The sequence below is a fragment of the Saccopteryx bilineata genome, chromosome 9 (genome assembly GCF_036850765.1).
Source record: "Saccopteryx bilineata isolate mSacBil1 chromosome 9, mSacBil1_pri_phased_curated, whole genome shotgun sequence".
NCBI classification, from domain to species: domain Eukaryota; kingdom Metazoa; phylum Chordata; class Mammalia; order Chiroptera; family Emballonuridae; genus Saccopteryx; species Saccopteryx bilineata.
The window spans coordinates 62,672,621-62,816,799 of NC_089498.1; the positions used below are offsets into that span (position 1 = coordinate 62,672,621).

At 36.4% G+C, this 144,179-nt stretch overlaps 1 protein-coding gene across 2 annotated transcripts; it reads right to left on the minus strand.

Moving 5' to 3' along the window:
• Positions 1–53,459: 53,459 nt before the first annotated feature.
• Positions 53,460–114,321, minus strand: TMEM26 (transmembrane protein 26). 2 transcript variants are annotated; one of them, XM_066243711.1, is made up of 6 exons: positions 113,957–114,321; positions 94,144–94,222; positions 88,905–89,018; positions 85,663–85,883; positions 60,887–60,963; positions 53,460–58,246 (listed from the first exon to the last, which is right to left on the minus strand). In XM_066243711.1, the coding sequence occupies exons 1-6, from the start codon at positions 114,145–114,147 to the stop codon at positions 57,822–57,824; spliced, it is 1,107 nt and encodes a 368-aa protein (XP_066099808.1). In that variant the 5' UTR covers positions 114,148–114,321; the 3' UTR covers positions 53,460–57,821. The 2 variants fall into 2 exon arrangements, with proteins under 2 accessions (XP_066099808.1, XP_066099809.1); XM_066243712.1 differs by having other exon boundaries at positions 57,806–58,241.
• Positions 114,322–144,179: the final 29,858 nt, after the last annotated feature.

Sequence of the window (144,179 nt, forward strand, 5' to 3'; positions counted from 1 at the left end):
CCAGTACATCATCATAAGGACATATTGCATGGATTTTGTGTATGACTTATTTCAATTAGCATAATTTTTTCAAAGTCCATTTCTTTTTAATGGCTGAATTTTCTACTTGAAAATCTGTTTCAGATTCTTTGGGGTCCATAAACTGGAATGGAATTGCTGAGTCATGCAGTAAATTCTGTATTTTACTTACTTCTATTCTTACTGGCACGCAGATCCTCTCCTTATCAGCTACTGCCTTCATCTTACACGTAATTAATGATGTCCACCTTATAGTTTCTGCTCTGAGGACGCTTTGCCTCTCCTTACAGAAATTCCATTGCAGCAGGTTTGCAAGCTTACCACTCATCCTTCTGGGTGGGGAGAGGCGCCACAGAAATGTCTGAATATTCTATGTACCATATGTAGATATTAGAAACCAGGCGGACACTTGGAGGCCCATTTCTCACCTCCCTCCTCTTATTTTTCCACTCTTGAGCTTGTTGGATGTGTCGGGAAAATGAAACATCTACTTGAATATTCTTATGCTCGCCCTTCATCTCTTTGAGGATTCTAACAGGTATATTTTTCTTGTCTTATTTCTCCCCTTGCCTTCATCACTCTTTTACACTAATGCACATGTATTAACCTGTCTGGATGTTTCTACTCCTCTCACCTGCTAAATTTTTTTAACCTGAAGAGGACAGGACATGACTCTTAGACTTGATTCCTTTCCTTATCCATCTCCTTTACTCATTCCATCACTGGAAGCACTTTCATTTCTCAATAAGCAAAATTCCAATTACCTCACATGTTATTTTTTCATGAAGTATTAGTTGCCTTTATTTCTTAGTGCCACAATGGCAAAAGGCCTGGCTGCATAGCAATATGATTTAGGAGAAAATACAAACATCAATATTTAATATTTTTAATATTAAAAATTCCTCTTTTCATGTCTAATAGAAGACTAATAAAAATCATGTTCCTTTAATAATTGGTCATTTTACATTCACTTTTGCTGTAAGGATTCTTATAGTATAAGAAAAATTGTATTCACTTTAGACATTTCTGTTTGTTTCTTTTGTGTGTGTTACAGAGACAGAGAGAAACAGAGAGAGGAATGGATAGGGACAGACAGACAGGAAGGGAGAGAGATGAGAAGCATCAATTCTTCATTGCGGCACCTTAGTTGTTCATTGATTGCTTTCTCATATGTGCCTTGACTGGGGGCTGCAGCAGACTGAAGGACCCCTTGCTCAAGCCAGCCACCTTGGGCTCAACCTGGTGAGCCTTGTTCAAATCTGATGAGCTTGAGCTCAAACTGGCAACCTCGGGGTTTTGAACCTGGGACCTCTGCATATCAGTCTGACGCTCTATCCACTGCACCACTGCCTGGTCAGGCCCTTTTAGACATTTCTGGAAAAATGAAACTCTTTGGGAAAATTTCCACTGGGTCCACATGTCTCATAGTCATGTTCTCCAAGTTTATTCTTCCCATGGCTTTATTCTTGATGACTCCTTCAGTGTGCTGTCAGTGACTTTTACTACAACCATCCATTTGACTCCACTGAAGCCTGAGTTTCCAAAGCTGTGTTTTACTCCTGTCCTGTCCAAGGTTTACAGCCTGCAATAACTCTTTTGATTTGGCCTGGGTTCCAAAATGTTTTGTATTACTTTGTTTGAAAGGTAGATATGACACCACCCCCCAAAACAGGGTTGTGTCAAGGGAGCAGGGAGATTCCAGAGGGAACGAACTGCTAGCAACATCAAAAATTGAAGAGAGTTCAGATAAAAGGAGGGGAGAAATGAGTCTTAGTGACCTTAATGAGAGAAATATCAGCAGAGCAGTGGAGCCGGAAGTCCTCGATAAATAGGCAAATATTCCAAAATGTTTACGTTACCCTCCACTTTTTTTGTACTGCTCATTACAGTTGTAATTCATTTTGTAAACATCTGGTTTAATGTTGGTTTTCCTCAAAGAATATAAAGCTTCATGAGTACAAAGATTGTGATTTGTATAATATTTGTGTATCCTGTGTCTTTTGGACTAAACATAATTCTTTAGCACATATAAAGTGCTGAATACATAACTTTAAAATGAATGCAAATTAATGAAAAATTTAAAGACACATACCTTTTTGGAATTGAAGTTGCCAGTGGAAATTGCAGTTCTAGTTCTAGCCCCATATTAATAAGCTGTGTATAAACTTGGACATGCCTTGGACATGCCTTGAATTCCTGTGATCCCCAGTTCTCTCTTCTAATAGAGTGATTGGATTTGCAGATCTTTTCATTATTGTTGACTTTTCACCCAATTAAGCTTTGTATTTTATTTATGAATGAAAAGTTTTAAGTTTATTTTCTTTATAGCTGCACAATTTACTCACAGCTCTAGGCAACTTATTGCCTGAAGTTTATATCCTATGAGAACGAAGATACTGAGTAACGATTATATTTTCCTGAACTTTTTGTCTCATTATCTGATTCAGGGGATTCTAACTTTCTTCATTTATGTCTCAATTTAGGCCCCAAGACTTATTTATTTTTACTTGGTTTCTACTTTTTTCCCCTTTCATGGCAAGAGAAAAAAAGTGAAGAAAAATAGAAAATACCGTGTTTAGCAGTGTGACTCTCCTGATGATCTTTTTCCAGTAGTGAACTTTTTCCCCTAAAAGCCACACTACTATTTTTTTTTTATTTTCAAACTACAGTCATATTTATATCTTATTAAGAGCTCATTTGCACTAAATGGCTCTTTGTTGAACCTCTATTTGGATTTGCCTGTGTGTATGTGTGAATTTATGGCTGGATCTATGCCACCGTTTCCATAAAGTGTGAGCCCACTTTCCATTTGGAACCCTTTAAAGAACATCTAAAGTAAACACAGCAATAAAGTTAAAAAAAAATTATGCTTTAAATACACAATTTTATTTCAGAGAGGAATGCTTTATTATGGGTAAGAATGGGGACAAATCTTCCTTGATTATATCAAAGCATTCTGTGCTATCATTTCCATGGTGTTTTACCAACTAAAAGAATGTACTATCAAATAGAAATCCTGTCAAGAAGCTTTAAAGTAGAATAAGTTTAATATGCAATCTGGTTTTATAGTCTTCAATATTATGATATGAATGAAATCAGGCTCTGAAAGGACTCAAATGGAGGATTCCAATTCTTATTAGAAAATCGAGCAATTAGGGGAAATGTATGATTTAAGGAAAAGAAGAAACCTTGAGCTATGTTAAATTATATGAGTTGACTCAAAGAAGTTTGAGCTGAAATTATTTTTACAACATCAGTTTTCTTTTCTTTGACAGAATTAGAAGGTTGCACAGGGGAGATCTGGAAAAGAATATAAAGGGGTTTTTCAAGGGAAGAAGTGGTCAGTTTCTCCTTGTAGCTCCATAACTCTTAATTCTTTTAAATTTTCCTGCTTTGGAGCACTATTTTACTTTTCCCTGAAGTCTTGCCTGTAATAAGCACCTATATTTTTTAGTTTATTTTATCAAGACTGATATATGGTAAGTAATTTACAGAAGATACATTGAGGCCAGTCCCCAAAAGGGATGCTATCATTTCATGCAAAAGTGACTCAAGAGTAAAATGAACTCTCAGAAATGTTATTCTTTTACTGGCCAAGTCCTGTCATCTTATAGTCAAGCCCTAAATTTGATGGGCTCTGAGGTAGGAGGTCACTATTGTAGCTATGTTTTTAAGTCAAAGGAGTTACTGCTGTTATATTTTTAAATTGTAAGGAGACATTGCACATTTAAATTTTTTAATTAGAAGTTTTGCATGAATCAAAGAATTAAAAATACTAGTTGTATTAAAATAAAACTGCTACTAGAGGGAGTTCCTCCCCCTTAGATTTTTATTCATGAAGTATTAAAAATTCCCCTAGTTTTCTAAAATATAGTGATGGATGCATTTTGGCAAAGTGAAAATTGAATGTAAAATGTTATGATGAATTATAAATACAGATATATTTCATTCTCTCATCTCAATACTTTGCATTAAATATGAGTGTTGTATTTCTTTCAAGTGACTGAGTTAATTTTATCTGAGAAAATAATAAAATGATCATTCATTTCAGAAAGGCCTTTGGAAAAGTTTACACTCATTTCCTTTTTATTTTTAAATACATATATAATCCACTCTTGAAGAGCCAGGAAAATGCTTTACACATTTCATGAACTCCATCAAGTGGAAAAGAACTTAAAGCAAATATTGACATAGAGTAGTGACTTACCATATTACTTAGCAGAGAGAAATTTAAATTAGCTTCTTGAAGGAGAGATCAACAAAGCCCAACAGTAAGTGAAGGCTGCACTGATCTTTGAGAAAGCTTGAACTCTAGTGTAGACTTTGGAGATTTTAATGAGACTGAAATGGAAAACAGGGTGAGAAGTACTTTACAAATCATCCATGGTTATTTGAAATGTGTATGTGTGTGTGTGTGTGTGTGTGTGTGTGTGTGTAGATGAAAGGACTATAGGGAGAACAGGAGAAACCAGAGTGTCTATAAAACATGACTTAATTGCTAAATCAATGTAATAAGAGATAATGAAGCATTAATGAAATAAAATAATTTTGACAAAATAAAATTTAATGGCACAAATGTAATAAAGCTGCAAACATCACATCAATATAAGACACTCAGAAAATAGGGTCAGGAAACTTATTTGCCTTCCATAAATCAACTACATCTAGATGTGTAAATTTTCTCCATGCAGAAAGGTTTTTGGGTCCTATGAGGGTACATAAAGATCTTTATTCTAGTGAGAGTCACCAAGATTTCACATTTTCCTACAGAGAACAGAATATTATGCCATGCTATAGAATAGTATGTTTCTTATCACTGGAAAAGGAACTTACTTCCAATTGTCATGAAAACCTCTTATTGTATACAAACAGAAAATAAATGATTGGAAAAGCATTTTAAACAAAAACCGCTGGGTCAGATTCATCATGTATTTAATAATTTTTAAATTATTAAGTTATATTCCAGAAAGGCTTTAAGAAGTTGATTCATGCCTTGGCTGTTTTGCTCAGTGGATAGAGCATCAGCCCAGTGTATGGACATCCTGGGTTAGATTCTCGGTCAGGGCACAAAGGAGAAGAAACCATCAGCTTTTCTTCCCTTCCTCTACCCCTCTCCTTCCACAGTCAGTGGTTCAATTGGTTTGAACCTTGGCCCAGGCACTGAGGGTACTGAGGATAGCCTGGTTGATCCCAGTGTGTCAGCCTCAGATTCTAAAAATAGGTTGGTTGATTTGAGCAGTGGCCCAAAAGGGGGGATTCTGGGTGGATCCTGGTCAGATACTAGTGGGAGCGCATGCAGAAGTCTATCTCACTATCTCTCTTTTTCTCACTTAAAAACAAAATGGGGCCCTGGCCAGTTGGTTCAGTGGTAGAGCATTGGCCTGGTGTGCAGGAGTCCCGGGTTTGATTCCTGGCCAGCGCACACATGAGAAGCACCCATCTGCTTCTCCACCCCTCCCCCTCTCCTTCTTCTCTGTCTCTTTCTTCCCCTCCTGCAGCCAAGGCTCCACTGGAGCAAAGTTGGCCTGGGTGCTGAGGATGGCTCTGTGGCCTCTGCATCAAGCGCTAGAATGGCTCTGGTTGCAACAAGGCGATGCCCCAGATGGGCAGAGCATCGCCCCCTGGTGGGCATGCCGGGTGGATCCCGGTCGGGCGCATGTGGGAGTCTGTCTGACTGTCTCCCCATTTCCAACTTCAGAAAAATACAAAAAAAAACAAAACAAAAACATACCAAAACGGAAGTTGATTCAGTATTAAATAAAAGGTAAAAGTACATGTGGAAAATAATAATTGATGTTGAAATATGTAGTTAAAATAAGTAAAATTAAACTAAGATTTACATTCATACTCAAAACACTTCCTATAGGGAAAGAACCACAGATTTGGTACTAAAGTTTCTAATTAATGGTACAATAGTAAAAATTGGACCAATATAATAAGTCAAAATGTTTTTCTTAGGGGAAAGGAGGCCCAAATATTCCCATTACTTAGGCTGAAGAGAAGTTTCTCCCAAGACTTAATAAAGTACACTGTGTGAAATGTACCAAACATACTCTTCAACAGCACTTTCACATGTTACAATTCCAGTTTCTGACGGTAATTTGGAGATTATGATGGCATGATCCTGGAAGTGACTCTTGTGTTTGGGAACATATCACTTAAGATCACTTCAATGAGTGGTTTTTGTTCCTGTGAAATGGATTTTGAATTTACAGAAACGTATACAGATGAATAGTAATATAACAAATACCTATTTAACAAACTCTCAGCTTAGTTACATCTTAATATTTTGCTATATGTGCATTATATTCTTTTAGAATGCAAAAAACATTATAGAGTTGAACTCTCCCTGCCCACTCTCTCCCAATCCCAGTGACCATCCTCTTGCTCAAGAAATAGCCACTAATATAATTTTAAATTTTTAAAGAAATACACTCATTTTTTAATTTAATACATGTTAAAGAAGTATATAAATCTTAAGTGTACAGCTCAATCAACTTTCATAAAATGAAGAGGCTCACGCAAACACTATCCAGTTTTGAAAATAGAACGTTATTAGTTCCCAGGGATTCTCTCCCAACCAAACTTGTACCTGTTAACAAGTCTCTTACCCTTTGAAAGTGACCAAGATTCTGTCTTCTATCACAATAGATTAGTTTTGCCTGTGTTTCAACTTGACATATTTGGTGTCAAACTGTGTTTGTTTTCTTTTGCTCATGTTGTGAGATTCATTATGAGTGACATTTGGCTATAATTATTTTTCTTTCATTGCTATATAGTATTCAATTGTATCAATATACCAGAATTAGTTTAATCACCCCATGGCTGATGCCCTTTGCTTTGTACCCAGTTTCCAAATATTAACAGAATATTTGGAATAGAGAAGGCTGTGATGATTCTTCTTCATAGATTTTAGTTGGGTATGTATCAAAGAAAAAAAAATGATTTTTTATTGGGTCGTCGTCTTTCTTTGGCTTATTGATTTGTAAGATTTCCTTATATAGTGTACATGTGAGCCCTTGTCAGATTATGTATGTTAGGAATTTATTCCCCAACTTGCCTTTTCACTCACATAATTTTCTATTTGATAAACAGAAGCTTTTGATTTTAATATTTACAATATTTCTGTTATAGATATGGCTTTCTTTGTCTTATTTTATTCTAGAATCTTTATTGCATTTCCTTTCACATTATGATCTTCAAATGACTTGGAATTGATTTTTGTGTATGGTGTGTGGTAAGGGTAAAGTGTCATCTCAACCCCTATCCCCTTGGATTCGGCAACATTTTTTTTTTTTTTTGTATTTTTCTGAAGCTGGAAATGGGAAGAGACAGACGGACTCCCGCATGCGCCTGACCGGGATCCACCCGGCACGCCCACCAGGGGGCGATGCTCTGCCTCTCTGGGAGGTCGCTCTGCCGCGACCAGAGCCACTCTAGCGCCTAGGGCAGAGGCCAAGGAGCCATCCCCAGCACCTGGGCTATCTTTGCTCCAATGGAGCCTTGGCTGCGGGAGGGGAAGAGAGAGACAGAGAGGAAGGAGGGGGTGGGGGTGGAGAAGCAAATGGGCGCTTCTCCTATGTGCCCTGGCCGGGAATTGAACCTGGGTCCCCCGCAAGCCAGGCCGATGCTCTACCGCTGAGCCAACTGGCCAGGGCCTCGGCAACATTTTTGTGTGTGTGTGAAGACCATCATTTATCCAGTGCTCTACAGTGTGTGTTTATCATAAATCATAGAGGAGAGGAGTTGCTTTCATAATTCTGAACCACTTGTTAATCTTTGTGTTAATACAATAATGTTTAATTATCTATAAAAGAGCTTTGGCTATTTTTGCATTTGTATTGCAATACACATTTTAGACAATCCCTATCAATTTACACACACCCACACACACACACACACACACATAAAAGTTGCTAGAATTTTCTTTGGAATTACTTGAAAAAACTTGGTATACTTACTTTAGGATAATTTAAGGTTTTGGAACATGGAGTATTCTAATTTATGAATATGATATACTCCATTTTTGGTATTCTTTAATTTTCCAAAATTTTCTACATTTTCCATGCATTGATATTTTGTTTATTTCACTAAATTGGTATAAATAATTCCTATTTACTTTTCACTCTATTTACCAATTTTTTCCAGACACATACACAAACATATGTGTATATACCGATACATGCATTTATGTTTAAGTGCTTCTATATGTCTATCTATTTAGTCTGTCCCAAAGCATTACATCAGGAGGACAATAAGTATTCCCATTTTATTGTGTTAATGTTGAACATATAAAAAAAAACTTAAGGGAAGAACAACTAAATGGGAATAAAAATAATTTAAAAAGTAATCTTTCACAAAAATATGTAAGAATCATGAGTTTCTGTGCAACTAAAAATGTACTTATTACCTATATAAAGCAAAAACAGACAGAATTTAAAGTTAAATTTTGCACACTAACAACCATGATGGAATTTCTTTAAACCTTATTATATTTAATTTATTGTGTTAACATGGATTCAAGTGTCCCACTCAATATAACACCCTCACCCCCCCCACCCTCATGTCCCCCACTCCACCCCCTATGACCTCCTCTGTTTAACTCCCTCCCTCCTTCCATCTGGGATTTGCTGTCTTGTTTTTTGTATCTATGTTTTATGTACTTATAATTTTACTAATCCCTTCACCTTCTCTGATCTCATCCCTTCAACCTCCTTCCTTCTGACAGCTGTCCCTCTGCTCCTGTGACCCTGCCTCTGCCTCTATTCTGTTCCTCAGTTTACTTTGTTCATTATATTTTACATATAAGTGAAATCATATGATATTTGTCTTTCTCTGTCTGGCTTATTTCACTTAGCATAATAATCTCCAGGCCCATCATGCCATTACAAAAGGTAAGTTTGCTTCTTTTTCATGGCTGCATAGTATTCCATTAAACATATGTACCATGGCTTTTTAATCTGTTCATCCACTGATGGACAATTAGGCTGTTTCCAGATCTTGACTATTGTAAACAATGCTGCAGTGAACATGGGGGTGCATAGCTTCTTTTGAATCAGTGATTTGGTATTCTTAGGAAATATTTATAAAAGTGGGGTAGCTGGGTCAAAAAGCAGTTCTATTTTTGATTTTTTGATGAAACACCATATTGTTTCCCACAGTGGCTATACAAGTCAGGGTTCCTACCAGCAGTGTAGGGGGCGTTCCCTTTTCTGCACACCCTCAGCCAGCACTTATTGTGTGTTGTTTTGTTAATGAATGCCATTCTGACAGGGGTGAGGTGGTATCTCGTTGTGGTTTTAATTTGCATTTCTCTGATGATTAGTGATGTTGAACAGTTTTTATATGTCTATTGGCCATTTCTATGTCCTCTTTGCAGAAGTGTCTACTCGGTTCTTTTGCCCATTTTTATTTTTTTTTATTTTTCTGAAGCTAGAAACGGGGAGAGACAGTCAGACAGACTCCCACATGCGCCCGACCGGGATCCACCCAGCACGCCCACCAGGGGAGATGCTCTGCCCCTCCGGGGCGTCGCTCTGTTGCGACCAGAGCCACTCTAGCGCCTGGGGCAGAGGCCAAGGAGCCATCCCCAGCGCCCGGGCCATCTTTTCTCCAATGGAGCCTCGGCTGCAGGAGGGGAAGAGAGAGACAGAGAGGAAGGAGAGGGGGAGGGATGGAGAAGCAGATGGGCGTTTCTCCTGTGTGCCCTGGCTGGGAATTGAACCTGGGACTTCTGCACGCCAGGCCAATGCTCTACCATTGAACCAACCGGTCAGGGCCTTTGCCCATTTTTTAATTGGATTGTTTAACTTCCTGATATTGAGTTTTAGAAATTCTTTATAAATTTTGGTTATTAACCCCTTATCATACATATTGGCAAATATGTTCTCCCATTGTGTGGGTTGTCTTTTTATTTTGTCCATGGTGTCTTTTGCAGTGCAAAATTTTTAGCTTGATATAGTCCCATTTCTTTATTCTGTTCCTTATTTCACTTACCTGTGGAGAAAAATTGGCAATACTATTGCTACTAGAGATATCGGAGAGTTTGTTTTCTATGTTTTTGTCCAAGATGTTTATGGTTTTGTGATTTACATTTAAGTCTTTAATCGATTTTGAGTTTATTTTTGTAAATACTGTATGTTGGTGTTCTAGTTTCATTTTTTTTGCATATACCTGTCCAATTTTCCCAACACAATTTATTAGACCCTTTCATTACTCCATTGTATGTTCTTACCTCCTTTGCAAACAATAATTGACAATAAAGGTGTGGGTTTATTTCTGGGTTCTCTGTTCTGTTCCATTGATCTGTATGTCTGTTTGTATGCCAGTAACAAGTTGTTTTGAGTATAATGTAATATAACTTGATATCAGGAAGTGTGATACTTCCCACTTTATTCTTTATTTTCAAGATGGCTGGGGCTATTTGTGTTCTTTTTTTGTTCCATATAAACTTTTGGAATATTTGTTCTATATCTTTGAAGTATGCCATTGGTATTTTAATAGAAATTGCATTGAATTTATAGATTGCTTTGGTAATATAGACATTTTAATGATGTTTATTCTTTCTATCCATGAGTATGGTATATGCTTCCACTTGTTTATATCTTCCTTGATTTTTTTTTCAATGTTTTATAATTTTCCAAGTACAAGTCTTTTACTTCCTTGGTTAAATTTACTCCTAGGTACTTTATTTTGTTGCTGTTGTTGCAATAGTGAAGGGGATTGTTTACTTAATATCTCTTTCAGATAGTTTATTGTTGGTGTATGAAAATGTCACTGATTTCTGGATATTAATTTTGTATCCTGCCACCTTGCTGAATCATTTATCAGATATAGTACAGTGGTACCTAGAGATACGAGTTTAATTCATTCTGTAACCAAGCTCGTAAGTCAGTCAACTTGTATCTCAAACACATTTCTCCTATTTAAAATAACTGAGATAGATTTAATCCATTCCATCCTGTGAAACATCCCCAAATCATCCTAAATTATGAAAACGGCATGTTTTTAATTAAGGAACACATGTATACTGTACCAATGCATAACAAAATATATGAAATAAAAGAAAAAAGTATTATTTAGTACTGTATTCTTACCATGGACACAGACGAGTGTGGCTAACGGAGGTGAATGGCAGAGGAGGAGGGAGGGAGGAAGGGATACAGGCACTGTAGACAAACTAAAACTGCACTTTTTTTTTAAACTTAAAATGAAACCACAAAAACTTAATTGTAAAAAAATACACTTTCTTAACTTTAAACTTAACCTAAGCTTAACATTATGTATTTTTCATTTAATCATCACCTGTTTTTGCCTTCTTGGCTGCACTTTCAGCATTTTTACTTGCAGGACTTTTGAATAAAAATCTATCCAAAGAGTTTGCTTTTGCCTGCCTTTTAAAATGTCACAGAAATGTGACAAACAAGTTCCATTAAAAAGTGCTGAAGCAGCAGCTTCCTGAATCACGACTTGTATCTCGAAATTTCGCTTGGATCTCGAACAAAAATACGGAACAAGTAGCAGCTCATATCTTAAAAAAAAATTTGTATGTTGGTCTGCTCCTATCTCAAGATACTACTGTAGTTTTTTGACTGAGACTTTAGGGTTTTCTATGTACAGTACCATATCATCAGTAAATAATGATAGTTTTACTTCTCTTCTTTTCCAATTTGGATGCCTTTTATTTCTTTTTCTAGTCTGCTTGCTATGGTTAGAACTTCCAAAACTATGTTGAATAAGAGTTGTGAAAGGGGAAACCCCTGCCTTATTCCCGATCTTAAGAGGATTGCTTTCAATTTTTTCCCATTGAGTATGATATTGGCTGTGGGTTTGTCATAGATGGCCTTTATTATGTTGAGGTATGTTCCCTGTATTCCCACTTTGCTGAGAGTTTTGATCATGAATGGGTGCTGGATTTTATCAAATGCTTTTCTGCATCTGTTGATATAATCATGTGATTTTTATCCTTTTTTGTTTAAATGATGAATCACATTTATTTATTTGCAAATGTTGTGCCAGCCTTGCCTCCCCAGAATAAATCCCAGTTGATCATGATGTATAATTTTTTAAATGTATTGCTGGATCCAGTTTGCTAATATTTTGTAGAGAATTTTAGCATCTAAATTAATCAGAGACATTGGCCTATAGTTTTCTTTCTTTGTAGTGTCTTTACCTGGTTTTGGAATGAGTATAATCCTTGCCTCATAAAAGGAGCTTGGAAGTCTTCCCTCCTCTTGAATTTTTTGAAATAGCTCAAAAAGAAAAGGTGTTAATTCTTCTTTGAATGTTTGGTAAAATTCTCCTGTGAAACCATCCAGTTCATGACTTTTGTTTACTGGCAGTTTTTGATAATTGTTTCAATTTCATTTGTTGTAATTGGTTTGTTTAGGTTTTCTGATTCTTCCAGATTGAGTTTTAGAAAATTGTATGTTTCTAGGTATTTTTCTATTTCACCTCGGTTGTCCAATTTTTTGGCACATAGATCTTCATAGTATTTTCTTACAATCCTTTGTATTTCTGCAGTGTCAGTTGTTATTTCTGTACTTTCATTTCCAATTTTATTTATTTGAGTCTTCTCTCTCTATTTATTTTTTTGTGAGTCTGGTTAAAAGATCATTAATCTTGTTTACATTTTTATGGAACTAGCTCTTGATTTCATTGATCTTCTGTATTGTTTTTTTAGCCTTTATGTAATTTATTTCCACTCTGATCTTTATTATTTCCTTCCTTCTACTTCCTCTGGGCTTTGTCATTCTATCTCTAGTTTTATTAGATGCAGGGTTAAATTGTTTATTTGAGCTTTTTCTTGCTTCTAAGGTATGCCTGCAATGCTATGAATTTCCCACTCTGGACTGCTTTTGCTGTGTCTCATAAATTTTGAGTTGTATGTTTATTTTTATTGGTTTTAAGGGAATGTTTTATTTTTTCCTTGATCTCATTATTAACTCATTTGTTATTTAATAACATGCTATTTAGCCTCCAGTGTTTGAATTTTTTTCAGGTTTTCTATTGTAATTGATTTCTAGTGTCATGCCATTGTGATCAGAGAAGATGCATGATATGATTTCAATCTTCTTAAATTTATTGAAACTTGTTTTGTGCTGTAACATGAGGTTTATCCTAGAGAATATACTCATGATGGGATATTTTAATTGTAAGAAACTTCATAGGTCAAGCAGAGGAAAGTAAAGTAATTAGGACATACATTCAATACATATTGAATGAAACATTGTATACAAATATAAAAAAAAAAGGAGGGAGAGAAGGAGAGCCAGAGGAGGGAGACAAAAAGAGAGAGAAAGAAGTTTACACACACAAAAAAAATAGAGACTATGCTTTCATTTCGAGTACAGAAAACATGTATTAAAATTGAGTTCTTTATTTTCCATGTCCATGAGTTTTTCATTTCTCTCTCTCTCTCTCTCTCTCTCTCTCTCTCTTTGACTTTTTTGATAGCCAGAGAGTATAGGGGGTATAAATAGTGATGGACAAAGGTTTGACTTGGGGGAATGAACACAAAATACACTATATACAGATGTGTTGTAGAATTGGGCACCTAAAACTTGTAAAATTTTATTAATCAGTGTCATACCAATAAATTTAATTTAAAAAATTGAGTTCACACATTCCACACTCTGACTAAATTAAAGTTAAAAAGTAATAAATTGAAAAATTTAGAAAAGTTAGAAATTTAGGAAGGCCCTTTTAAATTTCAAATAAATATTCAAAAAAAAACTTGAATATTTAAAAAAATAAGATTATTAAATAAATAATTATAACATTTAAGATTGTAATTAGAATAAATTTATAGTTTTAAGTGCCTTTATTAAAAGAACAAGAATATTTGAAAATAAATAAGTTGAGCTTTTAATTCAAGTTGCTAGGAATGTAACAAAGAACAAACTCTTAATTAGGAAGAAGAAAAATTTTAAAATAAGATAAAAATTAATGTTAAATGAGTCAAAGAAACAAAATATCAACAAAATTAAATATAGTTCTTTAATGAATTAATAAAATAGTAACATTTCCAAAAGAGAGATCAACAAAATGAAAAAATTTAAAATATAAGCTAGAGACACAACCACAGACATTGTATTTATTTTTAAAATCATAAGGGAATACTGTAAAGAAAAAGAATTTTTAAATGAAAATTGGATTATGTATAAATAATACTAAAAATATATATAATTTTAAAAAGAAACAAACAAGTATAATAAAGCAGTAGCTTTTAAATAAATTAAATTTGTCCTTTTTCCTTTTTTGTTTTGTTTTTTTAACAACACACAAAAAACCCTCTAGAACCTGATTATTTCTCAAGGTGAAATTTTCCAACCTTCAAAAAACCAACATATATAAAATTCTTACAGAATAGTAGAAGAAGGAAAGTCAGTTATCAATTCATTTTAGATAAATAATAACTTTGAAATCAAAACCAGACAAGGACTGAAAAAGAAAGTAAAAATTATGAACATAGATATAAGTTTTTAAGTTAAACATTAAAAATTTAATTAAATGATTGAAAACACAAATCACAATTAAATAATACCTAGTCCAGTAAAGTAAACAATTCAAATTTAAAATAAACCAGGAGAAAAATAGAAAATAACATGAACAGTCAATTCACATAAGAGAAAACATATAAGCGTATTCATGGATATGAAATTAAACCTTAATGGTATTCAAGAGGAAATATACAATTATTACCAAGACAAAAACGAAAAACATTTTTATATGGATAGGGTTGGTAAAACTTAAGGATTGTGACAATATCCAATATTGAAAAACACAGAGCTTGCAAAATTTAGAAGTTTCAACATTAGTAGGAGTGTCAATTGCTACAGCTATGAACATTTTGTATAGCATTGAGTAGTATCCAATATAATCAAGAAACTGTACATCTAATGATGCTACAATTCCTTTTTTAGACATGTTGTCTAGAAAAAGAAGTTAAATGCAGATAATGATATATACATGTGAATTATAACATATTTTATAAGAGCAATGCAACTGGAAACAATTTAAAAAACTTTCCACAGGAGAATGGGTAAATAAATTGTAGTATGGCTGAGGTCAGTTAGTTCAGTCGGTTAGAGCATTGTCCTAAAATGCCACGGTTGTGGGTTTGATCCCCAGTCAGGGTACAAACAGGAAGCAGCCAATAAATGAACAACTAAATGGAACAACAAATTCATGCTTCTCTCTCTTTCTCTCCCTCCTTTTCTTCCCCTCTCTCTCTAAAAGCAATAAGTATTTTTTTTTATTTCATGAACTTTATTTTAAATTTTATTTAAAAAATTAAATTTAACAGAGTGACACTGGTCAATAAAAGTACATAGGTTTTAGGTAAATGTTTCTATATATAGCATTTGAACTATTGATTATGTTGTATACCTATCACCCAAAATCAAATAATTTTCTCTCACCATATATTTGTCCCTCTTTACACCCTCCCTCCCACTCTCTCTACACATCTCCCTCTTCTCAGTAACCACTTCACTTTTTTCTATGTCCATTAGTCTCAATTTTATATTCCACCTATGTGTGAAATCATATACTTCTTAGCTTTTTCTAATTAACTTATTTCACTCAGTACAATGCACTCAAGGTCAATCCATGTTGTCAGAAATGGCAATACGTCATCATTTTTTTGTGACTGAGTAGTATTCCATTGTATATGTGTGCCAAATCGTCTTTACCCAATCTTTTATCGAAAGACATCTTGGTTATTTTCATGCCTTAGCTACTGTGCATAATACTGTGATGACAATGGGGGTTCATGTGTCTTTAAAAAACAATGTTTTTACTTTTTGAGGTAGAAACCCAGTAAAGGAATTGCTGGGTTATATGGTAGTTCTAAATATTTTGAGGAAACACTATACTATCTTTCATAATGGTTGTACAAATTTGCATTCCCATCAGCAGTCAACGAGGGTTCCTTTTTCTCCACATCCTCTCCAACATATTTTATTACCTGTCTTGTTGATAATAGCCAATCTAACAGGTGTTAGGTGCTATCACATTGTCGTTTTGATTTGCACTTCACGAATAGCTAGTGAAGATGAACATCTTTTCTTATATCCGTTGGCTATTTGTATGACTTCTTGAGAGAAGTGTTTGTTCAGATCCTCTCCTTATTTTTTAATTGGATTATTTGCTTATTTGTTGCTGAACTTTGTGAGTTCTTTATATATTTTGGATATTAACCCCTTATCAGAGCTGTTGTTTGCAAATATCATATCCCATTTAGTTGGCTGCCTATTTGTTTTGTTGTTGGTTTCTTTTGCTGTGTAGAAGCTTTTTAGCTTGATATAGTCCCATTCATTTATTTTTCCATTTACTTCCCTTACCTTTGGGATCAAATTCATAAATTGTTCTCTATGGCAAAGGTCCGTGAGATTAGTACCTATGTTTTCTTCTATGTAATTTATTGTTTAAGATCTTATATTTAGTTATCCCATCACTTTTGAGTTCATATTTATGCAGGTGATAAACTAGAATCAAGTTGCCTTATTTTGGATATGGCTTTCCAATTTTCTCAGCACTGTTTATTAAAGAAGCTTTCTTTTCTTCATTTTGTGTTTTTGGCTCCTTGGACAAAGATGATTTGTCCAAATATATGTGGGGTTTTTTTCTGGGCTCTCAATTCCATTCCATTGGTTTATATGTCTGTTTTTCTGCCAGTACCATCCTGTTTTGATTATTGTGGCTCTATAGTATAATTTAAGGTCAGGTAGTGTGATACCTCTGGATTCATTCTGTTTTGTCTGGATTGCTTTGGTTACTCAGTGTTTTCTTTATGGTTCCATACAAACCTCCTGATTTTTTGTTCTATTTCTTTAAAAAATGACATTGGGATTTTGATGGGGATTGCACTGAATTTGTATGTTACTTTGGGCAACATGGCCATTTTTACTATATTGATTCTTCCAACACATGAACATAGACTATATTTCCATTTATTGTGTCTTTTTCAATTTCTTCCAATAATGTTTTTAGTTTTCAATATATAGGTCCTTCACATCCTTTGTTAAGTTTATTTCTAGGTATTTTGTTGTTGTTGCTGCTGTTATTGTTGCAATTGTAAAAGGAATTGTTTTTAAAAAAACAAATTTAAAACAATTTTTAAAAAGTTCATTTACTGAAGTGTCATTGTGGGCATATAGGAAAGAAATAGACTTTAGTATATTGATTTTGAATTTTGTGACTTTACTGTATTGGCTTATTGTTTCTACCAGTTTTGTAATGGAGTGTTTAGAGTTTCCTATATATAGAATTATGTCATCTGTAAAAAGTGATACCTTTACTTCTTTCCTAATACACATGCCTTTTACTTTTTCTCCTGCCTGATTTCTCTGGATAAAACTTCCAGAACTATGTTAAATAAGAGTGGAGACAGTGGCATCCTTTTCTTGTTCATAATTTTAGAGGAAAAGCCTTAATTTTTTACCATTTAGTATGATATTAGCTAATGGTTTGTCATATATGGTCCTTATTCTGTTGAGGGCCTTTCCTTCTATTCCAATGTTATTGAGTTTTTTAAACATAAAGGGATGTTGTACCTTATCAAATGCCTTTTCTGCATCTATTGATAGAATCATATGATTTTTGTTCTTTGTTTTGTTGATATCGTGTATTACATTGATCAATTTATGTATATCAAACTATCCTTGTTCTTATGGCTGAGTAGTATTCCATAGAGTATATGTGCCACATCTTCTTTAACCAGTCTTCTATTGAAAGGTTTTTTGGTTCTTTCCATGTCTTGGCCACTGTGAACAATGCTGCAATGAACATGGGGCTGCATGTGACTTTACCTATCAATGTTTCTGAGTTTTTGGGGTATATACCCAGTAGAGGGATTGCCGGGTCATAAGGTAGCTCTATTTTCAGTTTTTTGAGGAACCACCATACTTTCTTCCATAATGGTTGTACTACTTTACAGTCCCACCAACAGTGAATGAGGGTTTCTTTTTTTCCACAGCTTCTCCAGCATTTGCTATTACCTGTCTTGTTGATAATAGCTAATTTAACAGGTGTGAGGTGGTATCTCATTGTAGTTTTGATTTGCATTTCTCTAATAACTAATAAAGATGAGCATCTTTTCATATATCTGTTGGCCATTTGTATTTCTTCCAGGGAGAAGTGTCTGTTCATGTTCTCTTCCCATTTTTTTTATTGGATTGTTTGTTTGTTTATTGTTGAGTTTTATAAGTTCTTTGTAAATTTTGGATATTAGGCCCTTATCTGAGCTGTTGTTGGAAAATATCATTTCCCATTTAGTTGGCTGTCTGTTTATTTTGTTATCAGTTTCTCTTGCTGAGCAAAAACTTTTTAGTCTGATGTAGTCCCATTAATTTATCTTTGCCTTCACTTCTCTTGCCTTTGGAGTCAAATTCATAAAATGCTCTTTAAAACCCAGGTCCATGAGTTTTGTACCTATGTCTTCTTCTATGTACTTTATTGTTTCAGGTATTATATTTAGGTCTTTGATCCATTTTGAATTAATTTTAGTACAAGGGGACAAGCTGTAGTGGAGTTTCATTCTTTTGCATGTGGTTTTCCAGTTTTCCAAGCACCATTTGTTGAAGAGGCTTTCTTTTCTCCATTGTGTGTTGTTGGCCCCTTGATCAAAAATTATTTGACCATATATATGTGGTTTTATCTGGACTTTCTATTCTATTCCACTGGTCTGAGTGTCTATTTTTCTGCCAATACCATGCTGTTTTGATTGTCCTGGCCCTATAATATAGTGTGAAGCCAGGTATTGTAATGCCCCCAGCTTCATTCCTTTTCCTTAGGATTGCTTTGGCTATTCGGGGTTTTTAAAATCCCATATAAATCTGATGATTTTTGTTCCATTTCTTTAAAGAATGTCATTGAAATTTTGATGGGAATTGCGTTAAATTTATAAATTGCTTTGGGTAATATGGCCATTTTGATTATATTTATTCTTCCTATTCATGAACAAGGAATATTTTTCCATCTCATTGTATCTTTTTCAATTTCTCTTAACAATGTTTTGTAGTTTTTGTTATATAGGTCCTTTACATTCTTTGTTATGTTTATTCCTAGGTATTTTATTTTTTTTGTTGCAATCGTGAAGGGGATTATTTTTTTATTTTGTTTTCTAATATTTCATTGTTGGCATATAGAAAGGCTATGGACTTTTATATGTTAATTCTGTATCCTTCAACCTTACTGTATTGGTTTATTGTTTCTAGTAATCTTTTTGTGGAGTCTTTGGGGTTTTTGATGTATAGGATCATATCATGTGCAAAAAAGTGATACCTTTACTTTTTCTTTTCTGATATGGATGCCTTTTATTTCTTCCTCTTGTCTGATTGCTCTGGCCAGAACTTCTAGCACCACGTTAAATAAGAGTGAAGAGAGTGAAGAACCCTGTCTTGTTCCTGATTTAAGGTGGAAAGTCCTCAGTTTTATGCCATTTAATATAATGTTGGCTGATGGTTTATCATATATGGATTTTATCATGTTGAGATATTTTCCTTCTATACCCATTTTGTTGAGTGTCTTAAACATAAAGTTGTGTTGTCTTTTATCAACTACCTTTTCTGCACCTATTGATAAGATCATGTGGTTTTTGTTCTTTGTTTTGTTGATATGGTGTATTAAATTAAATGTTTTACCTATGTTGAACCATCCTTGAGATTCTGGGATGAATCCCACTTGATCATGATGTATTATTTTTTTAATATGTTGTTGTATTTGATTTGCCAGTATTTTGTTTAGTATTTTAGCATCTGTATTCATTAGAGATATTGGTCTGTAGTTTTCTTTTTTTGTGCCGTCTTTGCCAGGTTTTGATATAAAGGTTATGTTGGCCTCATAAAATGTGTTTGGAAGTATTGCTTCTTCTTCAATTTTTTGGAAGACTTTGAGTAGAATAGGAACCAAGTCTTCTTTGAATGTTTGATAGAATTCACTAGTGTAACCATTTGGGCCTGGACTTTTATTTTGGGGGAGGGTTTTAATATTTTTTTCTATTTCCTCCCTGCTAATGGGTCTGTTTAGGCTTTCTGCTTCTTCAGGACTCAGTTTAGGAAGGTTGTATTGTTCTAGGAATTTATCTATTTCTTCTAGATTGTTGAATTTGGTGGCATAAAGTTTTTTGTAGTATTCTTCAATAATTCTTTGTATATCTATGATGTCTGTGGTGATTTCTCCTCTTTCATTTTGGATTTTGTTTATATGAGTCCTTTCTCTTTTTTCCTTGGTGAGTCTTGCCAAGGGTTAGTCAATTTTGTTGATCTTTTCAAAAAACCAGCTGCTTGTTTTATTAATTTTTTCTATAGTTTTTCTGTTCTCTATTTCATTTATTTCTGCTTTGATTTCTATTATTTCCTTTCTTTGGCTGATTTTGGGTTGTCTTTGTTCTTCTTTTTCTAGTTCCTTAAGTTGTGAAGTTAAGTGGTTCACTTGGGCTCTCTCTTGTTTGTTCATATAGGCCTGAAGTGATATGAACTTCCCTCTTATTACTGCTTTTGCTGCAGCCCAGAGATTCTGATACATCGTATTGTCATTTTCATTTGTCTGTATATATCTTTTTTTTTTTTTGTATTTTTCTGAAGCTGAAAACGAGGAGAGACAGTCAGACAGACTCCCGCATGCGCCCGGCCGGGATCCACCCGGTATGCCCACCACGGGTGATGCTCTGCCCACCGGGGGGCAATGCTCTGCCCCTCCGGGGTGTTGCTCTGCTGCGGCCAGAGCCACTCTAGCACCTGGGGCAGAGGCCAAGGAGCCATCCCCAGCACCCGGGCTATCCTTGCTCCAATGGAGCCTTGGCTGCGGGAGGTGAAGAGAGAGACAGAGAGGAAGGAGGGGTGGGGGTGGAGAAGCAAATGGGCGCTTCTCCTGTGTGCCCTGGCTGGGAACTGTACCTAGGTCCCCCGCACGCCAGGCCGACGCTCTACCGCTGAGCCAACCAGCCAGGGCTGTCTGTATATATCTTATGATCTTTGCGCTTATTTCTTCTTTGACCCATTCATTTTTTTAAAGTATGTTGTTTAGTTTCCACAGTTTTGTGGGGGGTTTTCCCTCCTTTTTGCAGTTGAATTCTAGTTTTAAGGCTTTATGATCAGAAAGTATGCTTAGTACAATTTCAATTTTTCTGAATTTGCTGATGTTGTTTTTGTGGCCCAACATATGGTCAATTCTTGAGAATGTTACATGTACACTAGAGAAATGTGTATACTCTGTCACTTTGGGATGAAATGTCCTGTAGATGTCTATCATATCCAGGTGCTCCAGTGTTTTGTTTAAGGCCAATATATCTTTATTGATTCTCTGTTTGGATGACCGATCTAGAGCTGTCAGTGGTGTATTGAGGTCTCCAAGTATGACTGTATTTTTGTCAGTTTATGTTTTTATGTCAATAAGTAGCTGTCTTATATATTTTGGTGCTCTTTGGTTTGGTGCATATATATTAAGGATTGTTATGTCTTCTTGATTCAGTGTCCCCTTAATTATTATGAAATGACCATTTTTGTCTCTGAGTACTTTTTCTGTCTTGTAGTCAGCATTATTAGATATGAGTATTGCTACACCTGCTTTTTTTTGGATGTTATTTGCTTGGAGTATTGTTTTCCAGGCTTTCACTTTGAATTTGTTTTTATCCTTGTTGCTTAGATCTGTTTCTTGTAGGCAGCATACACTTGAATTTTCTTTTTTAATCCATTCTGCTACTCTGTGTCTTTTCATTGATGAGTTTAATCCACTTACATTTAGTGTAATTATTGACACTTGTGGGTTCTCTATTGCCATTTTATAAATTGCTTTATGTTAGTTTTGTATCTTGTTTGATTCTTCTCTTTTGTTTTTTTATCATTTTTTTTGTTTGTTTGTATTCCATACTTCTTTCCTTTGTTGCTACCTTTTTTAATTCATGTGCTTCTCTGGTGGTTTTTTTCAAGGGTGGTTACCATTAAGTAATGAAAATGATACATACCATATTCATTGTAGTACCCTATCTTATGAGTGTTTTTGCACTTCATTGTCCTTTGCTACTGTTAATCTCCATCCTTTCCTCCTTTTTTTTTTTTTTTGCTTTTTTTGTCACAGTTTAAATTTGGTTTAATTGTGGTCTTGGTGGAGTTTTACTTGTGGTTTTGTTTTGTTTTGTTCTTTGAATTTGGTTGGAAAACCCCCTTTAGAATTTCCTGGAGTGAGGGTTTTCTAATGATAAATTTCCTCATCTTTTCTATATTTGTGAATGTTTTTATTTCTCCTTCATACTTGAAGGATAGCTTTGATGAGTATAGTATTCTTAGCTGAAAGTTCCTCTCTTTCAGGGCTTTAAATATTGGGGTCCACTCTCTTCTAGCTTGTAGAGTTTCTGCTGAAAAATCTGATGATAATCTAATAGGCCTTCCTTTATATGTTGTATTCTTCTTTTCCCTGGCTGCCTTGAGAATTTTTTCTTTGTCATTGGTTTGTGCCATTTTCATTATGATGTGCCTTGGAGTAGGTTTGTTGTGGTTAAGAAAACTCGGTGTTCTGTTTGCTTCTTGAATTTGAGGCTTTAGTTCTTTCCACAGGCTTGGGAAGTTCTCATCTATTATTTGTTTGAATACATTCTCCATTACATTTTCTCTCTCTCTTCTCCCTCTGATATACTTATTATTCTTATGTTATGCTTTTTGATGGAGTCAGACAATTCCTGTAGGGCTTACTCTTTTTTTTAATTTTTGAGTCTCTTTCTTTTTCTCTCTATTGTGCCTGAAGTTGCTTGTCTTCTATGTCACTAATCCTACCTTCTATCTGTCCTGTTCTATTCGTTAAGCTTGTTACCTCGTTTTTCAGTTCATGAATTGAGTTTTTCATCTCTATTTGATTTGTTTTTATAGTTTCAATTTCCTTGGTAATATATTCTTTGTGTTTTTTGAGTTGTTTTCTGAGCTCCCTAAATTGCCTTTCTGTGTTTTCTTGTATATCTCTGATTATTTTTTAAGATTTCTATTTTAAATTCTCTGTCATTTAGCTCCAAGGTTTCCAATATATTAAATTTTTTCTCCATAGATTTTTCCACATCTTTCTGTGTTACTTCTGTATCTTTTGTATCCATGATATTTGATTTCCTTTTTCTTAATGGCATCTGAGGGTGGTCTTGTTGATAGCACTAATGAGAATTAATAAAGAATAAAAAGTTAAAAAAAAAGAAAAAAAATTGGACAAAAACCACAATAATAATTTATTTTCCCTCCCTTTTTCTTTCTTCTCTTCCCCTCCTCTCACTTCCTCCTTAGGAAAATATCATGATGAAATGTGAGTTATATTATGATAAATGGAACAAAAACTGCCTATAACAGAGGGCCTGAGTTGGGGGGAAGTGTTCAAGGGGCAAAAAGGAAGTAGGGACCCAAAAAATGCAAAAAAGGAAAAAATGTGGGTTAAGTATAAAATGATTTGCTTGTAAGTGATGGTCGACTAAGAGATATAATGAGAGGGATAAGAGGGAAACAGAAAAAAGAAAAAACAAAACAAAAAACAAAAAAGCAAAACAAAAAAAACTATTGTATTAAGTGGAGCAAAGACTGAATAGAATGGAGATGCTGGGTTGGGAGGAATGCTAATGAGTTAAGAAGTGAAGTAAAAAGCACCCAAAATGCCATAAAAAAATCCCTTGAGTCCCAAATTAAATAACTTGTTCGTGATTGAGGATTGAATGAGAGGAAAAGTAAAAGGAGAAAAGGAGAAACTAATAGAAAGGAAGAAATCAGAAAAAGGGGAAAAGGAAAGGAAGAAAAAAGAATAAAATCAAAAAGAGCGAGAGAAAGAGAGAGTTAAGGGTTTTGGAGTGTAACCCTCGTGGATAGTAAGGAAGAAGAAAAGAAATAAAATGTAACACTTATGGGTAGTGTAGTTCAAGAAAAGGAAAGAGTAAGACAGGCAGAGAATAAAAGGACCAAGGTGGAGGAAATAGAAATAATAATAATAATAAAGGCAGGAAGATAAAAGAAACAAAAAAATAGTGGAAAAAATTATAAAGTCTGTGGATTTTTCTTAATTTTAAGAGGTTAACTTCTTCTTCCTTTTTCTTTCCTCTCCCTCTTCCTGGTGTGTGACTCTGTACCCCAGGCTCTGCCCCTGTGGCATGCTTGGGTAGGGATTTGCAGTTGATGAGACTCTATGGCAATGTCATATATTTGGCTTCAGTCTCATTGGTAGTCAAGGCTTGTTAGCGTTTGCAGGCTCCAACAATGAGAGAGTCTGTTTTCCCAGAGCCTCTCTCCTAGTCTCTCCTTCCTGAATTAACACCCTAATGATTCAGCTATGAGGCTGCCGCTGCCTGTGTCTGGGAAGTAAAAGGCTCAAAGAGCTGGCAAACCTCCACTTTATCCCCACTCAATGCAGGGCTCTGGGTAAGGCTCTGGCAGTCAGAGCCGCCAGCATAATCAGGTGGGGCTGGGAGCCAGTTGCTCTCAAGGTGACTTTCTATGAGCCTCCAGGCCTGTTCAGCATGCCTAGCACTCTGTGGCACCAGTCTCCCCAGGCTTTCCGCACTTTGTAACCTGTTTTGGCTGGGAAGAAGATGCCCCAGTCACTGCCTGCAGTATAGGAGGTCTTAACACCTGCCAAGTCCCTCTTTTTAGTGTATATCCATAAGTATGAAAGCTCTGCCAATCAGAAGTTGTCCCCACCCATTTAGCAAGAGGCACTAAAAAATATCATGCCTCTTGTCTTGGATCGCTGAACTGAGAGAGATCTTGTCAATTAGAGCCACGTAGGTCAGTTGGGAGGTGAGCAGACTGTGGGTTAAGCTAATTTCAGCGACTGGATCTGCCGAATTGCTCCAGAAAGGACTGCAAGCTGCCCGTGCACCCCTCTCCCATCGCTTGATTATTAGCTTGAATGGCTGAGTGAGGTGCCCCACCTGCCCAGAGAAGCTAGGGTGTAGGGAAGCTCGCTTTGGTGCACTCCCTGCACACCGCTGGCAGCTGCTACTCGTGGCACGGTCAGTTGCTCACGGCGCATGCGGGCAGCCGGGTTGCTCGCAATGCTTGGGCAACTGGGTTGCTTGGGGCACAGTGCGTGGGCCGTTGCTCACGTGGGCTGACCCACCACAGGCACACTCTTTCCTCAGCTTGAACGAATGTCCGTGCCGCAGCCTAGCTCCCTCCACACCCTTAGCCATTCCCCGACTTTCAGTTCCAAGTGAAAGCAGCCTTTGCTCAGGTTAGTGAGGGAGGCAGAGTTTTTCTTTGTCCAACTTATTTCTTTCAGGGTTGATTATATATTTAGTCAATTTTTCACTCGATCCTACCTTCGTCTTCAGTTTGTGAAACTTTCATATGCTCCAAGAATAGATTTTTCTGTCTCTGGTTGATGAACTTGTTGAAGTTTTGGGGAGATTTGTCGGTCAAGCTCCTCATGGCGCCATTTCTCTGATATCATTCTGAATTATTTTTTTAATGTGTTGTTGTATTTGATTTGCTAGAATTGTGTTTACAATTTTTGCACCTGTATTTGTTAGAGATATTGGTCTGTAGTTTTCTTTTTCTGTGTTGTCCTTGTCAGGTTTTGGTATCAGGGTTATGTTGACTTCATAAAATATGTTGGGAGTATTGCTTCTTCTATTTTTTGGAGGACTTTATGAAGGATAGGTACCAAATATTCTTGGAATGTTTGGTAGAATTCACTAGTGTAGCCATCTGCTCCTAGACTTATTATTTGGGAAATTTTTGATAGCTGTTTCTATTTTCTCCCTGCTAAGAGGTATATTTAGGTTTTCCACTTCTTTGTGACTCAATCTAGAAAGATTGTTTAATTCTAAGAGTAAATCCATTTTCTCTAGGTTGTTGAATTTGGTGGTATATAATCTTTCCTAATATTCTAATTTGATTCTTTGTATACTTATGATGTCTGTTTTAATTTCTCCTCTTTCATTTTGAATGTTATTTATGTGAGTCCTTTCTCTTTTGCCCTTAGTGAGGCTAACCAGGGGTTTGTAAATTTTATTGATCTTTTCAAAGAACCAGCTATTTATTGTATCAATTTTTTTCTATAGTATTTTTGTTCCCTATTTCATTTAATTCTGCTCTAATTTTACTATTCCCTTTCTTCTGCTGACTTTGAGTTGCCTTTGTTCTTCTTTTTCTAGTTTCTTAAGATGTGGTGTTAGGTTGTTTACTTTGGATCTTTCATGTGTTTGATATGAGCCTATAATGATATAAACTTTCTTCTTATTCCTGCTTTTGTTGCATCCCAGCAATTTTGATATGTCATGTTGTCATATTTATTTCTTTGTATATATCTTTTGATCTCTACTTTTATTTCTTATTTGACCCAGTCATTTTTTTAGAAGTATATTGTTTAATTTCCACATTTTTGTGGATTTCTTTACTTTCTTGTTGCGATTGAATTCTAATTTCAAAGCCTTATGGTCAGAAATTGTGCTTGGTATAATTTCAATCTTCCTGAATTTGTTGATGTTTTATGGCACAACATATGATCTATCCTTGAGAATGTTCCATGCACACTGGAGAAGAATGTATAATCTGACATTGTGGGATAAAATATCCTATAAATACTTAATATTCCCATTTGGTTTAGTGTATCATTTAAGGCCAATACTTTTTTATTGATTTTATGTTTGGATGTTCTATATAAAGTCATCAATAGTGTGTTGAAATCTCCAAGAATGATTGTGTTTTTTCTCCTTCTATTTTTAGATCAGTTTGTAAATGTCTTAAATATTTTAGTGCCTGCTGATTCAGTGCATATATATTAAGATGTGTTATGTCTTCTTGATTTAGTGTTCCCTTTACCATTATGAAATGTCCATTTTTGTCTCTGGTTACTTTTGTTGTCTTGAAGTCAGCAATGTCAGATATGTGTATGGCTATACCTGCTTTTCTTTGGATAGTATTTGCTTGGAGAATCTTTCACTCTGTTCTGGCTTATAGAATTTCTGCTGAGAAGTCTGGTGATAATCTAATGGGCTTTCCTTTATATGTTATGTTCTTCTTTTACCTAGCTGCCTTGAGGATTCTTTTTTTGTCATTGATTTTTGACAGTTTTCTTATGATGTGCCTTAAAGTAGGTCTGTTTGGGTTGAGGTATCTTGGCTTTCTGTTTGCTTCTTGGATTTGAGGCTCTAACTCTTTCATAGGCTTAGGAAATTCTCATCAATTATTTGTTTCAATTGGCTCTCCATTCTATTCTCCCTTTCTTCTTCTTTTGATATGTCCATTATCAGACTGTTCTTGTAGAGCTCTCTCATTTTTGTAATTTGTGAGTCTCTCTCCTCTGCTCTCTGAAGCATCTCTAGTGTGTGTCTTTAATGTCACTGATTCTTTCTCTATCTGTCTTGTTCTATAAGCTAAATTTGCTACCTCAGTTTTCAGTTCATGTATTGAATTTTTCATCTCTGTTTTTAAAGTTCAATCTACTTGTGAGCTCATTAAGTTTCCTGTTGGTATTTTCTTGAATCTCATTGAGTATTTTTAGAACTTTAAGTTTGAATTCTTTATCATTTAACTCCAAGGTTTCCATGTAATGCAGATTTTTAAATTTTCTTTCTGAACTACATCTTTGTCTTGTATAGTCATAGTATTTTATGTTTTCCTGCTTGATGACATTTGAGAGTGGTATTGTTAACACCTTAATAAAAGACAACTAAAAAATGAAAAGTTAAAATAAAAAAGATACAATAAAAGTGTAAAAATTTAAAAAATAATGACAAGTAAAATGAAAAACCACTGAAAGCAAAGATCAAAAACTGAAAAACTGAAACCAAACACCCACAAAAGATAAGAATAAAAATTATAAAAATGAAAGAAAATTAATTTGGAAAGGGAAAAAAATAAGAAAAAGAAGAAAAATGGAAAAATGAAAAGAAAAGAAATAAATTTTGGTTTTGAGAAGTTACTGTTTTCTTTCAGTAGGTGTCTCTGTACTTCAGGTTTTAGTTCTATGAAATTTCTTGGCTGTCTTCCATTGAGATGTTGCTGTTGCAATGGTATAGGCAGTGCCACAGTCCCATTGGTAGGTGAGGCATATTGTGAGGGATTTACAAATTTGGCTTTACAACTTCAGCTTTACAGCTTAACAGTTCTAGCAATAAGCATCTCAGGCTTTTGGATACTCCTCCCCCTGACTCACCAGACCAGGGGACCAGATGCAAAGCACCTTTGTTCTTCAGGGGAGAGAGTTGCTCTGAAAAGCTGGCTGTAGCATTTGTCTCTGACACTTATTTTTATTTTATTTATTCATTTTAGAAAGGAGAGAGAAAGAGGGAGAGAGAAGAGAGAGACAGATAGAGAAGGGAGGGAGGAGCAGGAATCATCAACTACCATATGTGCCTTGACCAGGCAAGCCCAGGGATTTGAACCGGCGACCTCAGCATTTCCAGGTCGATGCTTTATCCACTGCGCCACCGCAGGTCAGGCTCTGACACTTTTCATGCAAAATGAGGGAGGCAGAATTTGGGAGTCTGGCAGGCTTCACTTTAGTGTTTTTTGTTTCTGCTGAGTGCGGGCTGCAGGCTGACTGTGGGAATACTGGCCATGACCCCGTACTCTGTCACTTCTGGTTTATCTCCCCTTCTGCCCTTCTATCTCACATCTCCAGCAGAAGGAGACCCAGACACTCCAGGACTTTCTCTCTATACCCCTCAGACAAAACCGAAACAGCCCAAGCTTTCGTACTCCCCAAAGGTGGATAGAGAAAAAAATCCAGTTACTCCAGGTTTGTCTCCTCTCCAGAGCCCACCGCAAATGCATTTTATCTTCCACCCCCCTTTTCAGCCTGTCTTACATTTAGTCCATTTGATGTGCGGATTTTTCAGGAATGCCTGTGAGCCCAGCTGGGGTTTCTTCACTGCATTATAGTTGTTCAATTTGTTGAAACTTAAGGGGCGAGATCAGTAGTATCTCTCACACTGCCATTACTCTGAGGTCACTTTCATTTTTTTAAAAAAAATTTTTAGTTATTATAGATATTATTAATATCAAACAGTAGTCTAGAAATAGTAAGTACAGAGGTTTACATGAATTAACTAGAGCTACATATAGTATATCAAGATTAATAAATGCCAAAAACATATAGTTAAGTAAAATAGTGGTAGAATAATATAATATAATATAGATAATAAGTTACATATTATAACTTATATATAATATATACTATACTAATATATACAGGGGCTGGAAGAAGTAGATTTACAGTTGTGAGTATGTAGAACAGTTTAATCTTATTTTTATATCTTATTATATATATTATATTTCATATAACAACTGTAAACCTTCTTTTGTCTACCCATATATATAATTTATAATTTATGAGATGCCCATCTTATATTTTTAATTTATAAGGGTAGTTTTGTCTTAGATGTACTTTATTTTCCAAATCTAACTTTATAAATCATAGTCTTTCATTGTTTGTTAGCTTTGTTAAATGTTAAATATGCTACGTTTATTATTTTTGTTAGTCTATTTAGTTTTATTTCTATCATCTTGTTTTCTGTTTTTTGTTTACATTCTCTTCCTTTGCTCCTGTTTTCTACTGTTCTCATTTGAATTAAAAACCAGTCCACTTTATTTTTAACTACAAGCTTATAAGCTTTAAATTGTATTATGATTTTATGAGGTATTCTAGAATTTAAAAAATATATAGTTAATTTTATTTTCTAACAAAATCTTTAGCTATGTAACTTTTATTCACTTCTCTCAAACATAATACATAACTCATCTTACTACAACTATACATTGATCATTTCAACCTACTGTATTACTATTTTCAGAGTTATATTTTACATTTATAAAAATATATAAAGCAGTAAGTTGTTATGCAGTCAATAAATAATTAAACTGAGTGATATATTAGATCATTTTCTGAGTTTGTTTCTTGCTTGATGACTACATATTTTTAAGCTGAGTATATGGTAGTTAACAATTTTAGTGTTTGTATAAAATGTCTTCATTTTGCTTCACTCTTATAGTTTAACTGGGTATAAAATTTTAGGTCACAAGTATTGTCCTCAACATACGAAATATATAACTCCATTGTCATCTGGGATTTCTTTTTGCTAAAGGCAACTCTCCTGACAGCTTAAGTGACATTTTTCTGCAGATATTGTTTTGCCTCAAGCTTTTAGAAATTCTTTTTAATATCTTCAAAATTTTAGTTCTACCTTTATATCTTTTTTGCATACTTCTCAAAATTTATTAATTTAGCATAAACATTTATCTTTCTTTACTTTTGGATAATTCAGTTATCTCTGTTAAGATTTTGTTTCTTTGCCATTTCTACTATTTTCTTATTCTGGAGATTCTCAAATCAGTCATCCATATTTCTTAGCTTTTCTGTGTATGTATATCCTTTAAAAATTTATTTTTTTCTTTGTGAATTTTTCAGTATAATTGTATAATTCATTAACTCCTTTTTTACAATGTTTTTAATTGTTTAGCTGGTTAGAAAACATCTTTAGAGTTGTTTCACCTAATGGGTGCTGTTATCTTTTTATTTCAATAACTATAGTTTTTATTTCCAAAGCCTATGATTTAGTCTGTTTAATGTCTCCTTGGCCTTGCTTAATTTATGTATATTTTTGTTTTATGTATTCTCATTATGGTAAATAGGAACTATTATTTTATTTGAAATTATGTCATTACTTTCCTTCCTTTCTATCATGCCACAGATCCAGGTTACAAGTAAGCAGTAATTGTTTTTTGTTTTTGTTTTAATTTTCCCAGTTTTATTTTTTCATGAGCAGGAGAACTCTACTCTGGCCTTTATTTTTGAGTAATGATTATAGTTTTATCTTAATATCATCTAAATTTTTTTTCTATTTTTCATCAGTAGCTACTACACCTGAATCTAGACTCATGGATTCAGTCTTGCTTACCACTTTGCTTTTCTATTCTATTTCTAATCACTGCAGGGATTTATCTTGGTTAGCCTCATTATGATATTTGCAATACCTGATATTATGTTGTACCTCTTACTTTGTAATTTTTGAAGTGTGAATGGGGGAAAATATAATACTTAATTTTTCCTGTGTTTGGAAATTTGTTATTGGATCAGAGTGCTCTCATGTGCTCTCACTCCAAATCTGGTTAAAAGTATGTTATACCTCCAGACAAAGTATTGTGGAATATCATTGGGCAACTAATCAAGAAGTCTTTGATTAATGAGATGATTTAGAATGGAAGTAAGAAAACCTTATTGCCATTTACAGTTCTGCAGCTAGAGAAAGCCAACCTTGGAATGCTATCTGTGACCCTGTCAAAAGAGATTTGTTGTAGAATTATAAAATGAATACATTTTGAATACTACAGACTCCAAAAATCTGATTTAATATTGCTCATCTTCAAAACTGTGGAATTCTATGAAGCTAATATAGTTTATAAAAATAAAACAAATATTCTTGATGAGATAAGCTTAATACTTCTGGTTAAATGAAGGGAAACAATTTGTCTGCTACTAGAAGTCTTTGAATGGGCTAATGATCTTCTTGAGTAAGTCATTCATGCAACATCCAATTGTTAACTTTGGAGCCTGCCCTCCTTCATTTTCAAGCAATATAATTTTTTGAGAACTAGTAGTTTATAAAACAAGTATTTAAAAATCAGTGGTTGACTTTTTTTGGCTATAACTTCCATCTTCTGGTAATTTTAAAAATAAGTAACACAAAGGGAAGGAGGGGAGGCACCCATTATACATTTTCTAAAATGTGGAATTGTTGCTTTGGCCATATACATGTGAATCTAGAAAAAAGGTGATACTGTAGACACCAAGGTGATGGGCACTGTTCAAAAAGGAATGCCCAACAAATGGTCCCATGGCAAAACTAGAAGAGTCTACAGTGTCATCCAGCATGTGGTGGGCATTGTTGTAAACAAAGAAATTAAGGGCAAGATTCTTGCCAAGAGAATTGATGTACACATTGAGTATTTTAAGCACTCTAAGACCTGAGATAGCTTCCTGAAATGTATGAAGGAAAATTATCAGGAAAAAAGGAAGCCAAAGAGAAAGGCATCTGGGTTCAGCTGAAATGCCAGCCTGTTCCACCCAGAGAAGCTCACTTTGTGAGAACCAATAAAAAGGAGCCCAAGCTGCTGGAATGCATTCCCTATGATGTGATATGTGTTCAAAAATGAAAAAAATAAAAAATATAGAAGACCTCTGTTCTGTTAAAAAATTTCAGAGTTAGAGTTACAAATAAATAAAGTTAGAATTTGCTTTCCAGGAAAGAATACAGATATAGACACTACAACCGACTATCATCTTAATTTTGATGGGCCACTAGAAAGAACACAACAACAATAATAAAAAAAAATCCTGCCCAGGATATCAGTTAATTATTTACTTTATTAGCAATCTAATCTAACCACTTACAGAATTAAAGGTAAAAGGAAACTTGAATGCGGCCTACCACATATTCAGGGTAAGATCCTTAGGCTTAGAAAGAGAAATCAAACAGTTAAGGAGAACTGCTTCATGGGGCAATGCTAATGGACCCTGAAGTGCTGGCTTCTGTTTTTATAGATGGCTACTCTAACCAGTTAATTAGGTTAAATGAAGCCAGGACCTCTATTTCTTATAAGGGAGTAGATGTCATTTGCTTATTTTTATCCAACATGATGATAAATAACTTGGACTACAAAGAGTTTTCAAATAGCACTGGTCAGCAATCTCAGTAATTATGGGATTTGGGGAATAATTTTTAAAATAAAAATGTACCAGATCAAAAATACATGTTGCAGTATATACATTTTTTAGTCATAGAATCAGACATACATTATAAAAAGCACTAATGGAGTATGGTTTAAATATTTACATATAATATCTATGCTTATATACCTGTAGTAAGCTTACTTTGTTGTATTACTTAAATTAATATATTTACATCACTTGTCTCTTTCTTATAAGCTTCTGTCTGGCTAATCTCATGAGTTTCTATAAGGTACATTTTTGAAATTTGAAGTCATTTCTGAGAAACCTTTGGTAAATAGCCTCATTATTTGCTCTGAAGTGAATTCTAAGAACAGAGAGATGTTGCAACACAAGATGAGATTGACTTCTTAATTCCTCCTTTAAAGATACTTCCCCTCTGGCAGATCCTCAGACAAAGGTCAAAAAGCAAGGTCATAATAGTAAAACTATTTTAAGGGACCCTAGAGGTCATTGACTGAATATTTATGCTTTTTTTGTTGTAACTTAAAATAATTATTTAAAAGATGCTATGCTTTTTGTGTTGTAACTTAAACTAATTATTTAAAAGATGCTTATAATATGTGTTACTTTTTCTGATGACTTCTAAGTATAACAAGCAATTTCCTAGATGACTAATTTTCATATATTAACTTTCCTGACTTTTGTATCATTTCTCCCCAAACATCAGAAATACATGGAAGAAGAAATCTCTATAGTTGTATAAAGTCAATTGTTTTAGTTCTTAGTTCATTAACATGCTCTGTTCACTCCCTCAAACCCCTTTAATGACCACCCCCCACTAAGCAAAGGAGGATTTGAGTTGATTTAAGAAGAATTAAGTTTAGATATCAGAACTCCTTCTATGATCTGATAATAGCTTATCCTTCCAGTTGTAACTCTCATGACCCCATCTTGAAATTCATATTCTAACAGCACTTAATCTCAGACAGTTGACTCATTTCTTATTGCTCCATCTACTAGAAATGATCTTTCTTCCCACCATGGTCTTCTTGTCTTTTGGCCTGGAAGGCCCATTTGTTTTCTCAGACTTCTTAAGCAAGAATTTAGTAATTCTGTTGGGGTGATAAGTGAGTTTTCTGAGCTCCCACATCTTATGAAAATATCCACCTTGGCAAATTCTGTAATGCATTATGTTTATGTCTTTTCTCCTCCTTACTTGAAATGAAAGGACTGCATCTCATTTTTTCTGTCACCATTGTGGAGCACAACAGGTGTCCAATTAATGTGTACTGGGTTCATGAGTGCCATGTGTGATAGTATCAGATGTGATATTATTTTGGAGTTGGGTAGGTAAAGTCCACTAAAATAAGGATTAAAAACTAAGCCATGTAAAGCAATAAAGAAGGTTTGAAGACTTGGACATAAAAATTTCTAAAGACTTTGGGGTGCAGGGTAATTGCTCTCTTGCATTACTGGGACATTGAAGTGTTTCATATAAATGATAGTATTTATCACTTACGACATAGTTTATAAATGACATACTAAGTAAGGTAAAAAGGTGGCTCTGTTTTGGTGTTCTTTATACCGAACTTCATTGCCTTACGGTTTTCAGCTGTATTTTACATCTCAAATATAGGCTAATTTTTATTTTCATACATTTTCAGGGCATGCCCTGCTATACAGTCTCTCTGGTTTACAAATTGGTTTGGAAAGTGGTTATGTTATAAGTTAAATTCTAAATATAGTGGTAGAAAAAGAACAAAGATTTTGAAAATTTACAATTTTCTATGAGTTGACTTGGGAATATATCATATTTTAGTCTCTCTACTCTAAGCCCATTGAAGGCAGGAACTGAGTTTTATTAGTCTTAGCCCTGTTGAGATGCAGTCAGCAGCACAACATCAGTGCTTGTTAATGTTCAATGTTGCTATGCTCATAACAATAATTCATGTATTAGGAAAAGTTTTTTTATTATCAAATATGATCTCCATATTTGTTTTCTGACTCAGAAGTCCTAAGTGTTCCCAGTAAGAATATTTATAGATATAAGATGTTTTGCTGCTGATACTATTTTGTTCAAAGATAAAAGTTATTTTGAACCAAATTAATTACAGAAAGCCAAAAACATCAATAAGGGTTTTAAATAATTCTTTTGTTTTCCTACTAAATTTGATTTTAAAGTATGATGCAATCTGTAATCTCCTTAATTCTTAATCCCACTGACTGAGAATATCAATTTTACAGCAAGCCCATGTAGGATGCTCCCTTGGTGGTGAAAGGAGGTTGTGGGAATATAAACCATATTCCCAGTCTGGAGCTCTTTCCCAACCCTCAAATTCACATATCCAAATTCTTCTTGACTTTTCTACATGAATGTCTAATAGGTGTTTGAAATTTACCATATTCAAAATGTAACTTTATTTTCCCCACTTAAATAACTTCTGATCCTGTAATCTTCTCCTATCTTATCAACGACAGCTCTATCTTTCTATGTGGCTAAAATCTTTACTCTTTCTTTACCACTATCTTCCCTCAAATCCATCTCTAAGCCACCAGGAAACACTGTAGTACTTGTGTTGAAATGAAATGAGAATCTGTCACTTCCTTATCCCTCTATAGCCACCATTCTTGTCTAAACCATTAGCATCTCTCAACTGGCTTTGGAACAGATTTTTTTGCTTCATCTTTACACTCTAATGTGTAATCTGTATATAACCTCCCAACAATTTTTTTTTACAGTGGAAGTCAAATCATGTCATGTCTCTACTCAAAAGTCTCTCATAGTTTCCCATCTCATCTGGAGTAGAATTAAAAGCCTTACCCATAACAGAGCAGCCACTACAAAATCTCATTTTCTACTGTGTCACTCTGGTTTTCTCTCTGTTCCTCAGACCTAACGTGTCTACTTCTGCTCATGGCTTTTCTATTTCCTTTCTCTCTGCTGGAAGGATGTTCTCCAGGTGTCCCCCATCTCGCTCCCTAATTTTCTTCCTATCTCACCTATTATTGTATTATTGAGGCTTTCTCTAACCAATCCACCTAAAACAACAACCCCTTCATTTCCATCACTTCCTATCATCTTTACATTACATTTTTACTTTTTTATTGTGTTATATATTTACTTGATTTTTACACTCTTTAATTTTTATTTTCCTTCCCTAGAACTCTTTCTTTCCCTTTCTTTCTTTTTTTTTTTTTGTATTTTTCTGAAGCTGGAAACGGGAAGAGACAGTCAGACAGACTCCCGCATGCGCCCGACGGGATCCACCCGGCACGCCCACCAGGGGCGATGCTCTGCCCCACCGGGGCGTCGCTCTGCCGTGACCAGAGCCACTCTAGCGCCTGGGGCAGAGGCCAAGGAGCCATCCCCAGCGCCCGGGCCATCTGGAGCCTTGGCTGCAGGAGAGGAAGAGAGAGACAGAGAGGAAGGAGGGGGGGGGGTGGCGAAGCAAATGGACGCTTCTCCTATGTGCCCTGGCCGGTAATCGAACCCAGGTCCCCCACACGCCAGACCGACGCTCTACCGCTGAGCCAACCGGCCAGGGCTCTTTCTTTTCTTTCTTTCTTTCTTTCTTTCTTTCTTTCTTTCTTTCTTTCTTTCTTTCTTTCTTTCTTTCTTTCTTTCTTTTCTTTCTTTCTTCTCTTTCTTTCTTTCTCTCTATCTTTCTTTCTTTCTTTTCTTTCTTCTTTCTCTCTTTTTTTCCTCAATGTCCTTTGTGTTCACATCTAAGGCAAAGTCAGATAAATAATGCATGTGCATTAAACATAACATTTGTTGACCAAATAAATGAGCTTGTCAGTGATTAACAACAAAGAATGACATTGACTATCAACACAATGTTTCTTCACAATAAGCCCATGATAATAGTGGGTCAGTACTTTTCAGTTCCTTTATAGAAGAAGAAAAAACTAAGACTTTAAACAGTGTGTTAGTATTTTTGTGGTTGCAGGTAACAAAGACCCACATACTCTAGAAAAACAATAAAACTCCAGCATTATCATATAGGATATTTTACAAACCAGTGTAGATGTGCAGTAAAATCTCTGGTAGGATCTCAGATCTCCTTTAGGATGAGTACACTGCCAAGGTGACTCTCCCTCCTTTCCTAGGATGGCTCAAGAATTCACTAAGACTCAGCCTCCTTTTTGTATTTGCTCTTCTCTTCATCTCTGCCACATTTTCCTCCCTGAAAATTAGCTTTCTCTGTTCCTTTGCCTACATGGCAGAAGGAAGCTTTCTACCATTTACCTTTTATCAACCTCGTGGAGGAAGAAAATCTGATGAGTAAGGTCCAATTAGCTGTGAGTAAGGAGTATGCAGACAAGTGAGACATAGCTCTCAAAAAAGTAAGAACAATTTTGAACTGATCAAAAACCCTTAACACTATCTAATAAAAGTGTCCCAAAGTAACACATCCATGTAGGGCCAGAGACTGGACTTGAATTGGGGTCTTCCTTTCCAAATCTTAGGTTTTTAGAACTTCCCCATACATACTCTTTAGTGAAGCTTCTATATCACTTTAATGACCATAAACAATAGTAATTAGGTTCTTTTTTTAAAATAGAAGTTCAAAATAAAATAAAAAGGCCAAAGGTAAGAAAAAAATTAGGGTATAAGGATGAGGACTCTGATATTCTGGGAACTCAACCCCTATGACCATGTTTCTGAGAAGATGGCTGCAGCAGCCTGGCAGACATTCAGACCGCTTGTTCTTAGCTGTGATGCTGGAGAACTTGAGGGGAGAGAAGCATTTGCTTCTTTTGTCGTTCCAGAGAATGTGCCCAGTGAAGCATCAAGGTCATCAGTCTGGAATAATTTCCACCACTGGTGAGCATAAGCCTGCTCTGTAAAATATTTATTTTTATCCAATTTACTTCAACTTAATTTTTCTGTGAAAAAGTAATGGAGGCAGCTCAGTGCTTCAATGGGTTTATAAAATATGTAATTTACTTTACTTTTTGCCCACAGTTAATTTAGCCCCATTGTGTTCTTGCCCCAAGTTCATGGAATTGTGACTTCACTAAGGAAGAATTCATGTAAAGATTGTACATTGTACATTAATGTCAGAAAGGTGGATGAGTTGACATCATATAATGGAGAGTGTATCACCCTTTTACCAAGAGATGTAATAGCAAGAACAGTCCTGACTGTGGCAACTGCCATAATAACTGCTCTGCTCATTTTTTATTGATGATGGATAAAAATTCTCATAATACTGAAGCACAGTAACTTGCTGGAACATAGCTCCAGGCTGTTCCTGGGGCAGACTTTATTTATGCATCCCTACTTTCACTATTTGTAATGATAATAATAGTATTAATAGTAATAATAATATTAAATATCAGTGCTATCTGAATTACAACAGGAACTAGAAGTTTCAGCTATTTTCACCTTGACCTACCCTGCTGAATCTTCTTTTAAAGTTGTAATATGAGAAACACCATTATAATCTTCATCATTGTTCTGGTTGCTAATAGAACTGTGCTAGCAATTTGGAACAGAAAGTAAAATCTGCCCACTGTGGGTTTTGCTGGTTTTGCAACTATTATTATAGGCTTTTAAAAAGTTATTAATTTATAAAGTGCCCTGAGCCTTACCTAATATAAGCAACTGAGCAGGCTGGGGAAATAAAGTTACGCAAATCATTATTATGTTAATAGCACAAACCGCAGTAACCCTACAATGGCTCGATACCGTTGTTTAAAGAGAATAGGCAGAATCAGGAATTTTCAAAACTCTAAAAAAAGAAGGTATATTAAAAATTAAGTAAATTTGTCTAAACATTAATAAAGAAAGTGTCAAATGGAGATAATAAAAGAATCATAAAAGTATTCCCATAAGGTCAGGATAGTTATGAAATTCTTGTTTAATTAGATATTTTGATGACTTGTTTAATTAGATATTTTGATAACATAAAGAAGGACAATTCTCACTTGATAATCATGTTTTCCCTGAATTGGACACATAATCCACCCAGTCTTGTCATCACTAAATTTATTGTTTGAAAGCTATTGAAGATACTGTTCAGTACAGTATGTACAGTGTAACTTTGTTAGGCACAATGGAGAAATTCCTATCTGATCTTAGCATTAAGAACAGTGACAAAATAGAGACAGACTCAAATAGAGAACAAGCTGACAGCTGTCGGGATGGGGCAGGGTTGGGATGTAGGTGGGAGGGATTGAGCAATAAAGAAAAAAACTCATGAACGCAGACAACAGTGTGGTGATTGCAGGGGGCAGGGGACAGAAGGGGAAGGTGGAGAAGGGTATATGGTGATGGAGAGAGACTTCACTTGGGGTGGTGAATACACAATACAGTGTACAGACTATGTGTTGTGGAAATGTGCACCTGAACCCTGTATGATTTTGTTAACCAGTAAATCCAATAGAAAGGAAAAATAATAAAGAACAGTGGTACTTTTTCTGAGTAATGAAGTTTGTTTTTTTCCCAGTAGGACCTGGGAATTGACCAGGTTTCCCTCTTGTACTTGTTGAGAGGCAGGAAAACTCTCCTGTGTAGCCTTTCCTTAGCCATGTATAAGTCCTTATATTGTTTTCTCATCATTTCTGAATCTGCATCTTGTTCTTGTGCCACATTTTATTATGTTTTGTTAGCTTTATAGATCTACTTCACTGTCTTTCCTAAATCCTTACTGGAAAGAAAGTTGAAGGTTATAGGGGGTAAGGTAGAAAGAAAAAAAGGGGGAAAATTGAAAATTTTTAACTTAGACATAAATATGATCTTCTATAACAAATTATAAACTACCTTTTCTTCATTTACAAAAATTTACTAGATTTCTTTTGAGGGATCCATACCTCTAATGTTAAATAGCTTTGATAGTAGATATCAGTTCTAATTTGTATCATATTTGTGTGTATAACGGTATTAATCCATGTTGACTATCATCTCACAGTTTAATACTATGGGATTCTTGCTAGGTTCCTTAATATCAGTTTCAATTTATTCATCTCTAAAATAATGGCAATCACATGTACATTGAAAGTATGTTGTGAGAATTTAAAGAGAATTGATATGAAAAGTTAGTCTTAACCTTCTTGTGTCTCAGTTTTCTCATGCATAAAATGGTTATACAATAGTAACTATATCACAAATAGATTGTGAGGATTAGCCAAGTAGTCATCCATATCATATTTATGGAATTTTTAGGAAATTTGCAGCACAGAATAAATGCAATTACTATTATTTCTTATATTTTTATTTTACAAAGGTATTATAAATATTCAAAATTAATCTTTTCAACTTTAGGGTCAGAAATATAGATTTACTCAAACCAAGTACTACAGTTGCCTTTTTAAATGGACTTAAAATGACCATTTTTAAGAAACTGTGTCTCTAGCTAGTTGGCTCAGTGGTAGAACATCAGACTAGTGTGTGAATATCCCAGGTTTGATTCCTGGTCAAGGCACACAGGAGAAGTGACCATCTGCTTCTCCACCCCTGTCTCTTCCCCCATCCCCTCTCTCTTCCTCTCCCACAGCCATGGCACAATTGATTAGAGCAGGGGTAGTCAACCTTTTTATACCTACCGCCCACTTTTGTATCTCTGTTAGAAGTAAAATTTTTCTAACCTCCCACTGGTTCCACAGTAATGGTGATTTATAAAGTAGGGAAGTAACTTTACTTTATAAAATTTATAAAGCAGAGTTACAGCAAGTTAAAGCATATAATAATAATTACTTACCAAGTACTTTATGTCAGATTTTCGCTGTTTGGCAGAATAAATCTTTATAAAACAACTTACTGTAGTTAAATCTATCTTTTTATTTATACTTTGGTTGCTAGGCTACCACCCACCATGAAAGCTGGAATGCCCACTAGTGGGTGGTAGGGACCAGGTTGACTACCACTGGTTTAGAGCATATCAGCCCGGGTGCTGAGAATGGGTCTGTGGAGCCTCTGCGTCAGGCTCTAAAAATAGCTCAGTTGTGAGTATGGCCCTAGAAGGACATAGCATCAGCCCAAGATGGGGGTTGCAGGGTGGATCCTGGTCTGGGTGTATGTGGAAATCTGTCTCTCAATCACCTCTCTTCTCAATCGGAAAAGAAGGAAAACAAAATTGCATGGTTCATCATTGGATTTTTTATTTATATTGGCTTTAAATACTACAAGATTAGCTATTGTAGAGCAGTAGTTCTCAACCAGGGTGATTTTGCCCCACCACCTCAGGGACTTTTGGCAATGTCTCGAGTCATATTTTGTTGTCACACCAGCAGAAGAGTGCTTATGGTACTTGGGTAGAGGCCAGTGGGTAAGGCCGAAAAGGCTGTCCAACATTCTATGATGCACAAGACAGGCCCAACAACATAAAAATGATCTGGCCTCAAATATCTATAGTGCTGCAGTTGAAAAACCCCAGTGTAGTTTCTTTTTTTTATTTTATTTTATTTATTTTATTTATTTTTTTTGTATTTTTCTGAAGCTGGAAACGGGGAGAGACAGTCAGACAGACTCCCACATGCGCCCCACCGGGATCCACCTGGCACGCCCACCAGGGGCGACGCTCTGCCCACTAGGGAACTATGCTCTGCCCCTTCGGGGCATCACTCTGCCATGACCAGAGCCACTCTAGCACCTGGGGCAGAGGCCAAGGAGCCATCCCCAGCGCCCGGGCCATCTTTGCTCCAATGGAGACTTGGCTGCGGGAGGGGAAGAGAGAGACAGAGAGGAAGGACGGGGGGTGGAGAAGCAAATGGGCGCTTCTCCTATGTGCCCTGGCCGGGAATCGAACCCGGGTCCACCGCACGCCAGGCCTACACTCTACCGCTGAGCCAACCGGCCAGGGCCCCCAGTGTAGTTTCATCACCAAAAAGGGAATAGATTTCTCTAAATCTATGTACTCTTGTTGACCAATGTCACCCTGTTAAATTTAATTCTATCAATAAATTAAAAAATAAAAAAAGGAATAGCAGAGGGAACTGTCACAGAGCTGCTAAAAATCAAAATCTTTCTTACTCAATTTATGATGTTTCTAGGTTTTTTTTTCAGATTTTAGTTTCCATTTTTGTCAGAAACCTAAAAAATATGGGGTGAAAATAAGGAAATATGACACTGTATATTTTAAAGAGTTCTAGAAACAGTCTTAACCACCTGTCTCTAAATTTACAAACAATTCTATTTCTAAAAAGCCACTTAGACCCATATTAAGAATCTCAAAAAGATCCATGAAAGTCCATATATAGCATATATTCTAGATTAAACTCTTGTGTTTGCGAATCTGTGGGTCTATGCAGAACAATGGTATTTGATAATGGTGACGTGTAACACACAATCTAAATACCTGTTATAGGAATGAATAGTCACGGGCATATAAGTACAGCATAGGGAATGTAATCAATAATTTTGTAACAACACTATATGGTGGCATATAAGTACTAGACTTTCAGAGGTGATCACTTTGTAAGGGATATAAATGTCTAATCATTTCATTGTACAGCTGAAATTAATATAATATTAAATGTCCACTGTAATTGAAAAATAAAATTAAAGAAAAGAGAAATAGATGGAAAAAAATAAATTTAAAAACAAATGAACTAGATATGTATCAAAGTGGATAGAACCCAAACATAATATTAGAGAGAAAAGCAAGTTGTAAAACAACTTATTAGGGCAACACCATTTTTATAAAAATCTTAAAAACAAAATAATACATTACCAATTATGATTTTGTCTGGTTGCATTTAAACAAATTTAACAACAGTGGCTTAAATAAACAAAAGGGTTTCTAATTTTGTCCTAGAAGAGTTCAACTAAAGATGATCCAAATGAAGTTTTCTCCACGATGTCATCTGTCAGATGCTACAAAAGGAGGGAGTGGACACTCATACAATTAACCAGGTCTGATGGCCCAAAAGGAGATCAGGGTATATAACATGTAAATATGCTTAATTAGTTTACATTTTCCGGGAACCCAAAAAAATTATTTTCAGGCAGGCTCAAACCTGCAAACCAAAGTCCCTTCCTTAAAGCTTATGACTCATTCTATCATTTTCTCTTTGATTTTTAAGATTATAAAACAATAGCTTTGGCATCACACATTGCATCCATGCTTCCAATACAAAGAGAGAGCCCATAAAAGATGGATCAGTAATGAATTCCTTTTGGAAGTAATTCAGACTTTCCAAGGTTACCAATACAGATTTTACAGGGGGGAAAAATATTATATCAGTTTGATAAGAGCTATTCATGGGAAGTTGAAGGACAAAAAGTTAATGAAGCAGAAGACAGAAAAACAATGGTTCTCCTAGCAACCCCTCCCTCTAAACTTCTGTTTATAGCTCCTTGATCTAAACTAAGTCATATCCTTCCTACCCACCCTTCCATTCTTTAGCTGCAGCAGAGCCTGGGAGGAGGGATGAATGGACTTCCTGGGCCACTTTTTTTTCGGGACAAGACTAGTGTTTATATAGAATGAGAAAAGGGAGTAACAATGATTGGGTAGGCGATTAAAATTTTTTGTCTCAAATATGACATAATATTTAAAGGTAAGTAGTAAGATATAAAAACTGTGAATAATATATCCCAAATTTATGAAAATGTGTATGTCTAGGAAGGAAGAAAAAGGAATATATCCAAGTAGGAATACAAAGAAGATTTTTACTTATCTCTGTTTTATTTATATATTTAATATAAAAAATCTGAAGCAAATGATACAAAATATTATATTTTGATTGTGATGTTAGGTGCATGAGTCTTATACCTGTCCTTTTCTGTCATTTTTTTAAATTAAGGAATAGCTTACAAATTTTGTTAACCTTCAAAATACTGTAACTAGTGATAAATATTTCTTTGCCTTGAGAAGAACAGAGACATGAAGGTGTTGGCTCAAATAATGAGAGGAGAGACTGAGATGAAAATCCCGTGGAGCTATATTCCCACTGGCCACTAAACTGGACAATTCTTGGAAGCTCCAACTCTCAAACTCATATTGCATACATTGTTCCCTATGTACATACTCTGAAACAATTAAGCTAGCATTTAAGCAGAACCATGGGGAAAATAATTTTTAAGTATTCATGATTCATCTTGTTCTCATGAAAGTCAGCATAAAAGCTTGCACGCACAATGTTTCCAAATAGCTAACTGTCCTAGCCTTTCCTTTTATAAGAGATAGGTCATGAGGGATACTCATACAAGAAGTGTTTTTACGAAAGGCACTTTACTCACCCCACCACCAAAAAAAAAAAAAAGTGTAATAAATTATTTTTCAAGTTGATGGTTTCAGAGCATTCATTTTTATAAAAGTCAAAGTCACCCCACTCAGTAATGAATTTCTTTTGGATGTGATTCAGACTTTCCAAGGTTACCAATTCAGGTTTTACAGGAAGAAAATTATATCAGTGTGACAAGAGGTATCCATGGGAAGTTGAGGGACAAAAAGTTAAGGAAGCAGAAGACAGGATGTACAACTGGGCATTTAATGAGTACTTTATTTTCAGATAGCCAAAGAAGAAAGCCAGTTTAGAATAGGTTTTAATTTATGCAAATGAAGAAGTCAGAGAAAGAAGAGAAAGGAAGACCTAATGTTTCAGTTTCACTTTTACTCCCTGCAGACTCTTGTCCTCAGTGACCTGAAGCACTGTGTGAAAGAGCTGGGAAGGGAAGGAAAGGGAAAGCAGTAGTCTGTGTCAGGGAAACTCACGTAAAAGACTCCACATTTTCCCTGTTGCTGCGTCTTTCTTTTGTCTTAATTGCCTTAGAAAATGTGGTCAGAATGTCAGTGTGGGAAGGACAAAAAAGAAGTTTTATTTGTTCCAGCTCCATTAAATATAGAAAAGCAGAGAATCAAAAGAAAACATTCTGACATAATGAATCCCAGCACCACAGCTCTTTGAACAAATGTACATGTAATACACACCTCTCTTTGGGAGGAGGCACTCAGATGACCCTAATATTCCCAATGGTGAAGCTGTTGCGAGCAAATGGTTCAGGCCCAATAAAACAGAGTAGTGATTTCATTCCATTTTTATTATGCTGATAGATGTCATCTTATGAAAGTGGCTTGGACTTTCTTTCAGTGCATCAGAACCATTCTGCCAGTCAAAGCTACGTTTGGAAAATTTGAGACCAGTGGAAAAGTCAAATCCATTCAGATTTTTCAGTTGGTTTGTGCTCATTGCTACTTACTGATGGAACAGAATCATTTCAGAATGAATTACTTCCTGGTAATCTTCAATCTGTTCATCCCCAAAGACGTGACCTTTGCAAATCTTTTGGCCCTTCTGAGTGCTCATTTCCTCATTGGACAAAAACAAACAAATGAACAAACAAACAAAACACACACACATATACACACAAAACACATTGCCTTCAATACCTTTAGAGAGAGGTTGTGAGAATGGAAACAACTGATGTGAAAAGCATATAAACTCACAATGTTGGGCAGGTAAAATTATTTTAAGGGAATTATAGTAGATGTTGCATATTAGTAGCCAAAACTTAAACAGGATTAATTTTGTTTATTTGTTTGTTTCATTATATTTTTTTGTTTGTATTTTGCTGTAATGACAGATCATTTTAGTCTTGAACTTGTCATTCACTGGAGTACAACTAGGATGACCTGACCTTTTTCTTCTTTCAGCTTTCATTCCTCGGCTTTCAAAGAGGTAAGATCTAACATCCTTTCAAGCTTAGAGCTCCAAAGGTATGTGACTCAAAGTAAGAATAAAGAGCAGAATCTATCTTGAGTAAAATCCTGTGTGGGCAACATTTGAAAGGGAACGCAATAGCATGATATTAAATGAAAGAACATTTTTGAGGCATTTGAAGCCAAAAAATAGAAATTTTAATTGTTTTCTCTGGCTTCTCCAAGAAGTTGAAAATGAGGTCTGTATTCTTTGGAAGATTCTGATTGAAAAGAAGATCTTTATTAAGTTTTAGAAAAGCCAAAGGCAAGGATATATCTGTGATAGCTGCTCAAATATTTCCTGAACATTATCTCCTTCGAGGGACTGAAGCTCTGATGAATGTGGCTGTCATCTCCAGAGATGCTGTATACTGTACAATAAATAGATCTATGCCTGAATATTTAGTCTTCTATGGAAGAACACAGAACACAAAGATTCATGGGTAAGTTTATTTTGCTTGGTGCTGATTTTACATCAGTGCAGGGAGGTATGCAATTTTAAACTCCAAATTACCAGGATGCTATAGATCATCAGAGCTCAGTCTGCAAAGAGGCATGCTTGTGCAGCTAAAGCAGAGATGTCTGTGAGTTAAGTCAGGTCTGACTCAACAGTCTCCAAAGTAGAAGCAACAGCGGATCCAGAAATACCAGTCCTTGCCACGCAGGCTGCTGACTCTCCAGCCAGAATAAACTAGGCTAGATGAATTTTGTTTTTGTCACGTCTGATTCAGCAGCATGCAGCTTAATGGGCTGCTTCCCCAAAGAGAGTGACTAGTGGACATCTGCTCTCCAAAATGACTGGCATGTTCCCTAAACTAACATTTGCTCTAAGACTTTTACACTATGTATCGCTTAAGTGTAATTTTTAACTTTTTGAACAATATTTGCAAAGAGTTAATGAAAGAGATTATAAATACAGACCAAATATGTTTTTCCTATAAGATTGTTTTGCTGCAATTGAGATTTATAGAATGTGAATACCCCCAAGTATTCTTCCCTTTAGCCCAGTGAATCTGTAAAAATAAAGCTCACTGCTCCCTCACACATGACAAATGAGCATCCTCTACCCTGGATATCGACTAGGGATACATTTTAGATTATCCGGAAGGCACAGACAATGTTTTTAAGTCTACCCTGATGCTTTCACATTAATAGTGTCCCACCGCATTCAACATAGAAGTAGGGCTGTGTTCAAGCAGAAGCTTCATCCTTAGCAAAGAGAACAGCAGATTATAGCCCAAACCAATATAGGTGCAACATGAGTTCTTGCAAAGTTTGAGGGAGCCTAGGTGGTCATCCCACAGTAATTCAGAGCCATCAACCTACAAAATGTGTGTTCAAAAAATGAACAATTTTATTTCCTTTAAATCAACCCTCTCAGATCCCCTTTCTTTTTTGCGTGCCTCTCATATTTCAAAGTGCATGTTGGAAGCAGGGCTGGAGGTGTCAGGTTCTATATAAAACCCTTAGCAAACCAAACTGAGCTCTTCACTGCAATGAAGATAGGTGGTAGGGACTAAGGTTTTATGGAGGTTATAGTAGCATTTTTTGGAAGACCCTGGAGATAAATTCCCCCAAAGCAAGGGCAATGTCTTATTCATTTGTGTGTGGCTCACACAGCTAGCAGTGACTCGTCTATGGAAGGAATCAAAGGATATTGGTTGATGCCATTGATCATTCATAAAACAAGAAATTATTTCACATGTTCCATGAGAGTCTCCATGGAACATAGAAGATTAATAAAGTAAGGTCCCCGTTCCAGAGTTTATCATAGTACCATTTGGTCCAGACTTCAAATTCACAAAAGGCTTGGAATATAGACATTTTTCATTTATCCACATTTAATTATACATATACACCTCTGTAAAGGTAATATTGACAAGATTGAGAGCTGAATTTGTTCATCAAACAAATTTATATTAAACCACAATATTTGTAACACTTTTGATTTTTTAGAATGATTTAACTAGTACATTACCCCATTTGTTTAAACTTAATCCATCAATCATCTATCTGTTTTTCTATATGAAATAAATGATTCATAAAAGAATGGCCTCCAAGGTATTCAAAATGAATATTGTAATACGGTGGACTTTCATGTGATTTTTACACTTTCTTTTCCTGTATCGCACGTTTTGAAAGCTTACATTGAACACATATCACATATAATTAGAAAAATGTAACAAAATCATAATCGTTATACAAAATGAGAAATAGGATTCAGAAAATGTATGAATAAGAAGAGTCAATTAAAATGTTTGACCCAAAATGACTAGAAGGATGGAGTTCTATTACAGGATCTGAAATTGAGGGTTCAGAAAAAGGAACTAAATTGGGAGAAGACATATTTTTAATCCAGTTGTGGCCATGATGAACTGGAAGTACCAGTAGAGCATTTACTTGGAAATGTGGAAGAGAAGATTGGGAAAAAGCAGGTGACATAGAAATACAGAGCCATTAATGGGAATGAAATTGCAAAGAGAAGGGTTAGTCCAAATGGACAAAATAAGCTTGTACGTTTAAAAGAGTGAAGGAATTAAACAGACCCACTGATACAGAAGGAACCTGTCACCATGGGAGTGGAGAAGGCCACAAAGAGAAGGCATGTCACCGCACCAAAGGCAAAGTGTCAAGGGATAGTGGCTGGGAAAGCCTAAGGTATTTGGTGATTAGGTAATTTTCTACATTCACACAGAGAAGTAGGTAGGCATTATGTTCTCAAGAATAGTTAACATTATGAAAAGCTTAAGAAATAATAACAAATGAACAAAGCAAAACGTATAGTATGGACTTAGCTTTGTAAAAGAATTATGGATATAAATAAGCACAGAAAAAATAATTCACTCAGCAGTAATTCTGGAGCAGTTAGCCACTGGGAATACTGAGATGAACAAGACAGACACCCTTGACCTCTACGTTGTAGGTAGGATAGACAGTAAATAAGTAAATATATAAAGTAAAGATAACATTGACTGGTGATAAATGCTAGGAATAAAATAAAGCTCTATGTGATAGAGGTTACTGGGGGAGGGAGAAAGTGACAACCTAGCTGAGGACCTTGCATTTAAGTTGATATCCAAATAAAATGAAGAATCCAGCTCTCAGAAAATGGGAATTGGGGCTGCAGGCTGTCCTAGGAAGAAGCACCGGCTAGAACAAATTCCCTAAGACAGAAGGAAGCTCGGTGAATTCTGAGAACAGACAAAATTTCAATGTGTCTGGAGCTGTATGGTGATTATAAGACATGGTTCATACCCTGGTGGAGACAGACTCATACACAAATTATTACATCTATTATGATAAAATACTGGGACAAAGACTAGTACAAAGTGCAATGAATACACAGTAAAGGAGAACTGTCGGTTCTGGAAGCTGGAAGACGTGATCTTTGAGTTTTCAGACACTTTTGTGAGGGCTTTTGCAAATATTGGTTACTACCAAGTGGGAAATATTGCTAGAAGAGAGAATCTTTGTAAAGAGCAGGGGCAGGCATCGCTAAGGCAATAAAAATAGAAGCTGTTAGGTTAGGAAATATAGGAGAAGCCTCTGGACCTGAGAAGAAAGGGGAAATATTCCAGGGACCCCTGACTTGTTGCTTATCCTACAGACCATAGTCCAAGACCACAATGAGTGAAAAAAACCAGAGCTCTACATCAGCACGGTCTTACCTGGAGTTCTCATCAGCATTGCTTCTTCAAGGGAAACCCTAGGAATCAGGGACCCAGGACTAGAGCAGAACTCTTCTTTCAGAGGATGTCGATGCTCACTTTCCTGGGTTCCCCCAGGGTACAGAACAATCTTCTCCCCCAGCCATCAAGTCTGGCTGGAGAATGGACCACCCATGAGAGGTGAGGGATGAATAAAGCAAGAATCAGTAACTGAGTGGTGGTAATGGAGGACGTTGCTGAGAAAATAAATAGCAGTCTACAAAAACATGTCACAATATACGCAATAATGACAAGTTTAGGAGAGTATGAACAGTATGTTATGGTGGCAGCTGTGTGTATGTGTGCAGTGTTGGGAAACAGAGTTGAAAAGTCAGGTTAGGGTCAGCACATAGTAACACAGGTTAGGGTATAAAGATTTCCTTTGGGATTTTATGCTTGATCTTGTTGGCACTGAGGTATTATCAAAAGCATTTTAAAAACAAGAGACCCATGTTCAGTTGTGCATAGTAGAACAGTTCTAAATGCAGTTTGAAATATTATTATGGGGCATTAAACCAAGAGGTTGAATACCAGTTGGGAAATGACTGCAGTCACTGAGGCAAGAAATGATAAGACACTAAATTAGGATAGTAACAGTTGAAATACAAGGGTAGGTTCAAGATCAAAAGGAATCACAAACAGCGTAACTGAAAGAACTTGGGCATTACTTAAGTAGAGGAATAAGACAGAAGAGCCAGCATGGGAGCCCGAGTGGCTGGAGATGCTGCTAACCATTACATGGAGCCCTGGGAGGGGATATAATGGGAGCTGGGTGCGGTAAGGTATGTATTTTATACATATTGATTGTGTGATGTTTGCAGAATATGCAGGAAGGGAGATGCAATTTAGGCATGGTGTCCAGGAAAGGTTGAATTTAGATACCAATACAAACCACTAGTTATAGGAGTCTATTGTAAAAAAGAGAGCTGATGAAATAATTATAACTTTTGACCCAGCTGTTAGCTGCCACTCAGATCACATGGGAACCTTTGAATAATCGGGAAGAATACTCTTTGACAGAAGGTAGAAACAACCCCCAAGATCCCAGAACCACAGTCATCTGAATTCTCCAGCTATGTACTTGGCAGAAACTGAACAACAGTATCCACAGAGAAAACATATTTTGTCTTGTAGATCTAATTTCCCTTGCCCAAAATTCTTAGTTTGGATATAAAGACTATATGATATCTGACATATGGTTGGTTTAGGAATTTTTGTTTTCTTCAATAATTTGATCAGAATTACATATGACCCATTTGATCACATTGCAACCAATTGTAAATTTAGTAAATATTTAACAGAAATCTATAAAAAGCTTGCATACATGCAAGTTAGATGGGCCGTGAATATGAACTTGAAAACAGATGCACAGATTCTTTCTAAAGTTTTCTCCTTCAGGGTTCCTTCAGTTTTTTATCTCTCCTAAAGAAGTCAGCTTGACTGTGGAATTCTTCTGTGGTTTGTTTTGGTAGCTCTGAAAATGTCAGAGAAGGTGAAAGTGTCAGAATGGTCATTGCAAATTATCTCCATGGTACCTAGTAATATTTAATGATGTGTTTTGGTTAGTTTGATTATTCTGTGGTTTTAAAGATCTAGTCATTATATTTCATTTCCCTAGGTCTTACAGTAACTAAGGCAATCAGTATTTGACATGAGTTAAATCTTTGATTTAAGTAAACTGTCTAAAAATTATCCTTAGTTATAATGGCAAAGTCCTTTCCTTTGGTGAAAGTGATGATTTGTTTGCTTATTTGAAAAATGCCATCAGAGTATCTGTACACAGTAGTAGGCTCTGTGATTTGGTGAGGTTTCTTTTTATTAATAATTGATTTTAAAATTATGACAGGAATGTATACTTACCACTTGCAAACTATGAAAGCATAAAGATTTTTTTAAAAAAGTGTCCTTGATCTGTTGGTTCAGTGGTAGAGTATTGGCCCAGTATGTAAAAATCCCAGTTTAGATTCCCAGTCAGGGCACACAGGAGAAGTGACCATCTGCTTCTCCACCCTGCCTCCTCTCCCTTCTCTCTCTCTCTCTTCCTCTTCTTCCACAGCCATGGCTTGAATGGTTTGAGCAAGTTTGCCCCAAGTGCTGAGGATGGCTCTATGGCCTCCCCTCAGGTGTTAAAAATGGCTCGGTTGCCGAGCAACCAAGCAGCGTCCTCAGATAGGCAGAGCATTGCCCTGTAGAGGGCTTGCCAGCTGAATCTAGGTCTGGCTGCATGAGGGAGTCTGTGTCTGCCTCCTTGCCTCCCTGCCTCTCAGTTGATTGAAGAAAAGAAAAGATTTGAAAAAAGAAAAGAAAAAAGTGCAGGATTGGAAAAATGGGCATGATTTCATACACTTAATAGCTATTTGTACAGGTATGGATAACATTTATAAAAAGAGTGATGTATTAACCTCAAGGTTTTTGCTCTTACTTTTACCTTTAAAAATCTGTGATTTTCCTGTAAGCACTTATGGATCTATTTTATTCTTTTTAAAAGCTTTATGGTAATATGTAGTATAACTCTTCCACAATTTAATAATGACCATATTAGTGCTACTGTAGAAGCTACTATTGGTGGATACTATACTGCTCTGAACAGCCTTACACACACATTTTTGCATATTTTATCTGTAGAATATATTCTTAGATGAGTTGCTGGCACAGATGATCAATGAATTTTTAATTCTGACTGATATTGCCAAATTGTCTTCCAAAAAAATTGTAACAATTTGCATCCTCACTAGCAGTGAATAAGAATGCCTGCTTTCCTTGATTTCCTTTAATACAAAATTCTAAAATATTTCAGAATCTTTGCCAACCTGATGATTCTAAAATGGTATCTTGTGATTTAGTTTGAATTTGAGAAATGGTATCTCATTGTGGTTTGACTTGCATTTCCTTAACTATTCCTTTTTCATTGAATCATATATTTATATATTTTGCATATTGGGTGTTTTTTATTTTTGTTTTTCTAATTTGTAGGAACTCTTTGCTCATTAAAGAAACTAATGCTTTGTCACATATGTTGCAAAAATACTTACCAGTCTGTTCAACCCGTGAATTCACTTATTTTCACAATGTTAAATTTTTAATTTTACAACTTAAAATTTATGAATTGTCTATGGTTTCAAGTTGTGTAGTTTGCTTACAAAACATTCTCAACATTGTAAATATAAAAGCAAAGTTTTTATGTTTTTTAGTTTTAATATTTAATTCTTTGTTCCATCTGAACTGTTTTGGACATAAAGATTGAAGTAAGGGTTTAGTTTGATATTTCAAAAATCTTAAACCACTTATAATACTCTATCATCCTCTCATGTTTTATCATCTATCAAAATCCTTATGTAATTTAGTCTATTTCTTGACCTTATTCTGTTTCATTTTTCTGCCTGACAAAATCAAATTTGGCTTTATAATGTATTTAAATATACTGAAAGTTTTCTTATTTTTTTCTCTTTTCAGTATTTTCCAGGTATCCTTTAATGTTTATTTTATCACAAAATGCTTAGAATCAGTTTGGGTAGTAATTCAACATTGAAATTTTGTTGATATTATTTTAGAGATTGTTTTAAATTAATTGATTTATACATCAACTTAGGAGAGATGTTAAAATGGCACAGATGATCAATGATGTTAAAATGTTGTCTTTTTACCACTCCCAACAGAATATATCTTTCCATTTACAAATTACTCACTGACAGACCTCAAGCTCTAAATTTAAAGTTTTTTTTACATTAATCTTGCACATTTATTAAGTACATGCCTATATATTTTTTAGGTCTAGTTCATGTTGTATGGAAATCTTTCCATCATATATGTATTCTGTGTGATGTGTGTTTATATATAGAAAGTTTATTAATGTTTTCCAAGATTTTGGATTATTTTTAAAAGTTTCTTTAGTTTTTCTGTGCTGCTTTTCTTGGTTATTCAAGACTCAATCTTCTACAAAGAAATGATAAAATTAGCTCCTTTATTTACTCTTATTTCTCTTGTATATGTGTACTGAAAAGGAAAAAAATAGTAATGTATTCACGATACTTTTGGCTATCTGGAAATTTTACACTTTTACATAGGAAAAGCTGTCAATCCTAATTTTAAAGTTTTCGTGTCTTGCTTTGAAAGATCTTTCCCATTCTGCAAATGCTAAAGGCATTTTATATTTCCTTCTAATATTTTTTAGTTTTCAGTTTTACATTTAGATCTTTAATCCATCTGGAATTTATTTCTATATATTGCGTGAGATAAAAATCTAACTTTATTTTTTTCCAGATGGTTTGCAAAATTTCCCAACATCATTTATAAAATTGGTCAGTTTTTCCTCACTAGTTTGAAATGCCACTTTAGTCGTACTCTAAATAGATCAGTTTTTTTGAACCAGAGCTTAAAACTAAATGAAATGAATTACAGTGAAGAACAAAAAACATAGGCAAGATGTAGACATTGAGATAGAGTTGTAAACAAATTATTTAATGTATATATAACAACATACAAAAGTCATTCATAGCAAAGTAGTATAAATATGAATAATTCAGAGAAAATATTTTTATAAAATATTCAGAGGCTGGACACTCAAAAAAATATAAGGCTATAGCAGTTGATTGCTCAAACATTGTTTAGAGTTACTCTCATATGGAATGTTATTTGAAGCCCCAGAGCTATAAACATCCTCCAGCTGCCTAGTTTAACCCCAAATCAGATGTTTCTGAGAGTATATCAGAATATCCTCTAAATAAAAAAAGCAAAGTCTGAAATTAGAAAAAGAGTGACAATCTCTTCTTAAAATTCAAGATTGTTTGTTTTTTTCACTTACCTCTTTAAGCCTCTGTACTATTTCAGTCTCTCACTTTCAGGCACTACAGTAGAGAGAGATTGGACAGAGACTTGGCCTCTTGCAATTCTTTCTTTTAACAAGAAAGTTAATTAAAGAGTCATTGAGATTGCATGCCAAAGATAATAAGAGTCCTTGTTAAACTCTGACACCTAGGTGGAAATCCTAGAGCATGCGCACCAACAATACATGCCTTCCCAGGGCTTTGGAAAGTTGCTCTTAAGTTAACAATTAATATTATAATAATGAATCCTGATACTTCTCGGTCCTGTCTTTCTTGTCTTGTAAGTCCTGAAATGCTGCTGCATGTTAATGGAACTTCAACAGAGCCAGTTTATACATTTGTATAACAATCTTCATTTTGGAAGATTAAGAAGAGTGTTATTGCCAATGCAAATCTTTATTATCATATATTATCTGTACCAGCTTAAATAAAACATATAACAAAAATCATGAAAGACAAAGACAGTTCACTAATCTTGCAATGTCATGTTCTCTGAGACTTGGCTAGGAAGGATAAAGAAAACCCACAAGATGTCTAAAAAGGAGTTTTTACACCGCATCATTAAAACACGTATACCGCATTTTCTCACAAATGAACTGTTTTGAAGGAGGACATTTGACTGAGCTTTAACTGAGTAATTAAAATACAACCATAATAATACGCCACTTCCTTCGGTGGTTGGGGATTGGCATGTGTCTGCAGAGGCTGGTACAGAGGTATGGCCTGCATCAAATTAGACAGATGATCTGAGTTATTGATTACAAGTTAAACAGAGACAAATCCAAGGATGTCAACATATGGGACGTAGCTGCTGTCTTGCCACTTTACAGCAAACACTGGAGTGTTTTCGAACATTACTATGTTTAGCAATCTAAAAGAAAAAAAAAAGTACAATAACAATAAATTTTTAACTTTTCATGAGGAGCCTAGGGATACAACCTGGATTTATGTTTTGTTTTTAAATAAACTAAAGAAATATAGCCTTTCTTTCTGCAATAAAAACAGTAAGTTCAAAAGAGTGAAAGTAGTGGCAGTTAGGGGAACCAATGATGCCCTTAACAGTCTTCCCTGGAAAATGTTGTCAGGGCATGTTTCTATTTTTGTCACCATTAATTGTTGAGATGGCCCTGGGTGCTCCTTGCCTTCCTGCCACTCTAAGCGAAGCTAGACTCTGGACATTCTATTCTCCAGGCCTTCTGAGGAGTGCTAATTACAAAATACTTTGCTTAAACACTGGGAGCCCGTTCACAAAGCCAAGCCAAATCTCAGATTTGAAAGCATTAAACATTATCTTTGCAACAGCCATGTTACTATACCATCTACTTTTAGAGGCCCAATGTTTGTTTTGCTAGAAGAAGAAAAAAATAAAAATGAAAACCATGCCATGCTCAAATCTGCAATAATAAGTCGTACATACATGTAGGGGAAACATTCACCATAAAACAGTCAACATAAAAACAGATTCAGCTGAGGCATTTTTATAAATAGCAGTTATTATTTTGTTTTAAACTGTGAAGCATTTAAAATAACATGCCCTTAAAAGTTCTTGAGTTTCTTTCTTTATATAGATATGATTTCTTGATCTTCTGATCTTTCATAAAATTATTATGAAAAATTATAAATGTATTCCATTAGTTTCATGTTTGATTTTACAATCATAGTGTTAAAATTAGAAACACATGAAAGAAAAAAAGAGAAAGAGAAACATAATATCAAGCATTGAAGGAGCCATTAATTGGAAATTATTATTTTTCCTGTATAAAAACAATTTGCCTGTGAAACTTTTTTTTTGTTTGTATTTTTCTGAAGTGAGAAGTGGGGAGGAAAGAGACTCTGGCATGCACCCAAACAGGATGAACCCAACCAGGATCCACCCGGGATGCCCACCAGGGGGCAATGCTCTGCCCACCAGGGGTGTTCCTCTGTTGAAACTGTAGCCATTCTAGTGCCTGAGGCTGAGGCCATGGAGCCGTCATCAGCGCCCAGGCTAACTTTTGCTCCAATGTAGCCTTGGCTGTGAGAGGGGAAGAGAGAGACAGAGAGGAAGGAGAGGGGGAAGGGTGGAGAAATAAGTAGGCGCTTCTTTTGTGTGGAGTGGCTGGGAATCAAACCCGGGACTTCCACACGCCAGGGCGATGCTCTACCGCTGAGCTAGCCAACCAGGTCCTGCCTGTGAAACTTAAAAAATATTTTGAAGAGCATGTCACACAGATTTCTAGATAAAATTGTCCAATTAATTGTCAGTAAGTCACACCCAATTTAAGGGTATACTCTGCCTTATATTTAACGTTTCTCTGAGTTTCTTAGCATAATAACAAGAATAAGTATGCTTTGAACCCCCAAAAAACAGTTTTGGAACTGTTTGCTTCATATAATTACTGTCATATAGCAGGTAAATTTTCACAGTATATTTTAAAAGCAAAAGTTGTTTTAAAATGTTTTGAATCACCTCCATCTAGATAGTACAGCAGAATATAAAGGAAAAATAGGACTGTTCAATACTGGAGAAATGAGCTCTTAAAGCAGGGAACAAAGGTAAATTTCTCAATTTCCACAATGCCATGCCATACATATCTGACCCCTGTCACTAATCTAAGGCTGTTGACCACCTATAGGACTGATGCACGCATCCATCACCACCATCTTCCCTGAGACCAAAGGTCATCTCCAGTAGTGGCTCACTGCTTCAGTGCTTCCTTGCATCAACCCACATAACTCGACTTGGCTATATAGGAAACGGTGAAGTGCAGTTAAGTAAAATACTGACAAATACTGCAAATCACGCTCAGAGTGGAAATTGTGACTTTACTAGCATTCCCAGTATTTCCTGCCTCACAACCAGTAGATCTGTAACTGAAATGGCTTGCTGTGAATTCTGCAGTGCCCAGCCAAAAGCAATAAAATTTCTGTGAGAGCATATGCGCCATGACAGAATACCATATCAACCCAGAAAAATGATTTCCCCAGGAAGGTCTGTGCAGCGAAGAGGGCTCTCAGTACTATGAAAGCTGGGCAGAAATTTCCACTGCTTCTAGCTCACAGTGAAGTAATTTTAAAGGTACATTCTCCTTTGTTTGTTCTGCATTCACTGAATGTACATTTCTTTAATGTCAGAGAGACATTGCAGAAAGGATCAGATGAGATAGTCTGACAATGGAGCCAAAGTTCAAAGCTTCTCTGTTTTCAGGTAACAACCAGTACGGTTTGTCTGTACTAAATCTGTTGAGGGCATGTCATTGTAACCCTGTCCATAGTTTTTCAAACAGCTCAGGGAAAACAAATCACTTAGCTGTTGAACAACTATAACGTCTGCTACCATTACACAAAAGTTGTAACAATAGCCACTAATCAAAGGTCTTTCCATTCAGTTTAAAAAAGAAGAATTTTCAGCTTTGGTTTGATAACCTATAAATAAAAGGCCTTTCAAAGCGAAAGGCAACAAGCATTTATTTGAGATCAGTGGAAATAGCTATTTGTAATGCACTGAAACCCAAACAGTGCACTCATTGGGAGACTGAGGCAATGGGTGTTTAAGAGAAAGGAAAAAGGAACAATTACATCAGTAGAAGGAAGGCATTTCTATTGGTGCAGATAACATAACATAGTGATGCTAATTCTAAGCAATGTGCTTAATTTTTGTCAGGTAACCTTTAGTCTAGTCGTCATAATATCTACTTTCTTGTTATCCTGGCAAACAGTTCTTTGGGACACAAGGTTGCTTTAGGCCCAGTCCGAAGGTTGTTTTGCCCTGTTTTAACATTCCAAAGTATGTGGCATTAAGATATGCAAGGCAGTTCCTCTGGAGTGGCAGCTATAGCTCTGTCTTAAAGTGGCTTCATTATATTATTTTGACAGGTTTAAGACCAATTATTTTGTTTGCTTTGGAAAATTATTATATGCAAGGTTATAAAAAAGAAAGAAGGAAATTCTGTTTGTAAGAAGAACTGAAAAGTCAAATATTTTAGTTGCATGCTGCCATCAATAAATAACTATGGTATGGGGGAAGGGTCATCAGCAGTGACCAGAGAGGCCTGCAGAGGCAGTGCCAAACCCTCTTTAGAACCACTCTCCCACTCCCTAGGTGAGACCTCACTCTCAGCTGGTTCAACTGGGCCTCTGTTCTCTCTTCGCAAGGCTTCTGGCTGGTGTCGCAAGGAGGCGCGGACATCTAATGCCAAGACAACCAAGCGGTAGAGGTGTAACATCACCACAAGGAAATTTTTCACAGCAAAGAACACCAGCATCTGGTTGATCACTTTGAAATAGGTCATCAATATGAGACGCATGACAAGGAAGGGGCCGTCTTGTATGAAGACACTGATTCCAATGTTCCACAGATCGGCAGTGTACTGGCAGAAGAACAGGCTGGGGAACCTCTGCGCTGTCAGGGACGAGGGACGCACGACATGCTGTACTAAAGACAAAACATAGACTAATTAGTGTATCTCTCTGAAATGTCAAAAAGTAAAAATGTGCAGGGTACAAGGCTTCAACAATGGGTGCTATGCGAGTTCATGATTGGGAGGAATTCTGTCATTTCATTCTGACAGAACGGGTGAAGCCACCCTGCCATTTAACATCCTTGGTCATTTTATATTCAAAGTCTATGTATTATATTTCCAATAAAACCCATCAAAGAAAGCCAGACCTCTAGTTTATATCTGTTTAAGAAATTCAGATCACCTTCTAATCCTCACACTGGGAGAAGCAGAATTGAGTAGGATAGAGAGAATAAAGAACAGAGGGAACCACCATGTCTGTCCTTGGGGCCTGCAGTGTAGGGGGGTCACAGAGCAGGATGCTCTAGGCCTCAAGTCATGGGGCCTGGGGGCCTGTCTTTGGCCTCCACATTTCTAGCAGGAAGATGCTGGTCAAGTTACTATCTGTCTGGGCTTGTTTTCTTCTTTGAAAAATAGGATAACAATGATCAGTGAGGAGAAGACCCTAGTCACCAATTCTTTTTCTTTTCATTAGAATAACAGCCTTGATTCCTTTCTTTTTTCTAACATTATCTTTCCCTTGGGATAATGAATGACTTACCTGACTGCCAAGTTTGGAGATAGAACCAAGTATACCTGACCCAGATGCTCTGGACTCTCTCTGAGATCTACCCATTTAGTGGTTAACTGACTTCATCCTATGTGCACACTGTGTTGTGGAAATCCAAGCACTTATATTCATATTCAAACTTAATTCATGTAAAATATATTTTTCAAATGGTGGTGAAAAAAAAATCCCAAATAAATGCCATTGTTATTTTATTTGGTCTAATTCCTTATGGTTTTGTTTCACAGTTTACGACAAAAACTGGATCTAATTACTGACTTTCTAGTTGAACAAAAGGAGGTCCAATCAACAAATAAACATTTTTGTTTTAATTCCTAAAATGTGAATTTAATTCAGGGTCAAGGGCAGAAAATAATCCTTTAATAATAATAAAGCCTTCCATTTGGAGTTTTCAAACAAAGAATGCCTTGTCTACTGAAGCCTGCAAACATTATGAAGCTGCTTTGATATGAACATAATGTACTGTTTGCTGAAAAATACAATATTAATTTAGTCAGAAGTAACATTTGGTCTTTGTTTTTCTAACAGCTGCATACCATTATCACTCCTAAAAGTTTACAAAATTTCTTCCTTAAATAAAAATTTTCTTAGCAAGGCTATAAACCACAGATATGGGAAGGTGAGGACAAGCAGAATGAATAATAAAAGAAGAACTAACATAAGATCAATAATAGCCTTTGCAAAGAAGGTAGAGTCAGGAAAAGGTTCCCAGGAGAACTCCTAAAAGTATTGTTCTACATCTAAAGTGATGGTGCCTAATATCCTGTCAGAAGACACCAGCTGATCAATGAGTCTAGGATACCTTTTAGGGCACATTATGACAAAGCCTGTGAGTGTGTGTGTTTGTGTTATTGGCATACATTTGTTTGTAATTATTAACTAGTAATTCAATTTTTAGTATTTCCAAAAAGCTACAGCCACTCTTACCCTCTATTCTGGTGATAATTTTATTTCAGAAAAGCAGATACTAAGGTCTGAAATGACCTCTGAACCCTCTCAGCCTAGCTGAGTTCAAAAAAAAAAAAAGGATGTAGAAAAATTTAAATAGGCCTACCCTAAGATTAATTGTAATCTTGAGGCCATAGGGTAGAGTAACAAAAAAGTCAGCCTTAAGGACATTGTAGTTATTAAATTCCAGACTTTTTTCAAAATAACATGGTATCCAGGATGATTATTCCCAAATGAAGATTGTTAGGGTTCTTAGAAGTTATGGGAAAATTCCAGATGAATGTTGTCCAAAAAAACCTCTGTGATGGTAAAAAAAAAAAAAAGTTCTGTGTACTGTCTAATACAGTAGTGAAAGGTGGCAATTGAGCACTTGAAGTGTGGCTAGTGTGACTGAGGAGCTATACTTTAATTAATTTTATATCTTAAATAGCCGCATGTGACTCGTGGATAAAGTATTAAACAATGTAGCTCTTGATTGTCATTAGTATGAAATACCTGGCTACAATTTACTTCTTGCAAAGTCTTAGAGATTTATGTCTTTGTTAAAATAAGATCAATGGGACTTCTAAGAGCTATGACTGAGGAAGATTTTAATTTTCAATTTGGCCCTGAAACTACTATCATTCCCTGTGATGTTTCAATGCACAGGTCTGATGAAGGCATGAAAATAACCCCTTAAAAATGTCAAGAGATAACATGCATATGCCAGCAACTATACTAAGCACTTCACAAACTATATCTTGCTTAGTCATCACAAGATCCCTAGCTACTATAAATATCATTCCCACTTTGTGGATGAAGAGTCACCCTATGAAGTGAACACACTCAACTATCTCACACTCACCATGTGTCAGAGTGGGTCCACAGGTGACTTTCCTAAGTTTTAATCTACCTTTTGCCTAAACTTTGTGCCTAAACTGAATTTTTATTATTATGTCAAATAATAAAAATGACAGGTCTCCTGAATGCTTCCTTAGCTTTATTATATATATAAGAGTTTCAATTTTCTGTTTCTTTGAGAAAACATCAACACACTCACCTGCCAGGTCAAGTGGAAACTGCAGCATGCTCCAGGTCCAGATGAAAAGGATGGCATAGACTAGCACAGGGTTATTCCTAGGATACAGACAACATTTTAAATTAACAATAAAAATACGATCACATTAAAAAAGAGAAAACTTTCTCTTCCTTCTCATATCTGAGTATACCCTGAGAGGTTTATTATATCTTGTATTTTATTTATAAGAAATATATCTTTCTCCCCTGACCAGGTGGTGGTGCAGTGGATAGAGTGTCAGACTGGGATGTAGAGGACCCAGGTTTGAAACCCCAAGGTCACCAGTTTGAGCTTGGGCTCATCTGGTTTGAGCAAAGCTCACCAGCTTGGGCCCAAGGTCACTGCCTTGAACAAGGGTTCACTCGGTCTACTGTAGCCCCCTGGTCAATGAATATATGAGAAAGCAATTAATGAATAACTAAGGTGCCGCAATGAAGAATTGATGCTTCTCATCTCTCTCCCTTCCTGTCTATGTCCCTATCTGTTCCTCTTTCTGTCGCTATCACAAAAAAAGAACAAAAGAAAGGAAGATATATTTTTCTTATATATTCTTGAAAAATCCTTGCATAGTTATAATGGAATAATGAAAGAGAAGGGAAAGAAAAAACCCCAAAACAAGAAATTAGAGAGGTTGTGTTTAATCACCAAATTTGCCAACATCTGTGTGAAATATGGCAAACCCTCTTAGTCCCATATTGCTGTCTTTAGTTTGGCAAAAGCATGCCAACACTTAGGAAGATCAATGTAGAAAAATATTAGATGTTGGGAGACAACGTCAGAGCAATGGCGGTGTAAGAGATACTTCTGATCTCTCCATTTGAAATTTCAACATATTGCACAACTATAACACAGAGAAAGAATACCAGCTGGGCTTGCAGGAGCATGCACCTAATGGACTAAAGGTGGGATGGGTGGAAAAGGGGGACAGAAGATATAATGCATTGGTGGTGGGCTTTGGAGAGAAGACAAACTCAGAGTGACTGGGATTTTTTTTATCTCTGCCAGACTATGGGGAGGAGGGAAGCTCTGGCTGCCCAGGTTTTGTCTAAGGGGTAAGAAGACAGAAACTCATAGTGACTGGGTCTCCTTCTGCTGGGAGGAACAGTGAGATAGAGGGACAGAAGGGGAGATGCTGAACCAAAGCAACCAGAATGTGGGGTCATGGCCAGTGATCCTGTAGCCTTCATTCGGCAGAGACAGAGAAAACTAAAGTGTAGCCCTCCAGCCTCCCAGATCCTGCCTTGATCATCTTGCGTTATGGAGAGTGACAGAGATAAACCCTACAGATAGCTCTCCAAAGCCATACTCTCCCTTAAAAAATACAGGTGTTCCACATCTGGTCCCAGGGACTATTTAGAAGTGGGGAGCTGTGCCCAGAAGGCTGAGATCACCATTGCTAGAGCCATGAAGCCACAAAACTGAATCATAAAACCTTCACAACATGCTCCACCCACCAATGCAACTGCAGCCAGGCTTACTTTATTAGGACAGTAATAACTCAGCAGAGTACAGCCCACAAATTTCACAGAGCTAAAACCTATAATCCAGTGCCACCTACTGGAAGAAAACAGTAACCTCTCAATACCAAAATCCATTTCTCTTTCTTTTCCTTTTTTCTTTTTCTTCTATTCTTTTTACTCTTTTGAATTTTTTTCTTTAATTTGTATATTTTTATTATTATTTTTGTTGGTATATTGTTTATATTGTTTGCTTTTGTTTTTTTTTGTTTTTGTTTTTTGACGTTTGTATACTGTGGTCTTTCTTTTTTACCTGTCATTATTTTTAAAATTCTTATTGTATTTTTAAAATTTTTATTTTTTAGTTATTTTTTTTGTTAGAGCTCTTAATAATACCACTCTCAAATGCCATTAAAGGAGAAAAAATTGAATACCATAGCTATACAAGACAGAGATGTACTGCAGAAAGATAATAAAAGATCTCCAGAAAAAATATCACATGAGAACTTTGGAGTTAAATGACAGAGTGTTCAAAATTAAAGTTCTGAAAATACTCTAAAGATGCAAGAAAACACAATAGGCAACTTAATCATCTCAGAAAACAAAACGAATACCTCACCAAGGAGATTTAAACTTTAAAAACAGAGAAGAAGAACTCAATACATGAATTGAAAATGGAGGTAGCAAGTTTAGCTTATAGAGTAAGCCAGATAGAAAAAGGAATCAGTGACATTGAAGATAAGATAATAGAAGATGCCACAGAAAGAAGAGGAGAGAGATTCATGAATCAAGAAAAGTGAGAGATCTCTAAAAAATTGTCTGACTCTATCAGAAAGAGCAATATAAAAATAATGGGTAAATCAGAAGAAGAAGAAGAGAGAGAAGGAAATGGAGAACCTATTCAAACAAATAATTAATGAGACTTTCCCAAGCTATGGAAAAACTTAAGAGCATAGAATCCAAGAAGCAAACAGAATACCAAGTTACCTCAACCTAAACAGAACTACTCCAAGGTACATCATAATAAAATTGTCAAAAATCAATGACAAAGAAAGAATTCTTAAGGCAGTTAGGGAAAAAAGGACATAGCATATAAAGGAAAGCTCATTAGGTTATCATCATACTTTTCAGCAGAAACTCTACAAGGCAGAAGAGAGTGGACCAAAATATTCAAAATACTGAAAGAGAGAAATTACCAGTCAGAATACTATATCCATCAAAGTTATCCTTCAAATATGAAGGAGAAATAAGAACTTCTGTAGATGAACTGAAACTGAGGGAATTTATCATCAGAAAACTATCACTGTAGAAAATACTCAAGGTAATTCAACCAGACACAAAGAACAAAACAAATCAAAACGACAAGTAAAAGCTCCAACAAGGTCACAATAAAAATAAGGATAAAATCTATGACAACAATAACATAAAAATGAAGCGGATAAAGATTTGCAGTAGCAGAGGAGTATGGAGAGCAGAAGCACTCATAAGACAAAGAAGTCTTATTCATATGACAATTTTCCTCTTAATAACCTAATGATGACCACCCACAGAAAAAGCCACTACTGAAACACATAGCTTACGAAAAGAAGAAACCGGGGAAAGAAGTAGGAATACCACCAAACAAAAACAACTGACAGAAACACAGAAGAGAAAAACTAAAGAAGACAGAGTTACCAAAAAGGAAAACATAAAATGGCTGTAGGAAATTCTCAAGTGTCAATAATTACACTAAATGTAAATGAACTGAACTTACCAATAAAGAAGCACAGAGTTGCAGATTGGATCAAAAAGCAAAACCCAAATGCATGCTGCCTTCAAGAGACACATCTAAGCTGCAAGAACAAAAGTAGACTCAAAATGAAAGGTTGGAAAAGTGATTCTCCAAGCAAATAATATATTTTTTTAAAAAGCAGATGTAGCCATACTCATATCTGACAATGCTAACTTCAAGACAACAAAGTTAACCAGAGACAAAAATGGATATTTCACAATAATAAAGGGGACATTGTTTCAAGAAGACATATGCTTCTTAATATGTAAGTACTGAAACAGTGAGCACCAAAATATATGACATCTACTAACTGATCTAAAAATATAAGCAGACAAAAATACAATCACAATTGGAGACCTCAACACAACCCTGATCATCCCAGCAGGTAACCAATAAAGAAATATCAGCTTTAAATGACACACTAGACAAATGGACATAATAGACATTTACAGGACATTTTATCCCAAAACATGAGATTATAGATTCTTCTCCAGTGTGCATGGAACATTTTCAAGGACAGCTAATATATTGGGCCACAAAACTAACATCAACAAATTTAAGGAGAATGAATATATACCAAGCATATTTATTACTATAAAGCTATGAAATTAGAATTCAACTGCAACAAGGACATAAAGAAACCCACAAAAATGTGGAAAATAAACAACATACTTCTAAAACGTGAATGGGACAATGAAGAAATAAAAGCAAAGATCAAAAGATATATACAGACAAATGAAAATGACAATATGACATGTCAAAATTTTTAGAATGGAACAAAAGCAGTAATAAGAATACTATTTATATTGTTACATACTTATATCAAGAAGTGACAGAGATCCCAAGTAAACAACCTAATATCACATCTTAAGGAACTAGAAAAAGAAGAACAAAAGCAAACCAAAGTCAGCAAACAAAAAGAAATAGTAAAAGAGCAGAACTAAATGAAATAGAAACAAAAGAACTGTAGAAAAAATTAATACAACAAAGAGCTGGTTCTTTAAAAAGATTAATAAAATTGACAAACCCTTGGCTAGTCTCACTAAGGGAAAAAGAAAAAGAATTCATATAAGCAAAATGTGAAATGGAAAAATTATCACAGACATCATAGATATATTGATACAAAGGATCACAGTAGAATACTATGAAAGATTATATGATACAAAATTCAACAACCTAGAGGAAATAGATAAATTCCTAGAACTAAACATTCTTCCTAGACTGAGCCACAAAGAAGTGGAAAACCTAAATAAATCTATTAGCAGGAAGAACATAGAAACAGCTATCAAAAACCTCCACAATAATAATTGTGCAGGTCCAGATGGCTATACTAGTGAAGTCTACCAAACATTTATGAAGATTTGGAACCTATTCTTCACAAAGTCCTCCAAAAAATAAAACAAGAAACAACATTCCCTGACTCATATTGTGAGGCTAACTAACATAATCCTGATACCAAAATCTGGCAGGGACAACACAAAAAAAAGAAAACTACAGACCAATATCTCTAATGAATACAGATGCAAAATCCTCAACAAACCCTTGGCAAATCAAATACAACACATTTGAAAATTAATACATCATGATCAAATGAGATTCATTCCAGCAGCACAAGATCATTCAACATAGGTAAATTGATCAATATGATACACCACATCAACAAAAAAAGAACAAAAATCATATGAAATATATCCTATCAATAAGATACAACATCCCTTTATGTTTAAAACACTCAATAAAATTGGAATAGAAGGAAAGTACCTCAACAGAATAAAGGCCATATATAACAAATCATCAACTAATATCGTAATAAATGGTAAAAGAAATGAATGCTTTTCCTCTAAAATCAAGAACAAGACAAGGCTTCCCACTCTCTCTACTCTTATTTAACATAGTTCTGAAAGTTTTAGCCAGAGCAATCAGGCAAGAGAAAAAAATAACAGGCCTCCATATTGGAGAAGAAGAAGTAAAGGTATCACTTTTTGCAGATGACATGTTCCTGTATATAGAAAACCCAAAAGACTCCACCAAAAACTGTTAGAAACAATAAATCAATACAGTAAAATCATAGTATAAAAAAAATCAATGTACCACAGTCTATTGCTTTCCTATATGCCAATAATGAAACCTCAGAAAATGAACACAAAAAGCAACTCCTTTTACAATTACAACAGAAAAAATAAAATATCTATGAGTGATCTTAACAAAGCATGTGAAGGAACAAGGACCTATATACTCAAAACTACAAAGCATGGTTTAAAGAAATTTGAAAAGACACAATGAAATGAAAAAAATATTCTATGTTAATGGATTGGAAGAATCAACATAGTTAAAATGGACATATTACCTAAAGCAATATACATATTTAATGCAATCCTTATCAAAATCCTAATGTCATTTTTAAAGTAATAAAACAAAAAATTATCAGGTTTTTATGGAACTATAAAAACCCCAAATAGTCAAAGCAATCTTGAGAAGAAAGAATGTAGCCGGAGGTATCATAATGCCTGATTTCAAATTGTACTATAGAGCCATGATAATCAAAACAATATGACATTGGCAGAAAAACAGACATACAGATGAATGGAACAGAATTGAGAGCGCAGAAATGAAACCGCATATATATATGGACAAATCATCTTTGACAAAGGAGCGAAAAACACACAATGGAGAAAAGAAAGTCTCTTCAATAAATAGTGCTGAGAAAATCGGAAAGCCACATGCAAAAGAATAAAACTTGACTACAGTTTGTCCCCCTGCACAAAAATTAATTCAAAATAAATCAATGACCTAAATATAATATCTGAAACAATAAATTACATACAAGAAAACATAGGTCCTAAACCCATGAACCTTAGTTGTAGAGAACAATTTATAAATTTGACCCCAAAGGTAAGGGAGATAAAGGTAAAAATAAATGGGACTATATCAAACTAAAAAGCTTCTGCACACCCAAAGAAATTGACAACAAAACAAATAGGCAGCCAACTATATGGGAGATATTTTCAAACAACAGCTTTGATAAGGGGTTATAATCCACAATAGATAAAGAACTCATGAAGCTCAGCAACAAACAAGCAAACAATCTAATTAAAACATGGCAAAGGATCTGAACAGACACTTCTCCCAAGAAGACATACAAATGGCCAACAAATATATGCAAAAATGTTTGTTTTTGCTAGGTATTCATGAAATACAAATCAAAACTACAATGAGATACCATCTCACACCTGTTAGATTGGCTGTTATCAACAAGACAGGGAAATATCAAATATTGGAGAGGCTGTGGAGAAAAAAGAACCTTCATCCACTGCTGATGGGAATGCAAATTAGTACAACCATTATAGAAGAAAGCATAGTCATTCCTCAAAAAATTAAGAACAGAATTACCATATGACCCAGCAATCTCTGGTTATCTACCCTAGAAACTTAAGAAAATTGGTACATAAAGACACATGCACCCCCATGTTCATCACAGCATTATTCACAGTGGCCAAGACATGGAAACAACCAAAGTGTCCTTCGATAGAGGATTGGATAAAGAAAATGTGGTGGCCTTGGCCGGTTGGCTCAGTGGTAGAACGTCAGCCTGGCATGCAGAAGTCCCGAGTTCGATTCCCGGCCACGGCACACAGGAGAAGCACCATCTGCTTCTCCACCCCTCCCCCTCTCCTTCTTCTCTGTCTCTCTCTGTCTCTCTCTTCCCCTCCCGCAGCTGAGGCTCCACTGGAGCAAAGATGGCCGGGGCGCTGGGGATGGCTCCTTGGCCTCTGCCCCAGGCGCTAGAGTGGCTCTGGTCGCAACAGAACGATGCCCTGGAGGGGCAGAGCATCGCCCCTGGTGGGCAGAGTGTCGCCCCCTGGTGGGCATGCCGGGTGGGTCCCGTAGGGCGCATGCGGGAGTCTGTCTGACTGTCTCTCCCCGTTTCCGGCTTTAGAAAAATACAGAAAAAAGAAAAGAAAAGAAAAGAAAGAAATGCAATCCTTGATTTTATCATTGTTCCTATGAGGAAAAGAAAAAGAAAAAAAGAAGAACATGTGTTACATGAATACAATGGAATACCAATCAGCCATAAGAAATTATGATGTATTACCATTTATGACAATATAAATGGACCTTGAGAATGTTATATTGAGTGAAATAAGTCAAGCCGAAAAAGCTAAGTACTTTATAATTTCACACATAGGTGAAATATAAAACTGAGACTCATGAACATAGATAAAAGTGAAGTGGTTACCAGGGGTAGGGGGATGTGGAAGAGGGGTAGGAGGAAGGGAGTAAAGAAAGACAAATATAGGATGACAAAAAATGATTTGATTTTGGGTGATGCATATACAACAAAACAGTTCAAATACTATAAAAGTGTTTAACTGAAACCTATGTACTCTTACTGATCAATGTTACCCTGTTAAATTTAATTTTCTAAATAAAATTTTGTTTAAATGTTAGACATTGGCTTTGAAATATCAGAAGGCTGATTTCAAGAAATTTTAAGGAGAAAAAGTGAAAATTGTTCTAAGATCCCAAGATTCTAACTTAAAAATACATCTCAAAAGGGCTAGATGGTGCCAACAATAAAAAGTTCAGCATATAAAAGAAAGCAGTATTTGGAAAACAAGGGAGGAGATAAATCCAATAATCAAAGATTGACACCAGATTTTAGGATGTAAGTCAGGGAACATGTTTTATTCACCTCTGTATCAATGGTGCCAAGAACAATGCCTAGCCAATAATAGACACTCACCAAATACTTGTGAATGGAACTGTTGCATGTACAAAAGAAGGACCCATACTTTAAAAATATACAGATGTCTTTATCCTAGAAGAAGGGTCTTGAAAACTGAAGTTATAAAGAGTAGAGGTTACAAAAATGCAAAACTATTTCAAAAGTATCAAAGTCATTTTTTTTAGTAAAAATACAAATTAAGTTATCAATTCCAGGTTGTACTAACAGATTTTGTTGTCAACTTCCTTGTCAAGAGGGATTTTCAGATTGGAGAGGGACAGAAAAGCATCAGGGAAGAGTAATTGAAACCAAACTAATTGAAGTGATTGTAAGGAATAACTTTAAATGCTTCAAGTATTGAAGCCCCCCCAAATTAGATCTCAAGTCTCTAAGAGAGTTTGTAAATGAGATTTCTAAAGCATCATTATTTGTCTTGGCAGTTAATGGTGGAGACAAGATTGGTGACAAAAAAGAAAAAAATGAAGATGACGTCAGAGTAATGGCGGGGTAGGAAGCGATACCGATAAATGTCCCCCAAAACTCAACAAGATCTTCAACCAGAAACAGAAAAACCTATACTTGGAGCCTCCAGATGCTTCGCAATACACTCAAAGGTATGGTCGAGTGAAAAATTGGCTAAATATATAACCAAACCCCGAAGGAAATAGGGAGTAAGAAATGCTCCGCCTTCCTCACTAACCTAAACAGGGCGGCTTTCTCTGGTAACTGTGAATATAGAAACTGAGGCAGGCAAAGGGGGTGAATAGATCCAGGCCGCGGCACAAATGGCCGAACCAGGCTGTGGCACGGAGATCCAAGCCGAGGAAAAACCGATCCTGTGGCAACCCGGGCAATAAAAGCTAACACTCGCGCCAAACCCAAACAAAGAAAGACAAGCGGGGCAGCCATTTTACCCGGTCTCCTGGTCGGTGCGCAGTTAGTGGGCGAGAGATTTCTTCCTAAGCCCCGGAAGTGGGTGCCCGTGTTACCCCACAAAGAGGCAGAGTCAGAGGCCTTTCTGTGGGCCAAAAGCAGAATCTCTGGGCAGCCCCAGCGCTCTGGGAAAGCCACGCACGGGAGGGAGCGAGAACTAATTCCAACGGTGGAAATTTTCCGTGCTGGTGGAAGTTTCACTCAGAGGGAAACGCGGCCCGCCTCATATCCAGGTCTGCGCGCGCAGACAGTGAATGAGAGATTCCTCCAAGTGCCTCGGCAGTGCGAGCCCGTGTTATAGCACAGAGGGGCAGAGTCAGGGGCCTTTGTGTGGGCCAAAGTGGAATCTCAGGCCGCCCCAGCGCCTTGCAAAAGCCGCGCACGGGGACGGAGCGAGACTCAATTCCAATGCTGCAACTTTTCCATGTGGTTGGGGTTTCACTCAGAGCGTGAGACTGCTGGCCGGATATCCTGGTCTGTGCACGCAGATAGTGAATGAGAGTTTCCTCCAAGTGCCCCGGAAGTGGGCGCCCCGCCTGTGTTACCGGACAGAGTGACAGAGCCAGAGGTCTTTGAGTGGGTGGAAATCCCGCCTAATTATGCTAGCAGCTCTGACTGACTGAGCCTTACCCAGAGCCCTGTGCTGAGTGGAAATAGAGTGGGGAGTTGCCAGCTCTTTGAACCTCTTACTATCCAGGCAGAGGCAGCAGCAACCCCATAGCTGGATTATCAGGCTACTAATTGAGGAAGGAAAGACTAGGAGAAAGGCTCCAGGAACACGGACTCTCTCACTGTCGGAGCCTATAAATGCTAATGAGCCTCGACTCCCAACGAAACTAAAGCACAATACATGACATTGCCATAGAGACTTATCAACTGCAAACCTCTACCTGAGCGTGCCAAAGGGGCAGAACCCGGGGCACAGAGTCACCGACCAGGAAGAGGGAGAGAAAAGAAAAAGCAAGAAGATAACCTCTCAAAATCAAGAATAATCTGCAGACTTTATAACCTATCCCATTTTATTATATTTGTTCGTTTGTTTCTCTTATCTTCATTCTTGATACTTTTTTTCCTCCTCCAATTTGGCCGATTAACTCTCTGCCGGTCTTACTCTCTCCTCTCCTTGAACTGCACTACCCATAAGTGTTACATCTCCCATTATCTTTTCTCTCCTCTTCCTTTCTCTCTATGAGGGTTGCACTCCAAAACCCTTAACTCTCTCTCTCCTTCTTTTTTCTTCTTTTAGTGGTTCCCTCTTTTTTTCTCTCTCTTTCTTTTCTCCCTCTATATTAGTTTCTTCCTTTCTCCTTTACATCTCCTCTCATTCAAACCTCAATAACAAACAAATTATCTTATCTGGGACTCAAACTTATGTTTGTGGCATTTTGGGGTTTTTTTACTTCACCTTTTTAACTCACTAGCAGTGCTCCCATCCCTGGCTCTCCATTTTATCTAGTTCTTGTTCCACTAAATACAATAGTAATTTTTTAATTTGTCCCCCCATTTTTCTGTTTTCCTCTTATTCCTCTCATCATAACTCTTAGACAACCAACACCTAAAAGCAAATCATTTTATTCTTGACCCAAATTTTTTCCTTATTTGCTTTTTGTGGGTCCATATGCTCTTTTTTTTTCTGTTTTCTTTTTGCCCCTTTATTACTTTTCCCCAATTCAGGCCCTCCATCACAGGCATTGTTTGTTATAATTCACAGTTCACCACAAGATTTTCTCAAGAAAGAGGGGAGAGGAGAGGAGAGGAAAAAAGGAGGGGGGGAATAATTTCCTTTTTTAAAAATTTTTATTTTATTTTATTTTTCTTTATTTCATTATTAATTTTTTTAAAAAAACAACTCTTTTTGATTTTTTATTTTTTTATTATTTTTTTATTTTTTTAAACTTTTTATTCTTTATTAAATCTCATTAATTCTATCAATAAAACCACCCTCAGATGCCATTAAGGAAGAGAAAATCGAATATCATGGATACAAAAGAAAGAGAGGTAACACAGCTAGATGAGGAAAAATCTATGGAGAAAAAAATTAATATATTGGAAACCTTGGAGCTAAATGACAGAGAATTCAAGATAGAAATCCTAAAAATCCTCCGAGATATACAAGAAAACACAGAAAGGCAATTTAGGGAGCTCAGAAAACAACTCAATGAACACAAAGAATATATGTCCAAGGAAATTGAAACTATAAAAACAAATCAAACAGAGATGAAAAACTCAATTCACGAGCTGAAAAACAAAGTAACAAGCTTAGCTAATAGAACAGGTCAGATAGAAGAGAGGATTAGTGAAATAGAAGACAAGCAACTTGAGGCACAACAGAGAGAAGAAGAAAGAGACTCAAAAATTAAAAAAATGAGATAGCCCTACAAGAATTATCTGACTCCATCAAAAAGAATAACATAAGAATAATAGGTATATCAGAGGGAGAAGAGAGAGAAAATGGAATGGAGAACATACTCAAACAAATAATAGATGAGAACTTCCCAAGCCTGTGGAAAGAACTAAAGCCTCAAGTTCAAGAAGCAAACAGAACTCCGAGTTTTCTTAACCCCAACAAACCTACTCCAAGGCATATCATAATGAAAATGGCACAAACCAACAGCAAAGAAAAAATTCTCAAGGCAGCCAGGGAAAAGAAGAATACAAAATATAAAGGAAGGCCCATTAGATTATCATCTGATTTCTCAGCAGAAACTCTACAAGCTAGAAGAGAGTGGACCCCAATATTTAAAGTCCTGAAAGAGAGGAAATTTCAGCCACGAATACTATACCCATCAAAGCTGTCCTTCAAATATGAAGGAGAAATAAAAACATTCACAGATACAGAAAAGATGAGGGAATATATCACCAGAAAACCCCCACTCCAGGAATTACTAAAGGGGGTTCTCCAATCAGATACAAAGAACAACAACAAAAAAAAAAACAGAGCCACAAGTCAAAGCTCCAAGAAGAACACAATAAAACCAAATTTAAACTGTGACAACAACAAAAAGAAAGAGGGGGAGAAGATGGAGATTAACAGTAGCAAAGGACGATGGAGTGCAAAAGTACTCACAAAATAGTTCACTACAATGAACAGGGTAGGGACCCTTTTCATTACTCAAAGGTAACCACCATTGAAAAAACCACCACAGAAGCACATGAGATAAAAAAGATAGCAACAGAGGAAAGATGTATGGAATACAACCAAATAAAAACAAAAGATAGAAAAACGAAAGAGAAGGATCAAACAAGACACAAAACTAACAGAAAGCAAAATATAAAATGGCAATAGGGAACTCACAAGTATCGATAATTACACTAAATGTAAACGGATTAAACTCACCAATAAAAAGGCACAGAGTAGCAGAATGGATTAAAAAAGAAAATCCAACTATATGCTGCCTACAGGAAACTCATCTAAGTAACAAGGATAAAAACAAATTCAAAGTGAAAGGCTGGAAAACAATACTCCAAGCAAATAACATCCAAAAAAAAGCAGGTGTAACAATACTCATATCGGATAATGCTGACTACAAGACAGGAAAAGTACTCAGAGACAAAAAGGGCCATTTCATAATGGCTAAGGGGACACTGAATCAAGAAGACATAACAATTCTTAATATATATGCACCAAACCAAGGAGCACCAAAATATATAAGACAGCTACTTATTGATCTTAAAACAAAAACTGACAAAAATACAATCATACTTGGAGACCTCAATACACCACTGACGGCTCTAGATCGGTCATCCAAACAGAGAATCAACAAAGACATAGTGGCCTTAAACAAAACACTAGAGCACCTGGATATGATAGACATCTACAGGACATTTCATCCCGAAGTGACTAAGTATACATTTTTCTCCAGTGTACATGGATCATTCTCAAAAATTCACCATATGTTGGGCCACAAAAACAACATCAGCAAATTCAGAAAAATAGAAGCTGTACCAAGCATATTTTCTGATCATAAAGCCTTGAAACTAGAATTCAACTGCAAAAAAGAGGAAAAAAATCCCACAAAAATGTGGAAACTAAATAACATACTTTTAAAAAATGAATGGGTCAAAGAAGAAATAAGTGCAGAGATCAAAAGATATATACAGACTAATGAAAATGACAATACGACATATCAGAATCTATGGGATGCAGCAAAAGCAGTGATAAGAGGGAAGTTCATATCACTTCAGGCGTATATGAACAAACAAGAGAGAGCCCAAGTGAACCACTTAACTTCCCACCTTAAGGAACTAGAAAATGAAGAACAAAGGCAACCCAAAAACACCGAAGAAAGGAGATAATAAAAATCAGAGCAGAAATAAATGAATTAGAGAACAGAAAAACTATAGAAAAAATTAATAGAACAAGGAGATGGTTCTTTGAAAAGATCAACAAAATTGACAAACCCTTGGCAAGACTTACCAAGGAAAAAAGAGAAAGAACTCATATAAACAAAATCCAAAATGAAAGAGGAGAAATCTCCACGGACATTGTAGATATACAAAGAATTATTGTAGAATACTATGAAAAACTTTATGCCACTAAATTCAACAACCTAGAAGAAATGGATAAATTCCTAGAACAATACAACTTTCCTAGACTGAGTCAAGAAGAAGCAGAAAGCCTAAACAGACCTATCAGTAGAGAAGAAATAGAAAAAAACCATTAAAAACCTCCCCCAAAATAAAAGTCCAGGACCTGACGGCTATACCAGCAAATTTTATCAAACATTCAAAGAAGACTTGGTTCCTATTCTACTCAAAGTCTTCCAAAAAATTGTAGAAGAAGCAATACTTCCAAACACATTTTATGAGGCCAACATAACCCTCATACCAAAACCAGGCAAGGATGGCACAAAAAAAGAAAACTACAGACCAATATCTCTAATGAATACAGATGCTAAAATACTAAACAAAATACTAGCAAATCGAATACAACAATATATTAAAAAAATAATACATCATGATCAAGTGGGATTCATCCCAGAATCTCAAGGATGGTTCAACATACGTAAAACGGTTAACGTAATACACCATATCAACAAAACAAAGAACAAAAACCACATGATCTTATCAATAGACGCAGAAAAGGCTTTTGATAAAACACAACACAATTTTATGTTTAAGACTCTCAACAAAATGGGTATAGAAGGAAAATATCTCAACATGATAAAGGCCATATATGATAAACCATCAGCTAACATCATATTAAATGGCACTAAACTGAAGGCTTTCCCCCTTAAATCAGGAACAAGACAGGGTTGTCCACTCTTATTTAATGTAGTACTAGAGGTTCTAGCCAGAGCAATCAGACAAGACAAAGAAATAAAAGGCATCCATATCGGAAAAGAAGAAGTAAAGGTATCACTTTTTGCAGACGATATGATCCTATACATCGAAAACCCCAAAGAATCCACAAAAAGACTACTAGAAACAATAAGCCAATACAGTAAGGTCGCAGGATACAAAATTAACATACAGAAGTCAATAGCCTTTCTATATGCCAACAATGAAACAACTGAGAAGGAACTCAAAAGAATAATCCCCTTCACGATTGCAACAAAAAAAATAAAATACTTAGGAATAAACATAACAAAGAATGTAAAGGACTTCTATAATGAAAACTATAAACCATTGTTAAGGGAAATCGAAAAAGATATAATGAGATGGAAGAATATACCTTGTTCTTGGCTAGGAAGAATAAATATAATCAAGATGGCTATATTACCCAAAGCAATATACAAATTTAATGCAATTCCCATCAAACTTCCAATGACATTTTTTAAAGAAATAGAGCAAAAAATCATCAGATTTATATGGAACTATAAAAAACCCCGAATAGCCAAAGCAATCCTAAAGAAAAAGAATGAAGCTGGGGGCATTACAATACCTGACTTCAAACTCTATTATAGGGCCACGACAATCAAAACAGCATGGTATTGGCAGAAAAATAGACACTCAGACCAATGGAACAGAATAGAAAGTCCAGAAATAAAACCACATATATATAGTCAAATAATTTTTGATAAAGGGGCCAACAACACACAATGGAGAAAAGAAAGCCTCTTCAATAAATGTTGCTGGGAAAACTGGAAAGCCACATGCAAAAGAATGAAACTGGACTACAGTCTCTCCCCCTGTACAAAAATTAACTCAAAATGGATCAAAGATCTAAACATAAGACCTGAAACAATTAAGTACATAGAAGAAGACATAGGTACTCAACTCATGGACCTGGGTTTTAAAGAGCATTTTATGAATTTGACTCCAATGGCAAGAGAAGTGAAGGCAAAAATTAATGAATGGGACTACATCAGACTAAGAAGTTTTTGCTCAGCAAGAGAAACTGATAACAAAATAAACAGAAAGCCAACTAAATGGGAAATGATATTTTCAAACAACAGCTCAGATAAGGGCCTAATATCCAAAATATACAAAGAACTCATAAAACTCAACAACAAACAAACAATCCAATAAAAAAATGGGAAGAGGATATGAATAGACACTTCTCCCAGGAAGAAATACAAATGGCCAACAGATATATGAAAAGATGCTCATCTTCTTTAGCTATTAGAGAAATGCAAATCAAAACGGCAATGAGATACCACCTCACACCTGTTAGATTAGCTATTATTAGCAAGACAGGTAATAGCAAATGTTGGAGAGGCTGTGGAGAAAAAGGAACCCTCATACACTGTTGGTGGGAATGTAAAGTAGTACCACCATTATGGAAGAAAGTATGGTGGTTCCTCAAAAAACTGAAAATAGAACTACCTTATGACCCAGCAATCCCTCTACTGGGTATATATCCCAAAAACTCAGAAACATTGATACGTAAAGACACATGCAGCCCCATGTTTATTGCAGCATTGTTCACAGTGGCCAGGACATGGAAACAACCAAAAATCCCATCAATAGATGACTGGATAAAGAAGATGTGGCACATATACACTATGGAATACTACTCAGCCATAAGAAATGATGACATCGGAACATTTACAGCAAAATGGTGGGATCTTGATAACATGATACGAAGCGAAATAAGTAAATCAGAAAAAACCAGGAACTGCATTTTTCCATACGTAGGTGGGACATAAAAGTGAAACTAAGAGACATTGATAAGAGTGTGGTGGTTACAGGGGGGAGGGGGGAAAGGGAGAGGGAAAGGGGGTGGGGAGGGGCACAAAGAAAACAAGATAGAAGGTGACAGAGGACAATCTGACTTTGGGTGCTGGGTATGCAACATAATTGAACGACAAGATAACCTGGACTTGTTATCTTTGAATATATATATCCTGATTTACTGATGTCACCCCATTAAAAAAATAAAATTATTAAAAAAAAAAAAGAAAAGAAAAAGAAAAAAATGAAATCTTAACTTTTTAAATGACACAGAAGTATATCTCAATCTATAAAAAAATATTTACTATTGATCTTTAGTTAGATTATATAAGTGATTAAAGATTTCTGAAAGCCCTTATGGCAAACAGTAATTACTAGGACTCAGCACAGGTTCCCTGAGAACAAGTGCATTCAACTCTCCAACTCTCAACTATGAGTATTCTCTCTCTCTCTCTCTCTCTCTCTCTCTCTCTCTCTCTCTCTCTCTCTCTCTCTCTCTCCCCCTCCCTCCCTCAAATAGAATTAAGATTACCAGGCAGGTAAAAATATATAAATTAACAAAAGATATTGGGATTTTAACAAAGTTTATGAAAATGCCTTTCATAGTGTTCTTATAAGCAAGATTAAGAAATTTTCTGGGTGTGAGTACAGTTAGGTGGATTCTTAATCCTGTAAATGATGCTCTGAAGGGAGCTCTCTCATAGGATGCTGAAGGCTTTGCCTTTGATTCTGTTCTACTTCGTATTACATCAATGACTTGGTTGCTTGACACTGATTAAAGGCTTCTCATATGCACATATGATATGGAGGTTAAATGAGAAACCAAAACCTTGGAAGACAAAATCAAGATCCCAAAAGATCTTGACAGGATGTAACTGGATGATCTAGAATAGGATAGATGAGGTAGCATTTCTTTGTAGCAGTCATAAAAAGGCTCAAAGATTTTTTTCCCTACTATTATCTAATTATGTGTCTGTAATGCAACATGTTTTATAATTTTGCAAAATCAAATGCAATCATAAGTTGCTTCACACAAGAAGTATAAAGTCTAGAATTTTAAGAAATGCCTGAGAAATGCAGTCTATAACTTTTCCCTCTTTTCAATGCCAATGTCTATTTATAGTAGACCTTTAAGAAGTGCCTGAATTTTCTAATAATTTTACTTATAATGTCTGAACTTTGTTGAGACAAGTTTCTAAGTGTTTAACTCTATGATCACACTTCATCCTCAGACCACTTATTATACTTAGACCATTGGGGAAAATGAGGCATACATAGTTGAAGAAACTTGTTCATAGTCAAATGTGTTTATAATATATTGGGAACAGAAATCAAAACTAAATCACTGATTCCAGCATCTACCTTTTTAATCATTACATGACTATATGAAGGTAATGGAAAGTTTTAACCATGCTCTATTCTACAGTGTTCAGAATATATCTGAAATATTCTGTGTTGGGCTTTGTGTTAGGAGGAACACTTAACATTTTTTTATTCCAAGAGAGAGAGACTAGGATGGTGAGAGAACTTAGAGCTAAGTTATATATGGACTAGTTCAAGAAACTGAAAAGTAAAAAAAAAATTCCTTTAAAACTTTATTTTGTACATTTAGAAGGCTATCATGTGGAAAGGAAATTAAACTTATTTCTTGTGACTTTAGGGGGCCAATTTGGGTTCAAAGGATTTTAGTTGCACCTATAATAATCGAAAGTTCATCACAATAGAGGAAAGTACTTTCTAACAATATTAACTTAAAATAGAATGACTTGCCCCTGGGGTTAGCATATTCTCTATTAGTGGAAAATTTCAAAGAAAGGCTGTACAAAAACTTGTTAAGAAAATTTTAGAGAGGATTTTTCAATAGGTGGTCACTTTTGAAGTTTCTTCCAATCCCAAACTTCAATAATTCTACCAAAAACTCATGTATAATTTGTCTGCAAGGCAGCAGAAAGTGATGGGAAAGCATAATAAGCTCTGGTGCAAGGTCCAGCCCTCACTGGAGAGATGCAGGCCTCCAATCCCGGATTGATCATTAACTATATACACAAATATGAACAACTAATTTAACATCGCTATACTTTAACATATCTGTCTTTAATATAAGATAATAACAATAATTGCTATATTATCCTATATGGTAATTTTATTATGTATTTGTTTAAATACATTAAACAATTAATGCTCATAGAATATCACTTCATACAGAAAAAGTATGGTAGATCACTACTAGTTAGTCATTACTATTATTTCCACTTGAGCTCGAGACTTTCTCAATGTCTCTTGCCTATCACTTTCAGCTTACAAAATGATGGCAATGGTAGTATTTTTCTCATATTTTTATGATAAAGACTTACTAACTTATCACAATTAAAACCTTTAAAACACAAAGACTTGATTTGGGTGGGGGGTGAACACAAAATATGGTGTACAAAAATGTGTTCTAGAATTAGGCACTGAAATCTGTATAATTATGTTACCCAATGTCACCTCAATAAAATAAAATAAAAACTTTTTAGAATAGTGCTTAGAACATAGTGGGTTATAAATAAATATTATCTAGACATAGTAGTTATTGTATTTTTATTACTATATGAACATATATTTTTTTTGTATTTTTCTGAAGTGAGAAGTGGACAGAAAGACACAGTCCCACATGTGCCTGACTGAGATCCACTGGTCAAGCCCACTGGGGGGTGATGCTCTGCCCATCTGGGGTGTTGCTCCATTGCAACTGGAGCCATTCTAGGGCCTGAGGTGGAAGCCATAGAGTCATCCTCAGTGCCTGGGCCAACTTTGCTCCAATAGAGTCTTGGCTGCGAGAGGGGAAGAGAGAGACAGAGAAAGGAGAAGGAGAAGGGTGGAGAAGCAGAAGGGTGCTTCTCCTATGTGCCCTGGCCAGGAATCAAACCCGGGACATCTACATGCCAGGTTGATGCCCTACCACTGAGCCAACTGGCCAGCACTGCACATACTTCTTAAACCCTTTGTGTTTTAATTCCATCATTACATAAAATAAGAATAAATTATATACTAACCTTAGCCCTAAGTAAGCCAAACTCTAACCCTATAATAGTGAATATGTGTCTTTTGCATTTGCATGTATTATCTGAGTACACACAATGTATGGGAGAATGTGTATGTTGAGAAACTTTTAAGTGAAGTTATCAAAAGTTACTTTGGAAACAATGGCCAGAAAAATTTTGAAGCAGACAAATGTGTATTATTAAGTCAGACAGTGAAAGTTACTCAGAAAGGTTAAAGGTTGGAATATAAATGAATCACTGAATTTAAATGGCAAATACTCAAAAAAAACGTGAAGGAATTTTGGAGTGAATTTTTCCAACATTGTCTGCATTGTGTAACTGTCTCCCTCAGTTGTCTTGCCTCATTTTCTCATGTGTAATCTGTCTCCATAAATGTCAACTGAGAAGCATGTAAGCAGACAATGGACTCTATTCATAAAGAGACAAAAGGTCTTGGAGAAGTATAATTATAGATGTGAGCATCACTTTTATACTTGGAAACCTAAGAGTATAAAAAAACTGAAATTTGTTAGATCAGTGCACCAAATCTGTTGAGTGAAAAATAAAAATAAAGTCATACATTGCTAATTTGCTTAACTATTTCTTTTGGGAAGTGTAAATACTCTTGTAGCTAAGGGCTAATCAATGAATAGAATTTATGTATCTTTTTAAAAAGCATCAAATAAAACCTCTTTAGAGAGGAGGCTAAAAGAATGGAGAGAAAACTAAAGAAAAAAAATGAAATAGTAATTTAGCCTACAAGAAATGTTTCACCAAGCATTAAGGGCTAAATAAAAGGAAAACACAGTGTAAACGTAAGAAAATCCTCCTTTTTGTGGTCAAACACTCAAGTAATATTAATGTTATGGGAAGAATTTTCTTTTTCTTTTTAATAAATGATCTGTGCTCAAACATGTCTCCACACAGTGATCTCCAAAGGTGTAAATAACCACTTAATTATTTCTTGAAATGACATTTTGGCCCTGGCTGGTTGGCTCAGTGGTAGAGTGTTGGCCTGGCATGCAGGAGTCCTAGGTTTGATTCCCAGCGAGGGCACACAGGAGAAGTGCCCATCTGCTTCTCCACCCCTCCCTCTCTCCTTCCTCTCTGTCTCTCTTCCCCTCCCGCAGCCAAGGCTCCATTGGAGCAAAGTTGGCCCAGGCGCTGAGGATGGCTCTATGGCCTCTGCCTCAGGCACTAGAATGGCTCTGGTTGCAACAGAGCAACACCCCAGATGGGCAGAGCATCGCCCCCTGTAGGGCATGCCGGGTGTATCCCGGTCGGGTGCATGCGGGAGTCTGTCTGACTGCCTCCCCGTTTCCAACTTCAGAAAAAATACAAAAAAATACAAAAAAAAAAAAAAGAAATGACATTTTAATTCAGACTTGTTAAACGGTTAGAGCATGGCTGTAGCAAAATGAAAAAGTCAGCAAATCTTCTCCCCAACAAATACATATAACACTGGACAAATTATTTTAAAAAATACAGAAAGAAAAAAAAACTACTTTAGATTTCTGGAAATCAACCAAAGGCAAATGATAAATTGAGTAACTTTTATTCATGAAAATCTGATAGAATTTCAATTAAAAGCAGTTGGAGTCTGAGATACTCTTGCCCATGGGATGTCCCCATATCCCTGCAGCCTGGCTACGTCAAAGAAAAATCGAATCAGAGTTAATTAGACAAGTAAGACTTTATTCAAGACTATTGCAATAATGCAATAATGGAGAGAGATTGAATTCACCTCTACTGAAACAAGCCTAGAGAGATTTTAAGCACTGGGTAAAGTAGTGGAAAAGAACTAGGGGACATTAGAGAGGGAAAAGCAGTTTAAGACCTATGCCTTAAAAATCACAAACCATTGTTGAGAGAAGTGAAAGAACATTTGAATAAAATATAAGGTAGTGCATGTTCACAGATCGGAAGACAATACTGTATTAAGATGTCTATTCTTCATAAATTGATGCTTATATTTAATACAATTATCAAAATTTCCACCAGACTCTTTTTAGTATAATGTGACAAGCTGAATAAAACTTTTATGGAAATACAACATTTCCTAAAATAGCCAAAACAATTTTTTAAAAAGAACAGTGTTAGAGGACTTACAGTATCCAGTTTCAAAACTTACCATAAAACTCCAGTAATCACAATAATGTGGTGCTGACATAAAATAGTCATATAGCGCAATGGAACTCAATAGAATATCCAGAAAAAAAACCCAACTCTTACATATGTGACTGATTTTTGACAAAGATGCCACCGCAATTCAATAAGGAATGAATATTTTTTTCAACAAATAGTGCCAAAACAATTGGTTCCAGCTGGGGAGAAAAATAGAACTGGAATAACGCCCAAAACAAAACAATAGAAAACATGAACTTAGACTCTTACTTCACACTGAACAAAAATATGAAGTCAAAACATGACGGCAGAGAATATTTGTAGTTTTAGGTAAATAAAATATTTCTTAGATATAACACCCAAAATAACTACATAAAAGAAAAAGTTGATACATGGGACTATATCAAAATTCTTTGTTTCTCAAATGACATGAAACAATTAAAACAAGCTGTGTACTGGAAGAAAACATTGATATTTATATATCTAATAAAGGATTTGTATCCAAAATATATAAAGAACTCTTACAGCTCAATAATAAAAAATCAATCCAATGAAAAATGGACAAAACTTTGAACACACTCCACCAAGGAAGAGACATCAGCATATGGAAAGATGCTCAACAGTACTGGTCATTAAGAAAATGAAAATTAAAACCACAGTATGATCCTACTATGAATCCACTAGAATGCTGATTATCAAAGACTAAAAAAAAATGTTGGTGAGGATGTAGGAAAAATGGAAGTCTCATTTGTTGATGATAATATGATATAAAAAGATACAGCCACTTTGGAAAAGTCTGACAGTTTCTGAAAAATTAATTATGTACTTAACATAAAGCCTAGTCTTCTTCTAGTAACCTACACAATAAAAAGGAAAACTGATCCATCCAAAGGCATGTAAGTGAATATTCACAGCAATATCATTTTTAATAGCAAGAAAATAGTTATATATGTTTATATCAACTACAAGATGGGTAATATGTGGTACGTGCTTGGAATACTATTCAGCAATTTGAAAGGAGCTAACTACTGATAGATACAACAATATGAATGAATCTCAAAAAATTATGCTGTGAGAAAGCCAGACATAAAAGACTGCATATTTCATGATTCAATTTACATGAACTTTCTAGAAAAAAACAGAAAGCATATCAATGGTTGCTGAGGTTTGGTAGTGGGAAAGAGAATTGACTGTAAGCGACCATAAGGAATCTGGATTCTGGTGATGGTTATACAAACCTATGAATTCATTAAATATCATTGAACTATAGAATTATAATAGATGATTTTTATAGTGGATAAAGTCAAGTTGTTAAAAAAATTTCTGTATCTAAATTTTTCAGAATACGGCAGATTAACTTCATGTGGTCATAATGAAGGAAACTGATTTAGGTTAAAATAAATTGAGTTTGGGGTTTTAACGGGGATGCAGGAAAGACGTAGATTTTATTGGAATGTACACATCATTGCAGGCTTTTTCCTAATCAGTCCAAAATATGGAATAAAATAAAATCAAAAATAAAATTTTGTAATAATATAAGTAATGCTAAGTAGATTATAATAAAATAACCCCCTTTGCTATTGCATGTAAACACTCATTTCATGTATATTAAACTTATTCTTCCTTATTGTCTTTTTGAAACCATAAAGGAAATCTATTCTATAGTGGGAGGAATTTAAACCTCTTCTTTGAAGAAAGGAACGTTTTCAGTGTCGATCCTTGCAATAGAGATGGGCCCTGAAGTGAAATCAAAATTTGGGAGGTGAGTTTTAAATAGACAGAAAAACTCTTGGCTCTTTCTGGGCCTTGACTTTGGAATCTCTGACTAGTGATAGAAACACGTGGGAGTTCAGCACAGACTACAGAAGGTCACAGACACCGTGCAGATATATTAAAAGTAACATGACTTCCGTCTAAGACCATGACACCTGAAAAGAAATTTAAAAACAAAAACCATGATATAATTTATTCGATTCCTTTCTCAGGACATGACACAAGTTTAAAATGAGAAAAAAAAAAACCCGATTTATTAAACATTCAAATTAATTTGTCAGTGGCAGAAAAAAATGCTGAATTTAAATTGCCTAAGTTGGGATAGGACTCTGTGTCCTTTCACTCATCACTTGCTTCTCAATCTCTGACCAACACATTGCCTGGAATACAAGATAATCAATCAATAGTGAGCGGATAAATGAATGTCTCATGACATTCATATCCCTTCTGAATAACCTCATTTTTTATCAAATATCACCCTATGTCTTTAGCATGCATGTGTTTATTTCTACATACATAGATATAGTTACTATACTTATATTCTCATGTCCCTGTCACTGCGCCTATAGTCTATTGTTTCTATGTGTTTGGTAAGGATTTCTTTATGTTTCACTTGTCATTCCGTTGTATTATGTGTCCTTAAGTATCTCAAAATTTGTCATATAATGTTAATCACTGACCAAATGGAAGGTATTAAAACGACAAAACTAAAAATGAGGTTTTGAGGATATTGGATCAACTTAAACTGGATCTTTTTTAACATTCTGTTGTTCACTCAATGAAATATAAAAAAATAAGTATAAGTGAGACAGGAAATGATCATGTAAAAGTAACCTATGGTTATATGCGTACCTTCTGCTATAATTGGGATATTAAGTTTACTCTGTAAGTTAGTGTATTTTGCTCAGCTTTATGTTTTGTTGATTTTGTTGTTTAAGAAATACAGCATAAAGCAAAGTGTAGCTTTAAAACCCAGCCTCATTGCAATTTATTTTTATAACATAGTGCAAAACAACTCAAGCTGAAAGTACATTCAGGCACTGAGATTGAAATCCCTAATGGTAAGAAAGAAGTTCCATAAACAGATGTGATCATGGATTCCGGGTTTATTTGCTTGTGGCGAAAATAAAGTACCAACTCAATAAGTTTTAATTTATAGGCATCCACTCCAGAAAGCCTTGGGCACTTTGAACAAAACTGCGTATAAATAAAATTTAGCAAAATAAAACCTAATATTCCACATTCTCCATTCACACCAGGGAATATACATTTCCCACATGGGTAGGGGAGAGATTTCACCAAGTCTCTGGCAGGTGCTTTCTTTGAACTGTAGTTACGCTGTGCTCTAGAAGAGACTGTTATGACTCACTACATTCCTGGACACTTGCGAATGTGAAAGAGGAGCTAGTAATGGTCATCTGTCCCCAGAATATTTTTAGGTGGCAGTGACTCTACCTAACTCATGGTCCTGCAGACATGCAGAGCTTTTCTCACCCATAAGGCATATTATTTGCCCCTTTTCTCTAGCTGAAACGTTCTTTTTTTGTATTTAAATTTGTTTCTATCTATATTTATATTTATATCTGTTTCTCTATCTATCTATCTATCTATCTATCTATCTATCATCTATATCTATCTAGAGTTATATCTATCTCCACTGGGCTGGTACCCAATATGTGTCTTAACAGCAACAAATTCTGTTTCTACCATTGGGCACATAATATATTTAAAATATTTATTCATGCAGAATACAAATGATGGAACAAAGGGACAGGTGTGTGGGCTCTGACCTTGAAAAAGAAGGTCTTTTCATTGCAGGATCTTTCATTGCTTACCTCACATTTTTTATCGCCAAGGTTTCACTCGTGAATTCCAGTATGTCAGCAGCTGTCCCCACAAACATAAGGAGAAGTTCAGAGAGTTGGTCCCGAGTGATTGTGGCTCCAATAGGTAGAAGCCATCTTCCAATTATTAGCATTAACAAGAATGTTTGATGGAGTGCCAAAGTCCAATCTTTCTCACATACTGTAGATAAGTTATGTACAAAAACTTTAGCCTATTTAACAGAAATGCAATACAGATAAAAAGGATTATGAGTTACCAACTTAGAGAAAGACAACACCCTATTCACCATAGCTTTCAATCAAGGCTTAGCTTTTGTGGTAGGTTATTTTCAGATGATTCTCTACTTACTAAAGAAAGTTAAACTCTTTTCAACTGAATGCTCTGAAAAAATAAAAATGCTAATGTAGTCCTTAAAGTAAACAGCCTTATAACTGAAAGTAATTTAAACCTCACACCTGCTCTGTATATTTAAAGAGCCAATTTTAAAATGTGTTAAAGATCATCTTCCATGTCATTATTCTCTATAATAAAGTATAACACACAAAAAAAACTTAAATCCCAGGTTAAAATAAAAAGTGCCTACCTTTCTTTCAGCAAGTTTAAGTCTGAATTTACAAATCTGGGGATATCTTAGCATGATACAAATCTTATGTCTTGTTTTTTATTGCTAAAAACACTATTATATCAAATAAGTATATATAATAATGTTTATTCATTACCTAATGCAAATAAAGAGAATATAAAGTTATTATTTTTATTCTAAATACTTAATATATTATTCAGAAATCCATAAGCTAGCAACCACATTTTATTCTGCCCTTATTCTTGGACTCTAAGAAAACTTTACATCCAATTCAAGTATTCTGCATAATATCTCTTGCCCACTCAACTTGTAAATAAATTTTAAAGTATATCATTGACGCTATAGGTCATGATCTTTTAAAGACTACAGGGTATAGGTCTCGAGTAGATTGTATAGTGATTCCAACTGATTTATGCAAGTAATTTAACTATGTGCATATCTACTTGTCCCTTTAGGTCACTTGCATATGTCAAGTGCAAAGTAGAGGGAGAAAAAAAGACAAGTCAAGAGGCTAGATTGAAGCCATGCGTGAAGATCTGTAATATTTCATTTGCACACATCTTTATATTTCTTTTAAGAGATTTCACATGCATATTATTTAATTCTTACAGGGAGCATACTAGCAGGGGATATATAATATTTTCAATTATCAGATGAAAAACTGGGATACAGAGACATTAGGTGATTTGTTCAAAGTGATATTGGTAAGCTGTGATTGGAGCTTAAATTAGAACCCAAGGCTAGTTCTATTAAAACCTCACAGAATCAATAGCCTATCTTATTGCTGTAAATATGGTTCAATGGTAAGGGTCTTAGCCTTGCGTCTCTCCTATATATTATTTTCTAATAGGCTATGTTTAGTTTGCCAAATATCAGGCATGTGAAGAACAAAGGGGATTGGAGGGGGGTGGAGAGGAGTAAGAGGAACAGACTGCTCAAAAAAATTAGGGGATATTTCAAAATGAATATGAAGTGATAAAAAAAGCATTTGATTTTTCTTATTAAACAAGAACATCAGAAAAGCAAAGAACAAGTCAAAGAAAGTTGTTTGATTATGCAAATGAATACAAAACCAATTTTTATTTCACTGGTGAAAATGCACCATACAAAAGGCTGACAGTAGTGGAGTATCTGCACATTCCTTGACCCCCTAATTTTTGTGAGCAGTGTAGATGGTGATGGAAAATTACTTTAGTTTGGGTGATGAGCATACAACACAATATGTTCAAATGTTATAGAAATGCTTACCTGAAATCTATGTACTCTTATTCAGTGGTCCCCAAACTTTTTTGGGCCACGGACCGGTTTAATGTCAGATAATATTTTCACAGACCGGCCTTTACAGTGGGACGAATAAATGCACAAAATAAAATTATGAGACTGGCATAAAAACTGTGGTATTTTTAAATATAATTGTTGAACTTACGAGACAAGCGTCAAGAGTGAGTCTTAGACGGATGTAACAGAGGGAATCTGGTCATTTTTTAAAAGTAAAACATCATTCAGACTTAAATATAAATAAAACGGAAATAATATAAGTTATTTGTTCTTTCTCTGCGGACCGGTACCAAATGGCCCACGGACTGGTACTGGTCCACGGCCCGGAAGTTGAGGACCACTGCTTATTGATCAATGTCATCCCATTAAATTTAATTTTCTAAATAAATTTTTTTAAAGTAAGTAATTTGATTTTGGGAGAAATCATCTTTATTTTATTAATGTGAACACTTAAAAAATATAGGACAAATCCCAATCTTATATCATTTCTTAACAAATATTTATCTCTCTCTTTGTACATATATTGTCTGACCTAAGTAGTAAAGGTTCTTGAATGCTTCAAGTTAAACATATCTATTAATATATATTTATATATGCCTATTATGCATGTTTAATAAATATAAAAATATATATACAGCGTGTCCATAAAGTCATGGTGCACTTTTGACTGGTCACAGGAAAGCAACAAAAGACAATAGAAATGTGAAATCTGCACCAAATAAAAGGAAAACTCTCCCAGTTTCATACCTATTCAGTGCAGTTCGATGTGGGCTCATGCACAGATTTTTTAGGGCTCCTTAGGTAGCTATCCTGTATAGCCTCTACAGACTCGTCACTGACTGATGGCCTACCAAAACGGGGTTTCTCCACCAAACTGCCGGTTTCCTTCAACTGCTTATCCCACCAAGTAATGTTATTCCTATGTGGTGGCCTTCATTATAAATGCGCCGATATTCACGTTGCACTTTGGTCACGGATTTGAATTTCGAGAGCCACAGAACACACTGAACTTTCCTCTGTACCATCCACATATCAACTGGCATGGCCATGGGCTGCTCTGCTGTATACACGGTGTTATGTCATCATCTGCGCATGCGCACATGCTGTCACATCATCCTACAGAAACTGGGAGGGTTTTTCTTTTATTTGGTGCAGATTTCACATTTCTATCGTCTTCTATTGCTTTCCTGTGACCGGTCAAAAGTGCACCATGACTTTACAGACACACTGTATATTGGAAATTCCTAAGTCAAACAAACAATTGGCAAATTTCCTTAGGAAAAAATTGAGCTGACAGGTGTAGAGCATATTATCCTCACCAAGTGAAAAGATCTGCTAGATCCTATAATATACTGTGGGAAATGCTCTCACCGTCTCAATGAGTTTATCCACTCCATGGGTTTGTTCACTTGATATTAGAGTTTGATTGAAGTCTTCTTTGCTGCTGGTATTCTGTGACATTCCTTCAGACTGGCTACTACAATACTAAGAATTTTGTAAAAAGGCAACATGTCAAAAAAAATACCACAATAGGTATGATTTACAATTAAATTATGAGCAAATATGTGGAGTTTAAACAGTATGCATAAATATTTCCAAAACTCAGAGTATATGCTTGAGATAGAAAACCACTTTTTAATTAGTTTGAGAATAGTCTACTATTCTCCCACAAGTCTATGAGGATTTAAATTTTGGGTTCATTGCAGAGAGCTGTAGAATTTTTAGATTGATAACGGGTTCTGTTTTGGAACCCTGGAACAATTGTAAAACAAGCCAACAACCAGGGACAACAGTAAAACATTTGTGATCAAAGATTTAACTCTAAGAGTTTGTTTCATGTTCAGAAGCTTATTTATCAAAAATACCATTTTTCTTAAGTAGATGACCCAATCACTTTCAATGTTGCCTGTTAAGTACTATACCAACCAAAAAATTAACATGTTGCCTGACCAGGCAGTGTGACACAGTGGATAGAGTGTCAGCTAGGATGCAGAGGACACAAGTTCAAAATACCGAGGTCATCAGCTTGAGCACGGGCTCACCAGTTTGAGAGCAGGGTTGCTGGCTTCAGTGTGGGCTCATAGACATGACTTATGGTCGCTGGCTTGAGCCCAAAGGTCGTTGGCTTGAGCTCAAGGTCATTTGCTTAAGCAAGGGGTCACTAGCTCTGCTATAGCCCCCCAGTTAAGGCACATATGAGAAAGCAATCAATGAACAAGTAAGGTGCTGCAACAAAGAACTGATGCTTCTCATCTTTCTCCCTTCCTGTTTGTCTGTCCTTATCTGTTCTTCTTTCTGTCTCTCTCTTGGTCACACACATACATACATATATACACACACAAATCAGAAAATAAAATCTGTCAGGAAGCTCTTTTTTTTTTTCTACCCTCCATCAGAACTACTAGTGTTAGTGTTATGGGTGTAATGACAAGAATAGTTAAGAAAAAGGGTGATATGCCATATCTCTAACAGCAAAATACAGCTGTTTGCACACTTTTTGTATAGCTAAGGCTCCAGAAAAAAGATAATAAAGATAAGATATTAAATCTTTGAACCAAGTAACAAATTCTCATTTCAGAGTAGTTTTGAGACTCTACCTAAGAACCAAAGTGTCAGTAGGAAACAAATTTGACCATTTTGTTTGTAGGCATGAAAGGAGATTGTATATTAAAAGTTGTGACCTTGATATGATTTATATCCTTATCACTAAAAATTCACAGACATTATACTTTAAAGAAAAGTCATCTTTACTTCAGTATAAGATGGTAGCAAATAGCTCTGTCATCCATATTATTATATAATGGTATAACCTATCTGAGTCCTTCTCTGCTCTTGTAGTATTATTTATAATACATTGATAAGACTATCTTTTAAGTGTCAGCTGCATTAGGACTGCTAAGAACAACTGGTTTGACTGCTTAAACCGAATCTGTCTTTATCGGTTTTAAGGTAATATATATATATTTGTTTTGTTTTGTTTTGTTTTTGTTTTTGTTTTTTTGTATTTTTCTGAAGCTGGAAACGGGGAGAGACAGTCAGACAGACTCCCGCATGCGCCCGACTGGGATCCACCGGCACGCCCACCAGGGGTGATGCTCTGCCCCTTCGGGGCATTGCTCTGCCGCGACCAGAGCCACTCTAGCACCTGGGGCAGAGGCCAAGGAGCCATCCCCAGTGCCCGGGCCATCTTTGCTCCAATGGAGCCTTGGCTGCGGGAGGGGAAGAGCGAGACAGAGAGGAAGGAGGGGGGTGGAGAAGCAAATGGGCGCTTCTCCTATGTGCCTTGGCCGGGAATCAAACCGGGGTCCCCCGCACGCCAGGCCGATGCTCTACTGTTGAGCCAACCGGCCAGGGCCGGTTTTAAGGTAATATTTTTTACACTCAGCATCATGTAGGTGAGTTTCTGTAGATGACCTGAGTGCCAACAAGCCACATTTTCATGAGCTATGTCTTATAAACTCTTATTAGCTTAAAAAATATTCCTTTGGGTCACACCAGACTGACACCATCAAGACCAGCAAGTTTCCAATGCTATAACTGTACCACTTCATAAATAAACCTAAGAGTTAAGGTCATAATCGTGGTCATAACAATTTTGTTTCCATTCATACAGACCTTGCCAGGTTCAGGAATGAAAGTACATAATTGATCATTTAGGAGAAATGTCTACATGAAAGAGGTCAGGATGTTTTCCTAATGCCAAGTCATAGGTTAGATTCATTCAGGATTTAGAGTAAATGGAAAAAGTGAAAGGAAATCAAATTATACTTGCCCGTCATGAAAAATTCAGATGATTTTGATGCTAACTCTTGTAAAACATAGAACACATATTGAGAAAGGCAGTGTGGTTAACAGAGTAGGGGGTCAAGACATAGGTCATAAACCCCAGATAATTCTTGATTACCTGTATGGCCTGGAGAAAATTACTTAATTTTTAAGAGACTTGGGATCCTCTTTTATAAAACAGAAATGTATATACCATGCCTAACTCATGTAGTTCTTGGGTTTATAAATAAGAAAAAATATCTGAAAATATCTTGAGATAAAGAAAATTGATTATTATCACAACCAAAATTCCCTAAATAAAGAGAACGTTTTTATTCTGTCATTTCTTATTTAAGTGCAAGTCTAATACTTTTTTCTTTTACTCTCACCTTTTTTCTATTTCCATCTCTGCCCACCCTGCCCAGTTCAATCAATGGGCACTCACTTTAATTCTTCATGTCAAAACAAGTCAAATTCCTTTCTATTAAAGGTCCAATTTCTTTTGTAGTATGAAAATCAGAGAGGTATTGCCTGTGGCTCAAAAATCTCTTTTTATTAAAAAGAGAGCTTTTGGTTGCAGGCTATTTGTTGTAATGGAGTTTGACTTGTATATCAATTAACTGTGCCACACATCTATATTATAAAAGCATTTGGGGAAATGACTTGTTAGTGTGGATGACAGCCATGCCACAGAATTGGATATGAAGGAGGGGGGGGGAATGTGATTCAAATCACCAGAGCCTATTTCCATACCTTTAAAAATAGTGAGTGGTAAGGAAATTGAAACAGTCCCCCAACTCCCTATGATACAGTTTTTAAAAGTCATAATAACTTGAACCAACCAATCTCCTGTTACAAAAGTATTTTTACTACAGAGATAGAGATATCCCATGACTTTAATATTTATTTAAACTGGAGATTTAAGGCAGCTAAATATTTTCTTCATGCCTGCACTATTGGTATGTACTTGCGGAATTCTACAAAATAGTTCACAGAGCTTAATTCCCCTCTGTGTGCCTGAATTTTGGAGCAATTATTTTCTAGGTAGGTCTGAATATCTGAAACATATAGAGGAGGCTTAACTTTGCTATAAAATGACAAACTGTAGCAAAGAAATCTGTATAGGGGAAAATTCTCACAGGTCTTACTTATAGGTATTTTATCAATAAAGGTAATAAAATAATATTATATCATAACTATGGTTTATCTGTAAAACATAGTCTTGTAACCCAAACCTTGAAGATGTGAAGTCCAGGATGGTATCAAATGGGCTCTACTAACCAACATCCCTGATGTTGTACAGGTGCATTAATAACAAGAATTGGCTGAATCCAGCCTGGAGCCTGTTACCTAGTGTTGCCCAAGTAAGAAGCAACACACTCAATCCCTCTATTAGGTATCTACCCCCAAAACTCAAAAACATGGGTACGTAAAGACCCATGCACTCCCATGTCCATTGCAGCATTATTCACGGTGGCCAAGACGTGGAAACAGCTGAAATGGCCTTCAGTAGGAGATTGGATAAAGAAGATGTGGTACATATATACAATGGAATACTACTCAGCCATAAGAAATGATGGCATAGCACCATTTACGACAACATGGATGGACTTTGATGACATTATACTGAGTGAAATAAAAGTAAATCAGAGAAAGCTAAGAACTGTATGATTCCATACATAGGTGGGACACAAAATTGAGACCAATACATAGATAAAAGTGCATTGGTTACGAGGGGGAGGAGAAGGGAGAAGAGGGAGGAGGTAGAGTAGGGGAAGGGCTTAAAGAGAAACAAAATATAGGGGGACGGAGGATGATTTGACTTTGGGTGATGGGTATACAGTATGATCGACTGTCCAAATGATGTGGAGATGTTTTCTCTAAATCTATGCGCTCTGGTTGACCAATGTCACTTTGTTAAATTTAATTGTCTACATTAAAAAAAATCAAAACCTCTTTTTCTATATATAGACTAAGGTCTCTTATTGAAAGCTATTGTTTATTTTCTAGGTCAAAGTGGTCCTAATTACATACAGCCCACATTTTTTTTAAAGATTTTATTTATTCGTTATAGAGAGGGGACAGAGAGAGAGAGAGAGAGAGAGAGAAGGGGGGAGGAGCAGGAAGCATCAACTCCCATATGTGCCTTGACCAGGCAAGCCCAGGGTTTTGAACCGGCAACCTCAGCGTTTCCAGGTTGATGCTTTATCCACGGCGCCACCACAGGTCAGGCCAGCCCACATTTCTTAATGATGCTTTTCATGACTCCTCTCTTTGACACTTATTTTGAGGCTTTAGAGTAAAATTCCTATTTCACTAAAACAGCTTATGGGGCCCTCAAGAATAAATATCTTATCATCGAAAAGCCTGTATTTTAAGACAGACTATCTCAAATAGCCCCTCCAAGTTTTATTACATTTATATAGATGATAAGGTTTGTTTTTGTTTTTGCTGTTTCTAACTATGTCATTTTGGAAAATGCTAGATAATCAAACTATGCCCATTCATAGCCCCATATAGAAACTCATTAATGCTACAAGGGTTAAAAACAGAATTTTATACCCCCATGTACACTCTACCATATTTGGGTGGAGGTGTTAGTAATAATATCTCTAACACAAATTGTTAATTAATTATATAATCTTAAGTCTTAAATAAATGTAATATTTATATTGATATTGACAGATCATGAATTCACTTCCTTTTGCTGATGACCTCTTAGTTACACAATTCTTGATAACTCCAGTTCCTCAGGAAAGTACATTTATGATACAAATTGATTTGAAATATGAAGGTAGTTTATTGCTGAATATTCCACATCCTACTTCTCAAAGGTTGTATGTACCTGGTTCCCATGGTGCACTTCAAGAATCCATAGTGATGGAACGATGTTAATTAGATATACAAATATGGCTGGTGAAAACCTGCGAAAGAGGAAAAAAAAGGATATTTCAGTTTTTAAAAAAAATTAAAAGGAAGTAAAAATAAATGCACATACCCTAACCACATTAAATCAAACCTTTCCATCTCAAGTGTTTATCTCAGTGGGGGGGAAAGCATTACGTGATTTCTGCCATATGGATTATAGAGAAATAACGTAACTGTAAAAGGCACTAGCAGCTGTCATTCTTACAAAATCTCTAATCCAATTAATAGAGGTTAAATTGAATATGGTTTAATGAGACACTGCCAATTAATTTCAGGTACAAAACTGGATATTTTGTATTTGATATGTTTTACAAAAAGCAAATACAGCAATAGTAAATCTTCTTGGACTTTTTAACATTGCAATTTCAGGAAGATTGGCTACATTTTTCAACCTTGACTTGGAATTCTTAGAGCTCAAATAGTAACATCCTGCTAGAACATACAAAAAATGATAATGAATAAGAATGAGCAAAATCAACTGTTTTTTTATCTGTGTCTGCAAACCTACTAGAAAATAAAAATACACACAAACAACCACAGAAGAAGGGTTTGGTGTTGCTTTTTTTTAAAGACTATCTATATTCATTATTTTCTGGCTCAAATTTGTACTCAGACAGACTATGGTCAAATGCCAATTTTTGCCACTGACCTTTCAGTTTGCATCCTAAATCACAAAATGAGGACAGTCACTGTATTAGTGAGCTTGATTTACCATAACACAGTACCATAGACTGGGTGGCTTGATCAACAGAAATTCACTTTTTCCTAGTTTTGGGGATTGAAAGTCTAAGATCAGGGTTCTATTATGGTTGAGGTTTGGTGAGGGCTCTATTCCTAATTTATAGATCGCCACCAAGCTGCATTTAATTTAGATTGGACTCTTATAGACCATCTCAAAGGCAAAATTGTGAATAAATGTAACTTCATTAAAATACTTTTAGTATATACATGTGATGGTCTAAAACAACCAGGAAAATAGAAATGTCAATTACTCAACAAATAGAATACTAAAACTGTACTATTATAATCCAAGGGAAAAAAGTGAACAAATTTAAATGAAAAGGAATGTTTAGAATGGACTCTGTTAAAAGGCTTTCAACTGTTTCACTAACATCTTCTTTCAATTTCTGGAGAGAGGAAAGGAGAAAAGGCAAGAAAAAGAGAGCTCTTTATAAAAAAAAATTAATACTTAATATAGATAATTCTCCACCTTTGATTTCTTGCAAAAAATCAATTTTGAGACAAAAGTTTATGGGTCATATTATTAAAATCTGAGTTGGAAGATAAGCTGGACTGCAGAGAGTTATCACAAGCCTCCAATATAAATATGCTCATAAAAAGAAAAGAAACAATTAATTTTTTGACCTTACATATCAAGGAAAACATCAGGAGAGAATACTTCCTTTGTGAGATCGGAAAGGAAATGAATTTTAATTGGAGGAACAGTTGGAATATGTAAATGTTTGTTTGAATACCTCAAATGTTGGCTGGATTGCAATTTTTTTGACTCTTTGAGGATTGATTTTGGGATTAACTCCTTTAGCAATACTATTACAATAGTAATCTAGGGAAAACACTCACTAAAAATATAATAGCTCTTGAAAGAGGTTAAAAATAAAACAAGCAATAACATAACATTTTCTATGTATAAGATTTATTTCTATAATTGGAAAAATATTATCCTATTAAAACATATTTCCTCTAAGTAGGAATCTAGTTAAGTTAAAAAAAAAAAGTCAAGGTACAAGGTTTTCTGTGTTGTCTATTACAAAAAATCGAAATTCCATAATCTGATATTCCAAGCTTCTATTATCTAGTCTTGTCTCTACTTCCTCTTCCCCTTCCTTAATCACATCCAGGTATGCTGAGCTACTTGAAACCTGTTGTGTAGTTCCAGTCTACTGCACATTAAAAAAAAAAAAGTTTTGGAAGAAATCCTTTGCTTCAATCTCTCTTCATTAGACTTGTCTGACATGAGTGAAAAGGGGGTAGAATGAAGGAATCACATTGAGGACCCAAGAATTAATCATATTCAAATTATGAGAGGCTGAGTCCATTGACTCTATTATCATATTACCCACTATCTTAACCCAGCATCTCTGAGCATTTCCTAGAACTACAAAAAGCTTTTGAGTAGAGTTAATAATGAAATACATAGAACCACATAGTGATCAACAGCAAATCAGAAGCAGGAGTGTCCTGCTCTCCTTCCTCTGTCTGTAATTCTCCAGAAGCAAGCTATAGCAGTTCTACAACTCAAAATCTCAAAACCTTTATGGAGAAAATAAAAGTCTCTGTTATTTAGAGAAGTATTAAAAACATTTTATTTTCTCTAAAAAGAATAAATTTAAGCCATATATGTTTTATTTGATCAAGAGTCCCTGTTAATAAGGTGACCAATCATCCTCCTTTAGGGAGGACAATCCTTTTGTAGATTTCGTCTTCCCTTGAAAAGTGTCCTCCTACATGTCCTCCTTTTTGATATTGGAAGACTAATCCATAAATGTCCATATTTGATCAATGCAGAGTCGATCCATTGCATGTGATGTGACATATTTGTATTTGACATGTCAAGGATCAGTATAGTGCAGTGAGATGCAATTATGAGACGTGTGCGTTCCGCATGGGAGACCTTGAGAGAGAGCGCAATATACCGAGTGCTGAATGGCTTTGTGTACTTCTTACTGAAACATGACATGGCACATATGACATTGTAGACTCACGATTATTTCTTTCTCAGTGAATATTCAATCATAGACAGGTAAGCACACTTCATGTTTTATTAATTCATTATCTATTTAATAATTTCCAAAGACATATAATTTTATTTACAAGCATTTTCCCGAAATTTGAGTTTTAAAGTGGAAATCTAACCTCAAACCATATCTATTAATAACGCATTGTGATTAAATAGTTGCATAAAACAGACGTTTTTTAATTAGAAAATGATAAATACACCTGAATATTACTCCAAATTAGTGGTTTTGTTTGATATTTAGTTTTGTTCATTTAGATTCCAGAAAATTTGCCTACCATGATGTAACGTTTTCAGTTCCTAATGTGCTTGCATCATTCGTGTAGCTCTATATTTTGGTTTTAATTTTAAGTTTCATTTAAGGGATGGAAGAATCAAAAAAAGAGAAAATGCCATTTTAACGATAAATGGAAAAAGGAATTTCCATTCCTCATATCAAAGAGAGATACCATTGTTTTCTGCAATATTTGCAGCAGAGAATTTTGTATTACTGTTGGGGGACAAAGCACCGATAACAAAACACTTGACCATCAACAAACATAAGCAATCATTAGACACATCAGCTTCCAATTATAAAGTAACAAGTTTTTTTTAAACTTCAAATTATTCTGAAGATGAAAAACAGTTGGCTACAATGGAGGGAACATTTGCATTTCATACCAAATTCACAATCAAAGTTTTCTAAGTATGGATTGCACAACAAAATTATTGAAAAAGTTTCACAATGCAAAATTTTCATGTGCCAGAACAAAATGTAAGGCTATTTTGAAATCAGTATTTAAAAATTACTGTGACAAAATACTTACAGAGGACTTGGAAACTGCAGCATTTATAACAATTTTATCTGATGCATCTATCATGATGAAATTAAATTGTATTCAATAATAGTAAGATATTTTAATGTTACCAAGTGCATTCAAGTAAAAAATTTAAATTTAGAATCCATTTAGGGCAAAATTTCTGAAATTTTGTCAAATCATCTATACAAAGTAATAATTGAAAACAGTTTGAAATTTAAAGTTGTTGCACTAATGGCTGATAATACAAATACAAATTTTGGTGGGTGAAGATGCAAAAGGGTGAATAATATGTACGTAAAATTACAAGAGTTACTTCAAAAGAAAATACTAGGAATAGGTTGTAATGCACATATTTTGTCAAATGCAATCAACATAGCATCATGTGCCATGCCATTTCATGTAGAAGTAATGATAACTACAATTTATTTGCATTTTAGTCATTTTACCATTTGTATTGCTAATTTAAAACAATTTTGTGAAGAAGCAAATGTTAAATACAAAACATTTTTAGGATATTCAAAAATTAGATGACTTGCTCTAACACCTGCTATAGAGTGTGTTCTACAATTATTTGAGCCTCTCCGTTCATATTTTTTTTAAAGATTTTTTTTTTTTACAGGGACAGAGAGAGAGTCAGAGAGAGGGATAGATAGGGACAGACAGACAGGAACGGAGAGAGATGAGAAGCATCAATCATCAGTTTTTCATTGCAACACTTTAGTTGTTCATTGATTGCTTTCTCATATGTGCCTTGACCGCGGGCCTTCAGCAGACTGAGTAATCCCTTGCTCAAGCCAGCGACCTTGAGTCCAAGCTAGTGAGCTTTTTGCTCAAGCCAGATGAGCCTGTGCTCAAGCTAGTGACCTCCGGGTTTCAAACCTAGTCCTCTGCATCCCAGTTCGATGCTCTATGCACTGCGCCACCACCTGGTCAGATCATATATATTAAGTTAAGACAAATGTCCTAAAATCCTGGAATCATTTTTCAATAATAAAATATCTGATGTATTAATGTATTTTGTACATAATCAAAGCATCTATTTTTCAGAAAGTGATTCAAAAGATTGAAGATGAACACATTTCAGCTACAGAAGTTAGTCTTATTTTGAATGACTTTATCCTTCAATATAAATATCGTTTTGAAGAAAAATTTCTCTCTTTAATTATAAAAAGAAGCCTGACCAGGTGGTGGCGCAGTGGATAGAGCGTCGAACTGGGATGGGGAAGGACCCAAGTTCGAAACTCCAAGGTCGCAAGCTTGAGCGCAGGCTCATCTGGCTTGAGCAAAAAGCTCACCTGCTTGGATCCAAGGTTGCTGGCTTGAGCAGGGGGTTACTCGGTCTGCTGAAGGCCCACAGTCAAGGCACATATGAGAAAGCAATCAATGAACAACTAAGGTGTCACAACAAAAAACTGATGATTGATGCTTCTCATCTCTCTTCGTTTCTGTCTATCTGTTCCTATCTATCCCTCTCTCTGACTCTCTCTCTGTCCCTGTAAAATAAATAAATAAATAAATAAATAAAATTTAAAAAAAATTAAAAAATATAAAAAGGAAAGAAAATTTTCAGACTTAGAGGAATCAAATCCAGGCATAACAGAAAAGTTTATCAAAGAAATGCAGAATATTTGCCAGACATGTTTTCAACATATTGAAGAATGGTCTGCAACAAGCATCACGGGAAATAATAGTTTTCAACGGTGTTTTTTTTACTTCATCGCAAGTATATTGGACAGATACTGAATCTTGTCTTGAGTTTTTATCTAATGCCAGACATCAAAATAGACAATTGTCTCTTTGAAGAAATTAGAAGACTAAATGTATATTTAAATTCTGAAAAATTAACACAATGGGAAAATGAACATGTTGAAATTGATAAAAGATGGGTGGAAATATTCAGCCATTTCAAAATAAACATATTCTATGTGAAAATTTATTTATTTTTGTTCAATTTACATTGTGCTGCCCTGGAACTAATGCAGCAGTTGAAAGAGTTTTTTCAATTATTAGTGATTTTTGGACAAGTGAGAAATCAAGTTTGAATGTTGATACTCCAGCTGCAGCACTTGCTATAAAATTCAATACGAGGTATATTTCTTGTTCAGCTATTTCCCAATATATTGTTACAAGATGATACATTGACAAAAAATATTCATTTAATGGAAAAGTACTCATTCAGATAATATTACTACTAATAAAAGTACTCATTAGATAATATTATCTAAATGAGTGCTTTTTTCTTACAATTATTATTAAAAATTAATATGCATGTAAGCATAATTACAATATAAAATATTACAAATGTTTTTATTATGCATTTATCATATTATAGTGTATTATTGTTGCAATGAATAAAATGTCTCCTTTATTTACAATATTATTTTCTTCAATTTATTTTTGTCCTCCTTTTCATTGTAAAGAAGTTGGTCACCTAACTGTTAAAAATAAAGTGTTCTATGCTTCTTCCACTTTGGTTAATCTGAGAAGAGAGATTCTGAAATGGCTTTATAGCAAATGTCCCTCCAAACTAAAATGACCTGTTTTGGAATGCCCTCCCTTTTACATCTCTACCCAGAGACATCATACCTGTATTTCAAAGGCATGCCAGGAATTAATCTTTTTTTTAAATATATTTTTTAAATTTATTTTATTTTATTTATTCATTTTAGAGAGGAGAGAGAGAGAGGAGAGAGAGACAGAGAGAGAGAAGGGGGGGAGGAGCTGGAAGCATCAACTCCCATATGTGCCTTGACCAGGCAAGCCCAGGGTTTCAAACCGGCGACCTCAGCATTTCCAGATCGACACTTTATCCACTGCGCCACCACAGGTCAGGCTAACCAGGAATTAATCTTAACATGTATTTATCCTGTGACCCAACACATTCTCTGCTGTTTTATAGTTAGGTGTAAATAAGACTTAGTTTTCCTGATTTCCTTGAAGGCAGATATTAAATCTTATTTCTTTATAACCCTTCCCTCTTCCCTTTCCTTCATCTTCTCTCCTCAGTACTATCAGGTGTCTTACTAAGCCTATAATTAATGGATATTAAACAAATGCTTATTTTCTCAAATGCCTGAAATTATGAATAAGGGAGGACTGAACAATTGAAGTGAATAGAGCCTACTGGCATCTCCAGGACCTATTATTCCCATTTCAGGAGGTGCAGTACCAACAGTGCTTCCTGAGTTACGTGCGGAATTGTCACACTGCATTAGAAATTTCAGAAACTTAGGAGACCCAATTTTGAACCTTGCCTTTTCCATTCATTCATCTTTGGAAAATCACTAACTTTCCTGAGACTCAATACTCTTGTCTATAAAAGAGAGATAATTATATCCACCTCATAGGGTGGTTGTAAGGATTAAATGAGATAGTGTGTATTATGGGCTTATTATTTTACTGCTCAATACACACTAATTGCTTCCGGATACAAACTTAGCTATGCAAATATGGCTGAAAAAGGACCCAGAGGCTACCCATTTAGAAGACTGTCTTCAATTAGCTTATAATCAATCCTACTTTTAAACTATAATTCTCAAAACTAAACTTATTTAAGACTCTTTGAATCGAGGGAAGTTGCTTGTATGGCTGAGGACATCATTATGCCTAACAACACATCCAGCCCATGCAGTCTGTCATAAAGCCATCGTTTAGATGGCCAATTGACCATTATGCCCTGTAATATGCTGCACAGTCAGGGTTCTGCTGACCTCTTGGGCTCTGTTACTTACCATTCTTCCTCACTGTGCTCCTCTAATAGTGCTTTTCTTTCCGTTCTGAAGCCTTCACTCATATATGCCCCTCTTGAAATATCTCTCCCACCTCACCTTTCACCTGATCATTTCTGACTCCTCGTTCATGTCAGCTATATGCGATCCACAGAAAAACTTTCCTTCCCCCTGCACTCTAAACTAATAATCCTTGTTATGCTTGTCTCATTGCGCTCTTCAATTTTACCCTATATATTTTCAAAATATGTCATTATATATGTGCATATGTGTGTGTGCATGAGCATTGCCATCTCCCAGCAATTACAGAAGCACAGAACTGCATCTTCCTGCTCATCATGGTGTCCTCATCGACTTCTATGTGCATGGCACATAGTGGGCCCCCCACAACTATAGAAGGGTTTGATAAAACTGTGGTTGATTTACAGTTCCTACTTCCTTGTACTCTGTTGCTGGTTTGACTAGAAATCTCTTCTTGAAATATCATCATAAATCAATTTTATCAGAAGTTTTATTGAAGAAAACTGATTATTCTGTTCTTGTATGAATTTAGTATTGTTTTGTTGCTGTGAAAGATTTAATATTTCAAGGTGACATTTTAGCTGTTACTTATTATTTTGAAGGTTTGCCATATTCTTGATGGTGTGTTGTCAGGGCAATTTATTTTTTGGAGTTAAAGAGAAATATGAGCGCTAAAAATTAAAAACTAAGCCTGATCCTACTTTGTTCTGTGTAAGTAATGAAATTGGATGCCCTTTCTCAGAAGCTACCAAATCATTTCACTCCATCTTCATGTCTCAATGGCATCAGAAGTAAGCAGATGCCAAGCACTTTGTATGAAGATTAATACCATAGATGAGTCTAGCAAACTAAAAAATAAATTAGTTTCTGTACCTACATAAAAATAAAATGCTGCTCATGGACTATTCATAGACTAACAAAAACTGATAAATGTATGAGTAAATGAATAAGATACATTAAAGTGAAAATATTTACCAAATTGAGAAACCCTATTACTAGTAAGCTATCTGCCCTTAGAAAATCAGATTTGTTACAATACCAATTACCACTAACTTCTCAGAATATAGAATGTGCCCAACATTCATACTTAGCCTTTTGCTCAGATATTTTTTTTAATTAAAACCTTCCTAAAAATATTCCTTCTCTCTACAAAAGTTTGTTTGTTATTTCACAGCCCTTAGCCAGTGTACCAAATCTCCATAAAGCACCCACAGGAGCACCATCTTAAAAGATTTTTTCTTCATTTGTTTATGGACTAATTTACTAATCAAATATGTTTATAGATCTTGCTACTTATATGCTAAATAACTCTATGAGCTCTTAAAGAGCTATACTTACTCTATTTCTTATCAGTTCATTTCACTCAAAAATAAAACATTTATCATACAAAGTTGTCATTTCAACAAGTTATAATAGTTTTCACAAAATGATTATGTAATGACATTTAACAGTTTAGCCCTGCAATGAATTATATTTCCTTCAACCCATTATTAGTGTAAAATTTGGATTCTACTTTCATCCTTTTAAAAATTATAATTATTTTTGTTTTCTTATTGAAAAAGTAACAAATTTGTTCATTTTAAAGACATAACAATAAAGGAGCAAATAGGACAAAAACTAACCATGATATGACCAACAACTATTTAGCTTTGTTCTCTGCAAGCAATGAGGATTCTAGTCTTCTAATCATATGTATAAACCTGGAAGTAGTTAAGATTTAAGTGAATCAAAAATAATGTTCCAAAATTATCTCCATGTGAATTGTGATGTTAATTTCTCATTATTCCCTACTCTACAAAGGTAAGAATACTAGCCCTAAATTTCAAAATCCCATATTAAACTGCCTTGAGTGACCTCAATAAAATTTCTGGAGTACTTTATAATAACAGGCCTGTTTTCATGGAAATCAAAAAGTTAGGTCACGATACACTTTCGTGGCCCATAAACCCTGCCTAACAATTTAGGTATTGTCTGTCCTGCTTACATGTCCTGTAGACTGTTTCTTCTAAGTGGGCCTTAACATCCATGACTTCCATAGGGGTTGCTCAACAGGGGCTTTCTGTTAGTACAGGGCAAAGAGAAGGCAATATGACAGCCTCAGCACATCATTGCCTCTTTGTGGTCCCTCAAAACACCCCCCATGCTCTTGCAGAACACACAACCCTTGAACACTTACAAAGTAACAAATCTGACTCTAGCCACCACCCATCTGTCTTCTTAATTAGAATGTCCCTCTTAACCACTTCCCTCCCAGTACCCTCTGTCTCTGTCTGCCACTAAGAGGGTGTAAGGCCACTACTGAAAGGCCTGACAACCCCCAAATGGAGAATTAAATACGGAATATGTGGTTTTTTTTTTTTTTGGTTTTTTTTTTTTTTTTCATTTTTCTGAAGCTGGAAACAGGGAGAGACAGTCAGACAGACTCCCGCATGCGCCCGACTGGGATCCACCCGGCACGCCCACCAGGGGCGACGCTCTGCCCACCAGGGGGCGATGCTCTGCCCATCCTGGGCGTCGCCATGTTGCGACCAGAGCCACTCTAGCGCCTGAGGCAGAGGCCACAGAGCCATCCCCAGAGCCCGGGCCATCTTTGCTCCAATGGAGCCTTGGCTGCGGGAGGGGAAGAGAGAGACAGAGAGGAAAGCGCGGCGGAGGGGTGGAGAAGCAAATGGGCGCTTCTCCTGTGTGCCCTGGCCGGGAATCGAACACGGGTCCTCCGCACGCTAGGCCGACGCTCTACCGCTGAGCCAACCGGCCAGGGCCAAATATGTGTGTTTTAATAGGTGCCAACATCAGATTGTAGGTGGGGTTTTTTTTGTTTGTTTGTTTTTTGTCTTTGATCTTATGAGCAGACTAATAACAAGAACAGAAGAGACAGGGAGGAATTTCAAATGGGTTGGGAATACTCATTGCAATGAAGTCATTCTTTATACGTCTTCAACCCTTAAAGAATGCCCATGTTCAGGTTTTGTTAAAAGAAAACTACTTCTGAAGGGAATATTAAGGCTCTTAATTATAATTTTCATTATTTGTTGTTCCTCATTTTAAAAATAAAGTAATACTTCCAAATTATGAAGTAAACCAGTAGCAGTAGAACTATACACTTCACTTAAAATTTTCTGAGAGGATATCTGATACAAGAACAAACTTTATTAAATTAAATCTGCCTCCCTCCATTCAAACCTCAGCCAGTATGGTTCAGTATGACTAAACAAGTTACAGGAACAAAATATGCATCAATTTTAAGATCTATGTACTGTTTTTCTCATAAAATTTCTGAGGCAAAGCAAATTCATGACATCTTCCTAAATGAATTGGTTCCAACTGAAACCCTAAGTACTGCCATCATAACATTCCCTCAACCAGAAAAGCCCTTCTCTCTCCTCACTACTCTTGTAAAACCACCAGCCACTTCAAAGGCCAGTAAATAAATCACTTACAAGAAATTTTCCTTGTGTAACAAGCCTACCATACTGACTGCATCTTTATTCTGCAACCTTTCTGCACTCTTGAACTTAATTTGTGGAAAATTAGTCGGTTCTCAAAATGTTGTTCTCGTATGAATACATACATTGTCCTATTCTCATAAAGGTGCATATATTTTATATTCCTTCAAGACCACCATCATAGCAACTAGAACAATAAGTGATTGTTTAATGAATAAGTGAAGGTAAGCACTAATGACTATGGGAATTTTAATGGCCTCTGGGGGATATAATGAATTATGGGTATTATTTATGTAAGGCTTTACCATAATTTAATTCAGTCTATAAAAAACAATGGTATTTATTTATGTTCTGTAGAAGAGATTGGTTTTTTACTTTAGGACCAAACATAAAGACAATCTAGAATTTTTATCCCTGTTTTCTTTTCTTTTACCTTCTGTTTTGTTTAAAAGGATGTCTGCTTACGCAAGAGTGTCTTTGAGCCATGTTCTTATGTAGTCTGAACTCCTCTATATTTTGTTATAAGCAAAATTATCCCAGTGTTCACTCTCAGGTCACCTAGAATTTACCTACCTAATTTTGAAAAAGAAAACTATGTCACAACACTTTCTCTACTCTAGGGAATACTTGGCCCTAAAAATGTATGTAGTTGTATTGTCCACAAGCAAACACTAATTTATTAAAAGCAGAGCATAACAAATAGGCTGATGGAATTTAATCCTGGGATAGGGAATCTTTATCTATGCATTGGCTTTCTCATTTTCCAATAAGAACAAGAAAAGTATACCAGGGCTATTGTGGGGAGTGAAGCCAGCAATATGCACGCAATGCCCGTGCCTGGGTCAATAAATGAGTGCTCACTGGAAGGTAAGAATTGTTTCTTTGTGACTTATTATTACTAGTTTTGATGTTAAACAATCTAGCCTTGCTGTGCAACAATGTCCTCATCACCAAATGGTAATAAAAGTGTAAAGAAACTTACAGAGTCATTGTGAGAATTGTGTGAGAAAATGAATGTAAGGTAGGCTGGCAGTTTTGGCAGTACTCACAAATTGATACCTGTTACCACCTCCATTATCACCATCACCTTCATTATCATTCTCACATCTGTTGATAACAGGGGGTCAGAAAATGCCACAGCCAGTTTATAAAGAGACTACTTCAAGTGGATCAAATAGAGAAATAAGAAAGCAAAGGAGTCTTGCAAAACATGACAAGGGCTGAAAGCAGCAGTGATGGTAGAGAAGACTCTTTCTCCCCCTAAGGATTACTAATGTTTATTCTAATAAGCAGAAAACATTCAAAATCAACTGGACACCAACTGCCTCTTTGAGGTGAGCTTGACAAACCAAAGATATAATATAACCATCCCCTTTTCCTAAACACTGATGGAGAGTAGGCTTATATTCAGAGAAAATAAACAAAACTTGTCTCCACCCTGGCATTTTATATTATCCATCTGTATGTCCTTAATATTATTTCAATGTGAGTTTCAAAGAGAGTTTATTTTTTGATACCTGTACATAAAAAAAATATATTAAAAAAACACCTTGGTTTTTTTTTAACAAAATGATTTATCTGTTAAACTTTGCTGATACCAGAACTTCCAGAGTAGTAAAGATGAATTTACCATTGTTGGAAAGGAAGTTACACTATTCAGATTTGTCCTGACTCTGCATGTTTAATACAACCACCACCATGAGACAGAAAAATGCATGAAATCTAGCAGTAAGGATAGATTGACCTTTGCTCACGGAAGCTGCCCACACTAATTTGCATTTTGTTTTTCTCCCAATCAAATACAGGAAGTTATAAACCATTATAACTTTAACTTTCAATTATAAATGTCTCAGTTGAACATACTCACTGAGAAAGCATATACATCTCTCAAAGGTTCAATTTCCTAGGGGTCTCATCATGCAGACATAATTATTGTTTTAATTACAAGTCCTTTGTGAAATAAAAAATAATAATGATGATTTTTCTTGGGAGTAAAGCATAGTACTCATTCAAGTTAGCATAAGACTTTTCTTCTTAAAACCAGGACTCAGATCACTAAAAACAAAGTCCCTTCACTCTCTCTCCTCTCACTAAAATCAATAAAAGAAAATATTTTATATATATATAAAAGCCTGACCTGTGGTGGTTCAGTGGATAAAACATGACCTAGAATGCTGAGGTTGCCAGTTCAAAACCCGGGGATTGCTTGATCAAGGCACATATAGGTACTAACTACTATGAGCTGATGCTTTCTGCTTCCCAACCCCTTTCTCTCTCTCCTCTCTCTAAAATCAATAAAATAAAATCATATTATATATACATATACATACATATACATATATATACATATATACACACACATATATATGTGTGTGTGTATATATATATATGAACAAAACAAAGTCATTTGCTGGTAACATTCAACAGGTGCTTCCCAAAAGGATACAAATTTCAGTCATCCTTTTGCTTTGAGTTTAAAGATCAAGAGATAAAATGTACACACACACATATATGAAGGTAAGGAATATTATAAAACTGAATGCACAGTGTAGATGGCATTAAAAAATCTAATGCACAGTGGAAGTGCTACTGGAATAACTAAAATACTAAGGAGAAATTTCAGGAAGTATGGACAACAAGTGTGAACAAGGAGAGAAACAGTCTATCTGTGGAGAGAATTTACAGTGCCCAAATTGTCCATATGGAAATCACAGGATTTTCTTCCCAACTGCTCCATTTCATCCTCTCCGATATCCAAAAAGATCATCAGGAAAAGAGTTCTTTTACTTGCCAACTTCTTCTCTGGCATTTTTATAAACATTTTTGGTGGAGAAAGAGACATACATCCAATACTTTAGAATTACACCATACAGAGTTCCCCTACACTACACAAAACCTGTTCAAGATCAGACCTCATATGTTTTCTGTCAAGTCCAGGTTTTTCATTTCTGTTATTGAACCATTTAAAAAGAATTGAGTAATCAAAACATACTTTGCTGAGGGGTTTTTTGTGTGTGTGTTTTTTTTTTACAAAATTGGTTTGAATTTTAAGTCAATTTAGGATAGGATCTCTTCTGATTCCTAACTTATCTTTTTTGTTTTCAGTTGGGAGACACCCAGACATTTTTTAACACATGACGTTGCAAATGAAATATGGTAAAGATATAAAAGTGAGAAGAAATTTTTCACTTAGAGGCATGACAGAGTGGGAGGAGAAGAGATAAGGGAGAGTAGAAAAGAAAGTCAGTGTTTGTCTTCTGGGAATATGTCAGGCATGTCCAAAGGCACAGCTAGCTCTTCTCTCTCAATTTTTCATCTCCTTGGCTCTTCCCATGTCCAAGTCTTTCTCCTCTTTAACGGACTCAGCTGAAATGTCTTCTCCTCCCTTCCCCCTCCCCAACCACCACCACATTACTCCTCATCACATTCTTTCTTCTCGAAATTGTTGGAGTCTCAATATCCCTCCTCTCCTAATTATTCACTAAGTCATCCTAAGTAAAATGAATCAGAAGTTCCATGTCTCTGTTTTCTCATATAAAAATGAGTAAAAATAGGCCCTGGCCGGTTGGCTCAGCGGTAGAGCGTTGGCCTGGCGTGCAGGAGTCCTGGGTTTGATTCCCGGCCAGGACACACAGGAGAAGCACCCATTTGCTTCTCCATCCGCCCCCCTCCTTCCTCTCTGTCTCTCTCTTCCCCTCCAGCAGCCAAGGCTCCATTGGAGCAAAGATGGCCCCAGCGCTGGGGATAGCTCCTTGGCCTCTGCCCCAGGCGCTAGAGTAGCTCTGGTCGCGGCAGAGCTACGCCCCGGAGGGGCAGAGCATCGCCCCCTGGTGGGCAGAGCATCGCCCCTGGTGGTCCTGCCGAGTGGATCCCGGTCAGGCGCATGCGGGAGTCTGTCTGTCTGTCTCTCCCCGTTTCCAGCTTCAGAAAAATACAAAAAAATAAATAAATTAAATAAATAAATAAATGAGTAAAAATAAACAAAATAATTGTAGCCTCTATCAGTATCAAATTGTATAATCTCTATAAAACCTTGAAAGACCCTGGATATTAGTAAATGCTAAATATTCATGATCAATTCTATTTCTATGCATTTTATTTGTTGGGTTTTTTTTTTGTATTTTTCTGAAGCTGGAAATGGGGAGAGACAGTCAGACAGACTCCCGCATGCGCCCGACCGGGATCCACCCGGCACGCCCACCAGGGGCAATGCTCTGCCCACCAGGGGACGATGCTCTGCCCCTCCGGGGGGTCGCTCTGCTGCAATCAGAGCCACTCTAGCGCCTGGGGCAGAGGCCAAGGAGCCATTCCCAGCGCCCGGGCCATCTTTGCTCCAATGGAGCCTTGGCTGTGGGAGGGGAAGAGAGAGACAGAGAGGAAGGAGGGGCATGGGGGTGGAGAAGCAAATGGGCGCTTCTCCTTATGTGCCCTGGCCGGGAATCGGACCCGGGTCCCCCGCACGCCAGGCCGACGCTCTACCACTGAGCCAACTGGCCAGGGCTATTTCTATGCATTTTAGCACTTAATCAAAATACTACCTTTTATTTTAAATACTTGAGTTGTTTGTTTTCTGTTTCTTCTGTCTTCTCATGCATTGTCTAGCATAGTACCATGCTTACTAATTAGGCAATTCAATAATTGTCTCGCTGAACTTAATAAAGGAAGTGGGTATAAGAGCTGATGGAAAAGGTGACCAAATATAGGAAGTATTTTATTAATTATATTTACATTGTATTCTCAAAATTCTTTTTTTTCAAATTGAGAGCAGGGGACGCAGAGAGACAGATTTCTGCATGCACCCCCATGGGGATCCACCTGGCAAGCCCCTGTGGGGCATGCTCAGCCCACCTCGGGTGTTGCTCCATTGCTTGGCAGCAGAGGTATTTTTAGCACCTAAAGCAGAGGCCACTGAGCCATCCCCAGCACCTGGGGCCAACTCAAGCCAAGACTGAGGGAGAGGAAAAGAGAGAGAGATAAAGAGAAAAGGGGGAAGAATGGAGAAGCAGATGATTGCTTCTTCTGTGTGCCCTGACCAGGAATCAAACCTGAGACTTCCACACACAGTGTGGATGCTCTACCACTGAGCCAACTGGCCAAGACATATTCTTGAAATTCTATGAAGAAAGCTCAGTGTTTAAAATTCTGTACTTTTGTCAATAAGCTCAACTTAGAGTCTTACTTATCCTCAGATACTGTCTACTTTAAAGTGAACATGCTTCAAATGTGTCAGTTTTGGTCATTTTTTTATTCCCTGAGGAATATTTAACACTATTAGCTAGAAAGCAACAGAAACACTGTCTTCTGTTTGATTTTACATAATTGGTAATTCACAGATCCTTTGGACTGTTGCCCAGACAATAGAAAGTAAAATAAAGCAAACCAATACTAATTTCTATCTGATAGGAATATAAGTAAGTTGGTAGGGGAAACTAATAAATACTAGGTGAAATGGAACAAATTCCACTAGCACACATTTATTGCACTTAATAAGGGGTGTATCATTGGCTAACCCTCTCTATCCTATAGAATTCCAACAAGTTAAACTTCTCCAACTGGCAAGTTAACAGCATTGATGTAATGTTGCCTGTCCCTGGACAGCTGAGCTCAGCAGCTCTAGTTCCATTTTCCATTCCAAAGGATAGCTAAAGAAACATTTTTTTGGACAACTGTAATATGTTTGCTATGTTTCAAGAAATTTTGTTCACATTTTTCTCTATAGCTCTGTTTATTGTTCCATAATTTCAAGAGATTTGACTTATTTGGGGCCAGGTGCCAAATACAGTATAGTAAAAAGAACAATGTTCAAACTAGCCCAGGGTAATCTAAAGGATGTTCATGGATCTGACTTCCCAGGAAAGAAGTTTTCACCATTTAGGCATTACTTGATTGACTGATAGATATTGAGTATGAGAGGGTTTCTCCCTCTTCTTCTTCTTAACTTGTAAATAGATAATGTATTTTTTCTTTAAAAAGAAAATGAGACCTTACTTAAATAACTCTATAACTTTATTTTCCTGACAATGTACTGTGGACATTCCTCTAGCTAAAACCTAGGTCATTATTTTTAATAACAGCAAAATAGTTTATTATATGGGTATGTTATAATTTTCAACCAGTCTAGTGATGGATAATTGAGTTGCTTTCAGGTTTATGCTCCACTAACAAAATGGAAATTAATATTACCGTGCATATACATTTACATATAGGTACTTTTGGTTATAGGGTAAATTCCAAAAGGTAAGACCAATGGATAAAAAATATATATTATATTATATAATATTAATATAGATATCCACATAGATCTATATATTAACATTTTTTCTGTATAGAAGAATAAGTACTTCCATAATATTTACATTATGCTTTTTTAAATTCCATCAGTATTGATTTCCTAAGGAAAACTTTTTTTAACACTCAGAAAACATCAAAAGTTAGGCCTTGCTTTATCCAGAAAACTTCAGCCCAGATATGAAATATATCCCAAATCAAATCCTTTTGAATTATTATCATGTTACATCAGGGATAATCTTCTATATATTTTAGCATTCCATCTTCTGGTTTCTTTTCTCAGATTTATGACAGAATAGTTTGAGCACTTTGTCCATCACAAAAATTACCATAGTTTCAGACTCAGTTGAAACATCAGTAGAACAAAGCATTACTAATCATATTTCTATTTCAATCATTTACAAAGACTCATTTGTCCCTGAAATTTTATAAGCCAAATCTACCCATTTTTTTCTTTATTAGTCTATATATTGATCCAGCAAGATTTTTGTGAATTACTGCTATTATATACAATATCTATCACTGACCTATTCTAAAATAATGGTGAGAATTTTATTTTCTTACTTCTTGGCTCTGAATCAATAGTTTATTGGCCAGTCCTTCAAATAAAGATGTTAGACTTGTAGAGATAAAAAATGTGTCCAGTAGACACAGAATGTTTTTATAATAAGAGAAAAGAGAAATCCTAGGATCTAGAAAAGACATTCCTTTTTTATCAAAATATGTTATTTCATTTAATTCATACCAACCTGTGAGATAAGTATTCATAGATGAAATAACTGAAGCTCAGCAAGGTTAAGTAACTTGCTCAGTGACTCAGAGAAAGTAAGAAAGTGACTCACTAGATTTTACCCCACCATTTGTCTGATTTTGAGGCCACACTCCCTACATGAGTATGTCCCCAGTTCCTTATTTAATTTGACACATTGACTATCGCCTATTTTTGCCTCAACATTTTTTTCCTCTCTTGGTTATATGTTACATGTTAGTCTGAATCAGACATCAGTGATGATATAGACATGAAGGTAAATATCCATTAGCTGTAGCATTTCTACACAACTGGTGTGAAATTTTGATTTAATGTGAGCTAAAGACTCTTGGCTACTCTTGGAGAGGGAGGCGAATATTTCAGGATCTGCTGCACTAATCCCTCTTCTGGGGTTGACATTTGTCTGAGAAGCTCTAATGGTTGGTGGCAGGAGTATCTTCATGGGAAATTTTCCTGCCTCAGACTTTATCTTCCTATTACTGAAGATACTTTCTCCCCTAGTACATTAAAGCTGCTCAGTAAAAATTAAATCAATTTCATATGACCTGGTTGGTGCAGGTTTTTCTCCTTTTTTGTTTCTTTAACATGAATACCATTGATAAGCTAATACCATTTTTCTTCGAGATTTCCAAAAAGAATACTGAAAAGTACATTAAAATATCTCCTTTTTAATAAGCTGTTCATGTGGGGAAGGGGCTGGAGCAGAAGTGGGTGGGGGTGGGGGGCAGTCACATTCCAATCTTTATTGTATTAAATTAAGATTCTACTAGATTAATTTTTTTCATTGCTAATTTTAGAAATTTTCAACAGTGAAAATTTTGGGCAGGATTCACATTATTTTAAGAAACAACACATTCACTCCATTGCTCTATCATGAAATACAGTCTTTTGTAGTTTGATATGTAGAATATAGAGAGGGCGTTCCCTTTCTTAGTATGGTGGTTACTACAATTCCATGCTGTATGTAATTCCTAAAATTGGCTAATACTATTTTTTTCTGTCTCATAGAATTAGGTTGTTTTTAAAAGTATTGACATGTATAAAAACACAGCCTGCTTCTAAAAATCAATACAGAAGACTTCTATCTTGAAGTTTGGGGATGAAAATCTACTGGTAGTGAAGGGATGGAGGTGGAGGTTCTTTATAACATTGCAAGAGAATTTTCTCCTCATTTCTTCTATTGCCATTCAAGTCTTTGGTAGAGGAAATAAAGCATCATGCTGAGCCTGTAATTCTTGCACATTGAGGTTAAGTCGGAACCAACCCCTGTTGGTCCCCCCACCAGCGTGGCAACCCATCTTAGACAAGATGGGCTGACCATTAACCAAGCTCCGAAGCAACCAACCGCAGACACCTGAAGCTGGTGCCATGCTGGAGCTCAGGGACTGGAAGAAGCTACGAGGCTGAAAGCAGAAACACTGTGCTGCCAGGGTCTTCTCGCCCTTCATCGTTGCCCCGAGCACACAAGCTCTTGCCAAAGTCCCTGATGCCCAGGGAAGGGCATTGCTATACCTGCATTCATTCAGCCTAACTCGCGCTCCCCCACACTCCCCAAATTCAGAAAGCAGGGCACACGAAACCCTTTTGCCCCAAGACTCTCCCATTTGGAGCATTCTCCGCACAGCAGGCAAAGACTTCCCTTCTGTTTTCTCGTTTACCAAATTGCCAAACCTGGGACTGGGTGAAGCGTGTCTGTGCCTGGAGCCTTCCCAGTGCTGCCCTGGGACCCCGAGGTCCTGCGGCGTGCCCAGGAGACGCGCGAGCAGCGGGCGCTCCCTCGAAGCCCCCAGCAAGGACAAAGGGGGTCCGAATCCGAGGAAAGAGTCGGCGGGCTTCGGGGAGAAGGGCTCTTGGTCTGCCTGCAAGTACCGTCGGGGACGGTCCCGGGGAATCCGCGCCCGCCCTTTCCCGGGGAGCGCTCACCATTTGCAGCCTCTGCCGTGCTTGAACTTGAGGGTGAGCGCAGTCTCCAGAAAGAGCAAGAGGTTGAGCAGCGCCAGCAGCCAGTACCTCGGCTCCTTCCTCGCCTCGGCCACTCGCCAGACCCCAACCAGCGAGTGCAGAAAGAACAGCAGCCGGGTGGCCAGGGCGTAGAACAGGACCAGCCCCTCCATGCCCGCGGGCGCGCTCTGCCCTCGCCCCTCACCCGCGCCCCGCAGGCCGGGTCAGGAGCATCCGACCCCGACCGTGGGCAGGAACGTGACAGCTCCGAGACCTGCTGCCACTGTCTTCCCTTCTCGCCCTCCCGCGCGTTTAGAACAGGAGAGAGCAGTTCGCCCCTCCCCCAAACTTCCTGAGAACTCTTCAAAAAGGGGGGACTCGAAGTCCAGCTTTTCTAGACTGCGAGGCTTTCCCGGGAGTCTGGGGCGCGCAGCCCGCTCCTGGGCGTTACTCCAGCGTTGCCCATCCCCCTCCCATTCTCGAGGAGTAACCTCCATCCCTGCCCTCTGCCCACCCTCACTCCTCCATCCTCCTGGTCTCCTGGTAGTCCCTCAGAACTTTCTTACTGGAAGGGGTTGGAGGGAGGGAGGCTGAAGGTCAAGGTGCTGCACAGCCAGAAAGGAGGAGGAGGACGCATCTAAGGCACCCCTTCCTTGTTTTCCCACTGAAGTACTTCAGTTCACTCACACTGCTTATGAGAACAGGCTCTAAGGGTGACTCTACGCTGGGACGTAGGAGAGCCAGAGAATCTGCTGCCCCGAGCAGTTTTAAGAACGCGGTTCCTGCCCAGTTCAAAGAACTAAAACTCCCCAGGACTGGAGGAAATCAGACACACTGGGCTTTCAGAGAGCTCCCTACACCTTGTAAATGGGTCACATCTCTCTGGACGCGGTGCTATTACAGAAAAGAAACAGTCTTTATTATGTTATACACCACACGTTCCTCATCCCCAGCACTTTTTTTCCTGAAAGCTCATAGTAAGTAGCAAGACAAGAAGGCAGAGGGGAAACTGAGGAAGGAGATAGAAGATGGAGCTAGGAATTAGAATAGAAGGAGAAATTCATGGAGCCCGGAACACCTTGAGGTCAAAGACCAATCATGTAAACTCTGGTCTTTCCAGTTTCCAGGGCAGAGGAAACTGAGCTCAGGGTTTCCCAAAATACCTTAATGATCTGTGTGTCCCTGTTCAGTCTCCTACCTCCTGTACCACTATTTACTTAACATTTTCCTTTAAATAAACTAAAATATTTTACTAAAGTAATTTTGAAGGGAACCTTTATACCACTTATAAGTGGAAAAGGAGTATAGTAGGCTATAGATGGAAGGTAATTACAAAAATAAATAAACTGAAACTAAGTTACTGATGTCGCCCAATATATTAATTATTGTTTTTCAAGCTCTGTGCCTCAGTATCCCTCCTTCTGGGGAGATAAAGAAGTGCTACCCATATTAATTACTCCATACGCTTTTTTTTTTTTACCACATTAGTAAAATTGAAAAAAAAATGTAAAGAAAAATTTTTCTTTCTTAAGTTATTCAACTTAAAATCGTACTTTCCTTTTCTAAAAATCAGGTTGAAAACTAAATTATATGATTAATATCTTCCAAGGTGGAAAAAAGTTTTTTCTGGTTCCCTAAAAGAAGCTCAATATTTCTGGCCCTATGAATAGGGAGAAATTTTTCTTTCTCCTGTGGGTCTGAATTCTCACATCTTACAGGAAATCCAGCAGTAATTTCCTGGGGATGCTTCTTATAGTGCTCCTCAATGTAGGCTGATGGCACAGTGATCTGTGACCACACACTGTTCTGTGAAGCAGGGGAGCACAGGAGACCACCAGGTCAGCAGGAGGCAGCATGGTGCAGACAGCACAGCCATACACCCAGCCAACTGGCTGCCCTGGACTCCTGGCTCATCCACTTAATGATGTCATAACCTTTCTACCTCAGTCTCCTCATCTGTAAATGGGGTGTGAAGCCTATGGACTCATAGGGCCATTGTGGGGATCAAGCATGGTCATCTATACAAAGCATCTAGCAAGTAATGAGTGCTTAGTAAATGTTGGTGATTATTGGTTGGACCAAAAAAGTTAATCCAGAGGAGCTGATCAGATTGCCTGAGACAATAACAAGAGTAGAGTAGAGAAACATGACATTCTAAAGGCCTATCAAAACCCTCCAGCTGAACACCACCAGGAACACATTTGTTGTTGAACAAGTTGGGTTATTACTCTTTTAGAGAGGAAGAATATATTTCATGGAGAACCATGGGGTATCTCAGTAAGAAAGTGTTAGAAACCTTAGGAAGGCTTCTTAGAAAAGATTTGGGCTGGTGTTAGGTGATTGAGGGGGCAATTAAGAAAGTGGGGCTTTGCTCTAATTGGATGATATCAAGAAGGGGGTAAATTCTGATTGGGTATCTTAATAAAGCTTATTAGGTAGAGGAATGTTGTTCATGTTTGTGGTTTTGACAATATTCATGTTCTGTCTGTGCTTAGACATGATTGTAGAGTGGTCCTCTTTTCATCTTCACCCATCACAGTCACAGAGTGGCCTTGCTTGATGTTGCTGTTCTGTGAAACGTTTGTTTTCAACAAGAGGATATCAAGGACCAGTTGATGCTACCAGACTAGCTGCTTACTGTGAGGGGTAGGATTTTTCTTTTTCAGCTTCCTAGGAAGGCTATCTATCCTAGGGGTTAAATAAAAAAGGAGGGAGGTCAGTCTGATATCTTCCACACATCTTTGTTACTCCCTATTTTGAAGGTTTAGACTCAGTATAGGTTCTGTTGTCTCTGGATCTGAAAAACAAAACTGTCATTAAAGAGAGCATGAAGGTTATTTATTTTTAATTTTTTCCTAAGCCCACTTTAGAAGACTGAAAGCTTTGAGAAATAATTTGGAAACTCCAACCCAATAGTACAATAAACTTTAGAGAGAAAGAAAGAAAGAGAAGAAAAAAAAAAGAAAAGAAGGAAGGAAGGAAGAAAGAAAGAGAGAGAGCCCGACCAGGTGGTAGCATAATGGATAGAGCATCGGACTGGGACCTGGAGGGCCCAGGTTTGAAACCCCAAGGTCACTGGCTTAAGCAAGGGATCACTGGCTTCAGTGTGGAATCATAGACGAGACACCATAGTCGCTGGCTTTAAGCCCAAGGTCTCTGGCTATAGCCCAATGTTCCTGGCTTGTGCAAGGGGTCACTTGCTCTGCTGTAGCCTCCCCACCCTCATCAAGGCACATATGAGAAAGCAATCATGGCCCTGGCCAGTTGGCTCAGTGGTAGAGCGTTGGCCTGGCGTGCAGGAGTCCTGGGTTCGATTCCCGGCCAGGGCACACAGGAGAGGTGCCCATCTGCTTCTCCACCCCTCCCCCTCTCCTTCCTCTCTGTCTCTCTCTTCCCCTCCTGCAGCCAAGGCTCTATTGGAGCAAAGTTGGCCCGGGCGCTGAGGATGGCTCTATGGCCTCTGCCTCAGGCACTAGAATGGCTCTGGTTGCAGCGAAGCAGCGCCCCAGATGGGCGGAGCATTGCCTCTGGTGGGCATGCCAGATAGATCCCAGTCGGGCGCATGCAGGAGTCTGTCTGCCTCCCCGTTTCCAACTTCAGAAAAATACAAAAAAAAAAAAATCAATCTCTTAACAACTAAGGAGCTGCAACAAAGAATTGATGCTTCTCATCTCTCTCCCTTCCTGACTGTCTGTCCCTCTCCCTGACTCTCTCTAGCTCTGTCAAAACAAACAAACAAACAAACAAAGGTGAGAGAGAAAGAAAAAAAGAAGAGAAATAAAAGAATTTAAAAATCTATTTAATTTGTTTATGTAAATGTAAGTAAATGTTTTAAACTTTTTCTTTAAAAGCAATCAGCCCCAGGCACCGGGTTCCTGTGGCATAGGCTGGGATTGCACTGAAGCGAAACCAGCTCACACATTGTCTGAGGAGACAGCAATCACCAGGTCTCTCTTCCTTTCTGAATGCAAAGTAGACAGTTTTCAGGGTTCCCTACAGGGTTCTCTACAATTAACATGATTTCAGTTATGCAAAAACAAAAAATTTCTTCCTCAAACTACCTCCAGTAAAAGGAGTAGTTATTGAAAGGGTACACATGGCCCAACAAGGGGACGTGGAATCCAGTGGAAATCAGGCACAGGAGGTGTAATAAGACAGTGCCTTGGGCAACGGGAACAATAGGACAGCTGTGGACTTCAGTGACTTCAGGGAACTTATGGTGGCAGTCTGTGAACCTTTCATAGCAACTTTCTGACACTATCAGCTTTCAGACAAATCTTTCTATCATCTCAGTTCAAATTTCTGAGAAAATGTATTCAAATGAATCTCTCCAACTCTGGGTACCATGTTCCTGGACCACCAGCATCAGAACAGCCATTGGCCATTTCCATGCAAAGACGGATTTAGTTCTGCTTTCTTCACTCTTTAACATGAGATTCTGGGCAGAGCAATTTTTTTAATTTTTTGTATTTTTTCTAAAGTGAGAAGAGGAGAGTTAGAGAAAAAGACTTCTCCGTGCTCCTGGTGAAGATTCACCTGTCATGCCTACTAGGGGGTGATGTTCTGCTCATCTGGGGTGTTGCTCCATTGCAACCTTGCATCTGGAGCCATTCTGGCACCTGAGATGAGGCCATGGAGCCATCCTCAGAGCCCCGGCCAACTCGCTGCAATGGAGCCTTGGCTGCAGGAGGGGAAGAGAGAGACAGAGAGAAAGAAGAGTGGGAAGGATGGAGAAACAGATGGTTGCTTCTCCTGTGTGCCCTGACCAGGAATCGAACCCTGAACATCCATATGCCAGGCAGACACTTTACCACTGAGAAAAACAGCCAGGGATGGGCCAAGGCAATTTGAGTAGGGGGAGGAAGTGGACCTAGCCAGCACACTGGCTGACACATTCAGTACTATTCAACCCTGGGGTGAAATGCATACATCTTATACCTATAAGGCCAGAGATAACCCTGCTTTAAACTTTGTGCATACCATTATGGATCCACCTATAACTCCCAACAATGATGCGTGTCAAAGACATATCTGCATCCAGAGGCCACTAAAGCTGCAGGTTGGTGTCAAAATCCACAGCCTCTTGGCACTGGCCAGTTGGCTCAGCGGTAGAGCGTCGGCCTGGCGTGCAGAAGTCCTGGGTTCGATTCCCGGCCAGGGCACACAAGAGAAGCGCCCATCTGCTTCTCCACCCCTCCCGCTCTCCTTCCTCTCTGTCTCTCTCTTCCTTTCCGCAGCCGAGGCTCCATTGGAGCAAAAAGATGGCTCGGGTGCTGGGGATGGCTCCTTTGCCTCTGCCCCAGGCGCTAGAGTAGCTCTGGTCACGACGGAGCGACACCCCAGATGGGCAGAGCATTGCCCCCTGGTGGGCGTGCCGGGTGGATCCCGGTCGGGCGCAAGTGGGAGTCTGACTGCCTCCCCGTTTCCAGCTTCAGAAAAATACAAAAAGAAAAACAAAAAAACCACAACCTCTTAGTAAAATTCATTCCTACTGTAGCTCCATTTTGATCTTCTTGAGACATCACTTTATACATACACATACACATATACATATACTAGAAAGTCCGGTGGTCATAAGAAATGACTGCTGTTCTAGATATTATAAATTGTAATTAAAATGATTTGTGCAAAGGTGTCTGCTAATTCAAACTGAATTACCCAGGGCAGGCGGTGAGGACGCCCCTTTGCTTAGTGCCCCACGGGGTTTCCCCCTTCTACTTACTTAATTGCTTAAAGTAGAGTGCAATGAAGGAAACCGCTGGCGGTACATTTCTTAAGAGCCACCGCTAGCTCAATAAATAAAGGTGATTTAAATAATAAAATGTTAATTCACATGTCAAAGATCTCTTTGTACACAACATTTATTTGTAGATCTTTCTATCATTTTTAAGCTCACCTTGCAGAAGACCATCAATTATTTTTAATTTTACGTGATTGCTGGCTCATTGCTTGCTATATATAGCATTAGAGGCCAACTTTTTTTCAACTTCATGCATCATTTTATATGCAGTAGCAAATGGGTTAATGTCTTGAAATAATTCCCCCATTTCATTAAGTAAGGTCTCAGGAACTCTTTTATTCCATTCTAAACGTGCTGAACTGGCTTCTGAGGGATCAAGTATATATAATTGAGCAAACTTTCTTTTCCTGTCAGAAGGATGCAAAGTTCCAGTTTGATGGTAAACTTGACCATGAAGTTGAAAGCAATAAAGTCCTGGTCCAGGCAAGTCAATTGGTTTGTTTCCCATGGATGCAAAAGCAAACAAACTATTAATGGATCAAATGCTATCCATGTACTGTTTGCTATTTGGATGCTGATTAGTCAATAATTTATTCAAGATTGGTGGATAATTCTCAATTAGTGGAACTACAATGTTTCCATACTTGCAACATTGAGAAAATCCTTTCTTGCCATGGTCAAATCAATTAGTTTCTAACTTGAAGTTTAAGGACTGACAGTGTTCACATTTAATATTAATGTCACCAGAGGAATGCTCCAAAATTAAAGTTTCTCCGTTTGAAACTGTTTTAATCCTTTTTGCGTTTCAGTCAGCATTACTCTGTCATTTTTTTGCATTTCTCTCCTGCCTTTGTTCAAGGGACTCATTTTGTCGAGACAGGCTTTTTTGTCTTGCATCTGAGGCAAGCCTTGTTTCTCTATGCTCATCAGTCTCATTTTGCCGAGGAAGACGCATTTGCTCTGCGACTGAAGCAAGCCTTGTCTTTCTCTGCTCAGTGGTTTCTTTTTGTTGAGAAAGCCGTTTTTGTGCAGCTTTAGCTCCTTTTCTTTTCTCTTCAGTGCTGTATTTTCTAGGAGGCATTCTTAAAAGAAATTACGTTAAGACGTAGTTTTTGTGTAAAACAGATGATTGCCAATGCAAACAAATGTTCACCTTCCCCCTGACACGCTCAATTTGCATTCAGCTATGGCAACTTCACCCCATTGGCTAGTACAGTTACGCAAGCAACCAATAAGCTATCAGTGACAAACAGACACTTAAGCCGCATATAATAAAGATGTATGCATAGGTATATAACATAAACCATGGGAAAAAATCATACACTACAGGAAAGTAATTCTATTCTCTAGAGGAGTTATTCACAATTAATACCTTTCATTTTTATTTTTTCTGGTAATTACAATTATATATTTAAAAAAACATAATCTATTTCTCCCTTTCTTGATTTACCAACTTACAAAAATGTTGAATTCTCAGTTTGAAAGTTGGGTGTCCCATATTCCTACAATACCTTCTTTCTCCCTCATTCCAACTAAACTACCCAATTTTTATTAATAATAACATCCTTTCCTTTAGCTGTAATTAAATCTACTGTTTTGTCAATTGGCTAATCCTAAAAATTGAGAACCACCAAAAAACACCTAAGATATGTAATTATTAGTCAGTGTATTTTTTCAGATATAATGCATGTTTCCCCTAAACTTTGAAAATAATCATTCTTTTCTTGAACATAGTATTACTGATAAGAAGTCTATTCATCCCATTGTTTTTTCTTTAGAAATAAGTATTTTTTTAATCTCTGAAATTTTAAAAGATTTTTTATTATTTTTGGAATGCTTGTCATTTAAATGTATCTATATAGATATTGGGCTTTTTTGTGTGCTCTGTGGGATGCAGTAGTCATGTCATATGTATTTAAGTGAGTCAAACCTTCTGCTATTTCTTTAACAATTTCTTCTTTATTGTTTTTCTTTGCTCCTTCTTAAATGCCTCATATTTTCTATCTTTCTTTTTTGATCTGTGTTTTGGTAGAGCTCCTTAATTTTATTGTCCAGGTGTCTAACTTAACCTTCAGATGTTTCCATTTTATTGTTCAGGTCTATCAATGATTGTTTTAGTCAACTTATTTTGTAACAAGCCTTTCCTATCATTTGAAACCTGTTTTTTCACAGCATCTTGCTCTTGAATGGATGCAATATCTTTTTAAATTATTTTTGAAACATTAATTACAATTTTTAAAATGATTTTATCTTTCCTAAATTATTTTTGTTTTCATTTGTTTGTTTCTCAGTTTATTTAAGTCTTTCATTTGATTTCAGTATTTTACAACCTGGTGATACTCAAATGATCTAATGATTCTTTTTTTCATTCATATTTGCATATAAAGAGCAGAGCTGACTAAATATATAATTTCTATAAGTGTTTTAAGTTACTATTTGTCTATTGACTGGAACAAGTGGCTATGGTTTAGTACTTGGGTAGGATACACTTGCCAGGTAAGCTTCCCTGTGGGGTGCAATGAGGAGAAGCAGGCAGTATTGTCAACATAAAGAAATATTGGGCAAACAAGTGTGTTATGCTTGCTCGATTGCACTTTGCCTGATTGGTGCATGAGCACGGGGCAACACCACGTGTGTATAGTCTACGTAAGGCTGCAGGTGCTGGCCCTCAGGGTGACAGATTATAGATTGTGGATTGCCTGCTGCCCTTTGGAGGGGCCATTTTTTGCTATTGTTTGCTGGGTAAGGGGTTACCCCCCACCGCCCTGTTTTGCTCATCAGCCCTGAAAAAAGGAAGTGGTTTTCCCTGCCTGCTTGCTCATCCACCACTGCAAGACTAATAAACGAAATGGCCCACCATCCTCCAGCTCCACAGTTCCCTTACTGTCTGCCCGAATCCAATGCAAATCTGCATGGATGGAGCCACTGGCCTTATGGGAAGTTTCCTTTGAAAGCTGGTGCTTAGTGCATCTCATTCAGTCCTTGGTGGAGCTGCCTTGACTTCTCTCCTCTAACAATTGCTCTGGAGTCTCAACCATCAATCATTCTTTAAAGAACAGTTCACAGATTTTAGCTTGAAATCATTGACGACTCTAAGTAAGGAAGCAGAGAGGATATCAATCTCTACTGTTCTGAAAATAATTATTAACAAATACTATGAGTAGAACTGCTCTTCCCACTCACTTCTTGGAGGCTCTCACAGAAAAAGCTGTGCTTACTTCTGCTTCCTTAGGGTGTTTTCTTCTGCCTGGTTCTTCATTGTCCCAGTCCTTCTGTATTCTACTCCTCTGGAATTCTTTAAAGTTTTAGTCCAACCCTCATGCTTTCTAGCACTGTTTTTATTGCCATTGCCTTTCTTTCCTTTTCTTTTTTGGGGGGGTTTAAAAAATCATTTCTAGGTGATAATTTGTTTCCTAGTTCACAAATTTGAATCAGAAAACTCACAGATTGCCTGACCAAGTGGTAGCACAGTGGATAGAACGTCAGACTGGGACATAAAGGACTCAAGTTTGAAACCCCAAGGTCGCCAGCTTGAGCATGGAGTTGCTGGCTTGAGCAAAGGGTCACTTGGTCTGCTGGAGCCCCCCAGTCAAAGCACACATGAGAAAGCAATCAATGAACAACTAAGGTGCCACAACGAAGAATTGATGCTTCTTATCTCTCTCCCTTTCTGTCTGTCCCTATCTGTCCCTCTCTCTGTCTCTGTCTCTATCACACACAAAAAAGAAAGAAAACTCACAGATTTTCTTTCAATTAATAAAGTTGTTTTTCATATGCTGTTATGAATCATCTGGATTAAGTAGAAACAGTAACTGCAACTATTTCACATTATATATAATAATGGAAGAAAAACAACTTTATTAATTTAGCAATAATGGCAAAAATTACTCTTTTTAAAAAAAACAACAAAGTAAATATCAATAGTAATTATCAATCTTCAGACACTTCAACAGCTAGCAAGGAAGATAAATTGAAGTGCAGGGGAAGGACCAAGAGTGAAGCTGCCTTCTCCAAGCTTTGGCTGCCCCTCTTAAGTGATGTGATTGTTAGCAAATTACTTAATCTCTGAGCCTTGGTTTCTCATCTATAAAATAATAATAATAGTACTTTGTGTTTATTGTAGGAATTAAACTGATTGATATTTCAAAAGTGCTCAGAAAAATGCCTGGAATATAGCAGTACTTGGTAAATATTTGTTGAATAAGTAAATAAATGAAGATATGAATGGGCATTGAATAAACAACACCCCAAACCAGAATGTGTTTTCTCAATACCATAGATGAGTCTTCTTCCAAGGCTAGCTGCTTATAAATGATGGAGTAAATAATAAAGCTTGTAAATGCCATGATGTGAACTCGATACCTCATTCTGTCACATGGGGGGGAGATCACAGATCAGTGGAACACTGCATGGTTGGCAGTAATGAAAAGCAAGTCTGAAGATGCTGGTAGTTTTACTGCCCTGAATAGGAGACCCACCTCCTGGGGTAGCTGAGTCAAGATTTTGACTTTGGAGTTATAGGGGTTGGGTATGAATCATATCTCCTGTTATGGCCTGAATTGTGTCTCTCCAAATTGATATATTAAAGTTCTAACCCCTAGTACCTCAGAATATATCCCAATTTCAAGACAATTTTAGTTCAATCACATCTTTAAAGACCTGTATAAAGATGCGATTTAAAAAATGCCGCCATTAGGATGGGTCCTAATCCAATTTGACTGGTTTCCTTATAAAAAGAGGAAATTTGGGCACATAGAGAGACAGAAACCAGGGATGTATAACAGTTCATTCCAAAGGTGAATCTAAATCATGATGTCTAGTACATGTAGTTTGTTGATTGTTCCTTGATTGGACATTTTGATCCATTCTGGATTTGTTCAAACAAGCCTAGGATTATCCTTAGAGATGAAGATACAATTTATCATTTAATCATGACCATTTTTTTAACCACAAGAGCAATAAAATGAATTACACTGAAAAACATTGTGAGATGGTGCCCTTTATAAATGTTTTTTAGAGGTGTGATATAGAAGGTACTATGCCATTGCCATTGCCTTTCTTTTCTTTTTTTGGGGGGGGTTTAAAAAATCATTTCTAGGTGATAATTTGTTTCCTAGTTCACAAATTTGAATCAGAAACTCACAGATTGCCAAGGTACTATGAAGAAATTGATGGATTTGGAGTCATAATGCCTTAATTCCAGCCCCTACCTCAAGGTGTACCTTTCTTTGTAAAATGGAGTTGGCAATGCCAGCATTGTATATCACAGTCCATAAAAGAATTATATGAGGTAATTAATATGAAAACACCCTGTAAAATTACATTGAGATTAAGGTTAACATGTGAGTGATCAATCACGTTGATGGTATACATATCTTTGATGTTTGTGATGAGAATGGCACTTTATCTCTGTGGTCTTCCTCCTCAAAACCCATTACCACAGGCTAACCATGAGAAAAATATCAGACAAACCCAAAGTGAGGAATATTTTGGAAGAAGTATTCTACCAGTACTTCTCAAAATTGTCACTCATGAAAAACAGGCTGACTGAGAATATCTTACAGACCAGAGGAGATTAAGGAGACATGATGACTAAATGTAATGTGGTACCTTGGGTGGGATCCTGGAACACAAAAAAAGGTCTTAGTACCAAAACTAATGAAATTCAAATAAAGGCTAGAGTTTGGTTGGTAGTCATATACCAGGGGTTGGGAAACTTTTTGGCTGAGAGAGCCATGAACGCCACATATTTTAAAGTGTAATTCCATGAGAGCCATACAACAACACGTGTACGTTATGCATTATCCAATAAAAATTTGGTGTTGTCCCGGAGGATAGCTGTGATTGGCTCCAGCCACCCGCAACCATGAACATGAGCTGTAGAAAATGAATGAATTATAATACATGAGAATGTTTTACATTTTTAATGTTATTATAATTTTTATTAAAGATTTGTCTGCAAGCCAGATGCAGCCATCAAAAGAGCCACAACTGGCTTGCGAGCCATAGGTTCCCAATCCCTGTCATATACCAATGTTGGTTCTATATTTGTGACAAATATAACTGGTGGCATAGGTGTTAACAAGTAGGAGACTGAATAATGTGTATACAGGAACTCTCTGCATTACCTTTGCAAATTTTATGTAAATCTAAAACTATTATAAATATTTAAATTATTTCAAAAGAAAATTGATAAAATATAAAATTTTATTTGTTATTTTATCTGAAAAAAAAAGCTCTCAAACTCAAAGATTCACCTTAGAAATGTCAGATAAAGGAACATTATGTTTGAGAATATTTTTAAAATAGTAAAGTCAATCACCTTTTTGCTTGATCCCATATATGGATATTATTAGTGTCATCAACAAAATAGTCTCAGTGCTGAAGGGTCCATTGACCATACCTAGTCCAACCTCTTCACTTTGCAAATTGAGGCCCAGAATGAAGAGGTGACTTGCCCAAAGTCAAAACTTATTTAGTTGTTAGTAGTATTGAGAATGTAAAACAAGAATATTTATTATTGCACATAGGTACTAGACAAAATATAAATATATGTGCTTGTGTTATAAATATGCACATACACACAGAGTACATACAATATATTGCATTATATAAAATCTTTCTTTTTCATAGAAATAAGATATAGCCTGACCAGGTGGTGACACAGTGAATAGTATCGGCCTGGGACACAGAGGACCCAGGTTTGAAACCCAGAGGTTGACAGCTTAAGTGCAGGTTCATCCAGCTTGAGTGTGGGCTCACCAGCTTAAGCGTGGGGTCGCTGGCTTGAGCGTGGAATCATAGACATGACCCCATGGTCGCTGGCTTGAGCCCAAAGGTTGCTAGATTGAAGCCCAAGGTCTGTGGCTTGAGCCCAAGGTTGCTCACTTGAGTAACGGGTCACTGTCTCAGCTGGAGCCCCCTGGTCAAGGCACATACAAGAAAGCAATTAACGAAGAACTGAGGTGAAGCAATGAATTATTGATGGTGCTCATCTCTCTTTTCCTGTCTGTTCCTATTTGTCCCTGTCTCTGTTTCTCTCTCTGTTTCTCTCACTAAAAAAAAAGAAAGAAGATGTAAAAGCATACAACAGTCTCTTTAGTACATCTGTTAGTCTGGTGGAAATTTTACATAGTGTTAAGGAAACACATTTAGCTCAGTTAAGGTAGACACTTGCTGGTTTGGGTTTTTTTTTGTGTGTGTTTTGTGTGTGTGTGTGTGTGTGTGTATGTGTGTGCGGGGGGGGGGGGTTCTCAGGCTCCTGTGGCCTAATTTTCCAGGAAGCAGTGACTTCTCCTTCTACACAATCACTAGTTCTCTCTTCCACAGGCCCAACCCAACTGGCTTACACAGCGAAGAACCATCTCTCATCTGCTCAGCTCTTCTTCCTGTCTTTAAGTGTTCATGGTCCCCAGCACCACTCACCCTCGCTCCCCATTCCAAAACTTCTATTCCTTTTGGTTGCATTGAATCTCTCTGTTTTCACCCATGACTGAAGCAAGATTTTTGATCATCACATAAAGGCTAATATTTTGCCATTCTTTCAAGCCTGTAGTCTTCATTTAATTTTTTTTTTATTTCTTTTACCTCAGCCACCTTTCCTTTGGCAATCATCAGCTTATTCTCTATATCTATGGAATGCTTTTGTTTTGTATCATTTATTTATTTGTCCTTTTAGATTCTTCATATAAGTCAAATCATATAGTATTTATCTTTCTATGTCTTCTTTCACTTAGCACTCTAGTCCATTCATGTTGTTGCAAATGGCAAGATTTTATTCATTGACAAATAATGAAAGTTTTACTTCTTTCTTTCAGATTTGGATGCCTTTATTTCTTTTCCTTGTCTAATTGCTGTGGCTAGGACTTTCAATAGTATGATGACTAGAACTGGTGTTAATAAGCATTCTTGTATTATTCCTGAACTTAGAAGAAAAGCTTTTATCTTTTCACCATTGACTATAAAATTAGCTATGGATTTATCATATATAGTCATTATTATGTTGAGATATGTTTCTCCTAAAGCCACATTTTTTTAGTTTTTATCATAAAAGGATGTTGAATTTAGTTAATGCTTTTTGTACCTATTGAGATGATATTTTATCTTTTTCTTTTTTTTTCTTGGCTTAATTTTTTTTTTTTACTTTTTAATTACAGTTGATATACAATATTATATTAGTTCCATGTGTACAAACCAGTGATTAAATATTATATAACTTAGTAAGTGATCACCCCAATAAATCTAGTAGTCATCTGACACCATGCATAGTTATTAAAATATCATTAACTATGTTCTCTATGCTGTACTTTACATCCCTGAGACTACTCTGTAACTACTAATTTGTACTTGTTTAATCCCTTAACCATTTTCACCCAGTTCTTCAACCCCCCTTCCATCTGGCAACCATTAAAATGTTCTCTGTATTTATGAGTATTTCTGTTTTGCTTATTCTCTTATTTTGTTTTTTAAATTCCACATATAAGTAAAATCATATGGCATTTGTCTTCTTTCTGACTATTTCATTCAACACAACACTTTCTAGGTCCATCCATGTTATTATAGATGGCAAGTTATTTTCTTTTCTTTTTTTAATTACTAGGTCATATTTCATTGCATGTATGTACCATTTCTTTACCCATTCATCTACTGATGGACTCTTACATTGCTTTCATATCTTGGCTTTTATAAATAATACTGCAGCAAACATATGGATGTATATGTATTTCTGAATTAGTGTTTTGGGTTTCTTTGGATAAATACTCACAAATGGAATTGTTGGGTCCTTTTTTGTCTCTTATAATAGCATGTGTTTTAAAGTCAGTTTTGTCTGAAATGAGTATTATTACCCCAGATTTTTGTTTGTTAGTTTCCATTCTCATGAAATTTCTTTTCCAGCCCTTTATTTTCAGTCTTTGTATGTCTTTTGATCTGAGGTGGGCCTCTTGTAGATAGCACATATAAGGGCCTTGTTTTGTTATCCATTCAACCTATATGTGTTTTTTGGAGCATTTAACCCATTTGCATTTAAAGAAATTGTAGATAAATATGTATTTAATATTCATATTTTTTTCTTCTTCTTTTTAAAGAAGACCCTTTAAAATTTTTTGTAATACCTATTTGGTGGTGATAAACTTTTTTAGCTTTCTTTTATGTGGGAAACTCTTTATTATTGAATACACTTTAGCAATATTTTGTTAAGAATTTTTGCATCTATGTTCATCAAGATATTAGTCTATAATTTTTTTTATTTTGTAATGTCTTTCTCTGGTTTTGGTATCAGTAATTAATGTTGGATTCCTAGAATGAGTATAGAAGCATTTCTTTCTCTTCACTTTCTGAATTGCTTTGAGAAGGATAGGTATTAATTCTTTGAATGTTTGGTAAACTTTACCTGTAAAATGATCTGGTCTTGAACTTTTATTTGTTGGAATCTTTTTTGATTACTACTTCAATTTCATAACTAGTAATTGATCTGCTTTAATTTTTTTCTGGTTCAGTCTTGGAAGGTTAATACTTTTAGAATTTTTTTCATTTCTTCTAGATAGTCAAATTTGTTTACATATAATTAGTCATACTTTTCTTTAATAATTCTTTGTATTTCTGTGGTGTTGGTTGTAACTTCTCTTTCATATATGATCGTATTTATTTGAGCTTTCTCTCTTTTTTCTTGATGAGTTTTGCTAGAGTTATATCAATTTAATTTATCTTTTCAGAGAACTAGCTCTTAATTTTATTGTTATTTTCATTTCTTTTTTTAAAATTTTCTATTTTGCTTACTTTCACTCTATCTTAACTATTTCCTTCATTCTGTTTACTTTGTGTGTTTTTTGTTCTTTTTCAAGTTCCTTTAGGTTTAGAGTTAGACATTTTATTTTGGAATATTTATTTGTTTGTTTTGTGTGATAGGCCTGTATAACTATAAACTTCCTTCTGACTTTTTCAAAGCTACTTTTGCTGCATCCCAGAAATTTTGAAAAGTTATTTTATAATTTTTATTTGTTTCAAGTTAGTTTTTGATTTCTTGTTTGATTACTTGTTTGATCCATTGTTTGTTTAGTAACATGTTCTTTAGTCTCCACATATTTTTTTTCCAATTTTTTTCTTGTTGTTAAGTTCTACTTTTCAAGACCCTGTGGTCAGAAAAGACACTTGACATGATTTCAATCATTTTAAATATATTTAGGCTTGTTTTGTGGACTTACATGTGATGTATCCTGGAGAATGTTTTATGTACACTTTAAAAACATCTGTTTTCTACAGTTTTTGGATGAAATATAGTAACGTGTTTATTATGTTCATCTAGGGTAATGTAATATTTAAGGCCATTATTTTCTTATTAATTTTCTGTGTGGATGATCTATCCACTGATGTGAGTGAGATATTAAAATGTCCTCTGTTGCTTGACCAGGCGGTGGCACAGTGGATGGAGCATTGGACTGGGATGCAGAGGACCCAGGTTCAAGACCCTGAGGTCGCCAGATTGAACACGGGTTCATCTGGTTTGAGTAAAGGCCCACCAGCTTGAACCCAATGTTGCTGGCTCCAGCAAGGGGCTACTCGGTCTGCTGAAGGCCCGCGGTCAGGGCACATATGAGAGAGCAATCAATGAACAACTAAGGTGTTGCAACGCACAATGAAAAACTAATGATTGATGCTTCTCATCTCTCTCCATTCCTGTCTGTCTGTCCCTCTCTCTGACTCACTCTCTTACTCTGTAAAAAAAAAAAAAAAAAAAAAAGTCCTCTATTATTATAACACTGTGGGTCTCTCCCTTTATGTCCATTAATAACTGTTTTATATATTTAGGTGCTCCTTTGTTAGGTGTGCAGATATTTATGATAGTTTGTTTCTTTTTTCTTTTATTTATTCATTTTAGAGAGAAGAGAGAGGAGGAGAGAGAGAGAGACAGAGAGAGAGGATAGAGAGAAGAGGGGAGGAGCTGGAAGCATCAACTCCCATATGTGCCTTGACCAGGCAAGCCCAGGGTTTTGAACCGGCGACCTCAGCATTTCCAGGTTGACGCTTTATCCACTGCGCCACCACAGGTCAGGCCCAGATATTTATGATAGTTATATGCAGTGGTGGGATACAAATAATTTAACAATCAGTTCTCTGCTCTAATGACTGTTTTTAAGTATAAAAAGTGATATACCGAAAGATAGTTTATTATTTCATGCATTAAATAAAAACATTGAAAGGGGTACACAAAACTAGATTATGTTATAAGAAAAAGTTTGAAAATATTAATGAAAAAATATTAAGTCACTTCTGACAAAAACAATGAAACTGTTATTTAAGATATTTCCATATTAATTCTTGATTGGCATCCTAAATTGCAATTTCTTTTCACCTATGGACAGAATGAACATTACTACAAGTGCTTAAATATGCTATTGTGCAGATGAATATTTAAAAAGAATAAGGAATATAAATTTGTGATTTCCACATTGGGTGGCTGCCCAGGTGCCCACGTTAGAGAGAACCCTGATTACAAATGCCATTTTAACAACCAGTTTGCTGAACTCAACAAAAATTAGGTATTAGTTCTGCCGAAATGATGTGAACTGGCAGAATCCCACCACTGGTTAGATCTTCTTTCTGGATTGAGTTTTTTTATATTTCTTTAATATCCTTTTGTATCGCTTTAAAATTTTTTGTATTATACTCTATTTTGTCTGATATAAGTATTGCTACCCAGTTTCCTTTTCATTTCTATTTTTATGAAATAACTTTGTCCATCTCTTCACTTTCAGGCTGTATGTATATTTTGATTTAAAGTAAATCTCTTGTTAACATAATACAAATGGATCATTTTTTAAAAATCTACCCTGGCTGTTGACTCAGTGGTAGAGCATGAAACTGGCTGTAGATGTCCTGGCTTTGATTCTTGGTCAGAACACACAGGAGAAGCAATCATCTGCTTTTCCACCCCTTCTCTTTCTCTTCTCTCTCTCTATCTCTCTTTTCCCTGCCTGCAGCCATGACTTGGTTAGAGCAAGTTAGCCCTGGGCACTGAGGATTATTCCATGGCCTCCCCTTGGGTGCTAAAATAGCTCAGATGCCAAGCAATGGAGCAATGACCCTTGATGGGCAGAGCATCGCCCCATAGGAGACTTGCGGGGTGGATCCTGGTCAGGGTGCATGTGGGAGTTTGTCTCTCTGCCTCTCTGCTTCTCACTTAAGAAAAAAAAAAATCCATCCTATGTCTTTTTATTGGAGCATTCAATCCATTTACATTTAAAGTAATTATTGAAAAATTTGACCTGACCTTTGGTGGTACGGTGAGTAAGGAATAGATCTGGAATGCTGAGGTCACTGTTTTGTATCCCCGGGCTTGCCCAGTCAAGGCACATATGAGAAGCAACTATTATACAATGATGCTTCCCACTCCTTTCCCCTTTCTTTCTCTCTCTCCTTTCCTTAAGATCAATAAATAAAATCTTAAAATAAATAAAAGTAATGCAAAGCATGAGAAAAATATGTACTTATTGCCATTTTACTAATTGGTTTTGGTGATTTTTATAATTCTCTGTTCCTTTCTTTTGCTCTTGATCACTTTCCTTGTGGCTTGCTGGTTTTCTTCCGTGTTTTGTTTGGGTTCTTTTTTTTCTTTGTTCCTTGTGTACCTCTTGTAGGTTTTTGGTTTGTGGTTACCATGTGGTTTATGTATACCATTCTACAGCTTTAGCAGTTTATTTTAAGCTCATAAGCATTTAAGTTAGAATATATTCTCTAAGGACTACATTTTTACTCCCTTACTTATGCTTTATGTTATTGAGGTAATCTTTTAGACCTTTTTGTGTTGTGTATATTCTAACTACTTATTGTAGTTAAAGTTTGATAGTATTTTTTTTTACCCTTATAGTGGAATTTTAAATCTCTGATTCTCACTGTAGTTATTAAATGTTTAACTTTACCTCTAAGGGTTTTCCATTTTGATATTTTTCCTTATTCTTGCTTATTATTTTTTCTTTTTTTCTTAAAGAAGACCTGTAAAGCCAGTAGCCACGGCCACCATCACAGCTGCCTGGCCCATGCAGGTTCGTTTAGGATTCAGACAGACAGTAATGAAACAATGGAGCCAAGAACTGGTGGGCTATCATCTTTAATCCTAGCTTGCACCCAGGGGGCAAGTAAAAACATACACTGGGCTCCAAAACCCATTCATTCAGTGCTCACAAAGCTACTGGCTTGAAGTTTCCTAGAATCAAAGGTTTCCAACTCACCAGACTTATTCATCTCTGTTCCCCATCTCCTTCCTTCTCTCTGCACAAACTCTGCACAAACTGGCTTCTCCCTCAGCACTCCACCATCTTGGCTGCTTCTCCTCTCCTCCACGTGGCCTTTCTCTGCTCTCCCCTCTAATGCTAATTTCAGGAACCAAGAGAGAGCAAGCTCCTGGTCTGCCCCACTTTATAGTGTAGAAATCAAAACCTTTAATCTAATATACAAACAAGGAAGTCTCTGATACAAAGTCACTTATATGAGGCATAATGGGATTCCTCATAAGTGTGCACCCCACATCATGCAATCAATCAAGGGTGTGGGGAAATGCTTAGTCTTAAAACTAAGCCTTAGGCTATAATGACCCGGCCTGCTTACAGACTGTCCCCCACATCAATGCAAACTATAAGTGAGCAAACATATATATCATATTTACAAACTTATTTGACCAAGACCCTTAACATTTTTTTATAAATCTGGTTTAATAGTGAGAAACTGGTTTAGTTTTTCCTTCTCTGGGAAACTCCTTATCTCTTCTTCAATTCTTTATGATAACTTTGCAGATAAATTATTCTAGATTGTAGGTTCCTCTAGTTCAGCACTTTAAGGTTGTCCTGCCACTCCCCTCGGGTCTGCAGAGTTGCTGCTAAGAAACCAGCTAATAGAGTTATGAAATTTTGTTTGTTTGTTAATAACTCGCTGTTTTCTCTTACTTCCTTCAAATTGTCTCTTTATCTTTAACTTTTGCTATTTTAGTTACAGTATGTTTTGGTATAGGTCTCTTTAAGTTATGCTTCTTTGGAACTCTTTGTGCTTTCTGGAACTGAATATCTGTTGCCTTTTCCAGGCTAGGAAAGTTTTCAGCCATTATTTTTTTATTAAATAAAATTTCTGTTTCTCTCTCTTCTCCTTCTGGGATCTTTATAATGTGAATGTTTAAGTACCGGATGTTATCCCATTGGTTCCTTAAACTATTCTTATTTAAAATTATTTTTTTCTTTTTTCTGTGCTGCTTGGTTGATATCCACTCATTTGTCTTGTGGGTCAATTACCTATTTTTCTGTACTAACTAATCTGCTGTTGATTCCTTGTAGTGTTCATTTCAATTATTGTACACTTTAGGTCTGCTTGTTCTTTATTATACTTTCCAACTCTTTACTGAAGTTCTCTCCAAATTTTCTATTCCAGTCTCAAGTTTGCTGAGCATCTGTTGGGCAGATGAAATGTATTATGCTCACTTTGTTAAAGATAACGTCGCCCAGGTGATATTAATGTGTGTTGGGGGCAGGCAGGATCATTGTAGCCTGGGGCTTGGTTTTGGGATTAAGCCTTTCCCACCCTTTTTGATGTAGGGCGGTACAATCCAATCATGCCTCAGAGAAGTGACTTTGGATTAGAGGTTGTGAAGCTACAATATAAAATGGTGGTGCGCTTGGTTCCTGAGATTATCATTAGAAGAGAGAGCAGAGGAGAGCAGAGAAAGGCCACGTGGAGGAGGCCAGGAGAAGCAGCCAAGATGGTGGAGTGCTGAGTGAGATGCTAGTTTGTATAGAGTTTGTATTTGGGATAAGGAAGGAGATGGGGAACAGAGGTGAATAAGTCTGGTGAGCTAGAAACCTTTGATTCTAGGAAACTCCGATAAGTCAGTGGCTTTGTGAGCACTGAATGCAATTGGGTTTTGGAGCCCAGTGTGTGTTTTTACTTGCCCACCGGGTGCAAGCTAGGATTAAAGACTATGGCCCACCAGTTTGTGGCTCCGTTGTTTCTTTACCGACTGTCCGCATCCAATGTGAACCTGCATGGGCCAGGCTGCTCTGATAGTGGCCCTGACCCTGCCTGCTGGCTTTATAGCATCCTTATGACTTTTTCTTTGAATTACCGTGCAATTGCTTATCTCCATTTCTTTAGGGTATTTTCTGGGGGAGGGAGGTATATTTTATTCCTTCATTTGAGTGATAATCTTTGTCTTTTAATTTTTTCAACTCTCTATGTTTGTTTATAAGAATAAGACAAAATAGCTATTACTCCCAGTCTTGAAAAAGTGGCCTTATATAGAAGTGGCCTACACATAGGCTATGTTTGTTGGTGGTTTTGGCAGGCCAGTAGAAACTGAATGGGTGCCTAAGGTGTCCAGAAGACTGGCTTACCAGTCAGAGAGGACGTGAGTGAGGAGGCCAGATGCATGTAGTAATGCCCTGTTGATCTCCTTTGCTCCTTTTGTTCAGGGCTGAAATGAGTTCAGGTGATATGTCCAGAATGCCCTACAGTGACCTTGAAGGTAGGATAGAGCAACTGGATAGAGTTCCTGCATACCCTATGGAGGTAGAGGGGGATTTAAACAATGGTGCTTACCTGTTCCTCTCACTCCAAAGTGTCCCCACCACCCCTGGAAAGCTCCCTCAGCTCTATAGCCACAGTATTGTCTATTAAGTCTCTGTCATGTTTCTTGTAGAGAAAGTGGTCTCATGTAGAAGTGTCCTCTGTGTAGGCTATGGGAAGCCAACTAGAGCCAAATAAGAGCTTATGACACCTGAGTCAATGGCCTTGAGGTTTAGAGAGTCTCCCAACAGAGAGACAAATTGCTTATGATATCACCCTGTTGTGTTTGCTTACTCTCTTTCCTCTAAGGCAAAAGACTCTAGCAACTGCAACTAGGAACATGCCATGGTGATTTTTCAGGTAAGCCAAAGCACTAGAATAAAGCTCCTGCCCACCCTATCAAAATGAACTGGAGCATAAACAATGGCACTTGCTGTATCCTCTGTACTAGTGAGTTTCTGTAACTCCTGGAGTTTGGCTTTTGTAGCTTCCCATACTTCTTTATTTGGTCTCTTTCTCTTTTTTATTCTTCAGAAGCTGTTTCTTTAGCCTTGAGTTATTTCCTAGGAATTATTGCTATATCTATACAAATATATTTGCATTTGCTCATGAGAAGGCGCAAGTTCAAAATCCTCCAAAGCTGCCTCTATCTTGTATATTTTTCAAAGTTTGATAACAAAAATAAACAAAGTAAAACTGTGTCACTCTTATGTGACAGGACTGAACTAGGCATTAAAATTTTAAATGTGAGCAGGATCTAGTCCCTGACTTGAAGTACCTCACAGCATGGCCTAGGAAGCAAACATCTAAGCTGCTTTGCAGTAAAATGCTACTGTAGGCACAGGGTAAGCTTATGTACGTTGTGGGAAAGCTCTAAAAAGAATCACTGATTTAATTATGGTGCCAGCTTTAAAGAAGCCTTTTTGAAATAGTGACCATCTGAGATACCTTAAAAGATGAGTGAGAAGTAAGCCAAATAGAAAACAGGAAAGAGATTCTAGGCAGGAGAATGGACTTCTTAGTCTTTGAGATTGCAAGGAAAGAAGGAAGTGTGTGGGTGTAGATAAGGCAAGGGCTGAAGAGAGAGGAAACCAATAGAGATTAGGCCTGAGGACTTCAATGGTAACAGTGAAGTTGGATATGATGCTATGTGCTGATAATGATAGATAGGCATTGGATGGGGAATTGGAAGAGAATGGTCAAGGTTTGACCTGTATTTGAGGAAAAAGAGAATAGAATCTAATCAAAGGAAAATAAAGGGTTAATAACCAGTTATGAACTGACATTAGCACCATCATATAAATATGTAATGTCTCTGGTAGCCATGAGCTGTCCAAGTGTTGAGAAAGTACAGAGAAAATAGATTGTAGCATTCACCTTAGGTCCAGTTTTCCCAGGCAGTGAGACCCAAGTATCAGCTGTGAATGAATTTCAGGATGGGTAGGGCAAAAAAAGGAAATGGAAGAAGTCAACAAGCTGGAGGAAATATAGGCAGTATGGAATCTGATGTCTTTATGAGGAAAAGAGAAAGTAAAAACCTCTTAAAACTAAATGTGGTAGAAAGACTGATTCATATGTCAAACTTCTGAGTAAATAATAGGACATTAAAGCAGTGGACATGAAACCCAGATTACATTGACTTCAGTGGAGGATGACACTCAAAAGAGGGTAGAAACTCAGTGGGTGTCAAAAGAATGCATCTTAGCATGTTGGAGTTGTCCAAGTGCAGAATTGCAAAACAGTATGGGATAAAAACATGACAAGGAGAGGACATAGATAGAGATGAGTTTGTTTGGTGACTAAAGACTGCAAAAATGGGAGGAATAATTAAAATAGAATGCTGCTAATGTAGCCAGGAAAGAAGTAGTTCACAGTGAAGACATGCCCTTTGGTATCAAACCAACATAACTGTTTTTACAGGCAAGTATGTTAATCTCTGTAAGCCTCCTTTTACTCATTCATAAGAATACTGCTCTAGTAGGCTGTTGTAGTGCTAAAGGAGATGATGCACCATAGTAAGTGATATACGTAATAAATGAAAGCCAATGGTTTTTGCTCAACTTTGGTTGTGGTTGGGAGTCTTAGGTGGTCTGGCTAATCTATGCAAGGCCTGCATGCAGTGGGCAGAGAGATGGTGATGCCCTGGGTGCCAGACAGGCAGAGTAGCAGTGGAGGTCTAATATAAATAAGGGCTTCATTTTGAAAAACAGTAGTAGTTTAATATCAGCATCTACTTGAAGATACAAATAATGGTGGATGAAGGTTAATATACCAACTCAATTCTGCAGATGCATGTCTAAAATATAATTCTAGTCCGTGGCCGATTGGCTCAGTGGTAGAGCGCCAGCCCCATATAAGGAAGTCCCAGGTTCAATTCCTGGTCAGGGCACACAGGAGAAGCGGCCATTAGCTTCTCCACCCTTCCCGGACCCTTCTTTCTCTTTCTCTCTCTCCCCATCTTGCTGCCATGGCTCGAATGGTTCGAACAGGTTGGTCCTAGGTGCTGGGGATGGCTTCATGCCCTTGCCTCAGGCACTGAAATAACTCAGCTACTGAGCAAGAAGCACGGGCCCCAGATGGGCTCTGTAGGGCAGTGGTCCCCAACCCCCGGGCCACGGACCGGTACTGGTCAGTAGGCCATTTGGTACTGGTCCGCAGAGAAAGAATAACTAACTTACATTATTTCTGTTTTATTTATATTTAAGTCTTAACGATGTTTTATTATTAAAAAATGACCAGATTCCCTCTGTTACATCCATTTAAGACTCACTCTTGTAGCTTGTCTAAGTCACGTGATACATTTATTCATCCCACCCTAAAGACCGGTCCATGAAAATATTTTCTGACATTAAACCGGTCTAAAGGTTGGGGACTACTGCTGTAGGGAACTTGCCAGGTGCATCACAGCTGAGTCACATGCTGGAGTCTATCTCTCTGCCTCCCTGCCTCCCCACCTCTCACTTAAACAAGTAAGAAAAAACTTAAAAATAAAATAAATAAAAATAAAAAATTATCTCTTTTTGGACTTGATTTCTTCTCAAAAGGCTAACTTATTGTTCATAGGTATGGACGAGACATATATATGGCAGAAAATAAGGAAAGGGGAAAGAAGTTGAATAAGGAACAGGAAGAAAGAGATGCGGAAAATCAGTACAGAGGCAGCATTGTCAAGGGAATGCAATCAAATTCAATGGCTCTGGGCTTAGGTTGTATTTATGAGGAAAGGGCCATTCATGAAATCCATGGGGTCTTTAATTCTCATTATATCTAACATGCTGGTTATATTTATAAAATAGAATCATAACTACATCTGGAACTTTTACACTGAAATTAAGTTTGACATATGTGCCAGATTGATTTATATTCCTTGATAAGATGGTAAAGTAAAGATTTGTTTTACTTTGCACTCTTACAGCTTGGATTATTATTCATACTTTATTTTGCAAATTGATGGTAACCCAAATGCAGCCAAATCAAGAGTTTACACGCCAAGTTTTGGTCTGAAAAAGTTTTTGCATTTAATATATACTTGGCCACAAAAATGAGATCAAATAATAGAAGAGAACATAAAGTGTTTTATGCACTCTGGAGGTCAAAAACAGATGTGAGTAATGCTTTCATGGAGTGTGGCTAACGAACAGCTGGAAATCCCTAATGCATCTCACTGTTCATTTATAAGTTTCCCCTAATGTTTAATATCAACAGCTATTCAGGAACACAGTGACTTGCACAAAAAAAAAAAAAAATCAAATTTATAGCTATCAAAGACAAAGTCAGAACATCACTCTGTTCTTGGCATTCGTCCTTCCTGGGCAAGGACTTCATATTTTATTTCTGTCAATGCTATGTTTAATAAACCTATATGATTGGTTAGATTTTGATTCAGCTGAATTGAACATGTTTTGTTTTGTTTCTTTGCTCTGACTCAATGACAAAAAAACATAAAACCTTCTGCTTACTTTAATCAGAGAACTCTGGTTTCTTCTATGTAATCTGAAGAAGAATTGAGAAAACATCTTCAGGCAGACTAGTTGTGCTCATAAGGGGGAAGGTGAGAAATGGCTGCTGAGGAAAGGAAATAATCTAGCCTATTTTCTTCTGTTGGCACACAGTCAGTTTTAATTCTTGTTCCCTTTTAAACAACTTCCTTCTTCAAAGACAGCTCTCACAAACTGCAGAATTTGTAATGAAATTTGCAGGGAAGAGCAAGCATATCTGTACTTCTGACCGCATAGGGTTACATACTGAACTACATACATGATGCAAAGCGGATGAAGAAGCTATGATTCCTGTTGCTAAATGCAGCAGTTAAGATTAGACATAGGTTCTTCACCCCATTCACAGTTTGATGTTGCATTTTATAAATTAACACTAATTTGGGCATTCTTTGGCAGAATAGGCTGACCCACAAAATTGACTGATTAGTCACTAATTCAGAGACGACAACAAGGTATCAACTTGTGTTCCTACTCAAGTCTACTGGTAGTGGCTGCTAAGAATATGAAGCAAGAGAAGAATTATAAAATTCTTCACAAACTCTGTAGGAACATGCCTGCTTGGTTAATTTTGGGTGTCTTCCAGGGATAGTCAAGGGCAGCAGCAGCACGTAAGCTACTTAGTTACCATTCCTGGTCTAACCAAAGGTGTGTCATGATAAAAAACTGTTTCCTAAGTTTTGGGAAGTTTTAATTTAAGATAAACCCACAGTAACAAATGCATATGTATATACAGGTATTGATCGACTTACGACCTATGCAACTTACGACCATTCGACTTTATGACGACTGCTCCGCATCTGGCAGTACAAGCGTTGCCCAGCTGGGCTTATGGCAGTGCTGGCCAATAAAATGTTTCATACATGTTTATATATTTTGATATGTTTTGCAATTGGGAAAATGTCTCCTATGGTATTTTTTACACCTGTATTTTGTATTTTTGTATGCACCTGTATTTTGTAATTTTGTATGTTTTGCAAATATTAAACCAGTTGTACTGGTAATGCAGTGTTTTACTTAAATTTGATGAATATAAAAATAAGAAACAAAATGGTGTAGAGATGATAAAAATGGCATAAAATGAACAAAGAAAATTATGATATATAACAATAATGAAAGAAAATTATAATAAAATATGACTTAAAGAGTTTTATAACATCATTTCACAGTACTGTACATATAGCCTACTCAACTTCAGACCAAATCGTGTTACAACCTGTCTGTCGAAACCAATCATGGTCGTAAGTTGAGCACTAGCTCTAATACATTTATGGTAGTAAAACAATACTACCTTGTGATCATGCTCTATATCTTTAAAATAACTTTCACATGTGTCATCTCATGAGAGGATGTATATTTGTCTCTATTTCCAAATGAGGAATTGGATTTCGGAGTAGATAAATGATTCATTCTTAATCATGTAGCTAGTACTGTACTTCAGAGAATTTAGAAAATATATTTTGTTGTCATTTGAATATTTTGTAATATCTCAAATTTTTTACTAAAATCAGGAGTCAGAAAACTGTGGAAACTATGCCTGTGATTTTCTGATACTTAAGTTTTTTAACAATAAAATATAAAATTGACTATCCAGCAAATATTTACAATACGTGTACACATGATTAAATGATAAGGAGGGAATAGCCAGCCTCTGAATCACATGAGCAGTTGTATTACTCAGTTTGCCAGAAAAACTGAATATATATATATATATATATATATATATATATATATATATATTTAAGAAGAAGTACATGAGTGACAACTTGATAAGGGTTAGACTTATGATGATTAATTTTATGTTTCACTTGATAGAGCCATGGGTTGTTCAAGTATTTGGTCAAACATTATTATGGGATTTTATAATAAGGAGATTTATTATAAAGAATTAGTTATATGATCATGGATGCTAGAAAATCCCAAATCTTCACAGTCCATGTCTCAGTTAAAGTCTGAAGAAGGACAGGCAGATATAGAATTTAAGAAAACAGATGTCCCAGTTTGAAGTCCAGGAGGATTCTCTCTTACTCAGGAGAGGGTCTGCCTTGTGTTCTATTCAGGCCTTCAACTGACTGGGTGAGGCCCTACCATATTATAGAGAACAATCTGCCTTACTCAGTCTGTCAACTTAAATATAAATCTTATTCAAAAACACCCTCTCAGAAAATCTCATAATAATGTTAGACAATATACCTGAGCAACCCATGGCCCAATCAAGTTGACACATAAAATTAATCCTCACAACTCTACCCATTGTCAACTTGTCACCCATGTACTTCTTCTTAAGCTATACTTAATTTCCAAGTAAGGTAAATAACAAGGTTATTCTTCTATTCAACATGATACAAATATCCTGTGTAAACAAACAAACACACCAACCCTTTTCTCAGAAGACAATATTCTTAAGTGATAGTTATTCTTCTTCTTAGTATCTCATAACTTACATAATATGAGGGTGGAATGTTATGGACAGAATTGGGTCCCCCTAAAATTTATATATTGAAGCCCTAACCCCAATGTGACTATGATTAGAGATAGCTTTTAAGGAGGTGATTAAGGTTAAATGAGTTCCTAAGGCCCTAATTTTGTAGGACTGGAGACCCTATAAAAAGGAGAGATATCAGAGATTTCTCTGTCAATCCACACATACACAGAGGAAAGGCTATTGAAGATACAACAAGAAGGTGGCCATCCTCAAGCCAGGAAGAGAGGTCTCACCAAACACTAATCCTAGGGGCACCTTACTCTTGAATTTCTAGTCTCCAGAACTGTGAAAAAACAAGTGTCTATTGTTTAAGCCACCCAATATATGGTGTCTTGTCTAGAACCCTGAAATGACTACTACAATGACTAAAGCCTTAAATAATGTGTTTGTTGCTATCACAGAAGAAGAAATTTATTCGAAGTATATTAGTCCAATAATTGTCTACATATGCTAAAAACCATTTTTTTAAATGTCCAGGTTGGATGAGTCTTTTTATTTTTTTTTAAAGACAATCAGAAGACATTCTTCCCTGTTATTTTGAAGGCTGGATTATAAATTACAAACAACTCAGTCTTCCCATCCCGTTTTAAGAGCAGTGTTGTGAAGCTGCAGATAACTGGGTGGAGGTGGTGTCCAGAAAAGAGAGGAAAGAGTCTATCAGTTTTTTGGGTGTTTTTTTTTTTTTTTACAGAGACAGAGAGAGAGTCAGAGAGAGGGATAGATAGGGACAGACAGACAGGAACAGAGAGAGATGAGAAGCATCAATCATCAGTTTTTTGTTGTGACACCTTAGTTGTTCATTGATTGCTTTCTCATATGTGCCTTGACCGCGGGCCTTCAGCAGACCGAGTAACCCCTTGCTCAAGCCAGCAACCTTGGGACTAAGCTGGTGAGCTTTTTTGCTCAAACCAGATGAACCCTCGCTCAAGCTGGTGACCTCGGGGTCCCGAACCTGGGTCTTCTGCATCCCAGTCAGACGCTCTATCCACTGCACCACCACCTGGTCAGGCCAGTCTATCAGTTTTAATGAGTGCTTACAATATGGCAAGCATTGGAGATACAATGGGGGAAAGACACATATCCCTACCTTCAGGCACTACCTAAGCTTTAGGGTGGAGATAGACTATTTCTACTTCTGAAACTTTAAGGATGTAATAATATAAAAAAGGTTTTAAAAAGTATATTGAGAGGTTTTATCAGAAACCGCAGCTATACATATGGGATTAACTGAATGTTACTCTGCCCTGCCTTGGGAAGATACTCACTTTTTCCCTTGTCACCTTTCACTATCAGCAGGAATAACAGATGCCATGGCCTGGTTATCCTGACATCTTGAAATTGTGCTACCAGCTAGGTTATAGAAGATTTGATTGAGGGCTGAAGCATTTCAATCAAAGCATGCTTAGAAGTTAAACTAGACTAACAAAGACATGTTATATTCTAAGTCAGGCATGGCCAACAGTTTTTGCCCCCAAGCCAGAGTAGAAAGAAAACTTTTTTTACAGGCCGGACGAAATATTAAAATTAAAAAATGTTAAATACAAAAGTGATTCATTTAAATAAACAAAACTTTATTATGTAATTTGTTTATGAATAAATGTGAGTAAAAAATTTTAATATACAATATTATTTTAATAAAAATGTAATTACATACCATATAAATATCCAAACTGTATCACAATCAACTGAAACAATATTTATTTAATAGAATGAGCTTGAAGGGGTTATATTGCAAATAAAACAATTATTTTGTTTTACAGCCCGGATACATTTTTAGTTATCAACTTCAGCTATTGACTATGCTACAATGCCACTTGATTCAGCACACTTGACCACAAAAATAACAAATTGTTTGACCTTGGGTGTGCACTGGCAAACTCCGCCTAAAAGAATGTGGGTCTCACATTGCCGCAAAACATGAAACAGTTCATATCAAGTACAGATGAGTACAAAAGTTGTAAATCTTTATAATGGAATTTATTTTTAAAAAGTAAAGAAGTCTCACGAATCCATTCGACCAATTATTGGAAGTTAACCCTAGATTAGTCACACACAAAATTCTTTTTTGTGTATCATTATCTTCTTAAATATCTTGATTTCCAATAATCAAAGACTCTTCCGCTTCTGAGTAGCTGAGATTTTAAAGTAGCGGGGAATATAAAAAATTTAATCGCAGGTCACATAAACTCATTATGCGGGCCAGACCCGGCCTGCGAAACGTATGTTGTTCTAAGTCATACTACACAACTAATTTCTAGGACTCTAATTTGTTGCAAGGCCTCTATGTTTGTAAGGAGGTGGTTTTTATTCTTTGACTGAAATATTTTTTTTACAAAGTTGAAAAGAGCTCTTGAAATAGTTTCAATGCTAATAAAACACCTTTATTCTATAAGTTCTAAAGAAAAGCCAAACAAAGGATGGTTTGTAAAAATACCAGGTATT

Excerpts from the sequence above, each read along its gene's own strand:
- TMEM26 (XM_066243711.1), bottom strand. The coding sequence starts at position 114,147 with ATGGAGGGGCTGGTCCTGTTCTACGCCCTGGCCACCCGGCTGCTGTTC. Across the intron at positions 85,884-88,904 it reads TGGATAAACTCATTGAGACG|GCTAAAGTTTTTGTACATAA; the intron begins GTGAGAGCATTT and ends TCTGTTAAATAG. Across the intron at positions 58,247-60,886 it reads GTTTCCACTTGACCTGGCAG|TACAGCATGTCGTGCGTCCC; the intron begins GTGAGTGTGTTG and ends TTTTGTCTTTAG.